We start from the raw sequence: 144,179 nt of genomic DNA, 5'->3' as shown, positions 1-144,179 counted from the left end.
CAAATAAATAACTGTAATTTGGCATCATAATCAAAAAATACTAATGTGCTTTGCAATTTTCTGATTTTTCTAAAACAGTATATTTAAAAATTCATGGATAACAGAAATAATTGTATTTTAGTATATAATATAATATAATTTCAGTTAGAAAGCTTGGTGGAATTACTGAAACATAAACTTTACATTGATTTACAGTGCCTTACATTAATTAGTAAGGCACTGTAAATCAACACTATCAATAAAGTCACTTACATCCTTTCTTTTTTCTCTCACTCCCACCCTGTCCTAATCTTTTACTTATTTTGCCTTCCTCGTTTCCCCCCCCCCCCCCCCCCTTCCTTCTTTCTCTGCCATTTCCCCCTGTCTCTTCCCATTAATGACCTAAATATTTACAGTTCCAGTTGTAAAGCCCCTTTGTTGTGGAAGAAGCCTTTGTTAATGGCAAGCTAATACTAGGACTTTAATATGAACCAATAGGTGATTCCGCAGAAGGAGAGGATTCAAACACTGGACACAGAAGTCAGAAAAAATGTTCAAAAAGCAAATGTTTGGTCAGGAATCGATGTATACATGAAGACAGTAAGATAAAGATTCATGAGGAGAATAATCAAAAAGCACAAGGAAACAATAAAAGACAACAAAAAAATACAAACCTGGAAAAGATATTTGGAATGCAAACTAGGAAAGAAAACACAAGGAGTGCGAACTGGAAAGCTGTGTAAAGAGGTTGATCGTGTAAAACGGGTGTAAAACATCGCTGGACTGTTTTGTAAATGTGAAAGAGGGCATAGACTTCAGACTTTAACCTTATTTTCTAATGTTTTACAACTTTTCTACCGATGAAGGCCTCCCCCACGGCCATTCATGCTACACCAACGTAACAGATAAACAGTTAAATTAGAGAAAAGTTACTGTACTAAAGTAATTCTGTTTTTGTTTGTGTGTTTGTTTTTTACAGTAGTAGATTTCAGAATTCTGTCAATTAAATAAAATGCTTTTTAATTACAGGACAGTGTGAGCAATGAGTTGCAAAAATGTTCTGTAATTTTAGACATTTATTTCTTACACCTTAAGCCCAAAGAGTCATGCTGACAGATTTCTTCTTTTTGTTACAGCAATGTTTCTTTGTTATGTAGAAAAACTGAAAATGTAAGAAAAAAAATGTATGAGAAACTGTTCATTCGCTAAAATTCCAATAAAAATTTCACTTAAAATTTTTCATAGTGTCGTCCTTCCCTGTGTTATATGGTAGTAAAGCATAAGACACCAGCAAATGCCTGTTGAGCAGAATTAGGCAAAATCTTACTGACAATTAACATTCACTCAAAGTTAATCACCCTAAATCCAGCCCTAAAGACACCCTCCAAACCAAATGATAACACGATGCAAATAAGCCCATCAAAACACTGCAACGAAGAAATAGGCTTTATGTTGGAAGGAACACACAAAAAATCACGACAAAGGAAACAGAACTTGTCTTCACTATTAGACAGGTGAGGTTAAAACAAAGATTGAAATGTAAATTATCTAATGACACAAGGACTGCTTGCAGTCTCTAATTTAACTGTATTGCTAAATTTCAATAAGCTAATTGAGGTCTCATAATTACAAATTCTCTTATCAGAAGGAAACAGGAAATATCTGGTTACTTAACGTACACCCTCTAACATTCCTCACAGACTTTGGGTTATATTGATGTACTAGCATCATACAGCCCAGCACATCCCAAAAGTGAGCTATTGGATTGAGATGTGGTGACTGTGGAGGCCATTTGAGTCCAGTGAACTCTCTGTCATGTTCAAGGAACCAGTTTGAGATGATCTGAGCTTTATGACATGTCAGAAGATGAGTACACTGCAGTCACAAAAGGATGGACATGGTCAACAACAATACTCAGACAGGATGTTGAATTTAAAGCATGAAAGTTTCCCCCACACTATCTCATCACTGCTGCCAGTCTAAACTGTTAACACAATGCATGATGCATCCACGCTTTCATGTTGTTTATGCCAAGCTCTGAAACCACCATCTGAATGTTGCAGCAGAAATCGAGACTCGTGAGAGCAGACAACATTTGTCCAATCTTCTCCAATTTTGGTGAACCTGTGTGAGTTGTACTCTCGGTTTCCTGTTCTTAGTTGGGAGGAGTGACACCTGGTGTGGTCTTCTGCTGCTGTAGCTCATCTGCTTCAAAGTTTGATTCAGAGATGCTCTTCTGTGTATGCTGTGTTTGCATGTTGTTGCAGTTGTTATGTCTACATGTTTGAATGCATTTCAATGCTGCCATGTGATTGGCTGATTCGATATTTACATCAGTCATCAGATGAACAGTTTATATTAACATGCCATAACCTGACAGACAATAAATGACCTGGACACACACATGTGCTTGTATGTAACACCTAATTATTTATTAAGACTATTTAAATTGAAGTTAATCAGTGTATGGATTGGTCTGTGTATTTTTCACTAAATTGTGTTTTGATCCTTTGGCATTGTTTTTAGAAACTGCCAATAAAGCACCTTTATTTATTTTCTTAAACATCTTTATATATTTTTTTATTTCCTCAGATAAAGCAATCTTATTTTTTTCTTTGTATTTCTGATTTTCAGCCTCAGAAGAGTCACAAATGACGTCTAAGTCATTTGTGCCACTTTCTTCCGTCTGTCTTTCTGGCTCGCCTTAGCTGGAAACATTGCATGGGAAAGTTTCATATTGGCTGTCACCCCATGATGTCACAACAGTGAGGTATCAGCTGACTGACACACACCTCACATGACACCCATATCTGCTGAGGGACCTCTTTTATAGCTGCTCCCAGCCACTCCGGCTACTTGCTGAGGTTTAAGCACACTTATTTGACCAAAAGTCAGGATTAATAATAAAACATACGTAACTTTAATTAAATATGCCAAGAGTTTTTCTGCTAATTAAACAACAGTAACATTAAAGCTACTCTAAAAGCAGATTAGCAGTTTGCCAGGGGAGAATCTATTTAAAGTTCAGAAATGTTATACCTCTGTTAGAGATGGCGGCTGTGAGAACACTGCGTGTATTACGTGATCAGAAGCACCGCTCTATATTTATCAGATCATGGGGCTTGCCTTGTCGCATGCTCACATGCAAGAACACCTACCAGAGGACGTACAGCATGGTGCTGCAGAGACTTCCTTGACCTTCATCTCCTGCAGAGCAGGACAGCTTGAATCAGGACAGGTAGGAACCATGTTTGGATGTAAAAGTACAACAAAACAGCTAAAACACATAAACATTTGAATTCTATATGCTGTAATTTTAATATAAGTAAGTTGTAAGTTGTGGCATTTTAGTTTTATGATTTGCATTGCAATTTAAATTGTGGATTGAAAATGACGCGCACTTAAAATTCATATCCTTGGATTTTTCATAAGCAGCTTTATTAATGAGTTGATTTGAGATTAGAGTTTGCTAGTCATCCTGACAAGATCTGTAAATGTTAATATTACCTGATAACAAGGGTTTTACTTGACAGCTCTTTAAATTGATTTTGCAGGTTTTGTTGAAGTTGAAGCAAAATGGAAGAGTTTGAATACAGTGTGGAAATCTGTGACCGTGACTGGGAGCGCTTCTTTGCAGAGTGCGAGGAGTGTAATCTGCTTCCTCCATCGCTAGCAGGTCTCGAAGATTCGGGGATGAGTGACATTGATGACACGGGGTCTGTTCTTGCCATGAGGGCTCAGAGAGTCGATCTAACCGCAGGCTTTTCTGAGACTGACCGCCCTATCGATGGGCCGCCACACTGTGAGGGCTCTCCTGTGGAACACTACCTCAGCAAACACGGCATAGGAGGGATGGAGAGCGTCCTCTCGGGCAGCGAGGAGGATATCCACCTGCAGTCCGTCAATATGTTTTTTGAAAGGCTGAAAAGTCTGACAGAGCCTGAGCCAAGCCGAGTGAACTTTGGAAAAAACAGTGAGGCAATACAAGAGACGGAGCGGTGCAGCGAAGGGCAGCAGGCCAGTAGAGATGCACTGCCAAAAAACATCCAAAAGTTAAACTTTCTGCCTGCCAGGGGTGAAACAGCAGTTGGCAAAGAGAGCAAGAGGCCTGTCAACACCATCAGAAAGACAAACACACTGAGAAAAGTGCACTCTGACCCCAGCATTTCCTTGCAACATGCAGCCAGTAACTCAGTACTCAACACTAACAAATCAACTGAAACTGAGTTATTCATCAGAGAGGAAGCCTGCACAGAACCCAGAGTCAGCAACGTACAGCAGTGGAATCGTGACTCACTGTGCACGGCCGTCTGTTCAGTGGCCACACCAAACAAGGTGCAGACATGCGCACTTCTACATGACTTTAAAGAGGAAGAATTGTTGAAACACCTCTGTAAAAAGTGTGCCACTGATTTAGCCAGTGATTTGGACATGGCAAATATTAAATGGCAGGAAGACCAAACTCCTATTGTTTCACAGTCAGACACAGCATGTTCAAACAAAGCAGTGATCCAAGAATCTCCGTCTGCTTCCATGAAGAGGAAGAGGAGAAAGAAGAGACGGCTCAGTGTGGAGCAAGGCGAAGGTGGGCACGGATACGAGAGGCAGGTTTTAGTCAAGCCAAGCGACTCGGAGGAGGAGCAGTGCCCGTCAAAAGCAGGAACAGGTCTCTGCTTTTCTGAGGATATCAAGTCGTTTTATTTAAACGAACCACAGAAAAATCTCACATCTCTTCTAACACCATATTCAATGACCAGCAGCAGTTTCCCGGTGATTATATCTTCTAATCCTCCATGTGATAGTCAGCACCAATATTTGTCAGAGAGTGTGGGCAGGCAGAGGAGGAGTACAGATACATCCGACAATAATTCAGCAAACAATAGCTCAGCGACCACACTGAGTCAAACTGATGACAGTGCAACGTCTGCACCAAACAGCAGTGCTACTGTGGCAACAAACTCAGAGGTTTGCAGCGAGTCGCAGGAAGAAAAATCAGCTGGACTGAAAATGTATCCTAAACTGCCAGTTTTAATGACAGTAGGTGAATATGGTAAACCAGACATGGGCAGAGAAAGTCAGAGCGGGGACATAAAAGTCGAGGGGCGTCACTCCGTCACTTCACCTGAAAATGAACAGAATCTCACATCTGCTGTAGAGGTCAAAGCAGTAACTCATAGTCTTTTATCGAGCTCAGAGTCAAATGCTACTTCTGCGGAAGTCGGCCAAAATGACAGACAACCCGCCGCTAAGTCAGTCCTGGCTGTGGAGGCTGGAAATTCTGGCGGGGACGAGCCCACACTGTGTCCCAGTGAGGCTGAGCCCCAACAACAGCTGGAAAAGGAGTTTCACAACACAGACCAATATAGCGGCACAATGGCAAACACCGACTATTCTCCACCTACAGCCTCGACTTTAAAAGGCTTGCTCACAAAACCTCTGCAATTAAAAACTTCTGCCTGCAAAGTTATCAGCGCTCAATTTACATCTGATAGTTTTAATCCCTCGCCCGATGAAAGCTTTCTGTCTAAAAGTTCACCCTGTATAGGTGTGAATACAGAGTGTCCTCTTGAGGTTCACACCTCACCCAAATTAGATATTTCAGAGAAAAGCACAGAAACACTAGCGGCATCACAGATAACAAGCAAGAGTCGAGCAGAAACCAAATCACCCGTGTCTGAAGATGTACTAACAAGTCTTTCAGATATCACAAATGTATCATCCTGCGGTACTCTGAACACAGAGTCACGGTCAAATGGAAATATCAGAGACATGCCAGCAAGTTTCTGTTCATCTGTCAGCGAGCAAGAGTCTGGAGGTCATGGAGGAAAAAAGGGGGACGAGAAATCTGGACTCAAGAGCCCAGACTCAGTGTGCGAGTTGTTGGGAAAAGCGGAAGATGCCATCTTGGTACCCGAAGCTGAATGTAAACCTGAACGGGTGCTGAATCCAGTGTTTGCTATGTCTTCCTTTTGGAGTGAGATGGAGAAGCTGACAATAAACGACATTCTGGGTTTGAGAATGATCAGCAAAGCTGCTCCACCCAGCTCCCTCCCACCGTTACAGGAAAACGAGGAGATGGCAGATTCAGGCTTTTTCACTCAAATAGACGAGTCCACACCCGAGCAAACGACCGAGGACGCCTCTGGTTTCCCCGATGCTGTAGAATCATGTTTTAATCCTAATAGCGCGGCCAATTTTTCCTCTTCACGAAGTGTTTTATGGGAGAGTGAATCAGCCCACGTGAGCCGAAGTGCTGATATTTACCCTGAAAATGTGATGCTGACATCTGTGAGCGACACTTCTCGACCTTTCCTCTCAGAAAAGGCTGAAAAGTCCCTCCGAAAGATTTCCAAAAATATCAGCGTGCACAACTTACGTGCACTCGAGTCTGAGTCATTTAGCTACACGCAGAAATGTGAAACTTTACAAACAGTAGATGAAGGAGAATCTCAGAAAGCAGAGTATGTCTTGCCTAAGCAAGACAAAGGCACAGATCCTCTGCCTTCCTCTCTGACAGACAGTTACAGCATCTCTCTCATAGATATATTTCAGTACTTCTTTGGAGGGAAACAAACTGCTCCCAGCCAACCAGCTGCAGATAACTTAACCACCTTCTACGATGACGGGAATTCAGTCCCTGAAACGTATGATCATTTTTTTTCTGAGTTCGACACAGAAAACTTCTTCTATCCGCTCATCGCAACTGAAGATGAGACCAAAGACAAGCCAGTTCCTATCTTTTCCAGCTCTCGCTCAGCTAACAGAAAATTCCAGTTCCCGGAAGCTTATGATTATTTCTTTGCCTCATCATCCTCATCTGACGAGTCGGAATCCGATGAAGAGGATAACACCGGTCCTGTCAGGGTATTTACCAGGTTCAGCCGCAAGGCAAGCTCATCTCATATTTCTAAAGACATGTATGATGATTTCTTTGCAGAGAACAACCTCAGACAAAACTTCTTCTGGAAAACAACATTCTCCTTCAGGAACATAAATTTTTCAGCATCTACAGTCCAAAACCAGGCGTCGCACTCTCTGTCTCTCGTACCTGCGAGACAAAGGGGCGGTTCTCATGCAAGGACAGTTTCTTCTCTGAATGCACTGGGAAATGAAGACGTGATGTTTCCTGATCCACTGCTCTACCACTTTGAGGACAGGGTAGTCAGCCAACTAGCACAGCAGCCTTTCAGATACGAAGACCTGCAGACGGCCGTTTCAAATCCAAGTAAGTCCACTTTAACACAACGATGCACACAGTAACCGTGGAAATGCGTTAGGTTATGAGATTCATTGCAATGTGCAGTGGTCGAATCTTCAGTATGTATCCTGGATTTCAGACATAACAGTTTGGATTGGTTTGATTTAAAAAAGTAAAGAGATGAGATCTCAGTAGCATCTTCACTGAAATTCCAAGTAAATGATTCAATTTGCCTTTATTTTTTGTAAGAAGTTGAAAGGGAAAAAAGACAGAAAATGCATTTTTCCCTCATTCATTCTTTATATTCTCCCAGCTTAACCATCTGATTTTACAAACATGTCCACGTATCAGATAGGGGTCTAAATTTGTCATCGTTGCACAAAGCAGCACTCAGTTGCTTTCAAATCTTAAAATGACCTGTGATCAGAGATGGGCAGTAACGCGTTACTTGTAACGTGTTGCTGTAATCCGATTACTTTTTTCAAGTAGCGAGTAAAGTAAGGGATTACTATTGCAAAAACAGTAAATAGATTACCGTTACTTTCCCGTAGGAACGCTGCGTTACTGCGTTACTAAAACCGTGATGTTTTTGGGAGAACGTCTCATGACAGTGATGTAAGCAAGTGTGACGTTCATGACAACAGCTGTGTGCAGATCAACAATGGATAATATATCGAGTGCGGGAGAGAGTATGAGCGTGCAGCGTTTAAAGCGTGGAAGTACTGACCTTACTTTGAGTTTGATTCCATAAAAAGTGACAAAAACATTAGCGTCTGCTGCGCGTAGGAAGAAAACTTCTTTTTACAGCGAAAAAAAACCCATAAACTTCCAAGCAAGCACCGAGTGCGCTATGACGTAATGGGAAACTCACAGAGAAACTCGCGGATTCTTCCACTGACCGCTGTGGCACACCTGCACCAGGGTAAACCTCCGCCTACCCGCAGTCCTGCTTTACAGGTGAAAATAGAGCAACAGGACCGCTAGTCTTTGATTTTATTTATTTTCTGCTGTGTTTTACTTGCATCTACTTGAAAGAGTGAGTGTAAACACAAAATATATATATATATATTTTATGTGCTGGAATGTGTTTAAATATTAAACAAATTTCTTCCAGTCAGAGAATGTTGCATATAATTAAATTTTAAAGCTAAAAAATTAAAAGAGTAAAACTAATAAAACAAGTTTAAAAAAGAGACTTTTCCATTTGATTACATTTTGTATGATGGATTATGCAGAAAAAGTAGAATTGGGCTGAAAGATCTGTTGCTTTATCACCTATTCAGGTTGTAAATCGTGTTTTTTAAAAGTAACTAAGTAACTAAGTAATTAATTACCTTTGAAAATAAGTAATCATTAAAGTAACGGGATTACTTTTTTGGGGAAGTAATCAGTAATTAGTTACTGATTACTTTTTTCAAGTAACTTGACCAACACTGCCTGTGATCAGCCAAAATCTCCTGAACGAGGCAGCAAACACAGCCCAGAGGAGGTGAATAGAGTCCAGTTGTCTTCTGAACACTTCACCTACAGTATGCTGGACCTGATATTGTTTTCCACTCCAGCCTCAATGGAAAAGTGAAAAAAATTCTGTATTACAGTATCTTAGAGTGACACACTTAAACTTAAAAAAGATGTTTCGAAGAGCAAGATGAAGACTGCTCTAACTGTATGAACCTGTCCAACAGATTGCATCTCTGTGAGGCCTCCAGACAAAAAACCAAAACTAATAGACTATTTTTCATTAAATCAGGTTTAGTTAAGCTCTTTTTTGTTTTCCTCACATGTGGACGACTGTAACGTTGGGCATGTCCACTGCTCGGTCAGCTGTTACAGTCCTGACTGGGACAGATTCTCTTTCCTCAGCTGTCACACGATCCGTACTGGACTGCAGGCACGCAGGAGTGAAGCTAAGGGGAATGGTAGTGCGTGATAAGTTGACTTCACTCAATGAGCGTCATATCTGAGCTCTAAGCCGGCTGTAATTGTGTTTGGCTGTGAAGGAAATGAAATTACCTCATATTTATTCATGAGTCTTTATGTGTAAATCCCTCTCCTCCTCCAATGCATTTAATTAATATGCTATATGATATCTGAGCTCTTTTGCTTACCCATGAGGGTTATCTTTAATGTCACAAATACTCACTAGATATATATATACTTATATACTCCTAGAAGTGAACTGTCTGCAGGTGTTTCGAGGTTTACTGGGGCACTGTGTGAGAGCAGAGGAAGGCCAAACTTGGTGGGATTTTATTTACAGCTGCCAAACACAAATGGATTTCTTTGTACATGGTTGTTCCATTCTTGTGTGTTGCATTTGCACGAACAGCTTACCCACTCAAAACATTTCTGTCTTTGAAGGGTTGGATGCCCCATTCCTGCCGCTCAAACAGTCAGACATGTGTCTGGTTTGCATTGCGTTTGCCTCGTGGGTGCTGAAGACTGCAAATCCACAAGTCGGAGATGCTTGGAAGGCTGGTACGTGTGCAGCATCAGGGTGTTTAATACCACAGAAAATTTCCTTTTTAAAGACTGAAATTACAAAATGGTTCTTATTAAGTGACTGCGCTTCAAGTCCTGACACACTGAAACTTGGATTTTAGCAACAGGATTACTCACTTTTTCACTTGCATTTTCCACACAGTTCTGCTGGCCAATGTAAGTGCCCTGTCAGCCATTCGATACCTGCGTAAGTACGTCAAAGCGGAGGCGGCCGGCTGTGAAACGAAACTGCACCGCAGGGCGCTGCCTGCTCCTTCACCTCTTGGCCTCTAAATATGTCGAGGCTGAAGTGATCCATCTTTTCCAGAAAGTCCGCGGCGGATTGTTGAAACACGTTTGCACTGTGATTACTGATCTTACGTCTCACTGAGCTTTCCAGAGAAAGTGTTTATTTTAAGAGCAGTTATTTAACTTGAGTGAAACTTTAACATCCGAAAGTGTTCAGAAAAAAAAATGAAACGACCAAAGGCAAGATGAGGCAAGCTCATCTGACTGAAAGAAGGCTTTAGAAAAATCAGATGCATAAGTATGTGTGAAGCAAGCTTGGAGGTGATGAGTGATAAGTGGATTAGTGTGAGAGACTGTAGAGATTCAGGAGAAATTTACACAAACTTGTTTCCATTACATGACTTTTGGTAGCAGATGCTTCTATTTAAATCAACCAAACTTTTAAAATATTCTTACTCACAGTTATTGTATTTTACAGATTTGCCACTGTAGCCGCTCCCATTCAGAAGCATAATTTATTTAAGGGGGACAGCATTCTGTGCCAGTATCAGTTATATGTATATTATATATTATGTGAATGGTATTTTATGTTAATGACAGAGATCTGTATACTGTTGTCATATGTTGCACTGAGCTGTGGATGTTGATGATAATGGCAGTGATGCCTTTCAGTTGAACTAAAGTAAACAGTGTAGGTTGTGTGCTGTGTGTGTTATTGAAAAAGCAGACGTGCACGCAAACCTTTCTAAACACTAGATGGCGACATAAACTCATGTAACTGGACGCAGCTGTGTGATTTACAATGTCTTTCTTCCCTAGAATAAACAAAATACTGCCGATAAATCAGTACAGAAATATAAGACTAAGCTTATATCACAATGTATTTTAATATACTGTTTAAATTTAAAGAGTTTAAAAGTTTGGTCAGTATTGTTGGTATTCAAAGAGCACTCTGTCAAGACGTTTTGTCCAGCAGGGGGCAACACTGGACCATAAACTCCAAGTGTTTCAAAGTTCTCTTGATTTTTCAAAGGAATCTTTTTGTTGTTGTTGTTTGTTGAGCCAGTTAACACTGACTTATGAATCATTTGAGCATGAAAAAGCTGCCTAATAGTGATGAATCACTGTTGTGTCTGCGCGTGACAGACAACTTAGCAAATAGCTTTAAATTGTATCTTCAGGCACTTTGTTACTAGCAGAAATCTAGTTTCTCATAGCTTACAATCATTTTATTAATTAAATCCAGGAAAAATACTAAAGAAAAGACAGATATAAAATAGTATTTTTGCACCAACTAAGGTGGATTTTCATAGAAAATACTGACTTTTAAAACTGGTTATAATTGTACAACTCTAACCCTGAAACTCTTGTTTTTAAATCATTTACTGTATTTCCGTGTATGCCTGCATGTTTCAGTCAATTGCACCACATTTTGCTACAAGATGTAAAGAAATTAGAGAGGTCACATGATTTTTCCAAAGCACTGTACAATCTATTAATCACAGGTAAACTGTTGTTTATTATTTGCCTACATGGAAACTAAATGGTGTCTTACTAGACTTTGAAAGAGGCACCTGGTGAGCTAGTGTGTGCAGACTGCAGAAAACCTGTTTTACAACATAAGGTTTGCATAAAAAGACTTGTTTTATTCTTACACTGTTATTTTTCTCACGTTCTAATATAAACCAATCCTTCACCACTCACTATTAATTTTATTTAAAGCCAAGACACTTTGACAAATTATTACCTTTAAAGTGTTCCTATTACTATATGCAGAAGAGGACAAAACAGACACAATATACTGAAACTTTTAACACTTTTATTTCCAAATATAAATAAGCACCTCAAACAAAAATGAAAAAAAGCCACAGAGGTATCAGTACTGTGCACCTCTGATATTATTATTATTATTATTATTATTATTATTATTATTATTATTATTAAGTCAATATTAGTCAGTTACAGCCACATCTATTTGCCTTGACAGTATAGCACAATAAAATAAGTGTACAAGATTTACAAAAATATACATATATTCTTTACTATAACAAGCCCTGATGGAATGCTTTAATAACATTACACATTACAGTATAATATGAAATGAACAGCCTGTTTGAAAAACCTATAAATATTTTTAAAAAGAAACTGGGTTTACTACAGATAAAACCAATGACAGTGCACTTACAGCATATAGCAGATTTAGAAAATATTATTCAAGCTACACAGTATATACAGCATCCTCTACTGTCTCCTTCCACAAATGCTACATATTAAACAGACAACTGAAGCCTTTGTTTGCCACCTCCATAACGTTTTGCTTCATCCCATCATTCCTCTGCTCAACTGCCCGACGTCTAACAAAGCAGTTCCTGGGATTTGTTGGTTCCTACTGTACACAGTGGGACCAGCACGATGCTTGCTGTGCTTGCCGGCTTTTATTATCCCCCTGATAGAGATCTGTTGTTTGCACACGTCCAGACGAGCGCCGGGCCATCCTTTTTGTTTTATGACCATCTCTGTGGTGTTGCCATGGCACCAAGCCCTCTGGCCCCGAAGTCTAATCCTGTCCAGTCTGTTGAAATTCCAGCCGTTGGCTGGATCATTCCTGTATCACAGTCGAACTCCCAAATGTTGTCATAGTCTACTTCCTGGTCATCTGGTTCTGCGGGTTCGAGGTATGAATTGCGACCTATAAGAATTGAAGACGATTAACATACTTGTAGTTTCACACAGCAAAAAGCAAACCTCACCCTGTTTAAGTAAACTTGGAAACAGTCCCAAAGTAATTATGGTGTTATGTGCATTGTCCCAAAATATGGTCTTACTGTAAAAACCAGTAGAGCTGCATAATCCCTGCTGCACCACCTTCTCTTGTTATTTATGGTCAATAGTAAAAAACGTGCAGCCCGTCAAATAAAATCACCTGGTAAAATCATGTTTACTAGTTTATCTGGATAATCAGATAATCTGGACTGACCAGAGAAATCCTAGTCTTGTTTCATCAACGATAGCAGAGCCTGTGTGAGCAGTTGTGTGCTGTCAGTCACAGTGGGGTTATAAATCCAATCTGTTGAGCAGTGTTCTCTTACACTGAGCTTCACCCTGTTGGGACAACTGCACCAGCATATTTAGAGCGACACTAAGCTCTAATTCACTGGCACATTTGCACATTTCCTACACCTTCAAATCTGCAACCTTTAACCTTCCGTCTACCTGCTGACAGACCCGGGAGTTTAATCACACCAAAGTGCGCACAGTGTTGAATTTACAGTGTGGTTGGAGCGTGGCCAATGTTGTGTGTCCTTTTAGGCACACAGGCTCACAGTGCTGACTTTTATAGCTCAAACTTTGAGATTGGAGATTTCAAAGAGTCTCCATTGTTTCTCCACAAAGAAAAAAAAGGGGCTCTGTATCTTTGTTCACAGGATGAAATGAAAACATTTCCTATCTGGGCTAGGAGCACAAAAATGACACGCAGGCGTTCTAAACATAAAAGGAATGTTTTATTTGGCTATTGATTGCATGCCTTTAATTCTTACCTGGTGAGTAACCATAATGCATCTGAGCAGGCTTTCTGGCAGAGCTCGACGGGTGAAGTATCTGTCAGCAGATGTGAAAACAGAGACAGTTACTTCCTGTGATCAGTTACAACAAACATCCTCAAGGTTTCTTAAAAATGTGTGTTTCTTCTGAACCTGTTTAAATATCACCTGCAGCACACTTGCTGTGCTACCATACAGTTTATCATTTCACTCTGCACTACTGCATTCCAGAAACCGGCGTGTCCTGGGAGATGAGTATCTCTGTGCCTCTCACCTGCTCTTGCATTTGACCTGGCACAGGCAGCAGCTTTAGCCTCGACACAGCCTCTGCTCTCTGCTGCGCTTGGTTCTCAGGTGTGTCCATCTCCAGGTCCAGAGCGTGGCCCTGGGAGTTGGTCAGGACCAGGCTTCTCCTGCCGCGTCCACCCATAGGAGGGTCGTGGAGCTGGAAGGAGGAGGGCAGCATCTGGGGTTCCTGGTGGTGGTACTGCTGTTGATTCAGCTGTTGCCAGAGCCGCGGCTAAGAAACAAAGAAATAAGATGTGCATTTTTAGCACAAAAGTTGCAACATTCCTCAGTTACAGTGGACAGTAAATGTATCCAATAAAATAAATGATGACTTCATAAAGAGGAATAGTGCAGTAAAACTGAATATTTTACTGCACTAGTAAATTAGGCCAAACTAAAATAATTAAATGACTGGTTGGCTAAATCACAATTTAAAACGTTTAAACTTCTATAGAAGATTTGACATGCTCTAAAAAAAGAGTTATCATATGACCAAATACTCATGTGTTTATGGGTGTTTGCACTGCTTGATATCAGACAGGCTGTGCAGGTGTAAATTGAACCTGTGGATCCAGTATCATTGGCCCACTTACCACTGGCCTGGCCTCTTCCAAGGAGTAGATTTCGGGGGTGCAGGGCTCATCGTAGAGAGGCGATAAGGGTTGTCGTGGGGCACACATATCCGAGTGGCGCTGGGAGATGTCAAGGGAGTACTTCAGGGATGTCTGAGGAGTGCTCCAGCTGTTAGACTGGAGAGGATTTAAACAGAGGCAGGAGTTAGCTTTACAGTAAGGAGAAATTTCCTTGCATTTGTAACAATAGACACAGGAAGTAGAAAAATCAACTAATCCACAATTAGTTGTAAGTGTTACAGTGTGATTGTGTCTTTGTGACTTATTCCAGATCTGCACCAGTGGAGCAGTAGAGTGCACCAGACTGGCTTAAGCTCTGTTTATAAACTCTAAGAGAGATCTCATTCCTTGCATCTTTGATTAAATTGATCTTTCAACCAGCCTAAGTGGCAGTGTTACTCCATTTGTTAACACCATATGCATGTCTCAGTCTATTGCCTGGTGTCTATTTAGGTTACTGCACACATGACACGTAAAATACGTCAGCGGTCTCAAAGGGAATATTCGGTTATCGAGTTAGACGCCAGACTGAATTACCTTGACAAGTGGAGCTTTCTCCAACCGCTGCGGGCTGGCCCGGTGCTGGGCAGAGTAGGGTATGCTGTAGAGCTGAGACAGCTTGGAGCTCTCTGCAGGCTGGAGGTAGGAGCTGTGCTGAGGGGATGAGTAGCGCACCGACAAAGGTCGTAGGTCACGCTCGGGCCTCGTGTGGGAAGATATGCTATTGCTTCTGCTGCCTAGCTGGGCAGTCTCAGTCGAAGAAGGACGGCTGGAACTGTACTGTAAGGACAACACACCCAAAGGACAAAAGTCAGCCAAGAACTGGAGCTTTAGATCACATGTGCCAGCACAGACTGTCTCTTTAGCTTCTGTTTGCTCGTGTTTTTAGCAAACAGTGTCATGTAAGTGTGAGAGAAAAATGTCTCTGTTTAATTTGTGCCTTAGATCTGAAGCTGAACACTAGCATCTGGGCGTGCAGCACGCTCTACTTTAGCTAATTGGATAGGCAGGCAGCTTACAGGACCCGCCCCCCCTTTCCTGGAGGAGTTTGGTCAAATGTCCTGATAATGCAGAATGATTAGGAAACTGCTGAAGCAGAAGCTAAAGGTCTCTTATGACTCCAAATCTATAGTTTTCGCAGATAGGCATCATTTGAGTGAAAATGACTTTGTTCTGTCTTTCCTTTTCTTTGCTGAAGGCCTGAGGATCAGCACCGGAGCCTTTGTAACAGGAGCACTTTGGTCTCTACACCTTGCTTAATAATTAACTTTGTGAAAGAAAGCATCTGGTTGCTCAGCTCCAACAAAACAAACACAGGCTTTTTTTTTTTCACAACTCTGACCATATTTATATCTGTGCAAATATTGGTGCGTGCGATTAAGTTTATTAGATCACTTGAACACTCATGATTGAGAAGTAGCACACAGCCGACTTACACAACGAGGCTCGGAGTACCCAGGGGTGAGAGGGTTCTCGTCAAGAATTGGGAACTGAAGGTTTCGGGATCCTCGTCCACTTGGGGGCTGGCTAGACTTAACAGACTCCATTCTTCCTTGGCTGTGTCCACTCCACCTGTCAAACTGAGGGGCCTGGAGATTAAAGGGCACAAAGCACGCATTAAATATGTAAAGCAAGCGACTGTGAATAAATCTTTCAGACTTTGGTCATGTCTAGACCTACAGTAAATTGTTAAATTGGTAACACAGTAGCAAAAATAGAGGAAGTCAAGTATATAATCATGCTGAGTGTTAGTTTACAAAAGAGGCAAGGCCAGACTCATACTTTAATTCACTCCACCCATATTTTCACAAGAGATAGCTCTCTTAATAGCAGCTGTGGTCAGTTTAATTATGTTTGTCCCCTGAAAGCAAGGAAAGCAGGCCTCACCTCTGTCTTCGTCGGGGTGTAGATGATGTCATAGACGGGAGGCGGGGGGCTGAGAACAGGCACGTCAGCAGCTTTGAACTGCTGGATCCAGTCGCAGAACTCGGTCCTGTCCAGACAGGACACCACTATGGGGTTGATCATCTTGCCTGGGAAGAGAGGAGGGGAGGACAAAGCCTGTCATTCGGTCCACTTGCTCACTGGAATGTGCTATAGCAAGATTGTCATTCAGCAGGGATAAAACCAGCTCATTCATATGGGGGGGGGGTTACACTCTGTGACGCTAGCAGATTCATGGAAAAGGGCACTTAGCACAAAAACATGCATAAGAATGCAGGCTCATTAAAATCTCTTTAACATGGATATGACTAAAGAGCAGTGTTTACCTTCAATCATGAAGGTGTTGGGCTTGACGTCTTGACAGGGCGTGGTCACTGTAATCATGTTGAGCGGAAGTTTTCCCTGCAATTGTATAGCAACAGGTTAACACAACTTTCTCGTGCACACTCTTAATATGTCGGATGCATTTAGCCTGTGACTCATTTGAACATCAGAAAGGGGTCAACCTCACCTTATAGAAGAGCCCGTCGTTCTCCTCTGATAGGATGATCAGGGTCGATGGGTACATCACCAGCAGCCTGTCATTCTGCTCCTGAGGACAGAGAGATTTATGAAGCGTGTGGTTTTCTTTTGCTGAGAATTTATATTATTTTTCAACCAGAAGCAACATTTTTGCATAGTTTCCCAATTTTGTATATCTTGTTTACATATTTTACCATGTGTGCCTTTCACTTGATTTGTATGTATGCCTCCTGTTTGTATATATTTCCCCTGTGTACTGTTTATTCCTGGTGTTTTAATATTTACATTTTATTCCTGCACTTGATTGTTGGGTTTTCTCTGTATTGTTCTCCATTGGGTCTTTTACCTTACTTCTGAAGGTAAGAAGGCAAGCCCTGATAACTCAAGCAGTGATAAGATACGAATAACCTCCGGTGCAAACACAACCATAAGACCTGTGCGAACGTTAACAAAACCAGCGACATTATCTTTTAATACGGCGCTGTGAGAGGTACACTTTAAATCTCAGTAGGATCTCCACTCAGAACCAGTTAGTGGGGGGATTTAAAGGTGCGGCAGAAGGACGGTTTATGTTTCCACTCTCTCTCTCACTCTCTCTCTCTCTCGGAGGGCGTGTCTGGATAGACAGCTGACATTCCAGCTGTGAGGTGAGTCGAGTCACTGCGTGAGCCCAGCAAATGCCTCTCACACACCCAGGCCCTAAATCTCAAGCACTTCAATGGGACTGCCGATTTTTTCCCACAGAAAATAAACTGCAGAGATCCACGCAAGTTGTGTCATGACTACTGTTTTTTTTTTATTGGCTGCTAAACGAAGCCCTGTTTGCGGTACTTTTTTTTTGTCTTCTTGTATGTTTTTCAGGAGCAACCAGGTTGCAGGTGTCTTGCACTGCTGGTGCACCATGACAGGAAACAAAAAGGAGCTGAAGGACATTATATACACATATAGACTCCACCCTTTTCATTCACTCCTTACATTTTGTTGAGCTGATGTTTGTGTTTGTGTTGCGCAATGTGAAAACTATGTGAGTCACCTAGATTAAGGGCTGATGTTATCCTGACTATAATCATGGGAAAAATTCTCAGAGTTTGAAAACATGAATGTATCATTTGTTACCGTCTGTACAGTATTAGGCAAGTGACCCATAGCAGTGATTCAGTCTTGATAAGAAGCAGAGGTGACGTACCAGGCAGGGCAGGTGCTGCAGTCGCACCTTAGTGACATAGGTGATGGTGCCCAGGCTGTCTCGCTGTGAGCCTTCCCACTCGTGGATTGGCTCTCTGTTGATGGAATTTCTCAGCTCCTCTCTTCCCTCGAGAGAGTTGTCCTTGTTGAGCTACACGAGTGAGTAAACAAGAGATGAGTTAGGTGAGTCGGATCATCACCTGAGTAAATATAAGAAAAGCTCGGCTTTTCCTGAAACATAATCGTGTTCGTCTGCCTTCCTTCCCCGGCTTGTACGCCAACACCGTTTTAAAGAACTCATGACTCTGTTTCTTTTCTCTTTTTTTTCGTGATACATCCACATTCACGTGTTTTATCAACTAATTCCCCACCTGTGGGTGTAGAGTCAGCACTTTACCCCTGCACAGATGTGAGGGTTAGTTTGATGTAGGCCATGATGCGGTCAAGGCCACTCCCTAGTATTGAAGCCTCAGGGAGAGCCAGCAGTGAGTGACCCACTTGACTCACCTACATCTACACGCACGCACCCATCCTGTTTTATGAGCCAGGACTGAAGCCAAAGTATTTTCTGGCTAATTCAATGTGTGACTTAAGAACACACACACACATACAGAGGCCAAAAAACCACAGGCGAGGCTGATGAACTTACTCTCACTCTAGTGTAGTTTTCTGGTGACGTTGCATTTCCTCCATTAGCTTCAATGTTTTCTCTGAGCAGCCCAAACCACATGTCCATTTCTTCTTGGTTGGCGAAGTAGACGATGATGGGATTCAAGCTGACGCCTGCAGGATGTAAAAGGTCACAGGTCAAAAATGTAAACCGCTTCCTCTTTCTAAGCCCTTTTTTTTTATCTCACAGTGGCAGATTATTCATGTCCACAGTCTGCCTGCTTTGATGTTGTGAGGCGTTATGCAATAAGGGCCATAAATGTGAACACATGTTCAGGACAGTCAACCACATGTAAGACCTATGTTGGAAAAACCCCTCTGACCTGCTGTGTTTGGTATTTAAGGATTGTAGGAGATTTTCCTTCCCACACAGTGCTTATCCAGAAGGAATGAACAGGACCTGGGATGAATAGATCTGGAATCTCCCTCTACCTATCAGTCCCACACATACCACAGATAACCAGCACAGATAGGTAGTCTATTTCATTCCCGTCCACTGGCTTTTTACTGTAATCGTCTGGAACCGTGAACCTGTTGACTGCTCCCTTAATAAGCAGCTTGTCTGGAGTCTTGTGTTGACTTTCTTTTCACTGCAGGTCTTAATTTTAGACCGTGACCACAGCACTCCCTAAAACTTAAAGTTATCTTTTTCACTCCCTCAAATCTTTCCTCTTTTTTTTTTAAGTTCAAGCAACGCAAACATTACGAAAACGTCTCTCCCGGCTTTCAGTCAGTCAGGTCATTGACTGTTGTTGAAAATGTGCCACAATAAACATCTTGTGTTCACAGCTACATGTGTAAAAGCTTCCAGGAATTTTTACACATCCTCTTGTGTTGCTTTTGCACAGTCACCCCTCTAAGTCATCGACAGCGCATTTTCGACTCAGTGAGAGGAAGACGTCGGCCTCCCTCAGAGAACCGATGTACATCAGCTCTCCCTTTTTGACTCAGAACTTCCTCACGCTTCCTCCAAATGTTTCCGGGCAGCTGTGCCCTGGGGAAGGTTAACGAAGTTTAAAACCAACCAATAAAAAACAACAGTGTTGAATAACAGGCTTGATCTGGGAAATTGCAAAACCAAAAGCGTGAAAGAGCAACACCGGAGAATGTCAATATTCTGGCAGCAGATATAAAAGTCCAGTCCACTTCTCTCGTTTTTATTTCCTGTGCTATTACAAAAGCTACGTAGCCACAACAGCTTTTTGTGATTTTAATTTAAGAAACTTTCGGATACTTTTTTTTTTCTTGCCCATTCAAAGTTCAAAAGCTAAGTGGCATTTCAGCAAGCCTTAACCTGAGCAGTTTTTGGAAAGTGGCACCATAGATTATAGGCGGTGACAAGGTTAAGAGCGGTAGCTGGGCTTTTCTGCTCAACAGCTGGGCCGGCTGAAGTGCACCTGTTGTCTAACAAGCAGGGTATTTAAGGCCAGTTTGGCCCTCCCTGACCGAAGGCGGAGGGGGCTCAGCTCTGGTTCATCTCGGTTTTGAGAGGAGGTGAAGAGGTGAGAGGGATTGTGGGACCTTTGAATCCCCAGAATGTGATAACAGTGGAAATGCTGCAGTCTGGAAATAGTGGGGGGTTTTCTTTTCTAAAGAGAGGAGAATTTTTACTTTGATCTATAACTGATGAGGCGGTTCGACACAGCTGACCACACAACAGAAGATTAAAACAATAAATAAAAATTGTGTCAGTCTGTCTCATCATCAAAAAGAGCTATCCACAGCTCTACGTCATACATTTTCAGTCTAAGTGATCAATTACCTAAATTCCACAAAGCCAAAGAAACAAAACAGCATTATTGGATACCACGGCACAATGCCAGCAACCACTTGTGTCCTTTCTACTGAAGTCAAACATACCGTTTATTTGAAAGGCGAATTCCTGGGGTTGGCTGTGATTGCAGTTCTGCTGCAGGCTGCAGATAGTGAGCTCTTTCAACGGAAGAGTCCCCTGCACATAAACAGTAAAACAACTTCAGTCATGGCGCTTTTCACTCATTTCACTTTGCAACTTGTTCTCTAATGTGTGCCTTTCTCTTATTTTTATAGCATATATTTCTTTCGTTTTGTGTTTATTCCTGCTGTGTACTATTGATATTGACCCACAATTTCGTTGTGCATGCACAATGACAATAAAGAGCTATTCTATTCTCTTCACTTGCACACAAACATTCATAAACTACAAACCGTTCACTGCATCATCATCAGAGCTGCTATATGATCTGTTTGAGCCATCTGTTCAGCTCTAGTTCTTAACCAAAAATTATTCACCATGACAGTGAGGTCAGTCTTGGAAGCCAATGATGTATTCATGTCTGACTTCCATTTTCCGTCCTCTATAAGCCTGACTAATACTGCACACAGGTGCTTAGCTGTCTCTTTTAGAGAAGGGGTTTAATTGGCGGTAGCTACTGATGATTAATGGCTGCTCACGTTTTATGAGGCAGGTGAAGACACGTAATCATACCTTCTGTTTACCAACAAAGTGCTGGTTGACAGGGGGATCTATGTCAGAGCGTATGATGAAATGACAATCTTTTTTTTTTTTTTACATCTAACCTGAAATCGTGAGGATTTAAAGGAAGGGATTGTTGATAATGTTGCTTGAATTTTGAAAACTCACCTGGTATGTCAGTCCGGTTGTGTTGTTGGAAACAAAATGAAGGTGTGTCTGGAACAGATCCAGGTAGCAGTCGTGTATATCCTGAAGAGACAGTAAGAGAAGATGAGCCAAATGTGCCGTGTAGTAAAATCTATCCCACCTGTGAGGATTACTGTTCTGCATTAAAACTGCAATCTCCGGTTGCAGGTAAATGAAGCTGTGTATGCATAAAGGCCCGTGCAGAGGCGCACGTTATTACTGTTTATTTTGTATCACACCATCTTACTCAAGCGTTTTCCTCTGATTCACTGAGTGCCCACCGTCTTGTTACAGTATTATTTTGCTCTTTACTGCACAGTATGTTCTTTTCCCACCGTGACGTCATTCCTTCAATTAATTTTTTTTACGCTTATTGACAGAGCTGTTGTGTCACAACTTTGACAAATTGCAGTTCCCACCAGCAAGTCCTCTATCTGTGCCTGGGATCAGACACACTCTCTCTGTACCCTGAGGTTTTCTCATGAAGCTGTTGCACAACCACAGCCTATGCAAGCATGTCCAAACACAGGCTGCGGTTCTCTTTTTGGAAAACGTATTGGATCTTTCGCAGCCAACCAGTGCGTCAAAGCCGGCAGCGAGTTTCATTGTGTTTGGTGGCTGCAGCCACATCCTGTTAATCTCCACCTGTTTTGTTTTTTTGTTTTTTCGGCTTCTGACACTCACTGGGTTCGCACAGGGATGACTGGCATGATGTGTCACCATAGGCTTGGCCATTGTTGGACATGACTTTAACCGCAACGAGGTAGTTGCAGTATAATCTTTGTTTTCTTTTACAGCTGTGTTCCTGACATTGCGACACATGGTCATTAAAAAAAAAAAAAAAAGGTGCTTTGCTGCGCTCACCTGACAGTGGAGGAAGCGGAAACGAACTTTGGAGCTGTGAATCATCCGTCCATAATTCTTCACATTGATGCTGCTCTTCTTCCAGCCGCTGATCGGGTCGTAAGCAAACGGAGGATCCCATTTGATGTTTTCTATCGTCTGCAGATCTTTAGGGGACATTTCCTGCAACCAACAAGTCACAATATTAGTTCGGGCATGTCAGCAGTAAAGCAGTCAGACCTGAATTTAAAGTCAGAAAGATTGGCACAGGGCTTGAAAACCACAGCCGAGCAGTTCTGTTTGGCATGTAGATGAATGACGTTATGTTTTCAGAGCTGATGGAGGTACGTACCTTCCTCGGGGTGACAGTGCAGAGGATATTTATGATGCTGTTGGACTTCTCCTGTCCCTCCTGGGGATTATACTTGCGAAACAAGCGACTGCTGTCATGAGAAAGGAAAACTATGTGTTAATACTCACTCTCCAGTGTTTACCGCCTAATCCATGTTTAGCTGTTTGGTTTATTTCCCAATCAACTTCACGCCTATAAGGATTCCAATATAGTCTCCTATGTACAGTTAGTGAAATAACCTAAATCTAATGTTTGTTATAGCAAAGCTTTTCCTTCCAAAGTCACACTTTAGTTTAAATCACGTTGTCTGTCTCCTAAATCAATCAGCATCCACATGCCTGGCTCCCACTCTGTCAGTGCCAGCCCTTTAAATGATAAGAACAACTGAGTCTTGTGTTTGTGATAGCGAGGATATCCACAGGGAAAAATCAGCATTCAATGTCTCTCTTTGTTTTGCATGACCCTCATCTATTACCATTTGTGTCACATCTTCACGAGGAAGCTCCCACACTGCAAAGATAAGGCTTTAGAGACTGCTTTTACAGCTTCCGCTTGTAGTTTATCTGCTTATCTGTACATATGTGTGCCAGTGTCCTCAGTTTAACAACGCAGGCTTTTGTTTTTATGCTGGGAATCAAGGGTTGTCCGTCCAGGACGTCCATGTGCAGAATTAATTATTTATTAGTGCCTATTGAACAATAAAAAAATAAAACTTTCTAAAATGCATTTATGCGCAGTGAATAAATATAATGGTCCTACATTGTGATGTAATCTGCATCTGCAAGGTGGCAGAGGAATGTGTTGTAGATAATAGACAGGTAGTGGATTTGCACACCCAACATTCTCCAAGTCACTGCTGTGGCATTCAGCACCATTCACTCCCCTTTTCTTCAGGGAATACCTGAGCCTGGCCTGATTCTCCAACACAAAGAGGTTGTACGGTAACAGAAAAATGGAACACTGACTGTATTGTTCATCCTGATCCAGTGATCCTGCCTGGAAGGTGTATCACTGTCCAAGTTTGAGCCGCTGAGCTTTTAAAACCAACGGTCTTTTTAGGGTCGCAATGCTCATCTTTTTATTTAAAAAAAACTTTAAAGCTACATGAGATGTTTAACCAAACTACATCCTGAATCGTTAGTCAGAAGATGAAGAATAGAAGCAGTGGTGAATTAGAACCAGATGTGATGGTCTAGCAAGGCTGAATCAAGGGTAACATGCCCAGGCATATAATCCTGGGGGATTAAAAGAAAACCAGGTAGAAAACCAAGTGTAAGCCAGCCATCTCCATAGTCACGTAGTCATGTACTAACTTAGCAGACTAAACCTTATCATTTAAGAATAACAGCTCAAAATTAATCACGTTAATACTCAAGTCTGGATTGGTTTTTGTGTGTGTGTTCATCTTTTGGAGGGAAAACAGAGTAATCGACAGCTGGCAGATCATCTTCACAGAGATGCAAAGAGGAGGCAAATGGTAACTGGATCATTGACACCGTTGGCCAGACGGACAGGCTGCTCAGGCACGACTCCGGGACTATTCTGTATTATGATCCTGAACCTGGCCCCACAAAATGCACAACCTCTGTGTAACCCCACTTCTCAAACCCTCAAGAAATACCAAGAATACCTTCCGGGTGAAAGCCAGTGTCTAAAATAACAATCTGCTGTCAAGGGCATGACTCTGTTTACACACCGACACAAGTACAGTATGAACACCCGGAGAGATTGAATAGTTCTTACCTGTTTCTGCGTATGAAACTCTTGCTGGAGAATCTGAAGTTGTGCTGGGGGACACATGACATACTGCTCCCCATGCTGCTTTCCTGTGTCGGGCTCTGCGCCTCTGTGTAGATACGCTGTAAACTCCCTGTGTGATGGATGAGTCTAATCCAGACGTGTGGTGCGCTCACTGCTGAAGTCAGACTTGTACTGAGGCAGAAGTAGGGAGGGTGAAGAGTCACTACTGTGTGTGAGTAAAAGGGGGTGGAGTTTGGGGCTGTGTCACAACAGGTTGTGTGTGTGTGTGTGCGTGCGTGCGTGCCTGCGCGCTCGGTGAATAAGGACACACACTCCCCTGACCTGCCCTGTCTGCTAAATCAATCCCGACAACAAAGCCAACAGGAGGGGGTTCAAGGAGAAGTGTGCCATTTCACACCTTCCTGGAGCCAAATGGAGCTCATTGTTGGCTCACCGCTGCAATAACTGGCCACTAAACACGCTGGATGGTGTGTGTCAATCACACGGGAAGATGGGAACTTCTGCTGGCATGTCCAGACATGAAAATGCCTCCACACTTAAGTATTCTATTTATTACTGCAAGGTAAGTATCTGTGAGCTTTTGGTTAGTAGACTGGATAAAAAAAACACAGCACAGGGCTTAAAAAGGGTCAAAACATCTGTTAACCCCAAAGAGGGGAAATGTCTGGCGTCACATTGTTTTCAGAGCAAGGATATATGAAATGTGATATTTTCTTATGCATGTTTGCAACAGAGGGAACAGGATGCTTGTGAATTCAACCACTGAAATTTTCATAAGCCAAGAGGTGTATGCAAACACATCTTGTTTGCATTTTAGGAGGATGTTCCCAAATTAAATATCCACTACCTAAAAGTGAGAGTCACTCTAAGAAGTTAGGTCTTAACACCCATATCTGGTTAAAGGTGTCAATTCCCAGGTTTCCAACTTCCTTCATAGAACACGCGGTCTTATCGGTCAGACAACAAAGCCCAAAACTCATGATCACGCTCTGTTTGCTCATTGATTAGATCATTGTCTGTGCTGAGCTGCTGCACTAGTGTCATAAATTTTAAGCGCACGCTGCGGTCTGTCAGTTGTAGTGATGGGTCGTTCGCGAACGAAATGGCTCTTAGAGCCGGCTCTTTGACGTGAACGACGCGAGCCGGCTCCTTATCGCGAGCCGTCACGTGGGTTTTTTTTTTTTTCTTTCTCTCAGCCTCTCTCTCGCACTTTTTTTCCGTTTCACTCTGCACGCGAGCCTTGTGCTTTACGCTGGGCAGAGGGGGGAGGGGCGGTAGTTACACTCAGTAGCACAGGAACAGAGCCAGAGAGAGAGAGAAAGAGAGGCAGGGACAACAATATTAGAAAGGTATAGTAATCATCCACAACTATTTTCGGTTGCAGATGATAAAGGATTGAGAAAGTTTATTCATGCAGGTCCATATGACAGAGAATATGCATGTTCTTTTAGTTTTCATATTATAATTTATATTTAATTGTGTTGTGGTTTGCAGTGTTTTGTGTTCTTTTCACTTTAAATTTGTGAAAGGAAAAAGCTGAAAATTTAAATAGTTAAAAGTTGAAATGTGAATAGTTGATTTTTGTATTATATGATTTATTTATTACATTTTATGTGGAGTGAATAAATAAAAGTATATTTACGGTGGCCCCTAGAGACAAAGCACATACAAATTTCAAATCACGTACGAACTCTGAAGCATGTACAAACTCCAAAACACGTAAAAACACGTACAAACTCCAAAACACGTAAAAACTCCAAAACACGTAAAAACACGTACAAACTCCGAAGCACGTAAAAACTCAGAAGCATATAAAAACTCAGAAGCACATAAAAACTCAAAACACGTACAAAAGACAACAGAAGTGCTCCAGGATGCTGGGCGCAGTGTTGAGCCTTTGTTATCTTGTGGCTACACAAGCCAGCAAGTACCAACGACCGGATTTGGTGTGTGGTAATAACAGGTAAATGAACTTTTTTTTAAATTATTTGAATATATATATGAGTGCCTGTGTATAAATACACAAACAATACACACATGCTTTCAATTGTGTAATTTAAGTGATCTAGTAGCTCTGCTTTGGAAGTTCAGTTAATGCTAGAAATGTGTTTTGGAGTTTGTACGTGTTTTGTCTCTAGGGGCCACCGCATATATTTATATATAAACATATATAAATAAAACCACTTGTTTTTACGTTAGTAATTCCTTTTGTGCATAATTTTATATTATTGTTAATAATAAATTAATTAAAGCAACAAAACAACCTGAAGAGCCGGTTCGGAGCCGAAAGAGCCGGCTCTTTTTAGTGAGCCGAACCGAAAGAGCCGGATCTCTAAAAAGAGCCGGAAATCCCATCACTAGTCAGTTGATCCCAGCCTGTTCAACCAGTTGTTTAAACAGATACACCTGAGGCGCTAACAGTCATCAGCCTCCAAACTATGCCATCTTTCTGACTGCGTTATAATGTTCTCTGAAACCCCGTTTGGGGGGCTCGAGTAATTTAATCAGCAGTGGAAGTGAATATAAAGCGTCTCGGTAAGCGGCAGACGATAGAATTGAGACCAGATAAGAGGTGGGATCGAGATAAGCAAACACCCAAGCAAAAAGAGGGGGAGAAAGACTGAATGTGGCTGTTGCCAGGCAAATTTTGCTTAAGAGTATCATGAAATAATAATAATAACTTCAACTATAATGATATGTAAGGTTTATAATAAAGATTTGATTCCTTTTAGCATATATCCTAACCTTTAAAATTTAAAATAATGCTAGTGAGCAAATGATTATGTACCGGTAGCAGTATGTATATATTAGCAGTGGGGGGGTTTGTGACACACAGCCCATGGACCCATGTATTTGGTTTTGTTTTTACTCCGAATCCCCTTCCTGACAAATCTCAGGGATTTTTGTCTCCCCTGGTTTCAGCACCGGAGACCTTTCACGTGTTGCTACATTTTTACTTTCAGTTCAATCAAAACAAAAGATCGCCAAAGACAGGGTCTGAAGATGTCACAGATATTTTACTGAGTAATCAAACAGACTGGTTTTAAACATTTATTTTTACTTTTCAGGTCTGGCTGTGCATCATCATGGAAAAGCGGGAAGATGAACCAGATAATTCACACATGCAGCCAGAAGTGACTCACACTCATAGTCATAATATTACAGGAAAAATGAAACAGGGAATTTTTCCTGTGAGATAAATCCACTTTAAGTTGCTTTGGTCAGTCAGGTGCCTCATCAGGCACGCCCTTTATCAATAATACGTTTTCCAGATATTTCACCATCTAGCACAGAAACAGGTTGTATGAGACAGAACCCAAGTTTGACCTGATAATTCAGGTCAAACTTACATTTCATGGCATAAATACTATTTGTAGTATTTCTAAATCTCACCATGACTTTCCTGGAAAAATGGAGGTAAAAAGATATTCAAGCTTCCTAATCTTGGCCTCTCGAAGTACTGGCAAAATTGATGCTTAACTGTGGAAGCCTGAATATAGTTACTAAATATACAAGTTTTTGAAAAGGTTGGAAGCACAAAAGTCAAATATGTGAATATCCATATTTACAGTTTAACTCGAGTAGTTAGGCCACCTTTTAAAGATGCCTAATGCTCTGCCTTGGATCAAAGCTGTGGCCATACTTTTCCCCCCATTAGCAATAAAGCGAACAAGCCACACATTAGCTGGAGTGAAAATTCCTGTTTCTGGTGTGTTTTGCAATCCTATGTGGTCACTAAAAGTACCTACACCTTTTCAACAGGGGCGGGCCACATCTCATTTGCAACAGACACCAGCGATCCATGAACGGCTCATTATGCATCGTTTGGTCAGGCGTTATACAGCGCTACTTTCCTTTGTGTGACATCATGAATACCTTTAGGCAACTGCTGTCCCAAAATGTGAGCTGTTATATTAATTGTAATGCTTATTGTCTCAGTAAAGGTGGCGTTTTAAACTCGTGTGTTATCCTTGAACAACCTATGTGACCAGGAAGCTTTTAGTAACACAGGACTGTCCTGGGCCTACAGCACAGAGACTACAGCAGACGTAGTGTTTTGTGGGAGAAACGTTTCATCACGTCACGTCTCCTACAGGTAGTTTAACATTACTCAACAGGAAGAGGAAATACTTGGAACTATGTCAAAAACAAGTCCTTATCTGGAAGTCAGTTTCTTTGTTCTGACTCATGTAGGAAGGATCACATTTTCCAAACAAATCCGCTATACACAATAATTTCCAAACAGTTTCTATTGAAATTAACGACTTTGTTTCCATTTTCCAAATATAGTGCAGTCAAAAGCTATTTGACAGCACTCTTTCCTGATTTCTTTTTTTATGCTTATTTGTCACACTTACATGTATCATCACACAAAACAAAGCAAAAAAAACCCGAGTAAACACAAAATGCTCTCTTAATGAATGAAATTACAATTTCATTCATTAAGAGGGAAATGTTATCCAAACCTACCCAGCCATGTGTGAAAAGCTAAATCGTGATTTTAAAAAGTTAAATCACGAAGCTGAGTTTAATTTCACTAAACACACTCAGGCCTGATTACTGCCAGAGTTACCGAATCGAGAAATCACTTAAATAGAAGCTGTCTGACAAAGTAAAGTATCCTAAAAGACCTCAAAAAGCAACATATAACAGCATGAGCTAAAGAAACAGCTGAGAGACAAAGTCACTGATATCTATCAGTCCAGAAAGGGTTACAAAGCCATTTCTAAGGCTTTGAGACTCCAGCGAACCACAGTGGGACTCATTAGCCACAAATGGAGAAAACATGGCACAGTGGTGAGAAAGAGACCAGGCAAAAATGGCATCCATGGAGAAAATCACTGCTGCCTAAGAAGAACACAAAGGCTCGTCTTAGATTTACATAACAATATCGTGATGAAAATATCCAAGACTTCACACTTTTTGGAAGGTTTAAATTCTGTTACATGTGACATAAAACTAACACAGCTTCTCATAAAAAGACCATCACACCGATGGTCAAACATGGTGGTGGCAGTGTGGTCGTCTGGGGCTGCTTTGCTGCTTTAGGACGACCTGCTGTAATTGATGGAGCCATGAATTCTGCTCTCTACCAGAAAATCCTGAAGGAGGATGTCCAACCATCAGTTCATGTCCTGAACCTCATTTGAGTTATGCAGAAGTGCAATGATCCAAAACAACAGCAAGCCTACCTACACAAAAAATAAATAAAGAAAATAAATAAGGTGGTTTTGGAGTAGCCTATTCAATGGCCGGACTTATATTAGACTGAGATTTTTTTGGCAGGATCTTAAACAGGCCATTCATGCTCCAACACCCTCCATTGTGGCTGAATTAAAACAATTCTGCAAAGAAGAGTGAGCCAAAATTCCTCCACAGTGATGTGAAAGATTCACTGGCAGTCGTGACAAACGCTTGATTGTAGTTCTTGCTGCCAAGTTTGGCACAACCTGTTATTAGGTTTTAGGGGGAAATAACTTTTTTACATATGAATTTCAAATGAATGAAGTCATCATTTTAAATATTCATTTTGCATTTACTTGGGTTTTTGATTTTTAATATTAAATTTTGTTCAATAACCTGAAACATATACATGTGACAAATATGCCAAAATAAAACTCAGGAAGGGAGCAAATACTTTTTCACGACACTGTATATCACGCTACCTCCATCGGTGGTAGGTTGAACTGTGTTTCTCCCACAGAAGTCACTTGTTGGTGTTTACCCAGGCTCAGCGGGTGAGAGCAGCAGTGCTAAAGTCACACCTCAGGCCACTAAAACGGAGCCTGGATGTGAGGCCCCCAACATCAGGTGTCCAACAGAGAATGAGACGTGCCAAAGTTCTCACACAAGGCGACCGTCAAGGAATCTTAATTAGACCGTGGCCTCCTTTGAAGGGAAGATCTGTCATAGTCAGATTAATAGTGTCTTACTTCAGTAGGTTCCTGTCTTTAAGTCACACACTCCACATTCATTTGTGACTGGGTTATAAAAGTGTGGTGATAAAACAGAAGAGTGCTTTCACTCTGCACTTTAAAATGTGCACACAGACCTAATTACATCCAGTATGGGAACCAGACAACACCTTTTGATGTGATCTTTTATGATTTACATACTTTCACTTCTCTGGAAAACAATTGAGTCAAAGGGACGTATTGTGCCAGCGTGTTAGACAGGTTGTATCATTTCCTTGGAACTGTTGGCTCTGATAACTGCGAAAAATGAAGTGGGGAAAGAAATCTGAGTGAAACTGCTATAGTATCATTATCCCATCATCTGTGTCATATCTACCAAAGCACTTAACTCACAAATTTTAGTATTTTTATGTTATTTTATTTTTTTATTTGAATGCACAATAGGCTTTTCAGAAACTGCTGATCCTAGTGGTGGTTGTGTGGGATTTTCCCACACAACCACCACTAGGATTTACAGAGAATGATACTAAAAGAAATTAACGAAAATATCCTAGAAAAACAGACTCTTTCCTTGTGAGCATTGAGAGGGGAATCCCCAGATTTTTACCAGCTGATTAGAATGTAACAGTAAATAAATAACCACACCTTCCAACCAAGGTTTGCAGAAGAGCACCTCTGAATGCACAAGAAACATACAGCCGCAGGAAGACCACTCCGGCTGCTGATGTCAGATAACAACAGGAAACTGAGGCTATTGGCACAGTTCTCCACAAATGGGCAGTAAAATGATTATGGAGGATTATCTCTTATGATTTTGGGTTGTTTTTATTATTTTTTATATTGTTTACGTGGATGATTTCTTGAAAGCTTGTCTGTAAATCAGGTTTTCCTGTAGGCACATGGAAACACATGACAACACATGACAACAAAAAACATGACAACAAAAAATGACAATGAAAGTTAAATAAAAGAATCCATCCTGCCTCGTATCAACAGGACCATGTAACAAATCTCCAATCATCTCAAACTGGTTCGTTGAACAGGATGATTCGTTCACTGTGCTCAGATGACCTCCACAGTTACCAGATCTTAATCCAGTAGAGCACCTTTGGGTGGAACAAGAGATTGTCATCACGCATGTGCAAACGATAAATCTGCAGCACCCGTGTGAAGCTCAATATGGACCAAAATGTGAGTGAGGAATGTTTCCAGCACCTTGTTGAATCCACCCAATAATTGGGATAATTAAGGCGTTTCTGAGGAAAACAGGGGTCCTAGTACTGGTGCGTGTACCTTAAGAAGTGGCCAGTGAGTGTATAATCAAATGAGAATCTAAAAGCAAATCTAAAGCATTTGCATTTACGATATGAACTGCAGCTTTATCTTGCTCTCCTGTTTCTCTTTCAAATCGTTTAAATCTACGTCTTCATTACTTTTGCTTTTGGGGCTTCGCACACAATAATTTTCCTGTTTTGCTATCTGACATCTTTGTCCTTGACTTTGATTTATCGTAAAAATACTGTAAATATTATTAGTTGGTACTCTGATTTGTGCCATGTGTTCCTGTTGTTTGAATTGTGATATATGGCAGCTTCACATGACAGCACTTGACTTTAAAAGCTTAATAAAAAATCAGCTAGCAACTAGCTCCAAAGCAAAAGTAGCAGTTTGTTATGGTCAGTTTCTCAGATTTTACTCACTTGCTTAATTTAAGAACTTTTTGTGTTTTTTAAGTTAAAACACACACAAAAGAATTTTTCCCATGAACAATCAGCAAGTGTTTAAAAAAACTGATTACATTGAAGCATCATGTTTTGGATTTCATATGATTTTAAATATATATATATATATATAAAAGTGACTTCCAGATAACAGAAAGCCTTATAGAGATGTTCTATGGTTTAGTTCTCCAGCTTAAATGATTATTTAGGTAGCAGTTAAATGCTAGCTAACTCAAACGGCCTTACTCTCAGTGCTGAAAGAAAAGAAGAGTTTTTACAGTGAACTTTATGTCTCCAACTGAGCACACAATTTGTTCTTGGATTTAAGGATTTAAGACCTTCCACATCATTTCTTTGGATTGCCATGGGCTATAAGTCAGTCTTTGATGCGGCTGAAAGAGTCAAAAAGTGTATCAGCCCCCTCACAGTAGGTGCAGTAATCCAAGTTGACACTGCAGCCCTTTCAGAGAAGGTGACAGCATCTCTGTGGCTTGTTAAAGGCTGTGCGGAGGCTGACACCAGGGGAAAAGGAGATGCTGCAGTGGTAGGAATGCTGGGAGGACAGACGGCCCCCCAGATCAGCTGTAGCAGCTCTTCCAGAGTGAGCACATTCGACCAGACAGACTGTAAAGTCGTTAGCGTCCTGATAGCAGCAGAGCTGACAGAACTTTCCATCTACCGTTGACTTCTGAACTACAAGTTAAGCTCAACATTACTGAATAATGTTAACAGTATAGCTGAGGTTTGCAACCCCCTCCCCCCCAACAATACCCACCAGTATTTGTAGTGTTGCGTATACATGATGGTGCCACGCAGTGAGCATGTGTGTTACAATCTGGGCCCACATTTTTTAGCTTGTGCTTGTTTATTTCTTGGTAAATTGTCTCTATTAGAAAGAAGGTGGCAACCATCAGCAGATCATGTTGAAATTAAAGACAAACATGAAGCAGGTTGTAGACTTAAAACGAGCAACGCCCATCTCTGATGGTTTTTAGGTTTCTTTGTGGAAATTTATATATTAGAGATCAGTCATTGCACTGAATAAAAAACGCATTGTGTGTTCAGATATGACTGAGTTTAGACTGACAACAAACTTTCCAGGTCATGCTTCTCATGTCTCCTTCCATACTCATCTTCATATGTACTTCCTCAGAAGTGCACCCTGGTTTGGAAAGCAGTACCCCACAATTCAGATTTTCTTGGCTACCTGGCTAATGCGTACTGTCCAAAGAATAAGAATGGTTTTATTTTAAAAAACAAAAGACCAACCCATAATATATAATCAGTATGATTTGATACTGTTCTTTGCAAAGACAGGAACAAAAAAAAAACCCAACATATTTTTAAATCCACCTTTCTAAAGTTCAGGTGTTTGATTGAGGTGAAATGTCCCTTTAATATCAGTACCAGTATGTACAATTTCAAATGTATCTATTTAACAGTCATCAGTAACAAAAAGCAGCCTGCAGCATCACCCACAATAAACCTGCAGTCATTTTCAAATTTATTAACGTGCTTAAATTAGTCTAAGACCTTTTTGTCATTTCTGATAGGTAGACTTTGTTATTTTCAGAAAAAGGTTATTATAGTGAACATACATGAGGTTATGTTATATATCATCAAGCAAGCACAGAGATCTCCATCTCATCCTACTGTGGTTATAAGACAGCCGTAGGCGTTTTACATCTTATTCTGAATGTGTTTTGGAAGAGTACGAGTTTATGGGGCCGTGTGTGTGCAGACGCAGTCACAGGTGTTAATGCCATGTGACTGAGGTCAAGACGGGTAAAGTGAGAGTGCTCAGCTGTCCACGTAGATCACTGTGAAAGAGCAGTATGTTGGGAATGGACCAGAGAACTGTGTAGAGTGATCCTAGCAACAAACTGTTAGAAACACAACTGTTACTCTGTGTGTGTGTCAGTCAGTTTTTATTAGGAAACAACATACACCTACTATTCCGAGTGTCACAGTGCTCCCAGCGCCATAAACGTCGTGCCTTTTTTTGTTGTTGTTTGTCTTTGATAAATGGAGAGCTGCATTGTTTACATGTGATGGTATCGAGTACACAGTTGCTAAAGAATAAATATTTGCATGCAATTAGGTTTCATAATTTCCTGGACAAAGACAATTTTTGCATTTCTTCTTCTGCACACCACCACAGTGGACTTTTAAAATGAAGTGCAGTACACGAGCTGTATAAACAAGTTTTAATATGAATCATATTTGCTGCCTTATTTTATTTTTGATGATGTAGAACTCTCAAAAACTCCTGTATCAAATATGATTACCTGTTTAGGAATTACAGACATTTTTTGACAAACTAACATAATTTTAACATAATTAAATATTTATTATTTAATTATAAGGATAGTTTTTAAATACTCCTGTTTAATAATGCTTTGCGGTCACTGAAAGCCTGAAGTCTAGGACCCATGGACATCACCACATGCAGATGGTCTGCCAGGCCTTTAAGCTTTAAACCCCTTGAATTAAAGCTGAGAGTCTGCACGTCAGTCACATGTTTAATTAAAAATGCACGGTGGTGAACTATCCAATAATTTATGGACACAACTGTAGGGACCATTTATACATGGACGGGTAAACCTTTGCTCTTCAGTTACAACTTTTCATTTTGTATGTCACTTGCAACCAGTTGTTTCTGTGTGTGTTTGAAATCACCAGAACAATTTTCACCTTTGAAAACATGTTTATTCATTTTTTAAAGTGTATAGTATTGCTCCATTTGGCAACAGTGCAAAATCCAACGTTTTAAAGTCCATCATAAATAAGAAACATACCATAAATAAATATCACCACATTTAACACAAACTTTAAAAAAAGAAGAAGCTACAGTCACATAAAATTGCACAAATAGATGTAAGATATCTTAAGCAATCTTTCTATGTACATTTGGATCCACAGAATGGAGGCTAAAGTCTTGTGTGGTTTTGTGCACCTTTTGTCTTTAAAGTCTGTCCCTGCCTTGTATCGACTTCATCACAGCGTCTCTATAAGGCCATCACGACTCCAACTCTACGAGCGTCCGCACTTACACAGAAATTAAAACGCAAGGTTGTTTTAGATAAACAGAAAAGGTTCAACAAAAATCCTTCAAAATAAGGAAAAAAGGCAACTTCTCAGAAGTTTGGAAAGGTTAACACTGCACGACACGTGAAATGAACCCAGGTCCCATTTACTTTAGACATGCAGGTGAGATTCCCAAATCACCCACAACAGGTTCAGTGACATTATATTTGTGGTTAATCATACGGCATATATGATGAGGTAATAAAAAAGGGAATATGACAGCACCAAGTGTCAACAACATTACTGATTAGTGTCAAGTGTTGGCATACTGAAGCTAAACTAGACCTTTCTGCTTTGACTGAATTCCAGGATGATATCCACTTCCACATTTTTGGAAAAAACTGATCAAGAAGCAGGATTAAAAACAATATAGATTTCTTTCATTGAGTGGTCAGCAGGTTTGCGAGCGATTAAAGCCTTTGTCACAAATGCAGTGTCAAATGCGGTCATGCTTATGGCAGTGAAGAAATATTTAGAAATGCAAAACGAAGGCCGCATTTCGAGATGCAACAGGAGAAACTCTACCCCTCTCATGCTTTAGACATTCTTTGTCATATCCACTGATGATATGCACATCACACATCTAAATAAATATATTAAAAACACTCTGAAGTAGGCATAGGTCGGATCTCCTTTCCTCCCTAAGCATATTTAAAACAGAATATATATTAGCATTTATACATTTTTATAAATACATATACTTTATCATCTCTGTTTTATATCTTTAAAAAAAGAAAAAAAGAAAATGGATCCAAACTCATTTACAGTTTTGAGGGCCTAGCTTTTCTATGCTGTTGGTGTCCATGCGCTCTTGCAGTGAGGGTTTACAACATTGCCTGTTACTGCCACCTAGTGTGGCAAAGCAGCACTACAATATATATATTTTTTCCTATCTTGTTGGTGCCAGTACATAAACATGCATGGTACAACCAGTAAAAATCTACATTCCAAAATAAATCATTCAGCTTTTCTCTCTCTCTCTTTTGTTTTTTTTAAATACATTATTGCAAAACCTCTGGGTGTCAAAGAAAAACCTTGCAGCGAGACCGCAACATCAAACCAAATACATTTACATCACACACGACAGAATTAAGGGGCCACCGTGTTTTTAGGTGTGTCAAACACCAGAGCGGTGGGAAATTTTTTTATTTTTCATTTATTTATTTATTTTTAAAAGTGGAGCTTTGAAGAACGATTGGTCAATGTTCACATATGGGAGGGAGCCGGTATCTTTATGGCTATACAGTGGAGGTACTAAGGCCAGATATAGTGTAGTCCAGAATTAAGGGGAATATTGAAAACAGCCAGATTGTTAGAGGAAATTTAGAACATGCAATGCAGTAAGCCCAGTTTTTGTTCATTCAACCTCAAATTAATATAATCAATGAGGCTAAGAATGTATCTGAAGCTGCAAATGCACAAAACTGAAAGTTTTGTTGATTTTTTAAAAGGACTTTTTGTTGATATAATAAAAAATTTACTTGTGAAATACTGTACATTACAGTTTCCTATAATCAGTGAAAACAACATAGATCTTTAAATCCATTACCAGCATGTTTGTTTGTATTTTAATTCTGGTGCACTAATCTTCACCAAAACTGCCACTAATTCTGAAGCACACTACACCGAGGCTTCAGCCCATCTGTTCCCCTCGCCTCCACACATTTACCTGTCCAACCACCAGCGCTCTTCCTCCTCATCTTCTTTGTTTCAAACAGAGCAGTTGCGTCTCTTCCCAGAGCCAGTCTGGGCTGTAGCAGCAGAGGCTGAGGTCAGCCAAACAATGACCCCGTGTCAAAGGCTGGTGGAAGAAACCGAGAGGGTGGGCGAGGAAGGTGGCGGGAAGTTCAGGAGCTCCAGCACAGCCACACCCACGCTGCTGCGCCGTGTGAACATGCAGGAGGCTGCGACCCATTTATTGCTGCGTGGGTTGTACTTTTCAATGGAGTTGAGACTGGAGCTGCCATCATTGCCTCCCACTGCGTATAACCAGCCATCCATTGCCACCAGGTCATGAGTGCTCCTGGAAGGGAAAAAGACTATTTAAATGTGTAAGTTCTCACATATATTTAATATGATGTGTGCAAGTCGCTACTGCTGAAACGGACAAAGAAACAAATAGCAAATTCATGTGGTCTGAAACCACAGCTAAAAGCTGCAGTGTTCAAAGAGAAGAGAAGCAATTGGGACACCCAATGACCAGTGTACTGGCTTAGCCTTTGGATGAAACTGTCAATTTTGGGGACTTGTGGTGTTGCCAATTTTCTCTCCATCGTTTCTTTTTAAAAGTAAAATAGAAGGATAATGAAAATGAATCAGCGTCAGACAATGTCCAATAGTTATCAGATGAAATTTGGCATCTAGCATTTCTCATTTGCTCTCCACACAGACATGCAACCAAAGCCTCCTCAAAGGCCATTAGTCAATGCCACTCAAATTTTAAGATAAAAGTGGAAACCAGAAAGTTTCTGCTGTCTCTTACCTATAGATGTTATATAATCATATACACAAGCTGTTTACAGAGCTTTTCACACGACTCTGTGCAGTCCTATGGTTAAGCACTCCCTTACTGCTTCCACAGGAAATAAGCTAAGCAGCAGCCAGGTGCTGATGATGAATTGCACTTTGATCATCAGCAAGTTTGCGCACCTCTATAAAAGCAGCAACGTTTGGCAGTTTGCTGCCTGAAGCATTCAGGTGTTTGTTAACACATTGCCACAATTGCCCAAGTGAAGATGTCCCAGCAAATTCACATAAAAGTCAGGCCGTGAAAAAAAATAAATAAAAAATACAAGAACTTTGTCTCAGATGTTGCAGGCCTCAGCATGTTAAATGTTAAAGTTTATGACAGTAAAATTTAAAAATGTGAACACGTGCGGCTTGTTTGGAACGATTTTCTCTAAAAAGAACCAGGTGACATGGCTTTGGTTTGCAAAGACGAACCTAAACAAACTACAAGACTTCAGGAACAATGAACTTTGGACAGACAAAATTACTGCCGTAAACACGGTATATCCATTCAAACATCTCACGCCACAGTCAAGCATGGTAGTGGAGGGGTGGTGATTGGGGCTCGTTTTGCAACCACAGGACCTGGACACCTTGCAGTTATTGAGTCAAACATGAACTTTTACAAAAAAAACTACAAGAGGGTTTCAAAAACCACACAGGACTGTCGCTACCAAAAACCTTAATGTAACATAATGTGTATATGAGCCTGTTGCAGTGCTCGGGTAACACAACTCTGTTTAATATTTAGCTTTGGGGATTAAAGCAACCTGACATGGCACAGACCTTTAAAAAGCAGTACTTTTTGAACATCTATACTTAATTCTTAATCAAAGCAAATGATCGGTGTAAAAAATAAATAATTTAAAAAAGAAACATTTTCTGCGCTTAAAGAGGACTTGGAACAAATTTGGTTTTAATGTTCATTTCAAATATCCCCGTCGTGACCGTAACACAATGAGATGATTTTGGACAAGACTATTATTCTACAATGTCTCCCACACCAGCACACGTTAGAAGTGGCTATAGTGTGTGACACATTAGTAGCCAGTACAGTGTGATTGTTTTGGACTGTGGAAATGGAGCCTCTCAGCAACTGGATAAGAAAAGAACTCCAAGGCACACAGCTGATTAATGCCATGGGTTATTCATGGAGCTGCACAGTCAACTGTTGTCAGGTTTTTCTGCTCCTACAACACAATGACTCATACATAACCAAGTGTGCGTGTGCGGATGCATAAGTGTGTCTGCCCTGGGAAAGAGCAAATCTGCCGATGCTATCACAAATCCTCAACAGCTACATCTCCAAATCTTCCTCCCTGCTGCAGATCCTGTGACAATACAATGCTGCGAGCGTGCGTGCGTGCACGTATGCCTTTGTTGATAATCACTTGCAAGATGAGTTTCAGCTTTCATCTTCTAAGAAAATTAAAACATAAAAACTCTGTTGTGGAAAATAGGCCACTTGATGTTTATGCCTTAAGAAGGTTTTGGCAGCACAAGGGGAAAAAAAATCCTCCAAATGCCCCGACACCCGAGCCTTTTGCACACAGCGAACTAATTGCAGCCGAGATACTATTCTGACAAGCTACATACAGACAGAGCTACAGATATTTTTTCAGCTTTTCAAAGAAGATGGTTTTATCTCTTTATTTAGGTTAGAGTAAAACTGAGGCTTGGCTTGTGGTGCTTCTCAAATCCTTTCAGCAAGGTGTCGTGCTTGTTAGAAGCACAAAAATAAGGATAAAAGCTGGACAGCGCTAAAAAAAACCAAAACAAAAAAAACCCACAGAGGCTGTTTCCATAATCTTCACTCCCAGCTGAAGTTATGCAGGCGTAAAGGGAGAACTGGGTCATCCTGCTGGCTCAGTTGGCTAAAGGTGTGTTTAATTTATTACCTTGAATTCATCCCAGATTTTTTTCTCATCTCTTCTCTTTCTGCCTCTTACGGTGCAGCATAATGTAAAAAAAAACAAACCATAACCTCTGTTCTCTTTGTAAATGTGGCTAACCTGCGTATATTCATGGCGGCAACTCCTTCCCAGGTGTTGGTCTTGGGGTTGAAGCGCTCCACTGAGTTCAGGCAGCTGGTGCCATCATTGCCTCCTGCGACGTAAAGCATGCCGTCGAGCACGGCCACCCCGGCACTGCTGCGTCGGCTCAACATGTTGGCGATGGCGGTCCACGTGTTGCTCTATTCAGCCAATCAAGAGACCGAGCACATATTCACACAGCAGATTCATTTGTACCGTTTCACTCTGTCTACAGCATCCAGTCTAGGTAAACCTGGCAACAGACGAGTTTTTCTAATGATAAATTTAACAGCTGTATACCTGGGGGTCATATTTCTCCACTGTTGCGAGATGTGAGGAGCTGTCATAACCTCCCACCGCATACAAGCTGCCATCTGGAGGGGAAAAGGGAGTAAATACTGAGAATGTAAATATTAGCGGTCGCATACCGAGATGGCAACTCCCTCTTGATGTGAGTTATTAAAATACAAACAGTGAAAAGTAAATACAGGAGCACAGCTTGGTTTTTTTTGCCAGTACCTACCCAGAGTTGCTACTCGAACATATCTCCTACGAGTGCTCATAGCAGCGATTGAGGTCCATGTGCTGGTCAGAGGGTCGTACCTCTCCGCACTAAAAGAAGAGGTGAAAAAAGACAGATGCTCACGTGTATTTAATTCAGCTTAAAATGATCAGTAATCATCAGCATAATAACAGGCTGTGCATACCTATTGAGACAGGAAGCTCCATCATAACCCCCCGCAGCGTACAGCAGGCCATGCAGGACAGCTACGCCTAGACAGCTCCGTCGTGTTCCCATGGAAACCTCAGGTTGCCAGGAGTTAGTGATAGGGTCATAGGACTCCACGGTTGCAAGGTCAGAGGTGCCGTCATAGCTAAAGAGAGCGACACGGATATAAATGAATGCACAACTTTGCAACAAACGGTGAACATACAAGATAAAAAGTTGCTTTGCATGGAAGAAAGCTCTCACCAGCTTATCGAGCAAATGCAAATTATCCACAAATTCTGCTTCCCCTCAAATCACACAATGTAATGTTTGAGTAACAAATAACTTTTTAGGGTCAAACGCTGCGATTATTATCACCTACCCTCCAACAGCGTATAGTCTGTTCCCAATTGCTGCCACGCCCACCCGTGCCCGCCGAGTGGACATGGACGCCACCATGTGCCAACGGTCTGTTCTGGTGTCGTACGCCTCGCAGTCTCCGTGGATAGCAAACAAGCTGCCACCACCTGGGAAAGAACAAACATACACTAAAAAAAATGAGGAAAAATGCTTTGAGCAAAAACGCAAATGTCATCAGGAGGATGGTGACATGAGAAAACGAGGACTTCAACTTCGGGTTTTTAAAAGGAGTGAAAATGAAATGTGTTTACAGTCATTCCAAACAGCAACGCTAGAAGTTAAAAATGAGGGAGGAGAAGTATTAGAGCCTCACAGCCTCCAATCATAGTGGGTGTAAAGGTCAGATTGTTCATTTTGGAAACAGTCGATGGAGACACATCTGACGTGTGTGTGTGAGTGTGTGTGTACACAGGCGCACTATTCAAGTTCCAACATGCAGTTCACACAGAATAAAAAAATGCTGGCATTTGTAAAAATCATGAGTGACTGGTGAGCTAGAGATGTGTGTGGTCCAAGTGTACCCTAATGGGTACCTTCAGATGCACACTGACCAACGGCGAAGAGCACAGGGCTGGCGCCTTCACAGCGTCGTGGGCGCGTCCGGCTGTTGCTTAAGACACCCCTCTGCTCCGGCATCAGGTGATACTTTAGGGCCTCGATTAGCAGGTCTTTGCACTCCGAGTGGTGACGCACCAGCAGCTCCGTGTCTACGTTGCTCATCAGAAAGTCTCGCCTCAACAATGGCAGCCGCACGCACTTCATCAGCTAGCGAAGACAGTGGGAGAGTGGGTGATGAGCGGGTGGCGCTACATAGAGTTAAACAACAAAAAGGGGAATGGTTTCCATGTTACCCACCCCAAACGACTTACCCAAGGTACATGTTGCCTGCGTCCATCTATATCATGTTTTACCCAACTCAACACGGCTCGGTACACTTCTTCCTCAGATGGCACATTGAGATTGTCACTGGAGATCAAATCTAGGACCTGGATCGCAAAGACAAAGCATATAGGAAGAGTGAAATTATACTATCGCTTACAACTTTATATTATTCTTTTATTTTTTTTAAATCATAGTGTATCAACTTGGACCGTTGAAAAGCATTTGCAGAATACTTTCTTGTGGTTGTAGAAATCGGCACACAGGAAGTAATTTGCATGGGTCACAGACCGGGTTAGTTCCTGTATATGGTGACTTCAGCTGAAGTCTTGCATCTCCTTTTGTTTTGTTGTCTCAATTCAAAATGAAAGAAAGGATGACTCAATAAAGCACGACTCTGACATCGTGCACACTTCGCTTGTGCATTATATTACAGCCTGTGTGTGTGCACGTGAGCCGTGATACAGTTTACGTAATAGTTTAAGCTACCACTTCTTCAATTGTGCATCTGTGGCACAACGAATGCTGGACTCTGAGTGGCTGGCTGGCAGTGTTCCCAGCCCAAGCCTAAGCTGGCAGGGCTGGGTGGGACCAAGGAAGCCAGCTGCTGCTGCTGCTGTCTTGCCTGGCCAGATCAGAGCAAAACCCTCCCAGGAACAGCCTCCTCTAATCCAGAGTCACACACAGAAATACTGCTGATGCCACTGCCCCACCCTGCAGTCCCTCCTACCACTGCATGCACATAGTGCATCAAATTAACTCCAGAATGTGTGGGTGCATATGGAGAAAAACGCCTTTACTGCCTTTTCATAGCATGGCAGCACGATTGAGGGACATATGAGCGCCACTGTGTCAAAGTACTCATGTTTTCATAAGCTAAACGCAGTAATTAGGAGGAATCTGTCGACTGTTGTCTTCAAAATGTCACGCATACGACTCTACATCACCAAATTTGGCAAGTCACAATCCTGTCGTGCCTTGCCACTTCCTCCAGAGAACATCAGAAGAAATATGGGGCATATTTCACAGCTCTGTGAGCTTGGAGTCCTGTAGAGCAGCCAGTACATAAATCCTGATCTGGTGCAGATTTATGACAGTCACAGAACAGCTGCAGACACGACAGTGGAGTAAGCCAAGAGAAAGAGAGAGACAGAAGAACAGGAATGAAGAAAATGGCCTATTTTTAATCTGCTTTTATGCAGCTTAAGTTTCAGTGTTTTAATGGACTGTGCCCACACACTGCAGATTCAGTCTCTGGGCTTTGAAGGCCAGATACAGAGGGATGCTTAGTGTGTTACTCTGGTGGAACAACATCGCTTTAGGACTGTGGGAATTGTTATTTAAAGAGTGAGAAAATAACAGGAAAGGGATGGTAGTAGCAGTTTGTTAATTTTCTTCAACTTCCTTTTAATTTGCTGTTACCTTCTTAAACATTTCATCTAAGAGAATATATATTTTCTCAATTCTTTAGATGTTACAGTGAGCCCCTGCCTGAAACAAAAACATGATGTGCCTCTGTGGGCTTTTAGAAGCTGTCTGATATCATGAACACCAATTTTTAAAAAAAACCACGAATTGCTCTAAAAGTTTAAAAATAAAAACATGTAAACTTTGTACTCAGGTAGGTGTGTTTAAACTGCAGGAAACAGGAAGTTTAAATAACCCAACAGCAGCACTACTTTATTCTTTAGCATGCCAGGAATAGACTAATACCAACACATAAATGTCAAATACAATATGCCAGGATGTCCCGCTGGATTTTGTATCACTTTGCAGTAAGAAGCTAGCGTATGTTTCTGCCTTTTCTGCTACAATTTTGGGCAACAACTTTTTAAAAAATATTTTCACTCCTTCGGGATCTACTCCAAAAAGGACTTTGCAGTTCTTGTTAGCCAAACATTGCCCTCTTCACAGGTAACTGATAGCAGTGTTTGGCTGCTGAGCAGCTCATTTGACCAGGGTTATATTCTTTCCCAAGGCCCAGCATTCCTTACATCGCTCTAAAATAATAAATGGGTACACCTACAAGATGCATTTCTCTTAAAACGTTGGTTAAAACAAGCAAAAGAAAATTGAACCAAAATAGAAACCATTATTGTTACGTCAGAGGAGCAAACACTGCTGTTAGCTCTCTAAACAGCACAGCAGCTGTGGAAATGTCACTGGCTTTGCCTAATTACCACTTCCCAGACAGGAACCAGAGTGCTGCCACCGCTGAGCCCTGCTAATGAATAAGTGATAGTTTGGCTTAGCCGACTTGCCAAATGACAAAACTGCAGAAGACAGTGAAAACAGGCAGGAGAAAAAGTTTCTCTAGTGAATGTCAAAAGCACACAACTTCCCCGTGGCATGTTGATGCGGTTTAAAAAAGAAAAAGCTGTGCTTGTGTACACATTATGCTGGGGAAAAATTATAGATGTAAGCATTGCTGCGTGTCCTTTGTGCTTTGGCATTATTCATGATAGATTAATCATCACCCCTACCTGTTTCAGTGGCAGCAGCATGAACTCCTCAGTCTTGGACACCTCCACAAAGTGCTGCAGGACATACTTGTGTGCTGACTTGAGCAGGTCGCTGCAGGAGTGTGTGTCAGCGAAGCCTCGGATGCCCAGGCAGTTTGAGGGGTCCAGCTGGCTGAGGAGGAACTTACAGCAGGCGTCCCGCACCCCATTGAGCTGCAACAGGCTCGCTGCTGGGAGCAGTGTCTACAACAGGTGGAAACGCAAAGTCTGTTAATTTTTTTGTGCCATATGAAAAAGAAAGAAAAAAGTGGTTTAGCAGTTGTGTATGTGAATCTTAAAACGTCAAGCCTACCTGCACATTTCCTTCCCCGACCACAATCTCTGCTGTGTAGGCATACTGGACCAGCTGCTCCAAAGCCTGAGGGTCAATGTCGTGAAGGGTCACGTGGGTCTGACGGCTCTCAGACATCTCATCTGCGTGGCCGCACAGAATGAGATCAGATTAATTTTAACAAATTACACCGAGTAAAGCTCCAGCTGATAGCAAAACTCCTCCCTCTTCAATCATACTGACACATGGCATCTCATAGCATTTACAGCACTGCTGCAAAATGTCAGCACAGCTCATTTGTTACCGTTTATTAAATCAGTCGTTTCAAGTGTGTGAGATTTTTGAAATTCCTGGATATAAACACTCTCTCTCCCACAGAACTAAGCCTGGAGCTTCTACAGTAACAGTCACGAGCTTCATCGACTCATAGTTAGACAACCTCACAAACACCTCTGCTGAGGTTTTCTGTTAAAATAGCTTAATTAGGGACTCTGTCAGATGACATGAAGTCTAGCAGCTGAGTCTCCAGGCAAATGACTGTCTGGAGACACACAGCATCCTCACAAAGGGCTAGTGTTTGGGAGGAAATCTGACTTACACACACCTCACATGACCACCTGTGCCCCAGACAGGAATAGGTGGAAGGAAGCGATGATGCTGAAAGGATGGAACAGCCATAACGGCATGCACCCACGCAAAAACAAGTTCTAATGTAAACAAACTCAAACAACAGAGAAAAATAGTTTGCAGTTTGAGTTTGTCATGCCACTTGCTCATCTTTGTTAACTTCAGGGAGAGTATACAGTATATGCATCATCAAGGTCCATAACACAGACTGAACTTACTGGTAAACATAGCGTGGAAGTATGGACTGCAGGACGCCAGCACCACTTTGTGCGCCTTGATTTCTTTGTTGGAGACATGAAGGACGATGTCACATAGCAAGCCACGCTGTCGCATCCGGTTCATGGACACGAAGGAGTCGTGGTAGTGGCGCTTTGAGTTGTGCGAGATGCTGTGGCCATCACGGTTGAGCAGCTGCATGCCCCCCTCCATCATGGTGCCTGACGTTGCGGTCGTGGGCTCGTGCCTGGGCCGCACTCTTGGCAACTGAAACGTCAAGAAAAGCTTTTTAATGTCGGCCAATACTAATATCATCATCATAATAAAATCCTTTTTTTGGGGGGTAGACAAAAGTCTTGGCTTTGCTTATCTATAGGGAGTGAGCCGTTATGACAGGTGTCCTGGGCAATCATTATACAGTTATAGCACCCATCCTGTCGGCTATGACAGGAAGTCCTGCCAGCATGACAGAAATCTGAGTACAATCACAAAGTGTAGTAGGATGGATGGCCTGATTATTTCACATTCAGTCTCAGGAATGATTAGATCTCACTATGACACACCAGAGAGTTTCAAAAGATGGACATTATGGATGAGCCTGCCATCAAATCAGTGTGATCCATCCTGACTTGCAATTTAATTGGACCACATTTAGCTGTGAACTCCCCCACTCTGCTCTTGAATGGAAGAACACACTTCTGCATGTTGCATAACTGTCATCACGCAGCATCTTAGAAGTTGTTGTCTGATGAATATGTAGTGACCAGATGAGGAAACCAGATTGAAGCAAGAGTAGAAAACCACAGGCCAAGAACAGACTGATTCTTAAACAAAACAAAATATAATGCACTAACTCCGATGCAGTGATACCTTAAAAGTGTGAAAGGCTTATAAGCAGAAGCTGACTATGGGGTTGGGGAGGCCACGCTATCAAAAATATAACCTTCATACTCATTTGCAGCTCCACGTTTGTAACCTTTGAAGAATAGCTTTCAAATAATTCTTATTTATCTAATGCAGCTAAAAAAGGGATTATTTATCTGGGATGAACAGGACCCTGGAGCCCACAATTCATCCCATAAACTGTATATAACGCATACACAGACTAACGCATACACACACATAATGCCTTTAATTTAAAAAAAAAAAAAAAAAAGGGGGGGGGGGGGCAGGGATAGCTCAGTAGGTAGAGTGGTTGCCCCATGACCGGAAGGTCGGGGGTTCGACTCCACTGATCCACTGAACAACTACCCTGAGGTACCCCTGAGCAAGGTACCGTCCCCATAGCATTGGTGGCTGCCCACTGCTTCACTGGGTGAATGGGTTAAATGCAGAGGAGTAATTTCCCTACGGGGACTAACACATGCATATATACACACACACACACACACACACACACACACACACACACACACACACATATGAAAGATGGACACAGCCAGCACAACATCACTACCATCTTTTCCATTTGAAACCTGACCTGACAAGCGAGGAGTGGATGTGAGTGTGAAACAGAGGAACACTGAATTCTTGCTGGCAAGTGATTTGCCAGTATTTAGCCACTGAGCAGACGCTGGTTCGCCCTGCGTTCAGACGAATAATTAAAATGTGGCTACAAGGGGCTCTCCCTCAAGCTCCTTCCCTTGCCTGGGAACCCTTCAATGTTCCCCTGGATAAGATCGTAGGATGTGGCTTAAGAGACCAACTTCTCGGCTTAGACTGCTGCCCCTACGACCCAGCCCCAGATAAACACCGAAACACTATTTTACATGCTCTTCTTTTAAATCAATTGATCTGACTGGCCTTCTGATTGGACTGCTCTTCGCAAAACATACGGTCTGAACAGCCGGTTTGGTGGGGCTGCTCTTCTCACAGCCAGAGGTGCTGTATCAGAGATGACAATATTTAGAATATCAGCCAAAAGTGAAAAAGAAATCACAGTAACCACACATTTAGACTTTTTTTTTTTTTTTGCTTAAATATATTAGCTGTACTTAGACTGATGTCATTATTTTAAACTTTGCTGTTATTTAATGTGAGCATTCACAGGTGTAGAAGAACTTGTATGATTGAAAATAAAGGAATATATGTGATATATGTTTAAACTTTAATGATAAAGAAGGATTCTTAAACTACAGGACCCCTGATAAGTGTGGTCATTGCCTGCAGGACCTTACAGCCACACACATTAAACAAATAAATAAAAACCACACATACCTTAGGATATCTATTTAATACACCAAGCTGGAACATTCCCTTTGAACCACCACATACAAACAGCCTCTGTATGCTTTATTTAGACATATGACAGGAGGTTTACAATCTTGAGTTAATCAGAGCAATTATGCAACAAGCAGAATCTCATCAGGAGAGAATATTGACCAGTTTGAAGTCCAAGAAGTGCAATGCTCAATGCTGAAACCCATTGTACCATTTTTCCTGATTATGTTAAGTTTCACATGACTGTCAAATAAGCAGTTCCCTGTTATGATCAGTACATCCTAATAACGGCTCTGTCGCTTTCAATTCAACACTCTTCCCCCATCCCACCGAGCACCATCTCAAATGTCATCACAGCTGCCTGGCTACTACCCCTGGGTCCCATTTTCCAAAACACAATAGCCCATTAAAAAAAACAAAAACACGCACACCAGCCATGTTCCTCTATGAGGGAACAATCTGCTCTCATGCCCAAGGGAATAGTAAGAGACAATGCTGGAAAATGAGACATGGAAACACGGGATGTTGTGGTAGATGTGAAAACAACTGTCACAGTTAAACTAACAAACTGAAACACTTGTCCTGTTCATCTGAGGCTTGTTTCTCCCTTTATCGTCTCTACCCCCAAACCCTGGCTGGTATCCACACAGAGGCTGAGTTGCTCCTTGATAAATAGTGCCTGCACAATCCTGCTGAATGCACAATTTCATTGGGGGACACAGGGATGTTCCTATCCAAATATTACTATGTGATATACGGAAACCCCAACCCCCACTCCATCAGCACTGAATAAGAGCATATGTCAGCTGCAGCAGCGGCAATAGGAAAGAAAATGAATGTATAATGGCTTTACCGGTGGTTGTTTTGCAGTTATCCTTGAAGACAGTGTGTTCCAGGAGGTAAGGGGAGATGAATGAAGAGCTGTCGCAGTCAGAAGGCTCTAAAATCCTATCACCGTCTACTTATCGGTCCATATTGTGACTCGAGCATAGGAAATATGAAGAAAGCCTCTGTTTTGTGCTGTATGTGCTTGACGTCAATGCAAAAAAAGAGCTGCCTGAAAGCTGACATCGGTCTGTTAAGGTGACGCTGTAATTGTCGAAGCCGAAGGTAGCAAGGCTTGCTCATGCTGTTAAATTTTAATACGTTAAAAAGGAAGACATGGTTGAAAAACACCGGTATGTCATTTCAAATGACCAACCGGCAAACTAATGCAGTGAATGTTCAGTTTACGAGCCCACAGACACACGCGACCTTAAGCCACCACTTTTGTCTTGTCGGAACACGGAAGTGTGTTCGACGTATCCGTCTGTGCTACTGTGAAAGGCGGAGTTTTCAGTGACGCGCTGTGATTGGCCACAATATGAAACATACCCCGTTTTGGTTAGCCCGGAAAATAAAATGAAACATAACTACAAACGTGTTCAATAATGCACAGCTTCTGTAATTTTTTCCTCGTTATTTACGTGCAAATTATACACTTATCACCCTACTACTGACGTAAAATAAGCACCCTGTCTTTATTATCTCTACGTGAGATAGCCAGTGATTCTAAATAAGCTGTCTATGAAGCTAGCCGCTAAGGTAACGTTAGCTAACCTGAAAAAAATTAAAGCACAGGGTACTCACGACCAGCCGTCGTCGGTGTCGATGCGATGACAGCAGTGACTTCCTTCGGTTTGTAAGCTTGCCCAGCTTTGAGGCCGTGCAAAGTAACGTTTAAAAAATACTGTACTCCTCTCTGGATATTTGGCTTCCTGTGTCTGGTAAATGCAGCTGAACATTTTATTTAAACCTCACGTGTTGCATCAAAACAGTGTCCGATCTTGCACGCGCAAGAAAATTTCGAGGTTTCCGTGAACGCACTACCGTATATTTGTTTTAAATAATCAGTTGATTATTTGTTCACTGTATTTGTGCCGACTTTACTTTCATCAAAAACTAAACAAATAAAGTTCGTTAGCATTTTATCAAAAATAATAATGTTTCGGTTAGTCGGTGTAATTATAAACGCAAGTACCGTCATACGATCAGTATCCGCGAAACATAAAACCAATTCCATCGCTTTGCACCAGAGGATTGTGGGTATTGCGGTTTGGCGTCACGTTTTTTAGATCCAGCATGGCAGCGAAACAGAAAAGGTTTGTTAATATTTTCTTTATTATGCTATGAATACAATGAGATTTACCCAGTATTTTATGTTGATGTTGAAAGTTAAAGTCTGGCCAGTTAGTCGTGAAAGTCATTCTAACTCTTTACGACTGTATGTTAGTAACTAAAGTGCTAGCATAAAGTCGTCATGCTAACTCGAATACGACTGCTGTATTCTAAGTGTGGTTTCGCTTCATGAAAATATTAATAATAATAATGATGATAATAATAATAATAATACAAGGTTCCTGAGTGTTTTAGGGAGATATTTGCATCTGACTGACAAGTGAACAGCTAACCAACAAAAATGCTTACACGTGAACTTAAAAACTGTAGGACAGTTAGACCACACACACATTTTGATCGACTTGCTTCTTATGGATTGTTTTCTTTCTTGTAGGAAATTAGAAGACTTGAGTGTGGATGAGTTCCTGCTGACAGGCTTTGAATCGGACGAAGAGCCTCCCAAACAGAATGGGCTCAAGAAGAAGACAGATCAGAACTCTCCAAGCCCTAAGAAGTGAGTCCTTATATTTAGAGACCTTTAGGGGGTGAAACATAATCTTAAATGTGGGCACGCTCTGATACGGGTATACACACGTGCAGCATTTTCCAGTGTAAAATATTTGGATATTGTATTCTGTTCAATTGGGGTCATATCCATTTACTTTTCAGACTCACCAACTGACTTCACACCCCTTTAGCTATGGTACTATTCTGCTATATGTGCTGCCTGGCCTAATCAAAGTCAAAGTCCTAACCCGACTGAGATGCTTTGGCAGGGGCGTAATTTCCAGGGGGCCTGATTATTCTTTTCTGTATGATGTACTGTTAGAAAAGTGCAAATGCAGAAAATGTCTCAAAGTTCTGTAACTCGTTTTGTACATACTCTGTATTTGTAGAGATCAAAAGTCTAAAGGTAAGGCCTCTCAGCACAAGGAGCAGCTGTCCAGGTTAAAGAGCAAAGATCCCGAGTTCTACAAGTTTCTGCAGGAAAACGACCAGGCACTTTTAAATTTTGACGACACCGACAGCTCAGACGATGAAGACGAGAGAGGGTACCACAAACTACCATCTAAACTGGAGGTAAGAGGGCTACTTACTTTCTGGTGTGAGTTCTTTTGGAAATTAGGAGATCCTCATGCTGCCTTTTTACATGTTTGTAGGAGGCCAGCTCTGGGGATGAAGAAGATGATGACGATGAATATGCAGCAAAAAGTTCAAAGAAAGCCAAGAAGGGAGCAGATACTATCAAAGTCACAGACAAAATGATAGACGACTGGAAAGTGGCCATGAAGAAAGAACCCACAGCTCATCTCTTCAGAGAAGTCACGCAGGCCTTCAAGGCTGCTGTCGCCACAACGAAGGGTGAAGAGGGCGGTCAGTGCCGCTACAAAGTAGCTGACAGCTCAGGTGGGTCCTCATATCTGTATTCATGTATATATGGGTATATAACAGTTTAATTTGAAATTAAAACACCAGTCACACAGGCCTAGAGGCCTGTCAGCAACCATTTACCATCCAACAGTCACAAAGGAAAAATGTGTGTTCTCCAACCGGTAAGCAAGTGATTGTTGAAAGCACTATTTATGCAGTCCTAGAGAGGGGGGTCTGTGACCCCTGGCAACCATTGATTGCTATGTGAAAGTTTTAATTCTGTGACTGGTTGGTGAGTAGTTGGTCTTAAATAGCCCTTTTCCATTAGCACCTCTTCGGATCAGATCGACTTGGTTTTTGGGGTTTTTCATTATGTGGTAGTACCTGGTACCACGTACTTTTGTAGTATCTACTCGGCCGGGGTTTCAAGCGATCTGAAAATGTGACGACAACAGACTGCATCCCACTGGTTGGCTAGTCATTGGTCATGAGAGCATCTCCTTCATGAAAATCCAGCCAGTTTTGAAACCAGGCAACAAGGAAACACAGTGGTCCTCAAGTCTGATTAAAAAGCCATACACCGAGCAGCAGGTATACCATCGGTGTAACGTCCACGGGACATTTGGACCCACTGCTATCACGACCCTATAGACAATAGATGGGGCGACTGGAAAACGAGTCGCCCCATCTGGATGATGAAAATGGCTAAAGGACCTCTTTTAAAAGAGGTATACGGTGATGCAGTGGAGACAGTTCAGCATCTTCCATACAAACTGCTGTCGACTGCTGTGATCTGCTAGCAACCGGCAACCAATCACCAACCAGTAAGGGAATACCTAGCGAATTTAATAATTTAACCATAATTTGTTGTCAGTCCTTAATGACTTGTCACATGCTGTTGGAAGCGTTCATGCTTTTGTGTGATATTTTACTCATTAATTAGCTTGTAGTCGTGTCCCTACGGTTGTTTATGCAGTGCCAGCCACGATAGAAATATATAAAATGCTTGGACTTGTTGTTATTGTTGTCAGGTGGGGTTTTATTTTTTGTTTTGTTTTGGGGGTTTTTTTGTTTTTTTGTGGGGGGGCTTTTGTTTTTCACTTTTTTGAACATTCGTTCATCTCCGTTCTGATACTTCTGGGAAGCTGCAGTTAGAAATTTGCTGACATCTCTGAGTCCTCATGTTGAGGTGGTCATTTTTATTCTCTGACTGATAAATTAAAAAAAGTGTAGTCAACAAATAAAAAAAAATAAAAAAAAAGGTAAATGCACAGGAGGAATTGAGAGTATCGAACAGGCCAATCACAGTAGCGGTTATATTTGTAGTTACAAATGTAACTGCAAAATGTAGTTACATTTGCACATCAGGTTACATTGTAGTGTTTCAGAGGGTTTCTGTTACGATGTATCTACAGTGCAGATTTAATGTTTATTTTAACGTTTTAAGCACTCCGTAAGAAGCTCATAAGATTCACAAACATCAAAAATGAGCTAGGATAAACAAGCTACATTATATAAATAAAAAGAAGCGAAGAATAAAAGAAGCGCAGCTTATTTAGAGACAAACATGCCGATCTCTGTCACAGAGAAGAAATTGAAAACACAGTTTATCAGTTACAAAAAGTCCTCTGGCAGTTCTTCAAGCTTTCCTTTAAAGATCGATTGTTTCTAGAATTGTATTATTGTGATGACATAAGCACATTAATATTCAGTCCTTGTGCTATTTATGAAAGATACAACACTTAAGCATGCATGATGTTCTTTTTCTGTCTGCAGTGTTCAATGCTTTGGTCCTGTTCTGCATCAAAGATATCCACGGAGCTCTGCAGAGGATGCTTAACCTGAAGCCAGATAAAGACCAAAAAAAGTACAAAATCCACAATATTCACACTCGTCTCATTTCTCATCGATTGTCTCGGTGTAGCTGAGAAGAGGGAAAAGAGAACCTGTTCACTCATTTCTTTGTTTGTCTTGCGGTTTGTTCGCAGGTCAGTGCTTCCTTCGTCTAGTCCAAGATGGCAGAAGAATCAGATGGACATAAAGATGTATCTCAGTGGAGTGGTTCAGGTTTGCTCTTTACTTCATGTGTCTCTTTGTTTTTCACCACTTAGATTTCAGGCCTGTGTGTTCCTGTGAGGCAGATACATGAAATACAGAATACAGGGATTCATTTTTGTGAATATTTGCTTTAAAATTATTTCTTGTTTCCCAACTGCAGCTGTTATCCAGCCTAACGGAGGCTACGGTCATCTGCGCGGTCCTGAAGCACACCAACCAGCTCGTACCGTATTACTTGTGTCTACCCAAACAGTGTCGCCACCTGATTAAGGTGAGACCTCCACCTTAGCTTGATGACACGGAGTAAAATATGTCAGTATTTATTGACAAATGATGTCTTAATGTGTCTCTGTTTTTGTTTCCTTTTCCTGTTTCTGACTCCAGCAACTAATGAAGCAGTGGAGCACGGGGGAAGAGACGAGTCGGGTTCTTGCCTTCCTGGCCCTCAATAAAATCTGCCGCCAGAAACAGGAAACGTACCTCAACCCGATTCTTAAGGTGAGCTGCAGGAATTGAGGTGTTCACAACAAACCTGGATCTTTACTGAGGCAAAAGGGGGGGAAAAGCAAATCCAGCCTGGGCTTCTTAAGAATAACCGTCTTCCTCTTTGCAGCAAATGTACATTTCTTATGTACAAAACTGCAAGTTCACATCTCCCAACGTGCTGCCCATGATCAACTTCATGCAGAGAACTCTGACAGAGATGTATGCCCTGGACACGCAGGTCACTTACCAGCACGCCTTCATCTATATCCGACAGCTGGCCATTCACCTCAGAAACGCCATGACCATGAAGAAGAAGGTTGTTTGGCTTCTTTTTGCTGTTTGTGCTCACATAAAACAGTATTTATAGAGACTGACAAGTATACATCTGCCTTGAGTCATTTAGGGCTTCAATTTAAGGATTGGTTTTTGTAATTATATAAAATTCAAATATATATTTGCTTTTGAAATGCTCATGCGCAAAAACGGGGATGTATGATTGGAGCTTAGTCCAGTTTACAAAAGTAATTTAAAGCTATATACTGACTGAGCAACCACGCGCAGTGACACAGAGCTATTCTCTGCTATATAGATGCTCACCCTCATTCACATTTGACCCCTTTTTTTTCTTTAATAGGAAACGTATCAATCAGTTTATAACTGGCAGTATATTCACTGTCTGTTCCTGTGGTGTCGGGTCCTGAGCACACTCCACCCCAGTGAGGTACTGCAGCCTCTGATCTATCCACTCTGCCAAGTCATAATTGGCACCATGAAGTAAGTATACATAAATATGTTAGGGAAAAAAAGCTTTTAAAAGATTAAAAACTCAACCCCAGAGTCTGATGTATAAATAAAGCCACGACTTGGCTTCAAATACACACTAAACAGCCACTTATATTATATCATACACTTATGTTACACCTCGCTAGCACCTCCATTTGCTTTTAGAACTAGCTTAATTCGTTGTGGCATAAATTCAACAAGCTGCTGGAAACATTCCTGCTTTGGTCCATATTGACATGATGACATCACACAGTTGTTGCCAATTTGTTGGGTGTAAATCCATGATGTCACTTTCTCGTTCCACCACATCCCAAAGATGCTGTGATGGATTGAGATCTGATGAATGTTTGAGTACATCGTCATGTTCAAGGAACCAGTTTGAGATTTGAGCTTTGTGACATGGTGCGTTATCCTGCTGGAAGCAGCCATCAGAAGATGGGTGCAGTCTGAGATGGACGTGATTCAGTATTCAAGTAGAAGTAGCGTTTAAATGATGCTCAGTTGGTACTGAGGGTCCCAAAGTGAGCCGAGGAAATTTGATTGAAGGCAGGATGGATCCAAGCTTTCATGTAGTTCTGACCTTAACATCTGAATGTTGCAGCAGAAACTGAGACTCCTTGGACCAGGGAACATTTTTAAAAAATTTGTCAGTCTGTGTGAATTGTAGCCTCAGCTTCCTGTTGGGATGGGAGTGGTCTTCAGAGATGCTCTTCTGCATACCTTGGCTATAATGACTTACTGTGATTTGACTTACTGTTGTCTTCCTTAAAGCATCCAAGCTCCTCTGATCCTTAAAAGTAGCAAGTGATTTCTGCCCAAAGATCTGCCTCGCGTAGGATATTTTCTCTTTTTGGGAATGTTCCCTGTAAACCTTAGAATGATTGCACAGGAAAATCGCAGTAGATTAACAGTTTCTGAAATACTCTGTCAGAAGGCACGTGTATGCCTTTGGGTTGGCTGATTAGATCTTTGCATTAAGAAACATGAACAGGTTTACCTAATGAGATGAACCGTTGTTTGTACTCCTGCAATCTGCATTTTTTTTTTTAAATATATTTTGTGGTTCCTTCACCCAAAATTTTTTAAAACTGTGTTGCTTTCAAAATCTTGGAAGAGAATTATTTTTTTTTTTTTTGTACACGTTGCCAACAGCAGGTGGAGACATTGATCACTATTTTCTCTTTCAGACTGGTTCCCACAGCGAGATATTACCCTCTGAGGATGCACTGTTGCAGAGCGCTCACTCTGCTGTCTGGCAGCACCAACACGTTTGTGCCCGTTCTGCCTTTCCTCTTGGAGGTAAGGCTCCACGTCATCTCAAGTAACCAGTGTGCAGAGCTAACAGCGTATCAGTGAGGGGTCAGGTTTCCAGTGGCCCGAGTCTCTCGCACCGACACACAACTTGAGGCCCTCAGATAGTTTGAGATAATCTACAATAAACAGCCCGTTGGCTGACTTTGGTGAAATGGAAACAATGAAAAGGTAGATGTGATGAAATGTTCCGTCGGTGGTTTGCTGCGGAAAAACATCAGTGGCATACGAAATGCACTTTGGTCTCAACGGCCACAACTGTAGAAGCTTAGGAGGAAACATTCAAAGGGTAGAGCTGTGAGAGACACCTTTGTTATCAGACCAATCACGGGTCACCAACTGACAACATCTTCTCTGGATCAGGTGCTAGTCACGTGACCGCGTAGTGTGCCTTTGTGCGCAAGTTTTTATGCACGCTGTGCGGCTTTGTTGTGGTTTGCTGGAGGAGAGACATGTGCTGGCGACTGGCTCGGCCCGCTGGGAGTGGTCAGCGCACGTCTGTCTGTATGTGTTTGTGTGCATGCAGCAGTTTGACCGAAGCGATAAAGACACGGTTGTGGTTTACACTCTGGTCCTAACATGCTGTGCAGACCACATCCTCTCTGCCTATGGCCCACTCCCCACTTCTCTCCCCGTCATACACACAGATACACTCCGACCCCCGCCTCCCTCGCTCCATCTAACCCCCAACAGCAAGCTGTGTTTATTTGTGACGCACAATGCTTCCTGTGTTTTTTCTCCTTTACTGTTCCCCTTGTTAAAGTCAGGCTGAGGTACGCTGCTACTGTTTTAATTAGAACAGCAAAAGCAGCCCCTTCCTCCTGTGTGTCTGTGCCTGTGTGTGTGTTCTCGTATCTCCGAGGGGGGTGTATGATTTGGAGCTTCCTGCTTGTGTAGCTGTGTGCATGCGTGTGCGTGTGTGTGTGTGTGTGAGAGAGAGAGAGAGTGCACCAGGGTTGGCCCATGCCTTCCCACTTCCCCTGGCTCCCCCGCAGACCGCCACCACATCCTATGTTTGTACAGACAGCACCGGCCAGGAGCGTTGCTCTGCTTCGCGCACAGCGAGCATTAACGACCACACACACACACACCCACACACACACACACACACACACACACAAGCACAGAGATACAGGGAGTCAGAAATAGCTTGATACACAAATACAAGACAGAAATTCACTTGCGCACTGTGGGCAGATGTGAAAGCTAAAGCTTGTAGACAAATAGCCCACACGTTGGCTAGAATGTACTTTCACAGACTAAGATAGAAATGTGTCATCTCAGTAACACTGCAGTATTTAAAATGAGCTGCGCTGACTGATAATTGTCAAAACACTTTCAGCATCCCGCAGAATAAATGTTTTCTTTAGCTGCGTTGTCTTTGAAGAATAGCAAGTTGAATGCGGATTTACTCAAGACAGAGACGGTCGCGGCTTTTATTAACGCGTAGAAGCAGTTCCAAATATCAACCTACAGCCAGGAGATAAAGTTTCCGCTGGACTTGAAAAACTAAGCACACCATACGATTCAGTTGCTTGTAGAACCACTTTTAACTTGAAGCAATTGTTTTCTATATGACTTTCTCTTAAGGTCCTGCCACTGCATTTCAGTCTGGTTGAGGTCTGGACTTTTACTTGACCTTTGCAACACCGTCGTTTTCCTTTTTTAGCCATTCTGCTGTAGATCTCCTGCGGTGCTTGGGATGATTGTCCCGTTAAATTACCCAGTTTCAGCCAGCTGTCAGACAGACGGTCTCACATTTGACTCAAGCATTTGGTGCACAGTAGGGGTTCATGTTTGACTCAATGACTGCAAAGTCTTGTGGCTGCAAAACAACCCAGATCATCACTCCTCCACTACCGTGCATGACAGTTAACCTGAAGTGTTTGAGCTGATATGCTGGATTTGATTTTCCTTTTTCATACATGGCACTGGGCATCGTTGCAGCCAAACATCTTCACTTTGGTCTCATCTGTCCAAAGGACATCGTTCCAGAAATCTTGTGGTTTGTTCAAATGCAGCTTAACTTAAGCCGTGCTGCCGTGTTCTTTTAAGAGAGAAGACACCCCCTCTTGTCAACAAGCACCACACTTGTTCAGTCTTTTTCTATCTGTACTGTCATTAACTTTGACATTTAACATGCTAACTACAGCCTGCAGAGCATTGCATGGTCTGATCCTGGGGTGAATTTACTGGAACATCCAGTCCTGGGAAGATTGGCAACGGTCTTGTTTTTCACTTAACAGTAGATCCCATCCCAGTTTGATGGGCAGCAACAATTGGTTCTCTAAGATCACTGTTGATGTCTTTTATTCTTGGGATTATGTTAACACACGTCTAAATACTGCGGACCAGCAAAGCTTCTGCTTTTAGAGAGGTGCTCACACTCGCTGATGATCAATAATTCAAGTGCATTTGATTAGCAGCACCTGGCTGCTACTTACCCTCTTAAGTCCTATGCAAGCGGTAGCTGTGGACTTGGTTTCTCACAGATAAAACAGATTTATTAGCTAATTGGTTTAATTAATAGTGATGTTAATTATGACATTTGTAGGCCCAACCTGCATTATTGATTCCTTCATTAAGGGATGTGTCTGGATTGGATAGTTGAGAAAACAGGTGGATGTTACTCATACCAAAATCTGCATCCTTTTTAAAAAATGCAAACAAAGAGACTGACAGACTGATTAAAAAGAGCATGTTTTATATTTGAGATGGTATGCACTACACTGTTGTATGAGTAGATCAGAGTTTACTGTTTGTCTCCTCTTACAGATCTTCCAGCAAGTTGATTTCAACAAGAAACCCGGACGAATAAGTAAGAAACCCATCAACTTTGCAGTCATCCTGAAGCTTAACAAGGTCAACCTAATCGAGAAAGCCTACAAGGTAAGTGTTACTGTGACCGCTAGTGTTAAGAGTGTTAGACCAGGTACTTCTTTATAGCTGGTATACAGCGGTTCCTGCTGATTCTGTCTTTAGTGTGCTGAGATGGAGCAGCTCCTGGAGTCTTAGTTATTTTAGTGCTACTCTGTGACAGAGTGGGTGTGGATTGAGGACAACGCTGAAAGTCAGAGCTCTCAGACTGACCCTGAGTCACCTCGCTCAGTGCTGCAGCCAAGAGGATTGCAGCTCTGTGGGATTATCCCCCGCACTCCGCTCGCTAGGTCTGTTCTCACCGCTGTCACCCAGGCAACTGCCGTGAACCCCCGTCTCGTAAACACACAGCAGACCTGACCGAACAAACAGATCGGTCTGAATCAGAGCACCTCTCAGTCCACACAGGCTTCAGATGTTTTATTTCACAGAAAGGCAGCTTAACTTCTAGCCCTGTAGATGGCATCTTTACGTATTCAGCTTTTACTAAAGGCTAAATAATAATAATAGTAACAACAACAATAATAATAGTTGTTGTTGTTGTTGTTGTATAAAGTAGGTCCTCATTTAACCTGAAACTTTAAAAGGTTTAGGGGCTACAGGGAGCTCTGAGTAACACAATTGGTAATCTCAGGTTGCTTTTCTGTGGTTTCCTATTTGTTTTTAGTCTGTGTTGATAGAGAATATAGCTGTTATGAAGTGCTAAAGTTTGTACACTGTTACCGTCACATAGTGGCTCTGTGGTGTAGCGGTTAACAAAGTTAGCATTACGTGCAAAAAGATTGTCGGTTCAAGACCAGGAGGAGAACCAAATCCTGCCTCTGGGGTCAAGCTAGTGTACTGGTACCCAGTGCCTTTCCCAGTCTTTGCCGTATCGACATGTAGATGCAGCTGCTGTGGAAACCTGGCTGCTCTTCAGCCTTCAAGCTGTTGATGCTACACTGTAATTATTTTCAATGCATTCGGTTTTCCTGGGGCGGCATCTCGGCTAGTCATGTTACTTTTTGGTATATTACCTAAATGGTAACCATTTGATCTCCTGTTTATAAGCCGGAGGTGACTTCATGTCCCAGGGACACACACATCCACAGCTGTGATGGATCTGTGTGCTAGCACTATACATTGCAAACAGAGTATATTGATTAGCACAACATTGTGATAATGTGCTGGCCAGTAATCGCATTTTGCTTGCTTATTGTTGCCAGTGTAGACTTGCGCAGTTTGTCGTTCATATAGACTCCTTTCTGCTTTTCAGTGAAAATACAGTCGTTCAGTATTGGCTCCAGTGTTAGCCACTCATCACTGCATCACTCCTAATGGCAGGGTGATGCAGACACATCAGCTCGCACTGTTTGAGTGATTTAGTGAGTTCATATAAAATAAAACTTTAGCTTATGTGAATGTTGCACTTTGTTTCTGTTCACTGGTATAGACGTCATGCTAAGCGAGATGTGATTGGTTTGGAGACTTATTTTAAGTTAGCCCCGACCAATAAGCAGGAAGTATATTGTCTGTCCCAAAAATGCCAATATCCATGAACACAAACACTGCATACTAGAAGTTCAACATTAAATCTTCCCAAAATAGATCTGGATAGAGACACAGATCAATTAAAACAGCTTGTAATGCATTATTGATTCTTGGTTAGTAAACATTTAAATGTTAATACCAGGCTGGGAAAAGCTATTGGCGTGATTAATTTGCAGCGAGGAAGATGCTTCCATAGATCCACTCGAGTTAGTTTCACATGAAATAGGAAAATGATGTCATTTTGTAAATTGTGAACATTGTTTATGATCGTTGCTGTCCTGTTGTGTTTTAGGACGGGATGATTGACCAGCTGTACGACCTGATACTAGATTACTTCCACACTCAGGCCAGCTCCATCGGGTTCCCTGAGCTCGCCTTGCCCACCATCATTCAGGTGAGGCATACTTCAAAGTGATCTTAAAGCAGACTAGAATTGATTTATTTTTTTGACTTAGCAATTGTCTAAAAAAGTGACAATGACACTGAATGCTATTCCCAAAGTTTTTCACCTGAATATATGATTCAGGATCTGCTGAACCGAATCAGCTTCCTTTAGGGGAAACAATAATCATCCTTTGTGCTTGTTCTTACCTTCTCATGCACCTCCTCCATGTCCCTGCAGCTGAAAGCGTTCCTGAAGGAATGCAAAGTGGCCAATTACTCTAAGCCGGTGCGTCAGCTGTTGGAGAAGATACAGGAAAACAGCAGCCACATCACAGGACGGAGACAGAAGGCCACATTTGGAGTGGCCGATGCCACCGCTGTGGTGAGTGGGTCTGGTTTGTGCGATGATTGTTTGGCCCTTCTGCTTTTGAAAACCTTTAACATAGAAATGAGTTGCAAATACAGAGCAATGCTCTTCCATTGATCCACATAATAAGGGCAAATAAATAATATGTTGAAAATGGCACTAAATAGGTTTAAATTTTAAAACTACTCAAGGCCAGTTAAACGTAAAGGTCATCAACAAAATGCAAGATGGGCAACAGGAAAAAACATTTTACTGTTATTTTTGCTTCCAAGCTAGACTTTATTTCATTTTAAAAGCAGTCTTGAGCAACAGTTCTCCAGACTTTATGAATATCTTTTCAAACGTTTCTTTGGACATGAAAAGGTATGTAACTCAATGCATGAGCCAGTGTTCTGTCTACACATGACTCATCTACATGTAACGTACCATTTGCCACTTTGTTACTAGTAGCCTGTCACAAAAACAGTTCCCATTTCTTTAGTTGAATCTATAAATAACTGCCAAAGATAACACACTTTGAAAAATACTATCTTTGCACCAACAAGGTGATTCCCAAAGAGCTATTAGATTAAAAAAATTGGCATTCCTTGAAATGGTGTACTGTGTGTTGAGGACAAACAGTATCTGAAAGTCATGTCCTGGAAAAATATGGGAAAGCATCCTGCAAACACCTGACACAGAACTTGAGAGATGCATCTGACTCCTTAACTGATCCATACGGTTCCCTGAAGCCTCATCACACACTCTTAGTGGAGGGCTGGATGTCAAAAAGCCGTTCTTATGGAAGGGAAACATAAAGAAAGGGCCAAATTACACAAGAACTAGACTGAAAATCAGTAGCAGCACGTATGATGGAGCGATAGATCCACATTTTCAAATCATTAACATCAAGGACGTTTGGAGAGGGGTACAACAGTGAGTATTTACAGTCATCTGTAAATAAATTACAGCCCTTATGGGTAATAATTATTGGTTCGTGTAACTATATGTTCAACAATCATATTCCAGTATTTCTAATAAGAGCACCAGAGAAATCCAGTTGCAGGGAAAAATAGCTTTTTATATTCCTTTGGGATAGTTTCCAGTTGAGCTACGTGCTGCAGGCCATCTAACAACAGATCATCTAATGCCACAGGCAGAAGCTGGTAATGGAGAACACCTCTCTATATAAACCTTAAACTCAGGTAAGAATGACCCTGTGCTTACTCTGGCTGTAGACCCCGGGAGGTCTCAAAGGGCCAGTTATACACAAGATGCAGTTACCAGTAGTGCTTCACTGAGTTACTGTCCAGTTTTCAACCTAATGAACTGTATCTCCCATATTCATACTGGATAGTTTTCCTATAAATAGACTCATCAATAGCTATAAGGTTTGAACTAAGGGTGGTGCCTGATGCAAGTCCTTGGCTGTGCAGACAGTGGGACGGTGGCTTTACTCCATCCAGTAAAGGTTAAAAAGTGAAAACATAAGCTCTGAAAAGTAAGTAAGAAACTACAAATTAGATCTTTGAAGGACATTTCTACCAGCAGTTTTTGTGCAACACTATCTGAACCTCATGCTGTATTAACATAATAATAAAATTATATTATCTATATTATATTAGCAGTAGGGAGTATAAACTTGATTTTAGAACTTACCTTCACAGCTAAAAAGAAAATTCAAGAGTTTTAATAGGATTTTAATGGAGGGAACTTTGAGATCAGTTATCGTAATCATTTCTACTGAGACAGTGGATTTGTCTTTGTTTACATGTTATAATCAGCTGACCTGATGCTGCTGCTCTGAGCTTTACTGCTCTTTGTACATTTACAACTGAATTCAACTAGATGTAAGCAGATGCTTCATAGACTGTCTTGATTTCCATCCTCTACACTGACAGCACCCTGTTTATACTGTCTTTATGCTAGAAAGTATACAGTTGGTGTAAAGGCCGAATTTCCCTCGGGATGAATAAAGTATTCTGATTCTGATTCTGATTCAATGAACGAGTCTCAGCATCATTAGCTTAAATTCAAATTCATCTCTGCTGTATGTAACCTAACACTGGCCATGAGCACCACAGCCACTGTGCACCAGTCCAACACAGCGCTTTACTGTACATTTACCACAGTACTGCAAGCTAACCTGTTTATCCTGAACTTAACTGCCAGGTATTTTCATACAAACCCTGGACCATGCAAAGTTATTATACTGAAGTATAACTTACCCCCAAAGTGTAGCGCTTCAATCAATTACATGTTTTTGCCTCTTTCATCTCTTTGTATGTGATAAGCCCTCTTGATGGATAAACCAGTAGGTGTTACTGTTCCCTCCATTTAGGCTCAAATCAGTTTCATGTTTGAATCTCCCAGACTCGTTAAACCTAAAGTCACGAGCCTGTTTTGCAAACATAATGAGTAGAAATTAGAGGCATCTGTGTGAAAATGTAGGAAGTAAAAGTAAAAAGTTGCCAGAGAAATAAATACCCAAATAAAGTACAGATACCTGAAAATCCTACTTAAGTACACCAGTACTTCATAGGGTTAGGTTTATAGGGTTTTCTATAAACCGAAGCACTTTATCACCCATCTTCCTCGAATCCACGACCAGTTTCACTCAACATGCGTGTCTTTGGACTGGATTTTGAAGTTCACCACAGACACTTCACTACAAAGAGCGACCTGCAATACTGGTTGTTCCACAAATCTCTCTAGAACATGCAGACACAGTCTCTTTAGAGCTTGCAGCGTCTGTAGATCACCAGTGCACTACTATGCGATGACGATGGTGGATCTGCTGTAAGATTAAAGAATTTGCATCACAAAGAGCAGTGCTGGCAACATAGTGGGCTGTCCAGGGCTAACAGATGTAGTTTGTCCAGGGCAAAGAACGTTGACTTTGTTAGCTTGTAGTACTGGTGCTACAAAGCTTGCTAGTTTTGTTAAAATCCCTAATAACCAAAAGCAGTGCAGTTCTTTACTTAAACACACTGACAGTAATGTGTAATATGAACACACAATAACTAGAAATCTTTTCAGACAAACGTGTTTGTCGGTAAAAATGCAAACACAATAACTAGTATTAGTGTGTATAACACATAGGTGTACAAGTATACGTACTGCATGTGTGTATGTGTGTATATGTATATGTGTGTGTGTGTGTGTTTTAGTGACATACATGTGTGATATTTGAATGTGTCTGTATGCAACACCTCTATAATTACAGGTGTCAGGTGTGTCAAAGTGGTGGATGTCTAGGTGACATCCACAGTAACAACTTGCCCTTTCAGCTCCATGCCCTTAAAATCATATTAACAACAAAATAAACACCAGTACGGTAACTGAAGAACGTATTCAGGAAATATTTCTCTGATATGATACGACACCTGAAAGGTACCTTTCTCTCCCTCAGACTGCATGCTCGGGAACTTCTCTAACATTCCTCCTGCCTTCAGCCATTTAATGGCAGCGAACTCGGCACGCTCCATTCGATGCTTGATCTGAAGAGCAATTTAGAGTTGCGGCAAATGGCATAATTTTATGGAACAGTATTGTTAGAACAGGACAGAGCAACTTGAAACAAGCATTTCCTTTTTTTTTTTATTGTATTTCTTTTTTTTTTTTAACGTCGTCTCTTTTAAATATCTTGTTTTCCACGACGTAACGATTGTCTGGTTTACTCTTTTTCACTGCTTCTGAGCAGTGCTGACAAAAAGTTGCGCCTTAGCTTCATAGTTCGGCCACGGAAAGTCCTTTTCCCACTCGCTGTTGTACTTCTAAACTTTCCCTTTATTGTCAGACGTTCCTTAAGTTGCTGCAGGTTGTGTGTTTGTTTCATCCTGATGGCTCGTTTTCTTCCATTTTCTTTTAAACGTTTAAAACATCGCTCCATTTATTCAGCGAAAAAAACGCTTCCAATTTCCATTAAACTCTCTGAGCCGCCTGCGCATACCATCTACCAATGGACTGGCGGCAAACACAAAGGAATTGTGGGAATTGTTGTAGAATTTAAGGCTAATCGTATTGATACGCTAACAGTCTATTATCACAGCAGATTACAACTACTCTGTAGCATCGTGATGTAGCATGGTTTCACAAAAAAAAAAAGTGGCTTGCAAAGCTCTCGCATTAGTGCTCCGTATGCAAAATAATTTGCTGTCTCTTTCTTTCACCGTCTCGTTAAACACTAAATCTGGAGTTCGCCCGTCTGAAGGTGTGTCTGGGCGCATAAGTGCATCTGCACACTCTGGTGTTTGGAAGTTTGGAAAGAAAAGCGTCTGGAATTCTTTAAGTTTCTTGAAGATGTTTCATTCTGATTCAGAGCTGAAGAAGCTTCCTAGATGAGAGCTGAAACGTCTTCAAGCTCCTTAGATTACCATGACCTGGATGACTGAGAATCTACGCAGACACGTATGGCAAGGTTTGCTGTCGGTGAAGTGAGCGCTCGCATGATTGGAAAGCTTCACAGTGACGTCTGATCACTTCATGGGACAAACGTCCTCCAGCCTAGAAAGCTATGGCTGAAATGTCCAGTGTGTCAGCAGAGGCAGGGTTCAGGCGGGGGAAAGATTGCCTCTGTGTGGATGCGTTTAATTATACCCAAGGAGATTCAGAGCTGAAGTCATGGTTCAAGTTCGTGGTGTGTTAGCGCTTCTGCTATAACCGAAGGAGGAAAAACAAAATCACTTGTGCTTTTTATGTTCTCGTGGGAAGTGGCTGCATGTCCACACCCTCAGAAATGCATCATTTTGTCTGTTTGTTACTGTGATGTTTTTATAAATGTCGTCAAAGTAACAGAAAACGCATTTAAAATTTTGAAACCACCTCTGCTGCGCGTGTGCGTTCGTTTAGTTGTGTCACCTGTACTTTTGAACAGGTGTGAACTGATGAATATTTAAGAGCGTTTAAAGATGAAATGGAAGCGGATGGTCTTCGTCTGTAATCTAGCTGATGAAAGTGTGTGTGTGTGTGTGTGTGTCTGTGTGTGTGTTTACATAGTATGGCAGACGACGCGGCACGGTGCCAGCGCCTGTCGCCACGGCTCTGTGCTCAGCGGAGGCTGTCGCCATGGCATTGACTCCCTGGCACGGAGGCAGCCGTAGAGGTGTCACCGCGGGCGAAGGAGAGGGGACAGCCCTGCTGCTGTCACTGTGGAAAGGCCACGGCCCCCCTCCGGCCACCAGCCCCCCTGCTGACATGTCACCCAAACTGAGAGCTAGCCTAATTAACGACGCCCTGCGTCCATCCTGGTCACACTCTGCCATCGCTCGTCTTTCTCTCATCTGAAATTATTTAGTTGTTTGTCTGACCGAATTCAGAAGTAACGTTTTCTTTCTCTCGTCCCGTCTTCCGGTGCACACGTGTCACTCTGTCTTAATAGCGGCACTGAAAATTGTGATAAACATGTTAGGCCAACGGGTACAAGAGGCCACGGTCTGTTCGCACTATTGGATTTGTCGGTCAGATAATGTGATTGGGCCTAATCAATATTGTCCAGAAAGACCTTTAGGGGCTGAAGAAGATCTCCTCTTTCAGGCATCTTCAACCCGTCTGTTTTCTCTGACTTTCATCACACTCGTCTGTCTCTTTCTCCCGGTCAGCTGGAGGTGGAGGTGTAATATGAACCTGCTGAAAGGCTTGTCTAAACAGATCCTGGAAAAGAAAGGGAGAGAACCCACCTGTGTATTTATGCTTATTAGGATGGAGATTTGCATTTCCTTTCACATACACATACCTGTCCTGTCCACACCTGTGTGCATTCTCCATCTAAATATCTGTTCTCTGTCAGGCGGCTTGGGAGAAGCAAATCCAGGAGGAGGGGACCCCCCTGAGCAAATATTACAGCCAGTGGAAGAAGCTGCGAGAGAAGGAGATCCAGCTGGAGATTTCTGGCAAGGAAAGGGTAATTATCAAACCAAAGAAACCTGCCAGTAGTCGCCTTACTCAGTCATTATGAGTCACTTCTACTGTTTTTCATTCATGAATGTTCATGTGTACAAGCACTGCAGTTTGTTTTTGTGTGTGTGTCACATAAAGATGGAGGATCTGAACCTTCCTGAGATCAAACGGAAGAAGATTGAAGAGAAGAAGGCCGAGGACAAAAAGGAGTTCAAGGGTCTGTTCCAGTCTGACAGCGACTCCGATGAAGATGACGATGCAGGACTCAAAATCAAATGTGAGCTAACCCCCTCATATCTGGTTTCCCCCACTTATCTGAATCCGGCCCTGCAAAGGATGCAATTTGTGGACTGGTGCAGGTTATGGTATATTTCCCAACTTGGCCTCTAGGGGGCTGCATTTTGTTACAGCAGTGTAAAAGCTTGAGAGGTGATGACAGTTCACTGTGATTTTGTTTTTTTTTTCCCTGCCGTTATCCGTTTGTGTGACGTCTCCTAGATTTGACTACACGAAGCAGATCACCTGCAGAGCAGTTTGCCGTAAGGCTCCGAGATATGAAAGCATCCACAGAGGCCGTTTCCGTGGAAATTAAAATTAAATCCCAAATCAAACTGAAGAGAAAATCTCTCGCTTATCAGAGAGTTTGGTTCTCTCTTACTCTCTCCGCCAAAAGGCGCCGTCAGCTCATTCATCCTTTAACACCCCCCCCGCCCGCCCCGTTTGTCTCTCGTCCTCTGCGGGTCGTCCACAGGTCAACCTCGATTTTATAGCTTTACACTCGGACACGCTCCAAACAGAAAAAAAAACCCTCGGCAAGGTCACTGAGGAACAGAGCAGGCGGCAGGGTTTTTTTTTTTTTTTTTTAAATGCATCTGGACTTCATTGTGGGGAGAGTCCCCACAAACGGATGGGCAGCTGCCGGCAAGCATCCCCTCCACTCCTCCCTCACCCCTCTTTCGTTCAACCTTCCTCAGCTCCTCCACACTCACGAACCTGCCCTCCCCACCTCCACCCCAACAGGAAGTACAGGCTTGGATCCCAGCGGGGGTTCCTAATTCAAACCAGCCCACTGGAACAGCCAGCGGTGGCCTCTCTCCCTTTTTTTTTTCTCCCTCTCTCTCTCTTTTTCTGGCTCTGTAGACTCCAACCAGCTGCCCCCGCATGTCCTCGCAACACGTGCGCAGACACACACACACACACACACACACACAGACACATCTCGATGATAGCACACCTCGATGATAGCACACAAATGCACACCCACCGCCTCGCCGTCCAGTCTCGAAGAGCCAAAAGCTTTCAGGCAGCTCACCAAAGCTCTCTGCGGTCTCACACACTCCCGGAAAGAGGGGGAGTGCGAGAAGGGGCAGATGATTAAGATTGGTGTGTGTGTGCATGTGTGTATTTTTGTGTGCGTGGTGGTAATAAGTCATCCAGGTCATTTGGGGGCAACCTCAAAGGTACAACTGAAATCTGCAAGCACCATGTGAGCAACAAAGAGTTAGAGAGGGCGAGAGCACGTTTGCGATCTTAAATTCAGATGGGAAGTACCTGATGTTTTAATAGACGTTGTTTATGTGTGTGCGCGTGTGCTCGTGTCATAAAGGAAACAGCTCTGTTTTCCTTCTCTCTCCCCTATGCCGTCAGCTTCTCATCACACCTCAACTTCAAAGCATGTGGACCCCAGTTGTCCCTTTGGCTAGACAACACACACACACACACACACACACACACACACACACACACACACACACACACACACACACACACACACACACAGACAGAGCACTCTGAGAGTAGCACACCTTAAATTTCAAAAAGAAAAAAACCCAACATCTCTCCAACACACACACACACACACCAACTCTGCCATTATCGTGGAAGCTGTGGAACCTGCCTGCTATCTCCATTTGCTATATTTAGGCCGTGAGCATAAGATGTCTGAAATTGCCAGTAGTAAACTGTCATGGGTGTTTGTGCACCAGCAGCAGCAGCGGCGGCGGCGCCTGTAATCGACTCTCAGTTCCATCTCAGGAGGAAATAGACACTTCCAGCTGCCTGTGATACCTGGCCCACATATCCACGTCTCCAAAGTCGTTAGACGTCAGCGATGCACCGGTGCAAACTTAGGAACGTCTGAAGAAAGTAGGACTAGACAAATTTCAGCGCGCTGTAATGTTTTTCCACCATCTCCCCTCAGGTAAGAAGAGCAGCCGTGCGTCAGATGACGAGGATGACGATGATTTTGAAGACCTGTCTGACCTGAGCGATGATGAGGGAGAAGACTTAGGTCGGTATTCACAATTAACAGTTTTGACACATTTTAAGGTCCTAATTTGTCTGTTTTGGTTAATTTGCTGTGTAGAGGCGTCTGCGTTACCCTTTTCTATCAGTGCAGGGCCAGAAATATGGAGGCTGGCTGGTAACAAGGGTAAAACTTAAAATTACTGTTTGCCTCTAGAGCGGGGATGTCAAACTCGTTTTACACTGTGGGCCACATACAGTCCACTTTAATCTTAAGTGGGCCAGCCCAGTGAAACAGTGCTTCCTGAAGTTTATCTGCACATTTAATCCTGGTTGTATATTAACTAGAGATGGACCGATCCGATATTACGTATGGGTATCAGTCCGATACTGACCTAAATTACTGGATTGGATATCGGAGAGAAATAAAAAATGAAATCCGATCCATTAAATATCAAACAAGCACCTCACAAAACTTGCGACATGGCGTAACTCTGCTCATAACCGTAGCACGTGGGAACAGTATGCATCACGTGATAGAGCAGCTGTGGCGTGCGGGACCTGTCAGCGGTCTGGTTGAGTATTTGTAGCCTCGCTACCAAACCGGCATTTCATCTCCGAGGAAGTTATCCCAGAGAGAAGTAAAGCAAGTGTGTAAGTTCATCTCTGAGTGTTTGTAAAGCATTCCCACGTTAAGCTTAACAACCGATATATGGAGCGACTGCCTCTTCTCTCTCCCTCCCTCTCCTGCTGCTACTTCAATCGTGAAACTGATCAATGATCAGCTGATCGGCTTTTCTGTCGCGAGTCCGTCTCTCTTGCTTGTTTTTGGCCCACTTTGCACCAGAAAGAGGAAACCAGCGGCTGAACAACAGCAGCACGTTTAAGCTTGATCAGCTGTTGTTAGAATTTATTTAATATTACTTTCTACACCAGGATCTTTTTCTACGCAGCTGACGCTGGTAACTGTGCAGGGGCGGATCTAGCAAAGTTTAGCCAGGGGGGCCCGATAGGGCATGAACAGGGAAAAGGGGGCACAAAGACATACATTTCTTTCTTATTCTCATTTAAAATATCTAGTGTTTAATAAATAAATATCTGAATCTTACACCCAAAGTTTTAATCTGATGTAAAATGTATAGAAGTCCATTAATGTATATAGAAACTATACCCTACTAAGCTATAGTACTTTTTCCTTTGGGAAGGTACGATCTGTGCAGTCTGCAGTTCTGTTGAAGAAAGACGTTGAATCTATTTAATTATTCTTGAAAAATAATTGATTTCTGTGCATTTTTTTTCACACTGCATCAAATTAAAGTTGATTACGTCGATTAAGCATCATGAGGTGGGGGGTGGTTCTCTTTTCTTTCTTTTTTTTTTGCTGGGAGATTGCAACCCTATTGGTTAGGTTGCTTACTCTTTAAAATACCAGAATAGGGAGGATGGAGCAGGTTTAAGTTTATTAGATTGATCAGTATCGCTGAACTATGAAATATTTTGGGTGCAGTGTATTTTTTGCATACAGGTATAACAGAATAGCTTTAGTGTTTGTTTTGTTTTTTAAACTTGAGTATAAACTTACACAAAATGCAGCAAGATATTTAACCCTGGAGAACCAATGGGGTCAGAGCCGACCCCATTGGTTTTCTATTGGTTTTCTCCAGGGTTAAAAAACAGTTTTATTGATTAAAAACACACTATATCGGATTCATATCGGCATTGGCTGATATCCAAATTTATGATATCGGTAATAAAAAAGTGGTATCGTGCCATCTCTAATATTAACAAAAGAAGAAGTAGAATTATAACAATATGTTTTTCTGCACGATATAGAAATGCAGCTGTAGCAAATGAAAGACAGACCGGAAAGTTTTTGTTCATTAAAAGCAAATGTTAGTTTTTTTCACTGTGGACATAGTTTATTAATAGATATCATCTATGAATTCATTACTTTAGTGTAGTGTGGCCGTGGAAAAGCTCTTTATCAGTAAGAGAAGCTGTGAAATTTATGTTCTTCATATTTTCCAAAACAGTCCAGCGGCCGGATTGGAGTCTGTCGGGCTGCGTCTGGCCCCCGGGCCTTAAGTTTGATATCCCTGCTCTAGATAATGCAAATATAGTCAAGTACAAAAAATTGAATTTTAATAAATATTTAATTGTTTTTGTAGCAGGTTTTCAGGCATAAACTGCCACATGATGCCAGATTTGGGTCTCGACAGTCTGAACTTTTAAGCTAAAACATCTCTGGGTTCGGCTGCTGGTTTGGAGCGAAGAGCGATTTTAGAATTTAGACTAAGCATTTGCACTGAAATAGTTAAATTGTCCCCAGAAATTAATTCAGTCTCTTAAATGAATTTATTATGTATAAATGAACAGAAATGGAATTTAAGGAGCGCAACTCTAAATTTATGCTTTTCAGTTATGCTTTTATCATCCGTGTGTAACTTTTGAGAGATGGTTTACATCACATTTTAACATGGTGGTCTCACAGCTGGTAGCAACTCCTGTGGCCACTCATTAGCCGAGCCTGGAGAGTAAACAACATTGTAGAAATGTGTCAGATTAGAAGAGGTTTGTTAAAAATGCCGTTCTACTCTAACGTGTGTGCACGTAAACTACTCGATACCTGAGAGGTTTCTGATGTGGCTGAGCGTGAAGTTTAAGTACTTCTTGTCTATATTCCAGATGATGATGATGATGAAGAGGAAGGAGATAAAAAGGCTTCCAAGACTCCTCAGCCGCTGTCCTCCTCTGCTCTGATAAAGCTGGCTGAGGGAGAGGAGGATGTAATCGAAGACCTGGAACTGTCTGATGACGACTGAGGGTCTATAGGAGCGGTCAATATTTCCAGTATTTCCTCTCTTTGCTATTGTTGTTTTAATTTTCTGTCTATGTACAGTACAGAGAAGTTTAATTTTATTAAACACTGAGCCTGATACAAAAAAAAAAAAATCCTCTCCTTGAATTTTTTTAAGATGCTAATTGAAGCGTGTATGTGCATGTTAATGCACAAGTGCACCTGAAACGAGTAATTTGTGTACATGTGCACACCTGTAGGCACCCCCAGGCTTTGTAAGAACGGGCTATTTGGAAGGAGCTATGAGGCTGGCTGAGCCGGGCCCAGCCAGGCAGGGCTGGCCAAGAGGAGCGGGTACAGAGAGGCGGGTGTTCAGCCCCGAGGCAGCAGTGCGGTGCCAGGCTGGCAGGGTGGTGTCTGATGCTGCGCCAAGACTCTCTGCCCAGGTGGTAGAGCAGCAACACAGGCTGGTCTGTTTCCGTGCCAACTCCTCACCCACCCCCTGCCCGGACCGCTGTCTTTTCTGTCTGTCTATCGCACATGCTCAAACACGGCTGTCCTACTCCCCCCCCCCCCCCCCAGCTTGCCAGAATCCACAGCCAAACCGATGGCGATTCTGACCTTTATCACGAGGCACATTTACGGCACGTATTCACTGGTGTAGGAAGGACACAAGTGAACTACGTGTGGTGTGAATCCTTCAACTGCAGATCTGATTTGAGCAACTCTTGTGTGTCGTCACGTTTCCTCTGCTGTGGTTTTCAGTGAATTCTGAACCTCCTGGTGCAGAGGCCCGCCTAAAGCGAGGGGGAAGTCCCAGCAGAGTGAAGAGCGCACCGCTTTGAAGGAGGAAGGCGAGTGTGAGCGAGGGTTGCTCCTGGTTCTGTTGCTGTGTGCGTGTGTGGGTATATGAGGAGGGTCAGGTTTACCCCCACAGGCAGGGAGGCCTTGGCCTGCGGCTGAACCTCACACTCCGACAGCTGGTGTTGACCCGAACTGTGCCCCCCATGGGTCACCTCCCCTTTATAAAACACACACACACACACACCCCGCCTCCTGCATGTTCTTTTTTAACGAAAGTACCACAAACACCTGAGGAGGAAAGAGCATTTCTGATATTTGAAGCAAACACGAGAGAAAGAAGAGGCTTTCTTTAGCATTTATTTCACCTGTGTGGTGAATAGAAAAATAGGATGAAGACAAACTTTTGAAGGGAAATCTAGAGACCATTTTTAATTTGTTTGCGTAGTAAAAAAAACAAAAAAAAACAAATTCAAAACATTTGCATTAAGAGCTTGTGCCTTTCTTTTCCCTGCAACCAAGAGAGAAAGTAAAAGTATCTTTGGAATTCCATCTTGAGGGCTAATTTTAATACATATCACCATCTGTTTTATCTACTACATTAAAAGTCCTATAAATATTTTTGTCCTCATATTTATATGCTGAAGTAGCATTCAAGATTGGAGCATACGTTTTTGTTGTTTGTTTTTTTTAATATTACACTTTTTTTTAAAAAAGGGCAAAACAAAAACTCATGAACAAAAAGTACCACCAAAGTTCAGCAAGTCACTTTTTTTTTTTCCCAGTAAAGAAAACCTTAATCGTGCAACTACATTTAACAAAAAGTAAAAGTACCACGTATGTAATCTTCAGGATATTTTCATCTTAAGCATGATTCTGTACAATTTTGCATGTTTTTCCTACCTCCCACAGTAGTCAACACAAGCGTACAATGACATAAGGGGTACAAACCACAGCTGCTATTGAGGCTTCTCCATTTCTTAGCATTTTTAATCCTTTGTTTGTCAGTAAACGACGGCTCTACCTGTGTCATCTCAAATAAGAGTCCCACTGAGTGAGGCACTAAGCCTAGCATTCCCCTGTTTGACCGTTAATGCAAAAAGAAGCGCAGACACGTTGTGAAACATGGTTTCAATTCCACATATCCGGTCATCTTTGGTATCGGGACAGCGGAATGCATAGTTGCAGTGATAAGAGAGGAAGCTGGTCAGATCTGGTGCTGCTCAGCATATACGTTTCAACTCCAGCCTCTAGAAGAAGAGAAAAACAAACCAACATACAGCACCACGCTGCTGTTTGGCCTCAGGGAAAGGGGCGAGGAAGAGGGGAGGGAGGGAGAAATGTCTCTTTTTTTAAATTCCTGGGCTTTGCAGGGTTCTGGGTGAGAGCAGTCAGAGATGCAGAGACTAGAGAAAGAGAGTGAGCGAGTGAGCAGAGCTTCCTCCAGCCCAGGAAGGAAGGAAGAGTTTCCGCTAGCGTCTGACTGTCTGACTTGCAAGAATGTCGCATTTGTGGCAGGGCTTTGCTCCATTTTTTTGGCAGGCTTGCTGTGACCAGCTGTCTCCTTTTTCTCTGTCGCTTCACGTCTCTTCCTTCCAACCCAGTTTCTTTGGATTCTGCTCGGCTACAGCCCCTGCAGAGGAACTCAGCTGATTGGTTTGTCGGATACGGTCCATACTGTCCAGTTGTCTTTTTTTTTTATTCAAGTCTGTTATTGTCCCGTAAATTTCAGCTCAAAAGGTGAAGGTATTGAGAGGTCAGTCTGCTTCAAGTTACACTCCCCCATCCCCATTCATGAGACTAGTCTTCCATTCTCACCCCTTCCCTTACACTCCTATGAGGGGGTTTTGGCCTCGTATCGTCCTACCACATTGCCGTTTTCCTGTTTGGGGGAGGAGCAACCTGGGGTGGGGCCGCTGTAAGGGGAGGAACTGCTGCTGGTGGAAGTGGGTCGGTGTGGCACAGAGAGAGAGAGGGGCAAGGGTGTGTCAGATGGCGCAGTCAGGGGGTCCCGATCGTGCTCTGGGGGTCGCAGGGCAGCAGAAGGTGGAAACGGGAATGCCAGCGGGAATCCTGTCATGTAGAAAAGCCTGCCAACGCGGCGAGCCACCTGAGGAGACGAGAGGAGATCACATGACTGTCAGTACAGCCTGTTGAGCATCGGGTTATGGACTAATGTGTACTGAATTTAGAGAGAGAAGAAGAGAGGCTGAGAATGTGGGGCAGGCTAGTTTAAGGGAATCAGCTATACTATTCTAGCAGTTTGTCTCGGTCCTACAGACGGGAACGCACACTCAGACAAACACGGGTCCACTTGATCATACACAAACACACACACTCTCACACGCGCAGGTCTGTGAGGTGTACCTGTGAGCGGATCTTGAGTGCGGGCCCCAGCTTTAATCCCATGGTGTTGAGCAGGTGCTCCTCAGTGAGCAGTGGCAATGTCTCTCCATCAATGGCCTGCTCCCGAAACACCTGGCGGAGACACAGCCTCTTCAGCCACAGCCCCGACACACACAGAAACACACACGACCCTACACATTCGCTCACACGAACACTACAGAACAGTGGGCTCTATTCCAAAATGTTTCATACTCATTTTGAGAACGCAATTGGAGATTATCAGGAAACATTTTTGCAATATGGATGATTCAAATTGTAGAGACTGTAGTCTTTTATCATTTTAAACATCGTAATGTTGGGATTGGGATGTTTTCTATGCCATATGTATATACGGTTATCATTTATTGTGCAAAAATGACTCCAAAGGTTCATCTAAATCTCCGAGTCTAAGACAGCTGAAGCCTAATTATGGTGTCTACTTTGTTCCTTATCAGTTCCCTTGGAGTCAGGACAGCAGCAAATCCCTCCCCATACACGTCTCTGACTCCAGAAATGTTCCTCTGGCCCTCTTCCACAAGATGTCTTTTGTCTCGTCTCCTTTCCATCACCCCCAACTGGTCACAGCACATGCTGCTCTTCCCTGAGCCTGGATCTGCTGGAGGAATCTTCCTGTTAAAAGGAGGTTTTTCCTTTCCACTGTTGCCAAAGTGCTCACTCATAGGTTGTCATTTGATTGTTGGGGTTTCTCTGGGTTATTGTAGGGGTCTTTACCTTACAATATTAAGCGCCTTGAGGTGACTGTTGTTGTAATTTGGCGCTATATAAAATAAGTTGAATTGAATACCTAGTCCTAATATTTTACTCGTTTCCATTTTCCAATGATGAGAACTTTCTCTGGATAGTTCATTTTGGAACGTCGCACAGCCTGGATTAACACACAAATGCACGTTTCATTCACACAAGCTACACCTACATGCACTTTAAACTCACCGTCATTCACACAAACGTGGCTCAAACCATTAAACATGACCATGCTCTCTCATGCATCCACACACATTCACAAAAACCTTGAAAAAGCTGCAGGTTTACTGCTTCTACCTAAATATAATGAGACGCCTTTGACAGTACTGCAGTGGTTTTGGGGTTTGAATTATATCTTAGTACACTGTTTTTCCTCTATGGTTAATAATCAGCCTGCCCCTGGCCTCAGTCCCCTTCTCTCTCTCTCTTTCCTGCTCTCTACGTTCTCACCTGTGTGTATTCAGCACATCCTGCCAGGCTGCTTATGAAGCCGCACACATCCTCCACACTCCACTTGCTGATGTCCTCCGCAGGGTTTGCTGTGGCCGAGTCCTCCCCATCCATGAAAAGACCTCCCAAAGAGCCTGAAAAAGCAGCAGTGGGTGAAAATGATGTGTCAATATATACACACACCAGGTACAAAGGTGCTATTTGTTTTCAAATGTGTATTTTTTTGGTTTGGTTTTAAGTGTCTGTGTTAAGTAAACTAATAGATATCTTAAACTCATTTAATAAATGACTGTTACAGTTTCCTTCAGGTGCTCATTACCAGTCTTTTCTTATGCTTTCATAAAGTAAACGTGCCGCTTGCTGCTATGTCATCCCACTTTATGCCTGCAAACCAACAACCCCCTCAATCCCTCCCTTCTGCCCACGTGGCTGTGCTGTTGGTGGCGTGCATGTGGGTCACCCTGGGGTCAGAGGAAGAGGCCCTAACAGGGAGAGGCCTCCACACTAGAGACACGCACAGAGAGTGATTCTAATGGATTTCACGTGTCAGCTCTGAGCTCTGTGTGTCGTGTGTGCGCGTCTGAGTCTCTCACCCGTGTGAAAATAAGGGTTGGCGTAGGGGAATCCGAAGGGAAATGACTGGGCATGAAGAGCAGGTAGCGGTGGCAGGAACCCTGGTGGCAGGTGGTACTTCAGATCGGTTTTGCCCAGTCCAGTGGTAAAAAGGTGGCGACTGGGGGACTCTGTACCTGCAGAACTACAAGGGGCACTCAGCCTGCCTGAGCGCTCTACAGTCTCCTTGGCACTGTCACACACTCCCTTGCTGCCAGTGTCTTTACCCCTGTCCTTGGGTTTACTGCTGGACTTGGCACCGACTCTCTCCAGCCTCTCATCGCACATCTCTGTCTCGCTGTCTGAGTCCTTCATTTCCTCTTCGTGCACTTCCATGTCTTCCTCCCTTCCTCTGTCCTCCCTTCCTTCTCTGTGATCCCCACTATGGATTTGCGTCTGGGGGACCCTGCGGGCCATCTTTCTGGATTCGGCATCTGTGCCAGCAGTGGAGCTCTGCGGCTGGGTGTCTTTGGGTGTGGACGACGCCCCCGGTTGTTGCTGTTGTTGGTGGTTGAGTGTTAGGAGGGGCGTGGTAGCCCCGTGTCGAAGCACCAGCATTGCGTTCGTGCGGCGGGCCAGTTCCTCGCGGAGAGGATGGCCCTCTGGGATGTCATGGAGGCTCCGCAATGCTGGATGGTCGAGAGGAATTCCAGGAGGTAGAGCCCCCAGAGGGTCAGAGCCCAACAGACGTTGCTGTTGCTGTCGCTGGTGGAGATTTTCCAACTCTTTCTGTCTCAGCAGCTCGGCTGACATCTCAAGTCTGCGGCAGCGAAACACAGAGAGGTTTACCACACAGTCCAAAAGCTTCCTAAACCCATATCTTAATACTTTTGATGTAGGCTTTCATCATCACTTTATTAAACACACCTGGCCAGGTTCTGCTTTCTCAAGAGCTCCTGTTGGCGGGCAAAGAGCTCTGCTTGAGCTGGCTGAAGGAAACCGTAACCTGTAACAAAAACAGCACAAATGTAACAATGCAATGTCCCAAGTTTTGGAGGAATCTTTGAGTTAACATGTTACAAACTAAATCAAAGTGCCAAAAAGAAATACTAGGGTGAAAATTTGATTTTCTTTGTGTGTTGTGCAAAAGTATCCATCTGGCCTTAGAATTACTTATGACTCACCGGGGGCTTGGCAAAGAGCAGAGGGCATGCCAAGGAAAGGAGGCCGCAAGTGAGGTCCTAAGGCGATGTGAGGAGCAGTTGGAGGGGACAGTAGGGGTGGAGGATGGGACATTTCTCTGTGGACACAAATTAAACAAAAACATCAATCTCAATTTTAATTTTACTAAATAGGTTGAAATAACACGAATGTTCGGCACACGCGACTTCCTACGTCAGTGGAACAGTTTTCACTTCACATTTTGATTTTTTTCCCCTCTCTCTTCTCAGAAAATTTCAGCTGCTGCTCTGTGTGTCTGTGTGTGTGCGTGCGCGAATGGTGCCACACTGCCAATGTATGCAGTGTATTTTTATCAGTGGTGCTCCAGAGGCCCTCATGTCGCCCCAGCGCCTCATCAGTCTTGTCACGCCGCAGCAAGCGCCGCTGGCCATTGCTGTACCCTGGACTGCAGCCTTTCCTTCCCCTGCCGCCTCACACATACACGCCACAACTCCAGACCCACACACATAATGAGGGCTGAATGCACAATGCCAGTGTGTCATGCTCCGACAGCTGGGGCGGCCCCTGCGTCTTGACCGGGGCCACGGGCTGAAGGACCTTCTAATTAACACTCATCCCTCCTCTCTTCTCCTCCTCTCCCCTTTTTTCTGTGTGCTCTTCTCCCTGCTTCCCTCCCTCTCTCCAGGCTGCATTGAAGCCAGTGAAAAGATGGAGCATCCTACAACCCCTGTTTCTGAAAAGGTCTCTCCATTATTGGCTTAGTCTTTTGTCCTCTTTGAGGGGGAAAGGTGCCTCTCACCTTTCCCCCTCTTTCTCCATCTCTCCCTCTGTATTACCCACCTTTTTTCTGTTCTTTACTCCCTTCTCTCTCCTTCTCTATGACCTCTGAAAAATCTGTCTGCTCTCTACTGTTATTCCTTTTGCCTGTGTATTTTTATCTCTCCTCATCCCTTCATCTTATCCTGTTTTCGCCTTGTGCATCACTTCCCTTTTTCCCCTCCCTTCTGTCATTCTGTCCCTCTTTCAGTTTGGCGTGCATCCTTGGGGGCGCGGGAATATGGCTTCTGAAGCAGCACGTAATGTGTGAAAAGTGAGGCATGTGCACTTTGACCCACTGAAGGCGTCAGAGTGTGCGAGGCTTTGATCCCAGAGTGGATGATGATGCCGCCCGCCTGCTCTGTCTCTCTACCCTCTCTCGAGCCTTTTCCAGGGCCTTTTCCTGAGCTCAAGCTCGAGCTTCTTTTACCCACACGTCTCCACTTCACTCCCCTCTCTGCTCCCCGAGCTGCTGCAATCACACCAATCAGAGCTCAGCTGTGCGCGACTGCCGCCGCACAAAAGCATACACGGGAAACAAGCTGAGGAAAACAACAGAGTCAAAACCAACACTGGGACACATGCGACCGCAAATATTGTTTTGCAACCGTGTTCAAATTAGCCAGCGCCTGCATGTCTCCCGCCTCACTAAATGGTGAGGGAAAAGAGAGAGAGAGAGAGAGAGAGGGGAACTGTGAAGAGGGAGGGCACATCTACGAGAGCTGGTGGATGAGATGGGGTGGTGTGGGAGGTGTGAGGTGGCAGAGGCAGCACTGAGAGGGTGGGTGGGTGTGTGTGCTGGAGAGGGGAGGGAATGGGGGGGCGGCAGCATTCATCGATCGCCTCCGCCGCTGAAATGTTAATGCTAATCGTATAACCGCTCTCTCCGGCGGTGCCTCGCACTCCAGTGGCAGCTCCAATTAATCTTGGGTGAGGGCTGTGGCGCGTGACCCTGGAGCCGCGAGCCGGGGCCCCGCTAGCCGCTGCTTATGTAATTACACCGCCCAGTGTGTAATCACCTGGCCTAATCCCTCAGGGCTAGCAATTAGCCTTCCGACGCGCAGTTCCACTAGGCTACGTTAAGGCGCCCCCCAAGCCTCCCCCCCCCGCGCCGCCCGACCATGGCTCCCGCATGCCAAATTCCCATCACCCCCCCCCCCCCCACACCCCTCTGATATTCCCCCTTTCTTCTTCCCTCTTCTTGTACCGCCTACCCTTGCCTAGCGTTAGCCCTCAAATGAATAACGGTCAATTAAAGCTGCATGACTGGGGCTGCCAGGCGTCTGCGCCACCATAATTAGGCCTAATCACGGGGAGTGAGAGAGAGAGAGAAAGAGGAGAGAGAGAGAAGAGAAGGAGTGTTTGTCTGACACTCCCCTCCACTCCCTTCCTTCATCTCTCCCTCTCTTCCTCTTTTTATAGGAGGCAATTTTGAGGGAGGAGTGGCAGACATTAGTCGTTTTGCTCTGGGGCTGTGTGTGTGTGTGTTGGGTGCTCCTACATGTGTTTGTGTGTACTTGTCTGTTTTTCTCTGTGTGGTTTTATTTTCTCTTTTTTTTTTTGCACCATCTTTGCATTTTGTTGGCAAACCACTGACATGCTATAAAAAGATGAGGCAAAAAAACTCAGAGACTGAAAATAGGCAGACTCACAAATGCAAGGTGGACTCATAATCAAGCAAAACTGTATCGCTGGATTCTCTCTTTCAGCCTGTGTGTCTCCTGCCTGCAGTGAGGCCAGGGGCTCCTGGGGAATTCACTGGTGTGTGGCGACCTGTCAGAGTGGCGACAGCGGCCCCATCCCACAGCAGCCCAGGCAGTGTGTGTGTGTGTATAAGTGCGTCTGTGTAAGTGTGTGTGACAGGGCTGCCCTTAATGACTGGAGCGTGGGGGGATTAGGAGCGCCGCGCGGCCGCCTTCGGCTCCTTCTCCGCAGGAACACATTTACACAGGAAGCTCATTAAAATGGATGAGGCTCCCTCCACGCTTGCGCTCTCTCTCCCTCTCCCACCCTCCCCTTATCTCACACTCTCCCAATCTCCTCACTCCCTATTTTTGTTCATCTCTCTCTCGCTCTCTCTGTTACTCCGTCATCTCGCCATCTCCCATCTCCTCTCTTCCTTTTTTGCTTCCCTTTCTTCATTCCCGCTTTATGCTCCAATGTCCCCCCCCCCCACACACACACACACTCTCTTTACTTGTCTCTACCCCTCCCCTATTTGCCTTGCAGATGCTTGGTGAGCTTAGTGCCATTTAAGGCCAGACAAATGGAACGCCAGGCTCTAAGCCCATCGAGCGGCCCTAATGATTTGTTTTTAACAATGGGCCCTAATGGGCCCCAGGTAATCAATGATGAGGGGTCGATGGAAAGGTGAGCCACGGAGAGAGTTAGGGAGGAAGAGAGGGGAGCGCTTCCATCTCTAACTCACTCCCTCAGCCTTCATTCTTCATTTTATTGCTGTTATTATTATTTTTTCAATATACCAATTATCTCCATATTAATTTTCTCCTCACTTTTGCACTCATTCTCTCTGTCCCCCCCCCCCCCCCCCTCTCTCTCTCTTCTTTTTACTAGTTCTGTTTATCGTTATTTATCTATTTCTATCGTCCGATAACGATATAAATCACAAAAATGTAACATTTTCTGTCAATTCTGTGAATCTCGGGCAGCTCGACTTGCGTGAAGTGTTTCCAGCTGCGCGTCGTGTAGCTGGAGTCGAGTGTTTTAACCGATGCATGAAACGATACATTTTTAGACATAAGTTGTAAAGGCCGCCGTTTTCTTTGTGCGTATTTATTACACGGCGTGCTGCGGGGAAAAGCCTGTTCTAACGTTTGAGTCTAAGGTTTATTTTTTAGCACCTGGCCGCTCTTTTCTACTTCTCATCCGTAAATAATCTGCTCTTTCACGTGATTCAGTTTATTTTGAAAAGTCTCAACAGGATCTTGAGCTTTATTGCGAAAGGTTTATGTGGAACATAAACAAGCGGACACGTGATGGTTTTACCGTCATTGTTGCTAACGACAACGCATAAAAACAGGCGCTTGTCCGTCCGTAGTGTGGTTATATTAAATATAAGAGAAAGAGAGAACTTTAAGAAATTAATATAGCCACTACAGTGACCGTCAAAACGATGAAAAAATATTGCTGTAAACAGTTTATTTTGCGACACCACAAAACAAACAATAGCGTAAAATGAAACGATAGACGTTTTTATATGGTCATCCGATATATATCGTTATATCGAGCAGCCTTAGGTCCATTTGTCTTTTCTTCCTGTACTACTGCTTGGACAATAGCACAAGTGATAGACAGATTAAACTGTTTCACTGAGGGTTAAACAGAACGCACAAGCAGGGAAGAGTGAGGTAGAGACAGACGGACGGACGGACGGATGGAGGTAGGGTGAGGCCTAGTTAACTCTCCCCGGTCCTGTGTGGCTAATTACTTTGTGTGCTGTCGGAGAACAGCCGCGGCTCACTGAGTACATTCACACTGCACCACTGGCCTCTCTCACACACGCGCACGCACACACAAATTAGCAGACATATTCGCACAAACAAACCCAGATTCAATCCGCATAGATGAGTATGCATGCAGACCGCCAGCTTGAAAAATGGAACAAACACATGAACACTCAGCCCCCCCCCCCCCCCAATCTTGCCACAACACACACACACTATATACACCCCCACAGTCTCCCAGAGCTGCACCACACAGCGCCTGGCCGCTCTGCTTCCTGCTTATTTCCCCCTCCTGCCCCTCACCAACCCCTCTCTGCCTCTCTCTCTCTCATGCACACACAAGCGCACACACCCTGCTGCCGCACCGCCGGCCCATTATCGATCCCCCGCCTCTCCCCGCGCCACATAAATAATCGACAAGCAATTACCCGCCCACTCCCGCTGCCCCTGGCTTTGTTTGGGAGGCGCAGGGGCCAGCGCTTTGGGGGGGAGGGAGGAAGAGCTGGCGTGCAAGCGTGCAACTCCACAGTGGTAGCCAAGAGGTTATTGGATCCTCAGTTTAGCCATGTATGTGGAAATGCACACGCTCACACCAACTCTGCAGCACACAGGAAAAGCCAAATATGAGATCAGATCTCGCTGAGGAAGGTGGGGGTGCTATACAGTGCTGTGCTGATGCAAACTGGCAGGTGATTAACTCCAACTCTTATGGTATGAAGTTATATACATGTGCCAGGTGGATGCAGGTGTTAGGGTTTCTTTTTTCCTAATAATGAATAATGCCGGTATTTGCTTCAACAGCTACAGCTGGTTACGGCAGCGCTGATGTTTTTACCTGTCGGTATAATGTGCGTCCCGATGCTGCGGCAGGCCCTGCTTGCGTCTCTGGCTGGATGAAGAAGAGCTTCCCGCCGAGGGCAGGTGAGCTTCTAAGGCCACTGGATTCCTCACCGCCGCAGCCAGCGCTTCCTGGCGAGCTCGCAGCATGTCTGCATTACGGAGCAAAGGGGCAAAACAGGGGAAAGCACGGCAGGAGGAAAAGAAATGAGATGATAGTGTTGATGTGACAAAGATGGGATAAATATGAAAGAAAAGATGGATCAGAAAAGAAAGAGGATGTAAAGGGAGAAAGGGTGATGAAGTTTAGCATCCAGTTGTATTTTACTGAACATTTGTAAAAACACAATTCAACTAATTATACATTTAGCTGCTGATATTTGGCTTTTAATATGTGATACAAGTTATTAGAACAAAAAACAGAAGTGGCACATGCTCTCAAAAGTTATTTATTATCCTGTAGTGATGGATTTAAGGGTCAAGTATGCAGGCAGCTTATAAAAACACCCAATAAGTCATTAAGAACTCCACTCGGCCTCATTCCATCTTTACACTGAAATGATGGATTTTCTTATCCATTCATCTACATATACAGATATCCACACAGAGTTTAAAGCCATGTGTCTTGCTTTGGAACTGAGCTGACCCCATTTAAGTGAATGAAAAGTAAAATTTCTGCTATTATTTTTTCTGATATTTATTTAAAAAAAAGCCTGCTGTGCAAAAAGCAGCACAGTATGTGCAGAGTGTTTTTACCCCTCACAACCACCACCACCGTGCCTTCTCCCTCCATCTCTACCTGCCCTCTCCCCTGCACCTTATGCCCTCCACCTCTTGCCTCATTCCATCTCTTTCTTCTCTTATCCCCCTCTCCCTCTCTTTCTTTTCCTCCCTCTCCCCGATTCTCTCTCGCCCTCGAAGGAGAAGAGGACTCATCATTATCAAGCCAGGCCAGGCCACACCAGGAGACATGGCTTCTAATGAGAGAAAAATCCATCCTGCTCTCTCTCCTCCCTCTCACTCTCTGCCTCAATCTATCCATCCCCCCAACCCTCCCCCAACTTTTTTTTTTTTTTTTTTTAATTAGACAGATCCCTCGGGAGCTAGGGGCCATTTCCGCCGCCGGTACGGGTGTGATGTGTGTTTCTGTGTGTCTGCGTGATTTAGGTGCTTACGTGTATGTGCCCGGCTGTGTGTGTGTGTGTGTACACGCGTGTGTGCGTGTGTTGAAGCAGTTGAGCGGGCGCCGAGGTGGGGGGGTGAAGCGACAGATATTAATGCGGCCTAGCTCCGGTGTATCGATCTGTTTGCTGCGCCAGGCCGCGAGGGACTCTGCTGGCGGCAGACAAGGGTGTGTGTGTGTGTGTGTAAATGGGGGGGAGGAGGATAGGGAGGGTTGTGAGAGATAAGGGAAGGATCAGAGGGAACTGAAGCCCCAAAGCGCACACACATACACACACACACACTCTGTTGAGCACTTGCATACAAGGTGCAGTGAAGACAGGGTAGGATAGTTGACCTCTATAAGTTTCCTTTGGTCGCAGTCCCACCTCCACCAATTATTTTGTATGTCTGGCTCAGTTAAAGGGTTTACTTTAGCAGTTTTGTTAGTCTTTAGGAGCACCAAGCACCCAACTGAGAAAGAATGGTCACAATAAAAGCTGCAGAGACAAACAATCTCACCATGCTGGAGACCAAGGAGCAAACACACCAACTTTTAGTTGATGTTTAAAATAACAGTTTGGCTGAGGCAGATGACACTGAGCCATAAATGTTTCCAGGGGATTCTGAAAAGTTAAGAGGTCATGAAACACTTGCCGTTCATTAAAGTTCATTAAATTACTAATGTTCTAAGTATTTGTTATTTATTTATTTACTGATGAGCAGCAGACCAGCGTTTTGGTTTCACTGTCATGTTTTCATTTCTAAATGCGACATACGTCCTAACATTAATAAATTTCCAGACACATTGTTTGTGTTTTGAGATCCTACACTTCCCATCATGCTTCTCATTAGACTTTTAAAGGAGTCCAGCCAGCCGGACATTTATTTTTAAAATATGAAAATCAATCTTAAAACCCCCAAATATGATTTCCCAAAAGTAACTAAGACCTTGAATTTGACAGGTGTAACAGGTGATATACTCCCTTAAATCGACACAGTACAAGCCTTATGACCTTTGCTTCTCCGTCTATTATTTCTTCCTGTTATTCTCTACATGTTCACTCCATGGAAACGATGCATCACTTCAATATTGGGTCCATATTTTCTCTCTCCCTCCCTCTCTCTTGAATTCTCTTTCATGTGAACTGAGAGCAGCATGGTCACCTGGGGCTCTAACCCTCTCTTTTTCTCTTTGTGTGTGTGTGTGTGTGGGGGGGGGGACAGATTAGGTGCTCGGACTCAGAATGTTCCCCTCTAAAACTCTTGTCTCATGTTGCAGCTGCTGGCACACAAGAGGAGAGCCCCTCTGACTACAAATTAGAGTCCTAATTGCAGATGGACACACACACGCATACACCTCTTTCTTTGCATGAGTTATTTTGGGAAGTCCCAGTTTGTCATTCGGACCCATTCCACTTATCCCTCTTTTGTGCCATCCCATTTTTCTCCCCACCACCATTCCGGGAGTTGGGCCTAAATCCCCTCAGTTAAGCCGGGCTTTCCTCAGCACGAGAATACAGGGGAGCGCTGCGCTGATGCAGCTTGGCCGGCCCCGTGATGGATTTGGTGGACTGGCAGGTACACAAAAGCCAGCATCTATCCGCTAAAGCGCACCATACACCAGAAAATTAAGCATCTTTTCAGGAAGAAGCATTTATCAGCATTTAGCCAGTATCATAGGCTTATGCAGCTGTAAATATGCGGCATGTGTGCTCATGCTGAACGTCCTCGTCCTTTGACCAAACGCACTGCTTGATTTTTTCACTTTTTTGGGATGGTGCTAGAGGTGTTACGCACAGCTCCACATTTCGACGCTGACTGAACTCCAAGAGACAAAACAGGAGAAGACGCCCCCCCATCCCACCCCTCCTTTCACTTTCATCTGGATCTCTACCCCCACCTCTCATTTTCTTTTCTCTCTTCTTTACTCTCCTTTCATCATATGAAGAGGGAGGGAAAGTCCTCCTGGCCATTTCTACATCCCTTCCTCCCCTCCACCTCCACCCCCAATTTCAACCCTCCACCCCCCCCCACCCCCACCCCCACCCCTCACACCCACACCCCCAATCACTTCTTTTGGTACTCTTCTTTTGCCCATCAGGTCCAGAGAGAGAGCCTCTCACACAACACGTTGCAACTACACATTTGCGTGCACACACATCTAGACGCATGCAAGGAGACTTGCTCTTCACCCCCACCTCTCCACGCACGCACACTTTCATTTTCTGTGCCCCACACTTCAAACACATGAAAGGATGCTCTGCGGGGACCAAGGCTAAAGGGAGAGTTGGCGGTAAGGAAAAAGGAGGAGGAAGAGGGGAGGTGGTATAAAAGCAAGCATGAGAGGCAAATGTATAGGAGAGATGAGGGGCCCCGGGGGGGTGGGGGTGGCGTAGGTGGTTAAAGAAGAGGGTCATGGGGGCCTCATTGGAGACCAGGTCAATGTCAAGGGGCTCGCTCTCGCTGAAGTGATTCACATCGGCCTCTCAAGAGACAAAACAGCCATCCCTCTGTCCTACATCCTAAACTGTTCACAGTGTGGTTCCTAACAAGCGCCACCTGTTAATTGGAGAAAGGGAGGATGTGGAAGCAGTGTTGTGTTTGGCAAATAAACCTGTAAACAGCCAGTGGATTTATAGAGAAATATGGAAGGGTGGCTGTCAGCACTAGCAAAGCCTGCACTGCCCGTGGCTCCTCAGCCACTGACAGCATCTAACACATATAAACAGGAGTGTGCTATGTCACAAGGAAATTATCTTTAAGTGATGGGTTCATTTAGTGTGTGGCAACTGTAACTTGTTTTATATTTCTTCCTCGAGGAGAAGTTATTTATTTGTTCTTCCCTCATTTGTGTTCCTTCTTCATTTCCTCTCCATAGATATAAATTTTTTCCCCTCTTTACCCGTGCCTCTTCTTCTCTGCACAAGTGCTGGTCGCACAAAGAAAGCATATTTGCAGAATAAAGGATAATGTGGAAACTATCAAATGATTTGGAATGTGGAAGTGAAGAAAAGGAAGCGAGTATGTCAGCATCGCGCCAGAGCGCCTGCCTCAAAACCGACAGAGCTTCTGGGAAAGGAAGCCGGTGATCAGACTTAGCCCAGGGCCATAAAACCCCCAGAATTTTGCCTCTAAACTCCTCTAAAACGAGGGGGGGGGGGGGCAATTAAAGCTTTTATAGGCTTCGCCCCTAGATTTGCAACCAGCAATTAAAAATCATTACTAATCAAATAAAATTAAAAGCTGCTCAAACTACAATTTGGCCCAAGCACTGATTGGATTTATACTACTGCAAGAAAGACTCGTGTTAAAAAAAAAAAAAAAAGACACTGGTAGCAGTCAATGTTACATCCTATAGAAAAAATGTGAGAAAATATTAACATTTCACGCTCAGCGACAAGAACAAAAAGCCAGCTTATCAATCTGTAACAACTTTTCTCATTTTCTCTCCTCCCCGCCCATCAAACTCCAGTTTCCTCAAGATAAAACTGGGGAATTTTATGTCTATAGAAACTCAGTGAATATGTGACACACTAGAGGTTTCCTGGGTGAGACTTAGAGGGTTGGCAGGCAGCCAATGAGAGCTCCTGGATCAATCATGGCGTTGATGCATGTGAAGGCTTGTGGGTGTTGTTAACAACGGAGAGTCGGGGTGGTCAGAAATCACCCTGAGTGACACTTTGACACTGGGTGGGCAAGCACCGCAAATAGAAATGTCAGCCGTCTCAGTGGCCGGGGTTTCACAATGGCAGCGGCGTGGCACGGTGCTACATGGTAGTGTGAACACAGAGCTGTACTCCAGGGTTACCAGGTAGCACTGCACCTCAGTGACTTAGCGACAGGTGATGGAGGGTTATTTTGTTTCGTTTCTTAAAAGATGCTTGAATTAAAGTGAACAAAAAGAAACCTCTAGATCTTTTATGTAAGAATTTCTAAATATATATTACTATTAAGAATTTAAAAATCTGTGGAGTGGGGAAAGATTAGAAATAGCAAGACAGAGCTTTGTGTACTGACCGTGACCGGGCAGACCCATGCTGCTTGCTAGCTGGTAGAGGCGTTGCTGCTGCTCCTCGTAGGACCCTTGCTCGCTGAGCGCTGACATCATGCGCCTGTAATGTTCCTCAGGGCTCATGTGGCCGTGGCTGCCGCCTGCCTCCACCCCTGGGCTCTGGGAGTTTTCTGCAGAAAGGAGGGGAGGGATTAGCGATTGTCAGTAGCAAACTGATCGGGAAATTTCTTTTAACTTGATCTCCAGGCTCTGAAGCTCTCCCCATAAATTTCTATCACCTCAGTGGCACACGAGATATTTATAGGAAGAACAGTCCACATTCATTTGCATGTCACGATTGTGCAGAGCACGCCACAAGCAAGAGGTTGCATGAAATGTAATACTGTTAGCAGCCTCAAAGCATTAGTGGCTCTAAATGGTAACCAGAGGTCACAGATTTGTGAAATTTTGCAGTTCAACAGCTAAAAAGCCGATTCAACATCAGACACATGAAGCACTGTGCTTTAACATTACTGCGAACTTTATTGTCAGATAAGAAAGAGTGATTCAAACCTTTTCTAGTTAAAATTAGATTTCAGTTCTTAAAAGTACTAGACCCTTTGAGAAATACCTAAATATTAAACATGTTTTGGTCATATTTTCTCATTTTACCTAATAAAACAAGTATAAGTTTTATGCATATGTTAAATATGAGTCAGAACATGTGCTTTCAAAGATCATGAAGGTCCAGTGGACTGGAAGCCTCTTCACATGAAGCTACATGCGTAGAGCCATGCATTGTTAATGTTCAGAGCCTGACCCCATCATGAACTCACAATTTCTCTTACACAAAGCGCATCAGTAGCTCCGGTAACACTGCAGTGATGAAACTTACTGTATATAATGCAGAAAACTCAACAGTACAAAACAACTCTCAGCTTCGACCACTGTTAGTGTGGGTACGTGTGTGTGTAACACCTCTCTGTTGTGTTTAGGGTGTTGCGAAGACAATGCGGTGTATGATGTCTATCTAGCCGTCAGTCCCCCATACTTAATCTCCCTGCCTTTGACCTCCCTCTTCCCCCTCCCTGTCAATAGTAACATGATCTAAGGTAAGAACGGAGGGGGATATAGGAAGGTGGTTAGGGAGTTAGAAAAGGGAGACAGAGGATGAGGTGGAGGAGGGAGAAGCAGAGGAAAGAAGCAGGGGTTATTTTTACCACCCTCCTCCTTATTGAAACCTGAGTCTGGCCCCGGGCAGGCGAGCAGGAGTGGCGCTGAGGAGCGGAGGTGGGGTGGAGGTGGTGAGGGAGGAAGCGAACACGCAAGCATCTCTGTCTCCACCGACAAGCTCCAGCTAATCCACCCAAGGTCCTCGAGTGTTTGTGTGTGCGTCCGTGTGTGCGTGCGCAACTAGTCTGTGCCTGTCTAAAGTTTTCCTGCTCTCTAAACACAGCAGGGGGTGCCGACTTTGCAACTGAAAGAAAAACAGACATCATTTACACAGTGGTATCCAATCTCTCTGGCTCCATCCACACACTACCCTCACAGTCTGTCTCTTTTAGTCTGTTCTCCACCTGCATTAGTCATTAAAGGATCTCTTGTGTCACCACACTTGGAGGCAAAAAGATGTAACTTAGCATAGATAACACACAAATACTAACCCACGTACAGGTGCCGCGTCAGGCTTTGGGTGTGGACGGAGCTCAAGGTTAAGACACAGGATCAGCAATGTTTTGACAAGGCTTAAATGCACTTTTCTGGACAGCTGGCTGCACGCACGCGCACACACACACACACACACACACACACACACACACACACACACACACACACACACACACACACACACACACACACACACACACACACACACACACACACAGAGTCTGCTTTATCAGTTTCTCTTGTTTCAGTTTCAGTTTGTGCATGTACAGCAGAGGAAGAATGTATGTATGTATATATGCAAAGCATATACAGAGATTGTGTTTTTAAAACCAGAAACCTAACCATACACACTGTGAGAGGCACAAAAACACAAACTCAAAACACACAAACCTCCATTTGCCTTAAAAGGAAACCGAGCCAGAATACACAAACACACACACACTATTCTCAACCAATAACAAACCCATGCATCTTTCAGAGGCAGGGTTGTGTCTAAGTAAGACGATAATGGCCACGAATGAGTGCTTCTGTACACAGAGAAAGAGGAAAGAGGCTCCAGGCAGGACTGCAGTCGGTCAAAGGTCACCTGGTGGCCAAAGGTCAAAACAGGGATCACGCCGAGCTCGACACAGCTCAGTCTTACATCCGAATCACACACAACTGCTTTCACTCATCTAAATTTTAATCCATACTTTAACCCTCAGAAAGAAGATTTTATTAGTTTGTCAAATAAGAAGTGCAGTGTATGCACAGCGCTTGTGAGTCTGCAAAGATAAGATGTGTGGTGAGCTGCCCTTGGGTTTTGCCTGCTGTATAATGCATCAGTCAGGAAGTCTTCGTCAGGAGCCCAGAGGGACAGACTCGGTGGCCGTGCCAGCTCCACGCCGGGCGCCTGGTTTCACACCACACGAGGGAGATATGAATAATAGAGGACAGCGCCCGGATTGCAGCACTACAGAGGAGCACCGTCTTACCAAGGTGTGCCTTGTCAAGGTCCGTCATTTACGCTGTGCTAATTTCACCTAGAGAGCAAATGCTTATGCTCATATGAGTGTGTCTGCCTGAGGATATTACTGTACACATGTGTTTGTTTGGAAGATGACAGACGGGACAGGCGCCCATGCCCTCAAATCACAGTTTTCATTCATTTTTTGTGGAACACACACATATATAGAGGTGATCAATGTTTGATCTTTTTCAGGGCTAAAAATGAAACTCCTAAATGGTTTTCATTTATTGATATTAAATCACTTTGTAAGTAAGAACTTTGTTTTTTATTTAACTATTTATTCGTTTTTGGTGGCACCCTCTAATGTGTGCATATGTAGGAAGAAAGGGGAACGAGATAGCTGCTTCTACATGCTCCTATCTCAACCAGGAGCATGTGACACACTGAGATCTGGCACATCGTTTGCTCTGTGGGCCTCTGTGACCTGTAGTCACCCATAACACCTTTCTCTGCAGGGATGTTTGCATGTATATTTGGAGAAACATGATTTGGGGTCAACATTCTGACATTCACCAGCGGCCGAGTCAACTTCCATCTTTTCTCTTTAGTCATTCCGTCTTTTTTCCCCTCAAACAGTTTCACACATCTGTAACATCACAACACACAAATACACTGCCTACCTTTGGGGGATACACTGCGTAACTTCTTGCTTTCAGAGGGACACTCGCTGCTGCTGTTGGGAGAGAAGCTTCTCCTCTTGCCTAGAAGGTCATCTGTAAACACACACGGAAACCAATCAGAAACAAAAACCAGAGTAAAGACTCGATATTGCCGCTCTCCTGTGTCTCTACCTGTGTGCATGGTGGCTGCTTTGGAAATGGTAGAAGAGAGAGAGAAGTGCGAGTGAAAAATAACCAAGGAGGAGGAGAGAAAGATGAAAAACAGAATGAGTGAAACAAGGCACGGGCGTCTGGAGAGGTGCATATTCTGTCAGAGAAAAGAGAGGCCCTGCACTGCCGTGGATGACGGATCTGCCCCCCTTAGTCACGTGTTTGTTTGTCTATCTAAAGCAGGGAGGGGGGCTCTGTCTCTCTGTGCCATAATCTCTTTCCAACAGTCTGTCCTCAAGTGTTATCACCATCCTTCCTCTCTCTTTCTTCCTTTTTTCCAGATGTTGAAGCAAAACCCTCTGACTGAACTAAAGTGCACGAGATCCTCTCAGAAATACCGCTCAGCTGACATCATGTCTGCCTCACGTGTTTTTATTTTAATTTTCGTTTTTGTACCTCTACAACAACTTTTGGTGACCTCCCATAAACCCTCATGTCTCTTCATTTCTCCATCCCCTTCCTTCTCTCGTTAGTGTCATTTGGGTGTGTTTGAACCTCAGGAGCATCTCACTCTCACATTAACACCTCTCTGGCTCCTCTTCTTCCTCCCTGTTGTCCCCACCCCTGCCACTAGAGCTGCTCCCCCCCCCCCCCCCCCACCCCTTACCTCTCCTCCCCTCTCATCTCTCTCTTCCTTCCTTTCCCATCCCATCACCTCCCACCCCCCCGCCACCTCCCCTACAAACACACCTCAAATCAATACAGGCCTTATCAGAGAAGGAGGAGATGCAGAGCACATCGCACACAGCGCCGGCAGGAAGGAAAGAGGCGTTTGTCATTGCGCTCTCTCTCTCTCTCTTTATTTCTACTTCATGCATCTCTGATTTTTCTCCAACTCTGTTTCTTCCTCCACACAGACAGCCAAACCCATCGCAGTGACTTCTTCTTCCCTTCGTTCCACTTTCTCTCTTTCCCATCTCAATGCATAGTTTTCAGGGTGAGGCGAGTTCCCCCCCCCCCCCCTCCCTCAAGGAGAATGGTTCATCTCTCTCTCTCTGCTTTTTCAGCAAAGCAATTTTTCATCATTTGCACAGCAGGTGTAAACAGTGCGGAGAAAGAACGAACACAGAGTAGAAATAAAACACGTCGTCATCATCATCGCAACACCCACGCAAATATAGTTAGCTCCGCCTCTTTCCTGTGTCCAGCATTAATATTGCTGGTGGTACGTGAGAGTAAAGCTGATATGGTGTCTGAGCTCTGACCTTTAACCTATTAGCCAAACTTGTGCCTGTTCCTGTCTGCAAGGGGAAACAGAGGAGGGGAAAAAAAACGGATTTAGACAGGACTCTGAGGACTTTGCTGTGCTGCTAAAGGAGTGCCGGTGTTGATGAGTGGGCGAGCGAGCAAGCGGGAAAGGATGAGAGGGAGGAGGTTCACTAATGATCCGGTGTTTGATGTTACCTCTCAGGTCCTGAGGAGATCCACTCCCTATACCATCCAAAAGAAACAGCAGGAGGAGGCGGGGGGCACGGGGAGTAACGCTAATGGACAAGTGCATGCATACACACAAACTGGATGCTTTTTACCATTTCTACTTTTTCTCCAATCTCTTTTATGATCTCTCTTTCCGTTTTTCTTTCTCGTTTTCAAATCTCGCTTGGTACTTTTCTTTCACTGGTCCTTTCAGGTGAAAAAAAACGAAGGTCTCCATCTATCCTATTAGTGAAATATTAACAAAGAGAGAGAGAACCCCCATTAGTTAAAGCCCCTCTTCTACCAAACACACACGCGCTTAGACCCACACCCACAGCCTCTCATGATCAAACACACTTGAGTCGTCTCTTGAGCCGACCTCACTCAAGACACTGCGTCTCCTGAGCGAGTGCCCGAGGGCCCGAGATTTGAGGGCGGAAAGCTTTTAAAGCCAATTAAATGGGGCTTCTTAGAGCACCGGCGCTCCCTTTTAATGCCAAACCCTGAGCTCTGCTAGCATCTATACTAACCCTTTTACTCCCACTAACACAGCTTACAGTCAAGTTTGCTACCTTAGGCCTTTCCCTATCACCTGCTTGTTAATATTGCTAAGGAATTAGTGGTCGTGGAGTCAAGAGTTTTAGTCCGCCTTCAAGGCTGCTATTTTAACTGTCAAAATACAGCAATTATTAAGTGCAGACAGCGTTTGCTTCTAATGATATAACCCCATGTTTTAGCTTTTCTTGGTCAACAGACAATCTGCAGTCTTGCCTTTTTTTCAGACGTGTATGTGAACACACCATGTTCCAGCCTCTTCCTCAGTTCCTCCTTGCTAGTTAACCTCCTCCTTATCTGCTGTTCCTCCCACTGAGAGAAAAGATAGATGAGAGCTGAGGGATAGAAAGAGAAAGAGGAAACAGCAGGACCTAAACGACTTCTCTTTCATGTGACACCAGCAGGGCGAATCATCAGCCAGGAGAACGTTCCCCTTCCTCTCCTACTCTTTTTTTTTTTTTTTACCCCTCTTCTTCCTCAAACTTTAGCCCTCCTCCTCTCTTCTCTCCATCCTGTGGAGCGCGTTGACAGCTCAGACAGCCAGACTCCTTAATTCCTCTCTTACTCCGTTAATCTGTCATCTTTATCAGGCCGAGGAAGGGGAGGGGGAGGCGGCTGAGTGGAGGGAGCAGCTTGGGGGGGTGGGATGACAGGCGGGGACGTGGGGTGGGCCGCCAGCCGCAGCCCTCCGATCAATCTCCACATTACAGCTGACAGAATGGTGCTAATAACTTATTGATCCCTCCTCCGTGCGCCGGGGCCTCCGCCGGCCCTGAAAGCCCTGGCATTGATTGGCTTACGGGCCGATGCAGCTGGGAAAGGGCGGTGTGGTGGTGGTGGGGGTGTATGAGAGAGGGTTGGGGGTGGTTGATGGAGTTGGCACGAGTGGAGGATGCACCACAACAACATGTGCAAATGTTCACCAATAGGAAAACTGCCACAAAAAGTGCTCGTCTTTCTTATATGATGGAAGAAACTGAAAGACGGACAAACAGAGCCAGAAAAAAATCCCAAAAGGAATGGAACAAAAAAAACCCCCAAAAATCTGACCTTAAAATGAAAATCTGTGAGTGTGATATTTTCAAGAGATCATAATTATGTAACCAAATAAAACCAAAAGTAGGTTTTGTCTTTGTCGTCCTCACTGCCTTCAGCCGGATACAGTCAGTCCCTTCTCGTAGGAATCCTCTGAACAGATGGCGTTACACGAGAAGTTTCCATCAGCAGTACCAGTGGTTTGTTTATAATGTCGGTTATGACAACCACTGTGACTACTATGACAGTCACCCAGAAAAAAGTTTTTTAAAATTACTAATATGTAGGCATCGGTACACCTCACTAGGTTGAGTAGGCTACCCATCTAGCAAAAGACCACTGCAGAGTGCTTTGTTGTCTACTCTATTTCCCAAAATAACAGCTACAAAACTAATCTGACAACTGTCTGTCCTAATTCTATGGAAATACCATTTATTTTTGAATTTCCTTTTAAAAAGTCAAAAGAAAAAAAACATGAAAGAAGTAACTAATTAGAATTAAAAATAAGTTTGATTAATAAATAAAATACTTCATCATCCTGAATCAAGAAACACAACATATAAAAGAAAGGGAAAAAAAACATCAAGAAACATTTATATATAATATTGCATAAGTAGATTAAATATCTGAAAAAAAAATCTGTAAATGGAAAATTTCTCAATTAAACTTTTCCAATAAGGTTGTTCTGAATCCAAAAATGATGTCTAATATCTTCTGTCAGTCTTAAATGTATTGCTTTCTTTGTCAGATCTTTCCGTCTTCCCAGCATTCATCCGTCTTCTTCTGCTTACAGAGACTGTTCCTAGGCAACAGTTCATGCCCAAATATGCAAGCTAATATTCCCATTCAAACAACGCGCAATTCGCAGGTTATTAAAGGCAATTAAAGATTTAAAAGTGCCAAGAAATATTTCTGTGACGCACAACTCGACCGACTGCTGATTCTGCTCAAGTGTAACTTTGCACAAGTACAAGCAGAAAAGAAAGAAACAATACAACTACAGAAACTACAGGGTTTCTTTTAAGCGCCCAGGCATGAAGGACAAAACTATTTTCACTATTAATTCAACTATTTATTTTGTCATCTTGAATTTCACATCTTGACAGAACCATCAGCATGTCTGTTTGAGAAACCATGAGAAAGCGTTTTGTTATGGCAGTGCAATTACATCCCTGTTAAGCTGTGGGATGTTTTAAAATATTTACTATCCACATTTCCCCTTTTTAGCTGCTGTATGACAGAGCTAATATAAGCACACATCCTGGAATGTTTACTTTGGGGGCAGAATTGCCTTTCTATGCTAATCATGTAATAACTAGCTGGTAATACTTTAGAAGCAATCAGTTTGAAAGAAAAAGGCCTTGCACAAACACGCTGGGCTGCAGATTCACACGCAAGCAAACATTTAAAACCAGGCCTTTCGAAACCGCACACGGAAAGGTGCGCATGCACAAACACACACAAAAATGTGCTCAAGCCCCAAACCGCTGCTGCAACCCCCAACCACACACACGCCGACAGGCTGTAACTGCTTTTGAGAGCCTGAGTGTTGGGAGCAAAGAGAGAGAGGAAGAGAGAGAGAGCGGCGGCCCAAAAACACCTTATCTGCCTGTTTGAGTCTCCGGTCTGACCGCAGAGCCACGGTTTACAGTCTCCACAGGCAGCCAGACTCTCAGCATCGGCGCCCCTGCCCCTCCTGCCTCCTACCCCTCCTTCCCCTCCACCCTCCTCTCCGCCTCTAACAGAGCCTCTGAATAGCCAGTGGCTGGGGATTGAGAGAGCGAAGCAGGGGAGGGACGGATGGAGATGGGAAGAGAAGGGAGGGAGGCAACCTTCCTGTCTGTCTCTCAGATTTAATTAACGGCCCACTCCGGCACAGAGACGACCCGGCAAGCCTGCTTCCCTTTCCTCCTGACCCACACACACACACGCACGCACGCACACACACAAACACACACACGGAGCAGTCCGCCGCCATAGTTGCTGCTTACCCTCCCTTGATACCACTACCGCACTCATTCATCTCATTTTCTTCTGGCTCCCTATTTCCAAATGTTTCCTCCATCACAGCATCTCCGTCTCTCGCTGCTGCAGACTTTTTCTTCACCTCCTCCTGGCTGCCTTTCTCCCTTCTTTCCCTCCACTGTTCACTGGTACACATTAAACACCTCTGGAGGAGTCGAACAGCAGAGGTGACTGATGCAACAGCATAAACACATAAACACAAGCATTTATGCTGCGCCAATCCCAAAGCCAAATAATCCACTGCTTTAAAACTTCATGTACATTTCACCCACCTAAGTATGTGGACGCAAATTCGAACTTGAGTTGATATTGCGTAGGCACGCAGATGTATAACTACATGTTATTTGTGTGTAATTGTGTGTTTGAGAACGAGTGTGTGTCTAATTTCACTGGCAGACAGAATTAGAGCCAGTGGCTGATCGGATTGGACTTGTTTACAGACACGAAGCGAGCCGCTTAGGCAGCCTGTTAAATCTCCCTTTAATGCTCAAGCGGACAGATTTTAGGGTCTTGGACCCCCTACGTGTAGGCCACACTGTGCGCGCACCATCCCCCATTGCTGCCCCACACCCACCTCCATCCCCTCTTGTCTTCCCCCATTAGGAAAATCATTCATGGCTCTGATTTCTCCATTAAGTTTAACAGCTGATTAGACTGGTGTATTGGTGGAAATCTGTCCCAAACAGGGACCCAAAGACACCGGCTGAGCTGGCTGTTTAGCAATCTAATACTCTCCCCACCTTGCACCCACTCTACCTCATATCGCAGGCACCGTATGGACAATTAATCTGGCAGACAGAGTATATGAGCACACGGAGAGACAGTATGGAAGTGTTGGGTCTGGGGTGATTATGCCACTTGCTGTGCCTCCTACTAATGGGATAAGAAGGGACAGGGGTTGAACTCCGGGTAACAGCAAAGCAAAGGTATGGTCTTTACTGATAAAAAAGGCACCCAATTATTTAATTAAGGGTAACTGCATTTATTTAAAAGTGTTTGGATTATCTGATAGAAGTTTATAATCCAGGGTTATTCATGTGTCATGATCAATATTTTCACCTGCAGGCAAAAAATCAAAAAAAAGAAAAAAAAATTAGCAGGGATAAGAAAAAATAAAACTCTTGAGATTAATTAGTTCAACATGAAAGGCCTTCCAACTGTTTTAAGTCTTCAACAACCCTAAAATTATAGTTAGTGAACTTCTTATATTACTGTGATAATGTGAAGATTTTGCAAGTGTACCATCAAAAACTACATAAACATACTTGTACGCCACTAAAGTTAAGTGCAACTTACAAAATGTGAGCGAAACATACAGTACAATGGACTTGTTTCTAAACAGTGACTTACACAGAGGCTTTCTGAACACCCATATGTCTTTGATGGCTGCACAATATCCTCATACTTGACAAATAGCTGTGATTAAATGTGGTCTGTGTTCTGTGTTTAAGCTGGAAGCAAAGCTCTTAGCTTAGCACATGCACACCATGGTTCCTCTGCTCACATGAAACTGGATTAATGGCAAACAAAGCTATTTATTCAGAGGTAATTTAAAACAGGGGGTTTAGCCAAAAAAAAATAAAATCCTGGAGTGCGGCAGAGAATGTGGGAAGAACATTAAGTAATCAACATGAGCGACCTTTAGGAATTACTAATACGCTTATGTTAAATTCCCTCAATCACATAAATTACAGTAAATTAAATGGTTAATGGAACGTTTACATGTGTTTTAGGAGGTGTAAAGGGGCATGTATCATCTGCCTACATGCAAAGGAAGAAAGAGAAAGACAAATGTAAGAAAGAGAAAGAAAGAAGCCACCTTACATTTTGCATACATTACAAATGCGTACTGTTAAAACACACACACACACACACACACACACACACACACACACACACACACACACACATCATCATGATCCTACCTGTGTGTCCAGTACTGGTGCTGTGGTCAGAGGCGGACTGGCCTTCGGGCATGCCGTGCTGTCTGGTGTGGTGCAGGTTGGAGATAATTGTAGAGAGGTCAGTGTCACGACTGCAACACACAAAATACACACACACAAACACACATAGAGGAAAGAGAGCACAATTAAAAGTAATGAACAAAAGAAATGAACTAGTAGTAAACCCAAATCAGTGTGTAAGCAGCAGCATTCAGCATTCATACTGTTTCACATAAGACTTACCACCGAAATCCTCCATACAGACAGACCTGCGCTCTATAAAATGCACATCTTCACACAGACTCAGCAGCAACAAGTGGCTGTCCTGTCAACTGGCTCTTAGCTCTGAGGTGTGTAATACACTCTGACAGACTACCGCATCCAGCACTTTCAGGTCTCATCCCTACTCATCTTCCACACTAAGATGTATTAATGAACATATTCACAACCCATAAGCAGTTTAACAGCTTAAAACCCGCTCTAATAATATGCAAAGACAGGTAAAGAATAGTTAAGATAAATAAACGATTCGATCGCGCTTGGGAGTGGTTTTATTTAATAAGAATGTATAAAATCCTCAAGTATAAGCCACCATTGATTGCGCTAACAATTAAAAAAAGGAGCTGCAAGTCTTCTCTAGTCTTGTGCCTACACTAATGTTAAGTTCCTCACATGATTAAAAAAAAAAAATAGAAAGAAAATTATTATTCACAAGAATTTCTCAAACACCCTGTCCTGCCCTTCAGCACCCAGAGGAGGAGCAGGAGGAGGGTTAACAGATTAGACCCAGATTTGGTTGGAGCCGCTCTGTCCTTTCAAATTCTCCACCAGCTGCCTTTCTAAACTCCCCACACCAGCGGACCCACACAACTGTGTCATGGAGGCATTTCATTTGCAATCTGATTACCATCCTGATCGCATTAAATGGCATAATGATGGGAAATAGGCGCTTAGCGTTTGAGGGTAGCGTGGCCGCGCGGTGTGTGGAGTGTAGTCAGTGTAATGGCAAACAGCTTGTGCGGCAGGAGAGGTACAGGGCTGAGTGTGTTTTTTAGTTACAGTCTACATATCTTCTGTCATAGTTATGCGATATACCTGCTGCACACAGCTGTCCCAAAGCCCATGAGGATTTAGAGATTTTTGCACATACATGCTGTGTTGTTTTCACAGTAACCCTAACACGTCATTTCACAGCATCAGCAACCTCTCGTGTGAGCAGCAATCTCATTTACAGCCTTAACTGGCAACTTTATTGAAAGCAGAAACATCTATGAAGGGGGTCTGGTATGACACGGCAAGCACAGTTTATGGGACAGAGGCGGTGAATGGTTCTTAGCTGCCACCACTATGACGAGGCCACACTGTTTGCGGCTGCTGGATTTGGGTTTTTACAGTCCCATGATTACAGGCTCCTTCTGTAATGTCAGGCTGTCGGTCGCCAAGCTGTTTTCCACACGCTAACAGAAAAGATGAAGGGTAGTGCTGAGGACCTCATGCTGGCCCTGCTGGCCTCACCAGTCACCTCTCAGGCACAGAGAACCAATGACTCAGAAAATAGTCGCAGACAAAACAGTCACCATCGGTTGCTAAGCAAGGAGACGCTTGATTGGTCTGTGACTGCAAACTTTTTACACTAATGACAGACTTCTTTTTTAGAGTGCAACTTACTAAAATTGGTAGCTCTAAGCGTCTGTGAGGGCAATGATTTTCTTCAAAAACGAAAATGAGGTCCAAAGAAGGTTTTTTAAAGGTCATTATTGTGCGTTTGTGTCACCCACTGACTCCAAACCATGCCATCCGTGCACAATGCAGTTAGATGCTCTACTGTGGGAAGCTGCAGCCAAATCCATCAATCAGTTAGCTGCATTATAACACCACCCTCTGTCCATCATTTAAAGTGATCGTGATAATGCCATCGTGAACTTCTCAGAGAGGTGACGGGGTTATTATCCCATGGTGAAGTGGCCGCTCAAAGCCGTGCACGGCAAGGACATTGTTAGTTGGGTAATTAGCGCACTTCTCCTGAGCCGTCCCGCCTCAGCTCGGGCTAATGAGGGCCTAGCCTTATCCCCACCCACCTATGCCCTCCCTCAGCCCCCTCCTTCGCTCAGTCTGCGAGCGGAGGCAAGGTCACTCTCAAGCCATGGAAGACGGAGAGGGGGGCTGGGGATGCTGTTTAAAACCCAGTCACCTGAGTCAGCGCTCCCTAAGGAGCTCCTAAGGCCAGGGTTAGCTGGGAAGGACGGAGGCCTTGGAAACGATGGAGGGAGGGGGTTATATAGCGGTTGTTGAGCCCGATTGCTAAGAAGGACATGAGCCGACTTCTCATCACCCACGTGCACCAGAGACAGTCACCTCCTGCTTATCTCTAAACTGGTCAGTAGTGTTCCTTTGTTACTGGACACAGTGAACCAGACACTGGGTTAGCCAGAGTGTGTCATTAATTAAATACCACTATCTACTAACATTGATTATGACAGTTTTATGTCATCAGTAAACTTCCACAAAGGCTGAATTTAAATTTCAATACAATCCATCTCCAGCTATGATACTTATTTTTTTTAGCCTGTATAAAGCGGAACATTGCAGTTCTCAGAGTAACCACTTGAGGCTGGCTTCAAAAGTGAGTCACTCTCATGTGAAACTGTTAAATAAAAAGCATTTAAAGCCATGTTCAGTAGTTTTGGGCTCCATAGTTTTCCTTTTCATATGCATTTTCATAAAAAAAAAAAAAAGGATGCTGGTAAAGCTCAAAGTTAGGGGAACGGGTTCCACCTTTGTGCTTTTTGGAACATTTTTAATGTCTAAAGTATCTGACAAATAAGATCTGCTGTGTGGTGCAACACATAACATATTGGAAAATGCATTATTTAGCATTATTATTATTTAGCAGATAACTTTGTATGTGCATTATAGTATATACCATGGGTCGGCAACCCTAGGCACGCGTGCCACAGTTGGCACGCGAAGGGTTAACTGATGGCACGACCATAGCTGGACTGGCCATCGGGCATACCGGGCATTTGCTCGGTGGCCCGGTGACTTTTTTTTCCTTTGTAACGGTATAAACAATGAAAGGTGTTGGATTGGCCAGATGCTGGTCGGTGTGTAAAAATAACTCTGTTTGGTGGTGGCTATGGCGGAGCTTCCACAGATTCAGTAACATTAGCAAGTGGTGGAGGCCAGCAGGTGGATGAGGGAAAGGGGAGGCAGGAGGGGAGGCAGGAGGAGAGACCCGAGGCGGCCGCCGGTCCGAGTGTCAGGTGAACTGAACTTCAGTTAAGAATTTATGACCTGCAGTCTATCTGGGTCAGATATAAACCAAGTTTAGGTGGAGTTTATTCTCATTGTGCTGACTTTTTACAATCAGTTACAGTAACTCGTACTGCGTACTAGCTAGCATGACGGAGTTTCTATACAGCTGGGTGGGTGCTATGATGTTACTGATAGTGAACTTTATTTTATTCATAAGGTCAGCTAGTAGAGTTCCTATCGTCCCGTAAAAAGACGGAATCGTCCCGTATTGAGAGAAAATATTACTCGTTTCGTGTTGAGGTGAAAAGGAGCACAGTTTGTCTCGTACTTCAGCTAGAATGGAAAAAGACACAAAGCTGGAGTTATTCTGTGTCTTTACGCTGCACAGCTGCCTCTTCTTCTCTCATTCTCTCCCCTCCATCTCCTGTTGCTACTTCAATCATGAAACTGATCAATGATCAGCTGATCGGCTCTCTTGTTTATTTATCGCCCACTTTGCGCCAGAAAGAGGAAACCGCCGGATGTCGCGCTAAACAACAGCAGCGCGTTTAAGCTTGATCAGCTGTTGTTAGAATGTATTTAATATTACTTTCTAGTATCAGCTGATGTTTGCTGGAGCCACAGCTGTAAAGCTGCTGGTCATGATGTCAGTTTGGTTATCTGGTGAGAGGGAAACATGAAGAGGAAACCAGGAGATGTCCTTACTGAATCATCAGAGCTGAACAGGTGATGGAGAAACAGGTTTACCTTTTAGGTGACATGAATGAGTTGAAGGGAAGTTATGAACTGATTCTGAGAGACAAATAACCCCAGGATCCTTTTCTAAGTAGCTGACAGCTGGTAACTGTGCAGGGGCGGGTCTAGCAAAGTTTTGCCAGGGGGGCAGGTAGGGCACTAACAGGGAGAGGGGGGCACAAGGAAATACTTTCTTATTCTCATTTAAAATGTCTGTTATTAAATAATTATCTGAAGCTTACAACCAAAGTTTTTATCTGACGTAAAATGTTAGAAATCATACATATAACATCGAAGCAGCTGGAATCCACAGCTGTGCGTGTTCATGGAGCTGCATTTTCACCTGCTGGACATCACTACCTGACAGGTTTAACTGTCTTCAGAACATTGCAGAGGCCTTATTGACAGTATTTGACTCTACATATCTGTGTGAGCGGATTTTCTCTCACATGAGTCCTCAGGCAGCTGTCTGAATGCTGGACACTCTGAGACCTGTGTCTCTGAGTGGGAGACCAGAGATCACATTAACATGTGTGTCTCTGTATTAACAGACATGCCTTATTGGCCCAGTTTATTGTTCTTATCATTGTTGTGAGGAGACCATAAATAGCATTTGCATTTTCTGTTGTACAGTTCATTTGCTGTCATGGATAAAAAGTCTTTTTTTTGTTTCAAAATAGCTGATAACTATTCACTGATAGCTGCCAACATCTGCGAACAAATATAATTCTATAAAGTGGTTCTATATAGTGTGTAACTGTTCATGTAGAGCGTTATTAAATTTATTGCTAATGCAATCATATGGCACACTGACTTCTGAGGAAATTTTAAATGGCACTCGTCATCAGAAAGGTTGCCTACCCCTGGTATATACTATGTATGTATACTATGTGTAGTAGTGTGCTCTGTATTACAATTTTCTGTGAATATTGTTTAGATAGTATTTAAAATATGTATTTATAGCTTAACAAGAGAAATGATTTGTATTAGAATAAAAGTTTATCTTTTGTTAAGAAACGCTTGTGCTCTCTTCTACCAATTCAGTACTATTCAAAATAACCCAAACAACATGAAAAGACTTCTGCTGGCACCGGGAGTCAACTCAGTATAAATGCCCAGTAGTGCCCTGCTGTGGCATTGGCACGTGGAGCTGAGGTGGCAGGGCTGGAGGTCACAGTGTGAGCTGGCAGAAGCTGGCAGCCCAGGAACCCTGACGCCATGTCTCACACCACCGCTGGGAAAGTGCTGACAGACAGACAGCAGGGATGTGAAGGAGGAGGAGTAGGAGGAGGAGAAAGAGCAAGAGAGACAGAGACGGGAGAGAAAGGCAGGGTGCAACTGCTATGAAACATCTGGTACGCGCAGGTTTACTACCCTCATCTACTCAAGACAATAGCCCAAACATACAGCCTGCTCCAACCTGCACAGGTGGCCCCATAGCAAAATTCAAATACTACCAGACAGTATGTAATATTCAACAACCAGAGAGAAGAAAGGCATGCACATGAGTATTATGATGAAAAAATTAAGGAATTAAAAAGAGTTTATAAAAACAGACTTCCTTTCAGACCCATCAAGTCTAAATCAGGATTCTTGCTGGTTTATTGTGAGCAGCAGAAGCACAATTGTCAGGCTTCCACAGTTGAATCCAAAGGTAACATGCAAGTGGGAACCCTGCAAGTGGAGGGGGTAATGAATAAATACAGAAACAGATACATGAATAAGTCAGAGTAGCCCAGCTTCATTTCTCCTGGTTGTGCGCCCGCTGTACACGCTGACATGAGGTCGATAAAGCAGCCAAGTGAGGGAAGACAATGGAAACAGGATATACAGCAAGTCTGCCATGCTACATTTCCTTGAGAAAACTGCTGGTTTTATTTACTCTTGATTTCTCATCTGTAATGCAAATCTCTCCTTACTTGGAGAGAGATTTTTGTTTTTAGTTTTAAGGAAAAATTGGACTAAATAAAATTTATATATGCAGTTTGAGTGGTAATTCTCAAGAGAGGACACTTTCATTCTGTGTATTAATTTCACCTGATTGGCACTGATATAACAGCACAATCACTTTGATCTTTACACGTGGAAAAGCTGAACATATCTCAAGCCACATCTGAGCCTAACAGCTGAAACACTGCTGACCATCTTTCTGTCCATCCTGTGTTATGACAGCAAGTTAACAGTGAGAAAACACTCTTCTGTGTGGAAACAATGAATGCCTTGCTGCTAGCCAACGCCCAATCAACTACTAAATTGCTGCGACTATGTCGCCATGGCAAAGGCATGTAAACAAGACCTTTTTTTTTTTTTCCTTTTTTAAGGCAGAAAACTCCTCTAAAAAGCTATAAAACCTCCAAGCTCATTAATTAGTGCTTTAGGGGAGAGCCATTTCCAGTAATTTCACACTGTCTCTGACCCCTTACTGGCATAAGGCAATGACACGGTTGTTCAATGAAGCCAGAGGACAAAATGTCAATTGCAACAGACATACAGTAGCTAACTCAGCATCAGTATCTTTCTCCATTGGCCAGATTAAGTAAAGCTCTCCTGTTAACAAATGAGCCAACGATGCTTCCCAAAAAGGGGCCACAAAGTTATGTGAGAATTTTTTTAATCTTCATAAATGTAAGCACCTGCCTGCTGCTTTTTTCATACCAGCCTGTTATCACCCACAGCCTGTAACAAACAGTAAGAAAGGTACTTCAAACTCATGCCAGCTCTTCTACATTTTGACTTAAAATAAAATGTTGCCTCCATGACGAGGAGGATATTAGCATGCTCTAATATGACCAGACAGGAAAAGATGACCCTTTTATGAAGTATGTTTGCTGATTTTGTTACAAACACCTCCCTGTCATTACTTTAACGTCTCTTTTCTAGAAGGGAGAATTTGCATATACAATTAATTGCCGTGGATGACTGAGAAACTGTTAAAGCGTCTTTTGTGTTTGTTTTGGCAAAGGCTAATAATGGGTATGAAGAAGTTTGTCTTCCAGAGGTTGCAGGTTGGAAGGCAGACGTCAGCAGGTGTAACTTACAAAATCCACGGTGGCTGCCAAGTAATTATCCAGACTCTCAGTCAGCACTTTTCAATCAACCCTTGTTATCTATAGCCAAGATAAACAAATGCTAAGATAGGCTTTGTTTTGCCCTCGAGTAAGACGCTAAAAATCTTAAAATTTCCCTGCCATTAAAAAAACAGAAAAATTATGAAAAATGACTCCATAGGTTGATGGTGTAAAAAGCTTTTTTAACCGGAGCTACATTACAACACGACGGCGGCAGTAGTAATTATGACGGGAGCAGACGAGGAAGTGAGGTGGCGTAATTACAGAGCCATAAAGCCTGCATAGGTAGGATGCTGCAGAGGATGAATAGTTTGAAAAATCACTGAGCTGACCTCCATTTGCACTCCTTTTACCAACCAAAAAGTCAATCTTTTCCCCCCCAAGATGAAATTCATCAATCAGTGTGTAAATAATCCTAACAATCTGTAGCGCAGACACCACAATAAGAGCTTTGGCTACATTCTGATATCCAGGAAACGTCCATATGCGTTCTATTGCGATAACGATTATTGGGTTAGTTCTGTGGTTTGGCTGCACTTCAGTCTGTAGTTGGTCTATGCTTATTCAGCAGGACGAATGCAGATCTATAGAGTGCCAAGAAAAACAATTATCTGTTAAGACAGAGACTGCTACCATTAATCAGATTAAGGTAGAGTGTCTGATAATGAATTCTTGAAATGAGAAGGTCAGAAACTTTCTGACATTGGTATGCAAAATCATTTTAGTGAAAAATGTGACACTTTATACAAGTTCCATGCAACTCTGCAGTGAAAAACTTGAACTGAGTCAAAAAAAAAAAAAAAAGGGGAGAATCTCCCAACGTAATCCTTCTGGAAGTTAATTTCTGGATGAAGCATTATGCAAGGATCAAACGGTTAAATACCACATGGCACATCTGATGTGCTCTTTTAGATTAAAGTACAGTTACAGTAGGCAAGTTGCTGCAACCGAGTGGGTGTGACGGTGCTGCCGCCAGCTCTGATGATGTGAGGATGAGACAGCACAGATACACTCACATGTATACAGAGGCCCTGTATTTTTCACATCCATCGGACAAATCCAATTTGTTAAGACCCTTCTACGACTCACTTACGAAGCTGCGGTCAATGGAAATCACATTTCCATGATTGGACATCCCATTATCCTGTTCGTCCAGACCCACATTGGGGGATAAAGCAAGGCTGAGACGGATACCCACGACAGACCGGAGCTGCGGCTCCAGCGAGTCCGTCGCCTTTCAAAGGGTAAAAGCCTGACATATTAGTCATAAGTGTTCTTTAAATTCATTATCATCTTAACACGCCAGCGGCACAAGTGTCAGGGGGAGGGGAAGCCCTCTTAAATGAGGTTAGTGGATCCATTTAAAGCTTCACAGTTGCTGCGCTGTCCGCCGTGTCACGCGTAAATCTCACGACATGAAAAACATCCCTTTCTTTAATGAGGTTGCACAAGCTCCTTTAATGCAGCTGGGAACTTTCTGGGTTTAATCAATGAACAGGCTCTGCCTTAAATCAATAATCTGTCTGATTTCTAAATATCACAATCAGTTTACGTACATACTGAGCAATCACAAAATTCCACGGTGGCAATTAAAACAAAAAACAAACACACACACGAGAAAAATTATAATTCCATCTCAGTTTAGTTTTTGTTCCTAACCCCATCGACTATACGCCACCAGTGGCGGTGTATGACATCATTGTAGCCTTGCACGTCTTTGTTTGCATGTATGAAAATGGAGACGTGATTATTCACTTGATTATTCACTTGTATTATGACAAACCAAAAATCCTGCACAGAAATCATCTTAATTTTGAAAATAACTCTTTAATATTTTTGTTTATTTAACACATAAACTTGTTCAATGTAAAGAATAAACACCCCCAATCATTATGAAAGCATTTGAGATGTATGCCTAAAACATACTCCAGGGGGATTATTATTATGATGTGATACCAGCTACTTCTTAAAAATAAAAATGGCACAACTCAAAAAACTCCTGCTTTCCTTCCAGATCTGACAAAAATAAAATACTAGTCATGTGAATGATGAGGACCCAGGGAGGCTTTATAGAAGCACTGCACTGCATGTTTTTACCACTGCCAAAGTGTCTTTGAGGCAACATATGCTACTTCTTTCTTTAATCTAACTCGAGTTGTTCATAAACACTTCATAAGCGTTTTGAAACAATCTTTAGATCAGCTGAACACCATAAAGACGGCAAATTTATCTTTTCTATTATGAGCGAGCTGCTACAGTATAGGATGAAACAGGCAGCAGTGACTCAGGTGATTCAGTCATTCGATATCAACTCAAGACAGACACACCGAGACTTGGCAGCAGCAGGATAACGCAAACTAACAAACCAATTAACGCCGTGAAAGCTCAACAGCTTCCATTAGACATCCCAAAGCAAAAACCATGCATATATATTTTTGAAATGCGGCTCTTTGTTTGTCTAAAAGTGAGCCTTTAACAGCAAAATTATCCTGAAGCCACTTCTGATAAAAATACTAAACACGCCTGAGGTGCTATTAGTTTATTAAAGCTACATCCATCTGCCATTAAACACAATCTGAGAGGCAAAAACAAAAACAAGAAAACAAAGACTAGTTTAATGTTTTTCTTCATGAGGTGACTAAAGTACTTTTTTTTGAAGACATAATAAAAGCCTGAGTAAAAATATATGACTTACAACAATAAAAAAAAAAAATTCTGGGTAATTACCTGTTAATTTGTAAAAGAGCATAACAACCGACTGCATGCAAGTCATAGCTACAAGTCAGAGGTGACTGACCTTTTTCTCATGATACTGTAATGGAGCTCATCCTCCTGTTTGATGTGAGCATGATCCCCACTGGCCCGGTCACTGCCTTCACTGTCGTCACTGCTGAAAATGGAGGCCAGCTCCTTCTTGGGCACCCGGTTAGGTGGCAGGGGGATGGTGCGCTTCTCTGCCAAGCGCCCGCGGTTCTGCAAAACACAGAAAAGGCGAGACTTTAAAAACAGGATTCAGTAATTCCAGACAGACAAAGTACTAAAATGTGAGTTATTTAAAGTTGCCACTCTTTGAGATGAAAACACAAGTAGATACTCAAAGTAGAAAATCAAAGTCAAAAAATAAATAAATAAAAAAACCAGACCTGAACACCAGATTTCTTTCAGTTTGCGATCCATGGGTTTCTATCTGCAAGTCTGGCTGTATATAAAAAAAAGAATTGGCAGAAATTTTGGAAAGTCTGATTGTCAGACTGCACAGGAAATGATAGACTAAAGATCAGCCGAAACTGAGTTACTGCAGTAATCAGAACGCACAGAATGAGCTAGTGCCGCTAATCAGAGCCTTTCTGGCTGTTGCCCTAAAATCACCGCAGAGAGTGTGCGATTAGCACACAGAGGTAAAGGCTTCCCACTTGGAATAGGCGTTATCAATGAAAATCCAACTCTCTGTTATATCTCAGATACTGCAAAGGACATTACATAACGTTAGCCTCTGTGGGCAACGTGCAAGAAAAACCCCTTCCCTGCTCTTTGGCACAAATCTGCAAGATTAGGCTTTGAAAAAACGACATGAAAAGAAACCCAATAAAAGCTGGGAACACCTGCTTTGGTCAGATGAGACCAAGATAAATGTGTTCGGCTCAGACGGGGTTCAGCCTGCGAGGAGTGCCACAGTAAAGCACGGAGGTGGGAGCGTGATGATACGGGGTTGCGTGAGTGAAAAGCATGTTGGGGAGATGACATTTACAGATATCAGTGAGCCAGATGTAACGTGCGCGCGCGCCTATCCCAGCTGTCATATGTTGAAAGGGGGGGTATATAATATAATAAAAGATAAAGGTTACATGTTGCCTATTACATGAGTTTTTATTTCAAAAGCAAATCTATGGGAAGAAAATAACTCTGTCGGTGAACCGTGTATTTATTTTGTTCCAAAACTTCCTGGAGTTAGCAGAGCAAAGTAGGGATTAAGACAAGAGTATGGCCGTAGGGATATCGGGAAGTGAAGCTGGGCGACCTTTAATGTGACCTGAAGAGGTCACTGCAGATTAACACGACCCTATCACAGAGCAATGGGAGAAGGGTGAGAAAGAGGAGGGGAGGAATAACCTAGATAGGAGGATTGAGAGATGCATAGAGTAAAAGAGACTGAGTCAGGGAAGAAAACTGGAGAACGAGCAAGGGAACGATAGGGCAGAGAAGAAAAGTTAACAAGGAAGAGAGGAAGAGCAGATGTGGGTTTTGCACAGGAGAGAAAAAGGTGAGAGAAAACACAGAAATAAAAGAGAATGTGGTGAGTCAAAACATGAAAGGGAGAAAGCTCCACAGAGGGAAGGTCTGTCCAGTGTGGGAGAATGGACTTGGATGTGAAACTATATTCCCCTCTCTCTCTCTTACTCTCTGTGCGTGCCTACATCTCTGCTCTTACTCCTTCAAGCCCTCCAGCTATCCCTTCCACGGCATGCAACCCCACACTCCACCACTCCTCCCTATATTTCCCTTCTTCCCTCACTCCATCCATCCCAGGAGGTGCTGTAGCATGAGTGGCAGGCGGGGGCAGAAGGAGGGATTTGGGGGCTCCTAGCCAAAAGGCAAACAGGTGCAGCCCCTCTGGAGTCTCTCAAATGGCACACATTAAAAAGAGTTGGGAGGGGACAGAGAAAGATGAAAACATCCCCCAGGATGAGCAGGCCACAGATTTCTGAAAATTTCTCGCCTTTCTGCTTTTCTGTGTCTTGCTTTAAAAAAAAAAAAAAAAAAAAAAGATTTTTCATCTGTTTCCTGTCCTGTCAGACCTTTCTACAAGTTGTGCACCATTATTTCAGGACAGTTGATCACTTTCTGGTACTTCTGCTTCTTCTAGTCCAGAATGCTGGAGCTCTAATATATAATCAAGAGGAGTGGAGGGGCCAAGAGTGAACCCCTCCCCCAAAAAGGAATAAAAATAAATAAATCACTCCTTTATGGATCCAACCACATCCATCTGTCTCTCTTACACACAAACATCTGGCAAATACAAATTCTCCACCTCCAGGTCTATTTATTGCTGTCTTCACATTGTCAGGGAAAACACATGTGCACTACACCCGCGCCGTGACACACATAAACGCATGCATGCTCTCACAGTCAGGCACACCTGTTAATATTCCTTAGAATTCCCCTCCAAAGTGGGGGATTTTACTCGGAGCAAGCCAGCAATAGAGTGTACACAAGAATAGTTTGTCTAAGAGCAGTCGTGACTGTGACTGTGTGTGTGTGCGTGTGTGCATGACAACCACCCACATGGCCGTGACATACCCAGCCTGACAGCCCCCCTCCCTTCCTCCCTCTTCTCTCCTCCCGGAAAGCCCCAATCCTTTCTTTAGTGGCACTGACGCAGAACTGGGGGTGAGCTCCCACTGCTTCCGGCAACACTTCCGCAGGACGGGGGAGGGCTCTCTGAAACAAAACATGAAGCCAAACACACCCCTGGCAGCCCACGTAGGAGCGCTCAAAGGAAGGGCGCCTGAGCGCTCATGCTCGTACATGCACGCACAAACATGCGTGTGTGCAGAGCTGAGGCAACCTTACTGTGTGTGGTCAACCTCCTTTCAGCCATGGAAAAAAGTCTCTCATAAAAGTCCCACTAAAAGCACCTCTATGAATATCACCTCCCACGCTTTCTGTCTAACAGTCAGCCAGCCAAGAAATATATCTGGGCTTCACATTTACACACACACACACACACACACACACACACACACACACACACACACACACACACACACACACACACACACACACACACACACACACACGCGCGCGCATAAGGACATAACGATGAACTAATTGCACAATATAGACAATTACAATTATAATGACTACAAACATCCAGAAACACGCAGACACTCTGCCAATCACTCACAATATGCAGTGAAGCCGACACTAACTGAACCTGAACTGAAATTTCTCAGTGATTCAGACAGATCGCTGCATGTTTGATACTTTGGGGGCAAACAGCAGTGCAGGTGTTCATTATGCTATTACAGGTCAGAGATAATAAGAGATGAAGTTTGATGCAAGAGCATCCTTCAGAATCTACTATATATGGCATTCACTTATTGAAGCCTACATAACACAAAAGCACTCACTTCCATTCATTGAAGGAATTATAAATATTTGGCATTAATCAATATCTTCTGGTTTAACTTAATGTACACAAATCATTTCAAGGTTAAAATATAAAGTTTTTATTCTCAGAGATTTTTCAAAATAGAAAACACGAGTTTTTCTAGCCCTTCATACATGTTAAATTAAGTTAGCGCTGTCTATTAAACTAAGGATTAAATCAAGCTTTTGTGATTGTAACACATTTTTAAATGCAGTAACTAGTTAGCTTCTTTCAAACTAAGCAAATTATATGAGAAGCGGATCTAAGACTAATAGTTTACATTTATTGAATCTCTTCGGTTAACCCTGCTAGGATTACATCATAAAAGCTGTAAGATGACTGGGGGAGTCCCGCATATTTAAGGCATTGGGGTAACTTAAATATCTAGGTTAAGTACGATTACAATCATTTACAGTCCATTTTTTTTCAATGAATGATATATATATATATATAAAAAATAATTTATTATTCCATTACATATTAATTTAAAAGGTGGCCACAACTGCTTTAGCCAGTGAAACAACATGTTACCTTTGCATTACGTATTGTAATAATGATGTATGAGCTTTAAAAACAAATTTTCGAGAGACGTTAAAAGTTTTAGTGTCTTTAGGTTTTATTTTTAACTATTTCGGTCTTCTTTGTTCACTCGGTTTGTGACGTCATCCAATGGTTTCTGAAGTCCCATTTTAAAGCCTAAAATGTAGCATTACCGTCATCGAGATATTAGTGTTTTGAAACCGGATGAGACCGCAGGTGATGGTTCTGTCTGTGAAACTGCACACTGATGCAGTATCAACTAGCCAATGACCATATCCTGGATAATTCCTCTTTTTGACCCCTAGAATGACCAAAATGCTTTTTTTTTTTTGTTTTGTTTGTTTGTTTTAATTGAGTGCAACCCGAAATGAGTGACTGAGGTCATACACTCAGCAGGAAAGTATTTACTGGCGTGGCGTAGACTTCTATGCGTGGAAGTCTTGCAACCACAGCTTCGCCCCCCTAGTGGTGTTTACTAAGAATGCAGGTTCAAGGCATTTCTGCATTATCTTTACTTTTCACACCAACACGCCCATCTGTAACACTCTCAACGGATTCATTGTAAGTGATTATCTTAATTCTATGAATGCTAACGCAATTTCCATGGCAAAATTTGAAAGACATGAATAGCACCAACTGCCACTTAAGCCCACTTGCAATCCTTTCGGCCAATACTGTGTAGGCTTCAAGTTTGGATCCACAGCCTGAATGCTTTTCTGCAAACACTGGGACTACAATTTTACTACCTGGCAACATTTACATATGGCTTGCAACATGGAACAAGTCTGAACTGCATGCATTATGTAGTTTCGCTGATGGGTAGGCACACGCACAAAGCCACCGATACAACAACCAGAGACAAAAGTCTAGAAGACCCGCACTGTTTAGTTTCTTTTTTCCTTTACTACATATAGAGATTTTAATGAAAGAGGCTTTCCACATTCAGGACCAAAAGGAATATAAGGACAGGGTTCACAGAGAGACAAATATGAGAGGAATGGGCAATGTGAATTGCACTGGAGAAGAAGAAGATGGGCACTCTCAGAAAAACTTCTGATCCTCCTCAAAATATGCCAAATATAGAGCACATAGTTTCTCTGTTACTGTTGGGGGCTTGTCCGAAGTCGTGAGGAGCATTAACCTAAGAGTGACCTACGTCTAATGACATAACGCCGTCACTTTAAAAGACTGATGAAGCCAGCACTGACTTCCTGTGTCTCATATGGTCTTTAGTGTGGTGGGAAGAGATTTACTGAAGTACTGAAATATATGCTACTGGGCTCACTAAAATGATTTAAAATTTAATGAAGAGGCAGGAAATCAACTCATATTTTAACATATAGGAATAATACATTTTTAATATTTCAGTGAGTAATGCTGTTGCATTTGCAGCCATAAACGCTCATAAATTCATGGCCAGTGCATGGCTTAAAAGCAACAAAAAGCCGTTTTGGTGAAAAACAACGCAGACTAACATCCACAGCTAAAGCACAGCTTGGACAGCAAAAGCATTCAAATTAAAGCAGAAATTATAAGGCAATCTAATGTTTTCTCTCTAAATTCATTTTAGACTTTTAAATAAGCAGTTGGTGGAAAAAGAGGACTAATAAGTATGTTTTTTTCCCCCCTTTTTTCCTCCCCTTTCTCCTTGCGTTATTTCCTGAAAGGTGCAGTGCCCCGCCGCTGGCTCCAACCAGCATTAGCAAGCACACACACACACACACACACACACACACACACACACACACACACACACACACACACACACAGAGCAGAAGCCGCCCGTGACATTCCTGCAGCTGCGGCGCTCTCTCTCCCTCGCACGCGCCCCCCCAGCGATCTCCCTGGGGGACGAATGCCTAATGAGTCACGCGCCTGTCTGCCGTTACCTCGCAGCGTGTGTGTGTGTGTGTGTGTGTGTGTGTGTGTGTGTGTGTGTGTGTGTGTGTGTGTGTGTGTGTGTGTGTGTGTGTGTGTGTGTGTGTGTGTGTGTGGAGGCGGGATGGCGGGCCGACTTGGCGCGAGCACTAGGGGAAAGGGGGAGGGGGGAATGAGGAGACGACAGCGAGGGGAGTGGGCGGGGATGAGCATGAGGGGGGCGCGAAGCGGTCATTACCGCGCTAGCATAAGAGCTCTGAAACAAGGCCAAAACAAACAATTTGTCTGTTGTGTGTTTACGCGAGACTGAAAAACAATTCGTCACAAAATGCAAAATCTACTTTGTTTAGTCTCATCTCCTCGCCTCCGATTCCAGTGGACGGTACGGCCGTTATGACATTTTCACAGGTGCACCTTCGAAAAAGGTGATTAACTACAAATCTGTCAGCTTTGGTCAACCTGAGGTCGCTCAGTGTGCAAACACGACCAGCATAACCTAACTACTGTGAATAATCAGATTAAGGTAATGGTTTGATTAAAGTGTTTACATGGTTCACAGTTAATCTGATTTCCCCCACTAACCTAATAATAAAGTTTATGTGATTTCTTTGCTAGTCAGGATAAAGTCTGTAAGAATTTCTACTGATCTGTAAAATCTCTTAATGGAGTCACAAGTCATCAAAAAACGGAGTTGGTGGAGATGCTTTTGCTTTGGTGAATTCACGGAAAACATTCATTGCCAGGCTCTGTTACTTTTCGTTACGTTCGTTCCATGAAAGATATTTAACTGTCGTCCCCACGTTATTTCGGTGTTTTTTCGTTCTTCGACACACCCCATACGTTTGTAGAAGAAAAAAACATTTCGTACTTCGTGACCTTTCAGCAAGTTTAGAAACAAAACTGAAAGAAATCAGACAAAGGCACAGTATACTGTGCAGGGACAATGACAAAATCTCTATTTGCCTCGTGGGGTTTATAATTCTATGACTAGTGTGAGCTTCACATTAAGAAACTTAACAGACAAATTTTTTTTTAAATGACAGCTGAAACTCACAGCTTTACACAAGTGGAGTAAAACATAGTTATGCTTAAACACAAGTGCACAAAAGCAACACAGTTTCATCACTTTTATTTTATATACATATATTTTACTAGTAACAGTTACAGTAACTTGTTACTGCTCTTCTGTTAAAAGATAAGACTTAGCTACATGTTCCTGAGAACTATACTAACATTTAGCATGTTTGTCGGCCTAACCATTACCCTATTCTTTAAAGCAAATCCTATCAATACTTCAAAATTTTATTTGTAGATGAAGCTCCTATCCAGTCTGTTCAGGTTAGAGTCTAAAGTGCTCGTTTTATTTTTTCCGTCCATACACGGCTACAATTGTGGATGCTAACAAAGTTTCAAATAATGATGTCAGTATACGCATCAGTGATCACTGGTAGCAACAAGCTCTGTTTCAGATATTTTTTTTCCCCCTTTCTAATTTTGTCTCTGTATGATGTCAGAGAGTGGGGACATTAACGATGCTTTTCACCTCGTGCGCACAGCTTTTTGTCGTGAGTAGTGAAGACCTACGCGGCTCCTGTTCAGACGTTTACGAAGAGTAGCCAACCAAAAGAAGGCTAGCTTCAAGGGAAGGCGCAAGGAAGCTAAAACTGTTTGGTTTCAGAGCGCGGATTAACTGAGGCACAGAATCAAGGAAAAGTTGCAACTGATGCAAATGAGTATCACAGGTTCCATTTGAAATTTGTAGATGGTTTTAGACCCGATTTCCATCGCACCAAAATAACATCAAATAATACCAAATAACAAACATACTTATATACATAACACAGCAGCATCGGGCTTGCAGACAGAACAAGAGCAATGATCTAAAAGCAAGTATGGAGAGCACGAGTAAATATGGGATTTGAGTTTTCCAACATATTCTAGTATAGTGTTAGAGATGGTTCACTAAAGATTTTGTTGTTACATCATCTTCCAAGCTTTTGGAATAATTTTGGTAAGAACATGCTTGTGCTGACAGAGGTATTAGCATGGGGTTTCTTTAAAGGTCAATATTTTGGTTAATAATAAATAAATAAATATTGTTTGAGTGGCTCCTCGTGGTGTTCACTCCTTCACACATATCGTACTGAAAACGTGTGATAATAGCAAAAAGAACTATCAATCTCCAATGAGATCATGCACAAAAGCACCAACTCCTTATGAGTTCAAATGCACTTTGAAAAATAGATCTGATTGTGGATGGCAGTGTGTGCGAGTGTGCGTCTGTGGTTTATGTGCAGTCTTTAGGCAACACTTGGTTGTTCAAGGCCATGTGAGAGAAAGAGGAAGAAAAAAAAAAAGTGAGAAAGCACTGTAGGACAGACCGGCATGCGACCAAGACCCACGCCTTCCCGACACACACACACAGAGATATATTTACACACATGCACACATGCTCTCCTGCACACTCGGCCCCCACGCGCTGAGCCAAGCGGGCAGTTGCAGCCCAGTGGAGCGGCACAAGGCAAAAGGGGAGGGGGTGGATGGGTTGGGGGAATAGTGGAGGAGGGGCTGAGGTGCACAGAGGGCGAGAGGCGGCGAGGTGGAGGGGAGGCTGCAGGCTCGGCGCTGGGAGGTCAGTGCCGGTGCAGCCAGGCGTGCAAGCATGCCTCTCACGCCCCCCCACCCGCCTTTCTTTCCTCCTTCCTCACTTATTCTCTCTCTCTCTCTCTGCCTTTCCATCGCCCTCTCTCTCTCCAACTCTTTCTATGTGTTTGTACGCCGACTGAGGTCGCCACAGGGGAGCTTTACAGACAGGTAACGACCGTGGCTTTCCTTCCCCCGACAAATATGGGGGGGAAGAAGAGGGGAAAATATAAATAAAATTGAATTGAATTGTTACATCTGTAAAATTAAAAAATACATACACATTCTATGCGTTTACATTAAGTATACAGCTAACAACCAAATTCATTATTAAAGTCAATATTAATAACCAGAAACTCATTAGACCATCACAAACTGGTGAATGTTCTTTCTTTGGTTGAATACAGGTATGAGTTCTTTTCAGTGTACTGAAAGACGTATGATAGCAACACAATAGTGTCTACAAAGGTCTGCTGTGGCAGATCAGGCCTACAATTATCAGAGGAAATCGCACGTCAGAACGCAAGCACAAACACTTTACTCCACACACACACAGATATCGAGGAGGAGGGTTTTTCAAGAAATATCACCATTGTCTTCACTGTCACAAACCACATTTGGTTGACAGACAGCTGTTCCAACTTATTTTAGGGGCATCTTAACAGTGTCCGCACCCACCACAGAGCAGCACAGAGCTCGTTCACACAAACTGCCAGACACATTCAGCTCTCAGTCTTTGGCATCTCTGCTGAACAGGACACTAACGGAAGCTAATGGGTAATTTGCTAAATTAAACAGTTTATTTTAACTGAATTATTCATAGATGGAAAGACAACAAGAGCCACAAAAATGGTTTTAAGTGTGTGTGTATATGACTAGGATTGCATTTCTGTATGTCATACCCACATTACGGTTTTAATGTCTCTATCAGTAAGACTGATGCACATATTGGAGGCTCCATATCTAATTGGTCGCAGAGACACAGAGAGAGACGCGCACCAAAGTTATGCACTTGGCACAACTGCAGTTTCTGCACACTTCTGAGCTGATGACCTATTCCATTGTTACCATAGCAACGTAGCATCAGCAACATGCGTGCGTGCGTGCGTGTGCACAAACACAGAACACGTCACGCAGTAGATACGGTCTAGCCATCACACAAACACATCGTCCTCCTATATTTCACTCAACATGGAGCACTTTATTTAATTATCTTCTCCATTCTTACCCAACTGAAAATGGGTGTTATGAACATAATGAGAAAGAAGTTATACGGAAAAAAGTGTGTGTGTACGTGCTTGTACAGATATGCGTGGCTGCGTGTTTAATTCCACTTTGCAAAAGAAGCCCTTGATTGGAGGAGGTCTTTACGAGCCGGAGGAGGGGAGTGTAATTTCCTCCCGGCCTCCGCCAGTTCCGCTGAAATAACAGAGCAGAGGAAGCCCAGCTCTCCCGGGAAGAGACACACACACACACACACGAACCCAAACACACTCGTACGTGCACACACAGCAAGCTGACAAGTCAGCCGGTATCAGGCAAAGAGAAACACAAATACAAATCAACACAAACATACGCAAAGACAAAAAGACAAATACACAGAGCTAAGATAAAGTATTATATAGACACTCAATAAGCAGCATCTGAAAACCTCAATGAATAACCGTAACAAAAGCAAACGCTAATAAAGAGGAATCCTTTAAGCAACTTGCCGTTATTACATAATGGAAAAGTAAGACACCTCGACAGCGAGTCGTAAAGGAATTAATTTCATACACCAACATTAAGAACATATTTAATCCATAAACTTTCCAGTGTAGCGGACCAATTTGTGTCGTGGTGTTATTAAAACAGCTCGTGCCCAGGCAGACGCAGCAAATTACCTTCCCTGATTTCTGTGCAGGCAGGTGAGACGTCTTCCCACCAGCTGCTGCACTTTTTTATGATGGCTTGCCTCATGCCTATAGCGAAACAAGATCACTCAAAGTTCAGCCGTCAAACTTTCAAAACAAATGTCGGCATGAGGTAATTTGTGTCAGTAGGCAGGCATATAGTGCGCGCGCGCGTGTGTGTGTGTGTGTAAAAGTGCGAGAGAGCGAGAGCTCATCAGTGAGGGAGTGCTGGCTGCCATGCCCTGAGGGGAGTCAGTGGGGAGAAAGGGAGACGCCAGTACAGGCCATACAAGTCCCGCTGCCTTCCCTCCTCCGCCTAACCCTCACTGCTCCACATAGAACTGCCAACATACTCAGCCTGTGTGTCTATGTGTGTGTGTGTGTGTCTGTGCGTGTGTCATAGAGGTATTCACTTGGTGGGTTTGACTTTAGGCTTCACCACCAACCCAAGGAAAGGGGAAAGAGGCAGAAAAGGCTACAACAACAACCTTAAGGCTCTCATATCTCTGCTTACGTCAATAACAAAGTTTTCTCCGTCACAGCTGTAATTGAAGTGGAACTGTACAAGCCATAGCAAGCCAAGAGCCAATGATATCAGTAATGAGCCTCAGCGCAAGCAAACGCTCACATTTTCAAATCCTTCGTTAAAAAATAAGACGTGTATTTTTCCTGCCCCCAACCTCCCTCAGGTAATTTGTTTTGGCTGAACTCAATGTGTCAGGGTGCAGGTCTTCATTCTTGGCTGTAAAAAATGTCACCAGTTTACCTGTATCACTCAAACACCTCCGGCTTATCAAACCCGCCTTTGCCTTGCGTGCCTCGCACACAATAATCAGCAGTAGCTACGCTCAGTAGCTCGCTAAGCCTCTTACACCCTTCCCTCAAGATTAGAGCTTGGGAGCGACAACAGATGCGCTCCGCGGTGATAAAAAAAAAAAAAAAAAGAAAGAAAGAAAGAAAACACAGACACACACGCAAAGACACACACTCACGCTCAAAACCCTCTGCACCTGTGTGAACAGATTTGGCGGCAGCGAGCCCGCAGTGTGCTTGCTCAAAGCTGACACACACACACACACACACACACACACACACACACACACACACACACACACACACACACACACACACACACACACACAGAGCGGTGATGCTATAATCGTGACACACCTGCAAGGCCTCAAGGTTTGGCACCGTGCCCTTGGCCGAGCCCTGAGGGAGGCACTAGGCAAACAAAAGTTCAACAGCCAGGTGAGGAAACTGACTCGGCGAGACAGAAGAACCTGACCACTGATACCCAACGTCAGGCATTAGACCTGGACAGCTCAATGCCTCCGAATAAAAGGCTGTTTGATACGCCACATCTGTGAAAGGCTGAAAGTGGATTTGATATTCATGCTGAGGAAAATTACCATCAAAGCTGACATGTGTGCCTGTAGGGTCTCTTCCATCAAGGTTACAAAGACTGCTTCACAATATACTCTTACAGACTACCCCCACTGGTAGAATAAAAGCTGACAACAAAAATACCAATAAATGCTGGTATGTCTTTTCCAGCTCTGACCCACGCCAAACTCAACTATAGGCTAAGAGGAAAAAATATATAATAAACAAAAAGGAGTACAGACTCCAAAGCCCTTAAATAAGATTTTGCGATTTAAGAAATACAGAAATAAACTGATGTGCCAGCCGAGAAAGAGCAAACTGTCCTCTTTGATTTAACTGAGCAGAAAAACAAACAATTATATTGCCTATCTGCAAAAGAAAATGACAAAACCTTTGACACAAATGTTTTTTATACCACGACTGTGCTCTTTGACCAGTTATAACCTTCACCACCAATGAGATAATTCTTCACCACTACAGTAACCCTACACACTAAAAAAAAAGAAGTTACCTTTAAGACAAATAAGCTATACCTCAGCAAGTAGTGTTCCCATACCCAACATAAAACATACAGAAAGCCACAGCAGCCACCAGTATACATATATATACATATATATATATATATAAAAAAGAAATATTCTTACCACTGGGGATGAAATTCGACAACCAGGGCAATCGCAGATGGGTGGATGCACCTGTAAGATTCCTTTGGACATAAGAGTCTTGAGACTTTTTCCTGGAAACAAACAAGAGAGACACTTTCAGAGAACACCTATCATATCCTCCATCAACTAAACTCATCTCCTGTAGCATGGGAGAAGCTCCCCACTAACATGGCATCTGTCTTCAGCTCTTCACCTCAGAATTTTAAAAACAAATAATGTTAAATAACAAAAATAAATAATAATAACCAGATAATTAACACAACACAGACCTGAAAGAGTCGGTACCTGTAAAGATTTGCCTATTCTCTGTTTAATTTTATCACTGTGTCCAGCTGTAGCCACTGTTCAGGGCTGCGAGCCAGCCAGGAGCTTACTGACATCTGTCTATAGGAATCGCTATATTAAACTATAAGACTATCAGTTTTGACCTGTGGGCGACCCCCCCACACCCCCACCCACACACTTCTTAATGCGTGTCAGTTTTGCCTGAGTAGCCCTGCATGCGCGTGAGTGTGAGGCGAAAGGGCGCGCACCAAGCCTAGTTACTGCATAAGAATACTTTGCTGTAAATGCCAAGCTAAAAAAAATCACTGGCAACGGTTTCTTGCTTTTTTTTGTTTTGTTGCTATTTTGTTCTTCTTGGGGTTTTTTTAATGAAAACAAAAACATTCAAAATGAGTCAACAGCTTTAATGAGAAACACTGGATACAAATAAGTCGCATTAAACGAACTGTGATGCTAAATTGACGCAAAATATCGGCTCATAAAGTCTCCTCAAATCTAACATGCAATGCGTAAACGTGAACACCCATGCACAAGTGCAGCTGCACCTAGCGGAATGATTTATCTCATAATGTGGAAGAAAACAATATATCTGAACTGTCACGTATTTCAGTAAACTACGTCTAACTTTTCACCTCGGTCCAGTGCAGCCAACTCCTAGTGCAGCCCCGGCTCGGTGTGTGTGAGAGCAGCCCAAACTCTGTGTCAAAGGCTCGGAGGGTATGTGGAGGATATGCGCCCTTTCTCATCTGTCTCCTTACGCACCGACTGCTGTAACCCTTTCACTCCAAAACTCAGTACCGAACCACAGGATTCAAGTTAGTAGCCACACTATGCGGCGTCTATAAAGCTCCTAATTCACAGTGTCGTGTCCTCCTTTGCCCGTGAACCTTCAGAAAAGTGAAGATACAGCTCTTACCTTTGTGTCTGATACTCCGTTTCCAATCTTTGGCAGTCTCACGTCCACTGACAAACTGGAACTCGTTGGGGGTGAGCCACTCGCCCCTGTATTTAATTGAGGGTCCCTTACTGCCTTGACACAGTTTATTGATATAAAGCAAAGCCTTGTTTTCCCCGCACTCCACCTCAATGCAAGGCTCCCCGTTGTCGAAGAAGGGCTGAAAGTCGGGGATGGAGGAGAACCTCTCTACCATTAAGTCGTCCGTGTGATGGTGGAGGTGCTGGTGATGCAGCGCCGAGTCGTGGAGCCCCAAGTACGCGCGATGATGGGCGAAAATGTGGTCGTAGGGCGGCGGATGCGGGGTCACCACGGGGATAGCGGTGGCATTTAAAGGGGCCAAGTATTCAGAGGGGTTGAACGCAGTCAATGCCATGTCGTCTCCATCCAGCCTCTCCTTCTTGATGGCAGGCATGTTAGTGGGAGCCGAGCGCCGGTAACAAGTGAAAAGCTGCTGCTCGCCCGATCCAACTTGAGCGTCCTCTTCGTCTGCGAGTTGGGCTGACCCAGACTTGGAGACGCGCCGCTTGGTTTTACGCAGTCCCGTGTCGCCGAGAGACAGCGGTCTGATGAAGTTGCCGGATAGATTCCCATTCAGTAGTTTCCAGCTCGCAGCGGCAGCAGCGCTCTCCGCCAGCCTCACAGCTCCTACCTCCCACATTTAATCACACTCGCTCTGTTAATACCTGACATGCTGGGCAGCCCTGAGCCCCTCACACTCTCCTACCTGCTCTAATCAGTAGCGGCCACGTTTTACCTCGCACTTCTTAGCGTTTGAGAATTTTTAAAGTGGGAGTTTTCTTTTCTTTTTTAATATCCACCGAGTAGAGGTAAACCAATCGCCAGTGCAATCTTAAAAAAAAAAAAAAAAAAAAAAAAAGCGATTCTGTTGTGGAAACTTGGGGGAGATGTAACGAGCCCAAATGTTACAGCCAATAATAAGAAGCCGATAAGAGTGCGTGTTTTATTTCAATTAAACCACAGTTATATGTGCCACTGATCAGAAACGCGCCCCAATATTATTATTAGTAATAATAATAAAATATGAGACTTAATAATCCTTAGTGTCTGCGCAAACGTTGGTGCGGTTTAAAGTTTGGTAAGAGTTGTTAGTTTTTAACCCCTGTGTATGTCGCTGAAGTCACGCTGAAGTTCACAGACCCAGACCAAACAAGATTTGCACTCTCCGCCGCTTCTCAACTTGGCCCATTTAAACAGCGGAGGCTAGGCGAGACCCACACAGAGGGAGGGGGGTACCGCGAGGGACGGCACTTCAGTGCGTAAAATGGAGGAACCACCACGAGGAAGTAAACTGTCTCCACCTATTTAACTAACTCTTAAACTTCTTTCAGCTCTTTCCTTCTGTTTACCCAAAAGCTCACAATCATATAATTATTAAGTGGAACACTGACACAAAATCGCACTCATACAATTTAATAACTGAAGCAAAATTCAACCCAAAAATATGCCTTTCGTGTCATTTTAAACTTCACTATTAGAGGAACTGCTCCAAATTTTGCTTTGGCCATTGTTTTTAGCCAACAACAACAAAAAAGGCCAGTTTTACTCACATTTTCAACTTGTAATCACTTCATCATCATATAATTTCACAGCTCTAAAGTAGTCCTTTACTATTAACCTAGCCTATACAAAAGAAATGGACTGCTGGATGAACGTCAGAGACCACCAGATCCACACATGGCCACTGCTGTGTTCAGTTTTGGTGTCTAAATTCAACCATCTTATTTGTTATACTTCACCTACTATGACCCCGTTCTGCCCTCTCCCGCCACACCTGCTGCAGTGTCTTTATGCGAGCCGCCACTTTCAGCGCTGAACACATTTTCACCTGTTAAGCTCTCTACATGTTCTATTTTTGGTGTTAACCAAGTACAGAAGGTGTTAACCTTGTGCTTCTATTTATTATAATAAAAAAACAAAGCAAAACAAGATTGATATCATTTTCAGGTATTACAAAAACAGCAAAATAGTGAGCTGTTAGACGTGTGCTTAATAACTAAGTTAATGGAAAACTTATTTTTTTTGTGTTTTGTCCTTTATATAGCTTCTTTTTTGATGTAGACAGGAAATACAAAGACAGACACTGGTGTGACATGCAATAAAGGTCAAATTATGGACTAAAAATATATTTTTGTGGTCTAAGACTATTTTGTCCTCAATACAGTCATAAGTAACGGCGGTTTGTTTGAGTAAAAGTGTTAAAATTGAACTAAACTCAATCATCATATAGCAAATTTAAAAAGGTTGGTCTTATATGTAACCACTGCTGCAGACTTTTGTTTCTTTAACTGGAGTATAACCCAAAACCTGGAACCATACGTTCTGAAAGCACTTTCTCTCCACGCTGTCTGCAGGGTAGGCTCCCCTGAGCTCCTGGAGCTTATGAGCAAGACCACATCTGACCCCCATCAGTGAAGAACCACCCAGGTGGATCCACCACCACCAACACATGGAATAGCCATTCCAGCAGCAGAGGTGGGGTCTAAAGCGCTGTGTGTCAAGAGCTTATAAATCAGGCCAAACTGCCTCTGACACACACAGGAAAGAGGCACGCCACACCGCAGGCGGAAGCGCTGCACGGGAAGGCCGGAGTCCACAGCCCGGGCCAAAACTGGTATAAAAGCCTCCAGCCACGACCAAGCAGGCAAACACACAGCAGACATGTATAAAAACAGATGCCAGCTACCTCACTGAAGATGATGACAGGCTGTAGATTGACATTTTTCCCTTTGGATATGAGAAGCTGTGATGTCTGAAGGGAAAAGTAATGGAATTAGTGGGTTTGTGGATTAGGAAGAGACAAAAACAGATGTTACATTCACAGCTAAGGAAGAAAAAAGTGACCTGAGATCACTTCTCTGAAAAGCCTCGCCTGAAACAGAAAGAAAAAAAAAATCCAATCAAACATTTTTCGACATATCTTTCCACGTGATGGTGAGCTCGCCGAAAAGCAGCACTGACATTAATTATGAACTGCTGACATTTATGGCATATGTTTAAAAAGTCGTTTCTAGGAAGTGGAACACTGCATTTCAGATTAGAAGCTCTGATACTTTATCAAAGCGGGCCTCACCGCAGCAAAATGTCTCGATGGAAACCTTGTTGATAAGTGCGTTGGTGCTAGAGGCTGCACCGTCGGGAGAGCCCTGATGAAACTAGTCATAAAGGGGACACCCATTACTTACACCCACTGCCCATCCTTGAATGTGACTCATTCAAGGGGTTCCCCAAACTTTAGTGACGACACCTCAACTTTCACATCTTCAAAAAATTGGTTTGGTGTTAAATGAGTAAAACTTTCCATCAGCAACCTGTGCGTCTTACATGAAAAAAAATGCAAAAAAAAAAAAAAAAAAAAAAACAACCTCTTGATTTGATGGGGAAACCTTGCTCAACCTTTCTACCTCCTTTAACCTTTTTACTTCCTCTTTGCAGTTTGCAGTGTGGAAGAGTCTCGTGTACAATAGAAAAGAAAATACCAAAGAAAAACCCACACCTGCTCATACACCTCATAAATTTACAGTGAAACAGAAAATCCCAGCATCAATGTATAATGGCTATATTACAGTAAAATGGTATCTTATTTTAGTTAACAGAGCGTTACCTCTGCTTGTGTTGCTTTTGAGCTAAAAAAAAAAAAAAAGAAGTTAATTCTGTTACATTTGAAACCAATTTAGAGTAGAAATAACCCACAGGGCATAAAGTCAGGCAGCTTTGCTTGTGTAGGAGCTTTAATAAAATGTGTTGTAGATTCTACAAAAAAGTACCTCCCACAAAGATGATATAAACATTAGTTCTTTTGATATAATTAACTTTTTGTTGCCAACTACTTCTTCACTCTGTGACTTTCTGTGTTTCCTGAGATGTCTCTGAGCAGCCTACACAGACGCACACTTGTGCATCTTTCATCTATGACGTACTCTAGTCAAGCGACCATGAGTCAAGCCTTGCACTCGCACAGCAAAACACTGGTGGAGATATTAGCATCACCTCAGCTTAGAGTTTCTCAGTCTCATGCTAAACACCTGTTCACATGTGAATAAACTGGTGAGCCTGCAGTACAAACCCTTAGATTAGAAATGAGATACCGACTGATTTAACAACCCCAAAATATACATAGAAAGCAAACCAATAGCCCACTAAGGAACAAGAGAGACTTTAACACTACTGAATTTTTCTCTTCAGGTTGGTCACTAAACTTAATACAGACACCGCTTCACTGCACTGTTTGTGTATTTTCTTTTGACATTTCATCACTGTAATATTTTTAAATGATAAATTAAACATTCATATTGCTAAATTACACTGTTGCTTTCTGGAAATTCTGTCTATGAGCGCTACATTACGCAGAGGATAAGCGTCTACAGCTGTCTACAAAACTTCAAAAACGCAGAGATCAGTCCTCCCCTGTAAACCATAAAGGATGTTTACACAAACTGTTGGGGTCGGCTTATTTGGCCGTGTGGGCTAATGAAGCACAACTTTTGTCAGTCTTCAAAGTGTGTTTTACAGCCATTCTCTCTCCCTGTCGTCCGGCGGGAACCCCCCTAGAGCGGCCTCCGCCTCTGCGCCGTTGTTGGCAGCGGCCCGGAGCCGCAGCGCTGCCGGCGGGGGAGAGTGGTAATAAATAACCCGGGGAGAGGAGCGGAGACCGCCGGGCGGTGCACAGTCTGACCTGACAAATACTCACTGGAAAACCATCAGAGAGCGAGAGCCCACCCCTAGCGCTTGGAGCCAGCCTTTCAGACATGAGCTGCAAAATATATAGGCCTGCCCCTACTGGAAAAAACAAGGAGAGGAAGAAGACAGAAGCGTCTCCGTCTCTCCCCCCGCATTCACATCCAGACACCGCCGGAGACACGGCGAGAGTAATTAACTATTTAAAGTTCCTTCTGAAAGCATCAAAGTACGCCCTGTCCAAATCCACTATGGCAAAATAGGAGACGATAAACAAGTCAGAGGAAGTTACAGGAAGATTAAACTATTTTAAGTTTTGCTTGACATGGAAATGACCCAGTTAGCCTGAATTTAACCCACAAGTTCACTAATGTTCTGCCTTGTTTGCTAACTGTAACTGGTGAACTTAGGTTCACAATTTCAAAAATGTCCTTGATTAAAAATGAGCATATTTTAGTGCCTATACCCCAAACTTCCAATGTTATCCCATTAGTTTTATGATAACGCCTTTGCGTGCGATTGCATTGCAACTGTACTGTTAAGGATTATGGACATGCAACCTACAGACACGCATTTGTGCAGTCCTCTAAAAAAGAAAACCAGCCACAGACTGTATAAAACACTCAGGTAGCTTCCCAGCTGGAAAAATTAAGCCCATGTTGAAGTGTGCTCAACTTGCATTTCATCTGAAAACCACCAGAGAGCAACAGCTGTGGTTTCAAACACACTTCCTGTCCATTAGAAGTTTACTGGAAAACAGCTTCCTGCGTTGACCTCTCAACACTTTCATGTTGAGTTTGAGCTCAGTCAGTCATTTTGAGTCATAGCGAATAAAAAAACAACTCTAAATTAAGGATAATCTGTGATCATGAAACCATATAATCATTAGCTAACGCCTTGCGATTGACAAACTGTTGCTAATAAGCGTGTAACTTTACACAGAGACCCACCCATCTCTACCACATCCATTTTTTTTTTGGGCAACCAGAAAAGCTCATCTCAAGGTTTCAAAACGGGACTTCAAAAACAGCAGCTACGCCCATCTTTTATAGCGTCTATGCCAACAGCAAAGCCCAATCAGACTGATATGGTTTTCTAGGTTAAATGCTGATTTGTTAAAAATTGTGCCTGAGCAGGAAAGAGAAATAGTGCAATTTACCAAGTACAGACCAAAGATTTTAAAAATAACACAAGCAGCTCAAAAAGTGCCCCAGTGGACACCTTTCATTTGGTTTCACTTCGGCTCTTATGTTATACAACTTTGGTTTTATACACAGCTGACTGCAGGACCAACAGAAAAATCAAGAGGACCTCACGGCCAGTTGTTGACCCCACGACTTTTTACAGAGTGACAGTGGAAAGCTACATCGTGTAGACTCCTGCAAAGCTATGCACCACCCACGCACAACCATTTGTTTACTTTAATAGGTTCCTAAAATCCTAAAAAAAAAAATAATAATAACAGTAATAATTATCCCATCTAGATGAGCAGTGTTTTGAACAATATCAATACACAAACACTAAAAAAAATAACATCCAGCACTGCCAAGAGCATACTCAAGTACCAGGTGGCAATATGACCCTAACTCTACAGAAATGTTGTCCCAGTCACAAGCCTCGTGCAAACAATAACAAGAATCACAGTCTTGCATCATAAAAGATGATAAAGATGCCTACTTTTGATGTTGCAATAAAAAAATCTTTGTTTTCCTTGCTCACATGTAAACAGAGAAAAGGAATTTCTTAAAGTCAAGTTTCCAAAAGCTCAGTTTTCAGTGACCCAAAATGGCATGCAAGTATGTACGAAAGGCCAAAACACATAGATAAACCTACGTTTTCTAAAACACCCGTGTACGTGTGGAAAGGACTGAAGAAATTTCAGAACATCATTTTAAAAATGTTTCTACTTTACTTTTGCTAGTTTTTGTCGAAACCACAGCATCAACAATACACAAGCTGTTAGTCAGCAGCTAAAAACACTAAGGTGAAATTAATACCTTTGCAGACAGATAACTGACCAAAGTTGTGGTGTTAAGCCTTAGCTATTTCATTCTGTAGTTTACGGGGGTTCTCTTGATACATATATCAATCCATCGTCTCCTGTTTATCCAATTCAGGTTTGGGGTGGAACCCATCCCTGTTGACCCAGTGCAAGAGGTTGGCTACACCCTAGACAGGTTGCCAGTCTATGGCACGGCTAACACAGTGACAAAAAACATTCACGCTGGCATGAGTCAGTGTACCCTAATACATGGTTTAAAATCACCAATCAACCTAAAGTGCAGATATCTGACAAACTCCACACAAAAAGGGCCCAACTGGAATCAAACTCAGGACCTTCTTGCTGTGTTAACCACCACACTATTATGCTGCCCAACTAAATTAGTATTAATAGTCATTTAACTGTAGCCTGTAACATCATGCAAGAGCACAAAGACCACATGGATTGGAGTCACTTAGTTCAGATTTCCAGTTGGTGCCATCAACCAATTGGATAGGCCTAACCTAAACATGTGATGTAGCGCTACACCCCATTTTTGTATACATTTTTGTTTTAGATGGATCAAAGTAGTGAAAAATTGGGGACCACGGATTTTTCAATTATTAGAAGCAACTGTTGGACCAGTTGTCACAGCCACAAGGAGGTTTATTCAACGTAAACAAGACTAAACGTCTGACTCATAGGCCATCACCCAACCACGATGCTCTGCCCCTTCCTGCAAGAGGAACCAGCTGTGAGTAGTGCACTGATAATAACACCAGCATTTTAAGTATAGAGAATATGGTATTATAATCAGGATCCTTTAGCGTACACTGACTCATTAGTCTTAGAGATGCATCACTTCAATCAGGAGGAGATCATTTACATATGAGTCAAACAAGGGAATTCCCGTCATCACCCCTAAACAGTTGCGAGCTAAATAAAGATGTTATAAAGCAAGGCCCGTGATATGATGCAAACAGCAGGTTCAGTGAGCTTACGCTACCTGAATAGAAGCTGTTGCCACATCTTATGAGTTGTTCTGAAGAAAAACAAGGGAATTAGTATTTTGGCTCATTTGCTGGGTTCAAGTTTTGTTCCCCCCCCCCCAAATTGTGCCTTTAGCTTTAACATGACAGCTAACATTAAAATGTTCTGCGACCTGCGAAGTTTCACCTTAGTAGAAAGAAAAAGTCTTCATCCGTATTTGAAAAATACTTTTTGTATTTATTCTTTTTTTGTCCTCAGCTTCTTTGATAGTCAAAATGTGAATAATTAAATGATAATAACATAACTGATATAATCAAGGCAGTGGATGGAAACACAAGTTAATAACTAAACTAAAATGAGTACATTTCTCAGTTGCTTTCTGTACAGTTATTTTTTTTTATGCGTTTGTCATCTCGGTAAATTCCCACTAACATTCAAGCAGAAGCTCTTGTTACAGTGAATACTTTGCATCTTACAATTCATCCTTCCTCTCATCACATACTTGATGGTCATCATTACTAGTATCCGACTAGCTGGTGACGCTAGTCGGAGTACAAATTTCCAGATTAGTGAATTTAGTTTGGTTCTTCTGCGGCTTTGAAGAACCAAACAATCTGTATTAGCATAACTGTGATCACACAGCTGGTCTTGGCTCTTTTAAGCAAAACATGGAGAAATATTAAGACTTTCAGTATCCAGGGATGTCAGACCTGTATTAGATAACAGGCTGTGACTGTTTTGGCATGGGCTAGGATAGAGAATATGAAGACTAAGATTTCTTTGGTACTTCACTCTACTGTCACACAGCTCATCACCTCTGCTCCGTAGACCTACACATTCTTCTCAACAAGCTCCATTTTAAAAGGAGAAAAAAACTGTATTTTAATCAGAGTCTTCATAGAAGCAGTTTCATTTGAGTCGTGTGACACAACGGCTACTGTTTTAATTAATCTACCCGTCTGTAGATGTTACAATATTGTTATAAGGTTTTGTTTTTCTGCCTTTTTTCCTCCTTCCTATATTCATTGTTCTACTGTGGCTGTTGGTGGTTTCTGTCCTGGGGTTGAACCTCTTGCTGTGAGCCATTCCTCCCGCACCTGTTTGTAATGAAGTCATCAGTCGGCAGTTCCTCAGCACTGTCCCCATCAACATGGTGACACTTAGACCGCCTTTGTGTTAAACCTGTTTTCAAATAAAGACTAGTGTACTTACCTTATATCTCAGTGCTCTCCATAGTAACCTACCTGGAAACCTCGTCCGAACCCTGTCTATTTGGGAGCCCACTGACCTGCAGTCTGGTGATAGCTCCAACAATTCTGCTTCCTTTTGGCACCACCTCAGCAACCAGAGGAGCTGCTTACCTGCACTCAGCCTGCATTTCCCCTCTACACCCATTCGCTTCTCTGGAAACTCACCTGCCGACCCAGAAACCCACCCACGCTCTGTCTCCCTGTCAATTTAGAGCTCCGGCAATCCATTCCGCGTTGATCCTGCTTACAATTCCTTGTCTCCGGTTCACCAACAATCCATCACGCTTCTTGGGTCCTGATCATGGCAGATATACACCTACTGAAACAACACAGTGCGTACAAACCTAACCTACCCAACTCTATTAAATGTGTGTTGGAATCACACACCGGATATAGGACACTTTCACAGATGACCTACAGCCCAACACTGTGCCGGGACACTTCCAGGGCAGATGCAAATGGAGGGTTTGAGCTGCTGCTGCTCAGCTAAAGAGCAAGCTAAAGGCTAAAGGAGAGGGAAAAGGTGCACTTATAATAAACCTGTCTCATTGTGGATGAATCAGATTTCTGGAACAGAACTAATGAAACAGAGTTGATGATTCTTCCATCATAATCCTCAGAGTACACCGCGCACAGGTTAGCAGGAGCTCACTTTGGTATTTCATTAATAATGCACACAAGGCTTTTGGGTTATCCAAATTAACACAAAACAGCAACAACACATTGGTGTTAAAATTTCTACTCTATATTTCAACACATTTTTAACACTGTACAGCTGTGATATAATAAAATGAGTAACAATGGTAAACAGCCCTTGCATAAGGACACACAATCCCTAGTATCAGCAAGATGGAGATTACGATCGAGCGAGTATATCAGTTTGTTTGTTTGTTTTTTTTAAACAAAAGAGGGTGACTAAAACAAATTATAAAAAAATCTGGGCCATTATAAAAATTAAAAATCCTAACCTGCCCTTGATACCGATTTCATCTTTCTCCACGTTTCAGACTCGCTTTGGTTCTTTTGGCATTCACAGAGTATGGCACCTCTTGGTTCATGTCAAACTTCTGTTGTAGTAGTTGTTCCTGTTCGGTGTTATTTGCTCCAGTAAAAGGATGCTACCTTTGCTGATTCATTTTCATTTGATCTAGACCTGAAACTTCTCAAGGGACCGCAGGGAGTTTGGCTCTTCTAAATTGGAATTTGTGGAATTTAATATCACAAACGTTCAGAGAGGATACAGTCTCCGAGGCCTTGACTCTACCTCTGTTAGCAGACACAGAAAATGATCAAAAATCACAAGATGGGGGAAGAAAAAAAATGATAGATCAAAAGTGCCAGATTCTAACAAGTCTTTGGAAAGGAAAGCACAAAATTTGTCAATTCAAAGCATTCTTGTGATTACAGTCTACTAAACAACACATCCAATTGAAAATTCATCTACAGCATTTTCAATATGTGCAGAGTGCTACAACGGCAGCTTTTCTGGCTCCTGTTTGCAGTCTCTAAACACCTGCAACAAAAATCAGCAGCTTCTTCAAAGCGGTTTAAGTCATGTTTTCCTTTCATTTTGCTTTTTAAAACATTTTTAACACTGCATTGGCCTGTGAACACAAAGAGACCACTCTGCTATTTTTGTGGTGTAACCTGGGCCTAAAGCTAAATCTTTAACCAAACAGTCGTCCAAAAAACTAGCCTAAAATAAGTTTGAAAACTGCACAAGTGTGAGATCAACACAGTCTTGTAACTCCAGAATTTCAGAGTTGGCAAGCAGGCGGAGAAACATTAAACCCAGGGGGAGGGGGAGGGCTGGGGAGTGGAGGGGAGGGGGGGTTATGCTGTCGTGCCGGCGCCCTTGGCCTCCCCCAGTGGATCTGGGGGGTCAGGCGGCTGACTGTGATCCCACACAGCGGCTCTTCCACATGGGATTTATTTTCTTGCTGGATGGGCAGGCAGGCGGCCCAAGAGGATTCTCATTTTAGACCAGCGTCTGTAGCTGTCAACGCCAGCCGACAGAGGCGAGCGGACACCCGACCCCGAGTATCCTCCCTCGACACTCCCCTTTGGACTGTCTCCCCTCCTCCTCCTTGTATTCCCTGTTCACACACAGAAAAAGCACACAGACACCGAGCATGCACACCTACACACACACACAAAATAATGATTTCACAGCCTCTCGTTTTCTTTAAATAAAACCTCCACTTACGTTATGATGTGGCTGGAAATTATAACATTTAAAAAAATTCAGCATGACTGTTTATTCAGTTTTGCATTCAAAGCCATTTTTTTGCAGTTTAGCAGGAGTCCTTATCTTTGATTGTAATGCTGTGTGGTGAACTCAACTGAAAGCCTCGACGAGCAATGAGCCAGGTCTATCTAGCAAAAAAAAAAAAAAAATGCACAGCGTCTCCCCTTCCTCCCAAGCGCCGTTAATAATTCGTGCAGTAAAAGATAGCATGCCTCTCTGAGTTTGTGGGAGTTATTGGCACAGTATTCCCCACCATATTTGTGCGAGGCAGTGATAGGAACATAAATTATTTCTTATCTCTTCCGCAATCCATTTTTCAAAGGGCTCACTCTGTGTTTGAAGGGTAGCAGCGCCGGCAGCCAAAGCCCAGATAGTCGGCTACATTAGTCTTCAAGAGATCCGACTTCGTGATTTCAAACAATGCAATAAAAACAGAACTAATTGATATGGGCAGTACCATATATGACCACAATTTAATACCAAATTAGGCCTCTGGAATCCAACAAAAGATCAAAACAATGGTCACCATTTCCACCACAGCAAAGGCAGGCACTGTGAGATCATTAAGTTAAATGAATGGCAATGCAGCTGTGGATCTAAGAGGTAAGCCCTTGAATGTTAAATATTTCTAGATTTTCTACAAGATTTAACAGTGGACCAAAAATGGACTCTTTGTCCAAACTAGTGATTTAAAGAATTTCTAAATTATAGGTTTTTTTGCGTGTGGAAATTGGACAATGTTGGGTAAATAAATTCTCTCAATTAGATATGTTGAAATAGTCGTCTTCTATCCGGTGAGCTGCCAAATAAAACTGAAAAGACAGTATATAATCACGCTGATGCCTTTGGAAGACACCAAAAGATTCAACCTTCTGAAAAGAGAAATACTTTTAAGGCGCCTGTTTTCCATAACAAGGCCCCTTCTGGGGTCAAGAGTTTCTCTCTCGGATGAAATCATGCAAAAAGAAACACAAGAAAAGTTTTAAGGGAAAGTGGAAAAAGTCGAGCAGTGACTTGACCTGGTCAGCTGTGTGAACGCAGCTCTGAATCGGAACATTTTCTGGAAACTCTTCACAAGCAGTGCTGGTTATCAGTCTCAGCAGTTTAGACGTGTTTTACAGTTCAGCCTGATCTGCTGAGAGAAAATGACAAATGATAAATATCAAACCCTCCTCTGCAAAGCATTAATGTCTGCTTGCAAAGAATAAACCCTAGCTCTCCCAGCTACTATTGATTTTTTTCCTGTGTGTGATGTGAAACCAGCAATCAGCACTGCGGTTCAAAATAGCCCTGAAACTGGAGCCGAGACGTCAATGAGTCGCCAACACATTTCAATTAGTGAGCCGCCCTGGCCGATCTCTCCCCTGGGGCACAAAGCACAGAGGGCCCAAGTCAACATATGGTCCTGCATTGGCTTAAACGAATCTGATAAGCCACTGAGCGGGAATTTATGTATGCCACAGCTATTTGTCTAATACTAGGTACAAATTGTAAGCTAAAAAACGAAAACAAAAAACAACTGCATGCATCTGGAATTAAAAGCAACTACAGTCTCTGAAGGCCTTTAAAGAGTCTGGGTTGTTTGACACGGGTGGCTTCCGGTCAAAAGACGCATGGAGGGATAAGAATTCAGCCAATGTCATGTGAGCTGCTACATAATTTTAAGAAGTGAAATTATAGCCCATCAGTGTTTAACTTTTAATTTACCTATTTAGAAAACCTGCTTTCATTCATAATGAGCCCGTGGCAGCGCTATCTAACACCCAGAGGATGATTTACAACTTAATCTTCCGTACGGATTTTGGTGTAAGCTACTTATCTCAGGCTGTAGTTTTGTTTCTCGTTGAATAGTGTTAGGAAAAACAAGAGTATAAGTAGATTTCACATTTGCAGTACTGAATTTAACTTCGCTAACAAGTTAAAAACAATAGTATTTTGCTCCATGTGAACACAGTTCAGTTGTTTCCTTTAAATTAAAAGTGTTGGGCAAGTTTAAAGGGGCTACTGTATATGTGGGTGTTTTATTTTGAAAGTCTCAGCCTGTCCTGTCTCAAGATTCCCTATCAGCAGTGGTAGTCCTCAACGTCATCCAGAGCTGCCTCTCCTGCAAGTCTCCTGTCTTGTCCTGACTCGAACTCTTGGACTGTGTCGATATTTTGTATCGTTTTCTATTTGTCAAGACCAAGAACCCAACATGGCATTTAAGATTTGGAGCTGAGGACACTGCTCCTTTGTATCATTTAGTGAGACAGGGATCACCATTAGCAATGGCGGTCCAAAGCAAAGTAGGAGTTTGTCCACTGAATAACAGGGGACCACCACATAAGTCAGAAGGCCAACCTGGACTTGGGAAATGAGGATTTAGGCTGGGTTTAGATTAAATTTCACAATAAAAGTAGCACCTTTAATTGTTTTTGCTAAATAGGCAAAGAGAAAGACAAGAATTCTGTCAAAAAGCTATTTATCTTTACTAGAATAGCCAACAAGCTTCACTCTTTATAGATAGTGACAGAAAAAGAGACAATTTCATTGTTTGTTTTTTTAGCACTGAGAAAATCCTCAACAACAAATCAAGAATAGAAAAGTAATGCATGAATGCCAATTCAATTTAGGTTTATTTATTTGGTTCCACACAACAACAACAATGACTTTAAGGCACTTTATACTTTAAGGTAAATACCCTAAAATAATATAGAGAAAACACCAACAATTAGACCACCCCTTATGAGTAAGCACTTGAAGACAGTGGTAATGAAAAGCTGCCTTTTAACAGGAAGAAACCTCCAGCAGAACCAGGCTCAGGGAGGGGCGGCCATCTGTTGCCCCAAGTTTGAAGTAAGGGGAGGGATGCCAGATCATTGTATTAAAGTAAATACCTCAGCTGTTCTAAAGTTATTATCATCAGACTGACTCAGTGCTTTATATTCCTGACTATAAAGAATGCTGAAAACTGACATGGGGTCCACTTTCACAGTTGTTAAGCGAGTTAATTTTTTGCCATATCTCTGCTATCAGATAGCTCCAGATTTAACTAAAAACAAATTACATTTATGATATTTAACACTTGTTAATTTTTGTTTTTACAAGAAAGAAAAAAAAATGCATTTTTCCTCTCAAAGTCAGTATCTGTTATGATACTAAAAAATGTTTTTCATAATACTCCTAAAAGTAAGACTAGATAACTGGAAGAAAAAAAATGTTTTGTGCATGTTTGCCAGCCTGTTCTCTCTCGCTCATAGCCATGTTGTTCATTCTCTGACAGCTCTCATCAACAGCAGCAGACTGGCGCTGGCATTGTGTGTGTGTGTGTATTTGTGTGCATACGTGTTTGCGCGTGTGTACGTGCTGTACATTCTCCACCGAGGGGCCAGGGGGTTACGCTGGAGCCACAGGGCCACCGCGACATCTCACTGCCCCCCTCCCTCACAGTCCCCCGTACCCCTCTGGCCTTTTGCTCCTCGCCTGGCTGGCAGCCCTGCATCAGGCAGACACACACAGACACAGGCTCTGCCCCCCCACCAACCCCTGCCAGAACACACACACACACCACTCGCTTCACCACCCCCCGCTCGGGGCCGATCGATACAGCTCTTCGCCTTTCATCTGACCAGAGCTTTGGAGGAGCTGTGCTTCCTGAAGAAAACCCAATACAGCATTCCCTTCTCAGGGTAGCTTATTCTCTCTGTGTGTAAAAGTGTGTGTGTGTGTGTGTGTGTGTGTGTGTGTGTGTGTGTGTGTGTGTGTGTGTGTGTGTGTGTGTGTGTGTGTGTGTGCGCGCGCGCTCGTGTTTGGTTGTCTAAATGTTCATGTGTTTGTGAATGAGAATGTGTGGGTGTAGGAGCAGAGAAGGAAAGGTTTTGTGCGCAGTGGGCCAGCGATGTGATAAATCAGCTAAAAGATGACCATAATAACAGGGTGTTTGAGTGTATGAAAGACCAGTGACTAAAACATAAACAGGTTTGTAGTAGATGTTGCACACCAGTGGAACAAATAGTCGGATCAAATAAAACATCTGATCAGTGCAACATGAAACTTGCTCTTCCCTTTTTGAATGGCGTGTCCTGACTCAGAGAAAACCCTCAATGCTCTTTTTATAGGTCAGTTTCTTGCTAACCTTAATGTTATTAAAGTATGAATACCTTAAAACTTCCCTGGGTGAAATTATTTCTACCTGAGCTGACACTCAGATTTCTGAGAGAAAAGTTCAATCTTAGTGGAAGATACTCATAAATACTTCAAAAGCACGAGAAGCGCGCTCACTCCTCCCCCAACTTCTCCTCCGCTTATCCAGCAGCTACCTGTGTTGTTTAAAGCTCAGCCATCCCCGCTCACTTCACTGCTTATCCTACAAATTCTGGTCCTGTTTATAGACAGTGAAGCCTAACTTCCCGCGTGAATCAGCGAAAGACTGAACCTCTTCACTCAACTTCAATGTGTTAAACAAGGGAAGCTGCTGAGGTCACACAGAGGTCAGGGGAAAACACCACCTCCGGGGACAAAAACACACCACATTTGATTGGCTAGCAAACTGTAAAGGGTTTATTTTTTTCAAGGCTCCAAACCTGTATCCAACCTGAACGGAGATTAAAAAGTCAAGACACATATTTGAGTAATAAGCTGCAACTTGAAGAACCTGATTTTTCTTTCACATTTTTAACTGAATGTGAGAAAATGATGTTTAGCTGAACGTTGAGTTCAACTCCATCTTTATTCCACTCTGTTATTGTCACAATACTCATACAAATTAAACAAAAGGAAAAATCTACTTGTCTTGTAACCAGTCATAATCATAAAATGCATTTCTATTTATTTGATAAAATAAGCTCCCCACCCTAAACACTAACATTATATTACTGTGCGGACACAAACTGCACAATATGTCACAAAATAACGTTAAAAACTAACTTTCATGGGAATAGCTCACATCAATAAAAATAACTGTCTGTAGGCATTTTCATTATGTGTGGCATGAATGCATATAATACTGCAAGAACTCAGTCCAAGGATTCACATTCAGATCTGTACCGTTTTGCATTTGAATGCATTTGTTCCTAACAAACCCACGCACTTGTGTTACTAACAAACGTAAAGATATTCACACAGAACGAAGCGTTTCTGGTTGAAAACGTGAAACAAGAGTTCTTGATCAACCACATTCAACTGCTTAATAATGCAAATAAGCCAATCACAATGCAGAAAATCCATGCATTTAGGCATAAAGACATGAAGAAGAATGAACGCAGCATGGTTGTTGGCGCCAGAGAGGTTGGTCTGAGTATTTCAGAAGCTGCAGATCTACTGAGAGTTCCTTCACACAGCTATCTCTAGGGTTTACAGAGGATGATCCAGTGTAAAAGAGAATGGCCAGACTGCTTTGGGTTGATAGCAAGATGCACTGCAGACAGATCTCCAGCAACTGTGTGATGCCACTGTGTCAATATGGACCAAAATCTGTGAGAATGTTGAATAAATGCCACGAAGAATTGTGTGTTCTGAAGGCAAAAGGGAGTTGAACTCAGTACTAGCAAGGTGTAACTAATGAAGTGTCTCATGAGCTTATGCGAGTCTGTGCCAGTGACACTTAGCTTTTAAATTCCTCACCTCACAGTATATTGCTACCCACTTTAAATGGCCTTGTTATTAAAATTTAGAAACAACAAAAAGGCACAAAAAAGTTTTAGCGTGACATTTTAAAAACAGGAAAAACCCTCCCACTACCATCTGCTGAACTCCACAGAGGATTTGGTTCAACAATAAATTTTTAATGCTGATTAACGTTCACAGTAGATTGTTGTAAAGTGAGCAAATCACACAAATATTAACTATTCAATGGTTTCCTGTAGAGTAAAAAAAATCTCAAATACAATCATCAAGCAAAACAATGCACGCAAGTCTCTCATTTAGGTTCTTAGTCTGGTTCCTCTGCAGCCATCTTTTAGAGGGGTTAGAGCTTAGGGACTCAAAGCTGTCACCCCTCCCCCCAAAATCAAGATTGAGGTTTATACAGTGTAACTGTTTTAGAGCGTGTGATCAGTTGCTATAAAGCCATCAAGTATTCATAATTATTTTAAAATGACATTGTTATGGGCAATAATTAGGATTACGACATCAAGAACATTGATGGAAGTGTTAGTTTGAACTTCACAACAGATTTCCAGATGTCATCCTGTCACATGAATTATCAAAAATAAATAAATAAAACAAAAAAGTCTTCTATCTTCATGGTGTGCTTCTGCATTGCTTGGGCCATTGAGTACATGCATTTAAGTTTCTCACTCAGGCCACTCGGTTTTATTTTGCTCATATATTTTAAACAGGGATAGTCATCGGCTTCCAAGTATTCAATAAAGCTTTGGAAAGTTTTTAAACTATAAAAACCAAAAATGTAATTCTTATTAATTCTTAATACAGGATTAAATATACCAATAGCCAAATGCTAGTTTGGCTCAATTTCCATTTATCTGAGGTGATGGAAACTTTTTTTTAAAACAGGCTAAAATTTTAGACTGATATGGTCAAACTTGCAAGTTTAAACAAAGGCAGTCCTTTTTTTTAAATTAATCCTATTAAGGTGCAAAAACATAACAAATAAAAATGTAAATAAAAGTTCCATATTGTCCTCAACAATGCCCAGCGTTTGCTGTCCAGTCTAGACCAAAGAACAGAATCGAACATAACAAATATCCAGAGGGGTTTTTGTGGGGTTTTTTCCATTTACTTCCACTTTGTTGGAGAAGGTGGAAGCCATTTTTATCTAGGTACACGTAAATTCAAACAACACCACCCACCTTTCACAGAAGCTCAACACAGGATGTTGTCCCAGCAGATGTTTAGTCTGCCCAGAACAGCATACCATCTTCTGTTTTTATTGGCACTTTGAGTCCACTGGCTTTCCACAGAGGAACCACAGCTTTGGTCACTAGCACTACCCCCAATCTGACCCACACAAACATATGAGGTACAATGTCATAGAGTTAGGAGGCGAGAAGGCGACGCAGGTTAGGAGCAAGCGAGCTGAGCCCAGATCCGCAGGGCCACGGACAGTGCAGTATAAACAAGACTGAGCATGGCCACCAAGAATTGGTACATTATCCCAGTGGAAACGTCTGTGCAAGGATGACTCAGCCTCCACACAGCACAAAAAGGCTGGAGAAATGCTGCTCTGTCCCAAACAGTTTCCAGACTACTCAAAACAGGCCTTTTAATCCCAGCCTGATGGTAACCAAATGGCCAAGTGAAGGATGAGAGAGCTTTGTGGTTATCACGTCATTTCACAGTCAAGACAGATAACTTCCAAACCTGGATTCTGGCCTGCAGGAAGTACTGGAATGCCATAAATATGTAATAGGCATGTTCATCCTAAGCACAGGTTGGGTAAATACCTAGGATTTGATCTAGCTGGGTGTGTATCCTGCTTGCATGTTTGGAGATTTTTAAATATTGTGCGTTCTTAGGAGTTCAAATGCAAGTTTTTCTAATTATATAAAGTCTTGAGACACCCCTTTATTTTTCTATAATACGGTACCAAGAAGCCAGACTTTCAAATTGTTATTAATAATATTTTATAATTATGTAAAATTATCTTAAGTGACTGTTCTCTAGGCTTTCTGAACATCCTCCAAAGTACTTATTTGGGCATTAGCGGCATTTTTACTCATTTTCAGTCCAGTTCTTCTACCTAGCCATTCTCAGGGGAATGTTTTTGTGGTTGCTGTTTGTTAAGCCACCTAAAACTGACCCTTGTATTATTCAAGCATAAAAAGGCCCCTAACTCAAGGGATGAACCAGTGTTGGCATGGTTCATGCCAAGAAGCAATTCTTAAGAAAGGGAAACTGGGAGAAAAGATTGAAGTATGAAAAATTACACAAGAACTGGGCTTGAAGTTGGTGACAAAAGCTCTTATGGAGTGATGACTCCAAATTTAAAATTTTGGTTTCAAATTAGTCATTGTTATGCAACTTCAGCATTACAATGATCTTAAACACACCGCCAATGTAGTAAAAACTTACCTGGACAGTATGTTATTGTTTATTTTCCTATCAGTCACAGATTGGCCCCCTACATTACTTATTAAAGCACTTGGGGATCCTCTGCAGACAGCCAAAATTCAAGAAGAGCTTTGGATTTCCTTTAACAAGCCTAGAGAATTATGCTTTAACTATTAAAGAAATTACAAGAAAGCTCATCTAAGAGAGTTATGTTCAAGGTTAAACGTGGTCATGCCAAATATTAAAATATTTACTTTCAAGCTTGTTAGAATTGTAAAAAAAACCCCCAAAAAACCCTTTTTATATGTATGTTTGCATATTTCAATTTAATCGTTCCACGCATTTCCCATTTTGCTAGCAAAATATAAAGAAATGAGGTTCAAGTCTTTTGCATAGTACTGTACACCACACTCTTTTTGGTGTTCTGTTGTAATTTTATATTTTTTAAATATGGGGGAGACCACAACTTTAAATTGCTTTTGCCTTACAACCATAGCGCATGATAAATGATCGCCAATCAGAAATCCTGGGTCTAAGTTAAGCGTTGGTTCGCTCTTTGGTTTGTCAGGTGAAAGTTAAGGACAACTACTGCTCCCTGCAGTCAGAGCAAAGGAGGACAAGAGATCAAGATGGAAAGAGGAGGGAAAGAGATCCAGGAATGCACGGCAAGGCGGCTGCCTTGGCAGGTAGATGAAGTGAGGATCACATGGGCCAGCGTGGGGGGGGTGATTAATGCGCGAGGGAATGCACGGGAAGGAAAACAAGGCTATAAATCAGCCGCTGGGCCTCCATGCTAATTGTAATTGAAATGAATTTGTCTGGCCCATAGTGTAGGGAGTTGCATTTACTATTGACCAATAGGGCCCCAGTGGTCTAAGGGAAATGAACAAGGAGCGGGGCATGTCCGTGCCAAGATCGATGCATAACCCAGCGCGGATATTTGTGTCCCGTAAATAAAGGTGATTTGGGACTAAAACATGTAACAGGTGAGTCACTGTGTTGGTTCCCATGGTAACTTTGGTCAATGTGATGATGGAGGCCTTAACTCAGCGTACTGGGTTCTCCGCCTCTGGGCCACAGTTCAGAAGTGAGGATGTTTTTAAAATAATAATACATTCACATTCACAGTGGTATAGAACTTGTTTTAAAAAAATGTCCGTGTCACTGCCCTCTGAGTACAAGAAAACTTCATGTATTTGTTGTTATAAAGCTTGTATTTGGCTACAAAGCCGCAAAACTCATGCAGAAAATGTTTAAATCCCAAACTCCAGTCCACTACCCGAAAAGGGCATGTAGTCCTTTATTTATTAATCCAACTGCACATCATGTAAGTGGGACAAACATACACCTGCCAGCGTGTGAGTGTCTTTTAAATGAACCTGACGATAAATAACAACATAGAACGAAGACACCAGTGTTGTGCTGTTGCTTAAAGATCTCCACAGGGATCGTGTATTCATGAGCCTTTTCTGGACATTTCTGGAAGTTCACAACCAAGCGGCTTTCAGCATATTCACAAAGAGTTGTCACAGTAGCTGGATCCCCACATTTGATTTGGCAGACTTTTATGCTGGATGTTCTTTCTGACGCAACCCTCCCAGGCATTTGTGCTTCCTATCAATCTGAAACTAGGGATTTTTCACATGTTAGGCTAATGTGTTAACCACTACACTAATGAAATGTAAAAAACACTACTACTCACCTCATCTGCCACATTAAAATGCCTTTTTACTAGAAGAAATTTTGTTTTTCTATTGAGGTAGCAAAATATTTCACCAAAAAAAAAAAAAAAGATTAGATAACACATAGAAAATGAAACCCCAAATGAACAACCTTGCTCAAAGCCTAAAGCAAAACGAGCCTTGGATAAATGGGATGTTGTGCCGAGCACCCAGCAGAGTATTCCCTCCTTTCTCTCTCTCTGGGATTTGATCTCCATGTTGTGATCTAATAACATTCCCCCATGAGACTGCAGATGGCATCCCGATTACACTGCAGGAAAATAACATCCTTTCCCATTCGCACACATAGCGTTTCATAACATACCCTCATCAGGACATGGTTAAATGGCAACTGCAGTTGGGCAGGCTACTCATTCAAACCATTTCCAGCAGACATTCAGTGAAACACCAAGCACTGCGCTACGTATCGGCCAATTCTCTGCAACACGTTTGAAATTGCTTAGAAGATTTCACATGCTCCGCGACAAACTACACACACCAAAAAAAGAAAAAAAGAAAAAGTAATTCACCCCCGCAATTTATAGCTCTTTGAACCCTGCGGGTGCAACGAACAATAGGAACAAAGCATTGTCTTTCAATTGTCTGTGACAGTGTGGGCTGCTCAGCACAGAGGCCTTCGCCCTAACTATTGGGGCTGTGTTTGCTAAATGAGCCAGAGCAACACAGCGGAGCCCACAAGGCTCCACACTCTCTGATACGTCCAGGGGCTTTTCTCTGCCTGCACACTCTCTCCACCACCTTACCTCCTCCTCTACCCCCCAATCCTTCCCCTCCGTCAGGAATCTATATTTCATAAGCGAGCTGTGGAGCTCCAGTGCCCAATTATCAGCAGATAAGGCACAGGAAGCCCTGGAGCGCCGGCACGGCTATTTAGACGGGGAGGGGGGAAGGAGCTGGAGAACGAAAGGCAGCCAGGCAGGCAGGCAGGGACCCAACCCCCCAGGGGCACTTCGCCCTCGCTATTTTTTTTCTTCCTTCTTTTTTCTTTTCACGCTCTCTCTTTCTCTCTCTCTCACTGACAGCCTCCTCCCCCCCTTACCTTAGCGGCAGGGTTCAATTAGTGCCGACGGCGGCTAGCACCCACAGCCCCGCTTAGCCCGGGAGCTGGAGCCTCTATCAGCACACACCAACAGCACGCAAGGCTGAGTCCAACGAGCAAACTAACGTCAAGACAAGTTTTGTGTGGGTCTTGCACATATAGGCATGCACACGTACGCACACACACAATCGCACAATCCGAGAGGCTTTTAGTATCTCAGCCAGGAGCACCACAGAGTCATCCACATA

General features: G+C 42.9%; 4 protein-coding genes across 8 annotated transcripts; 1 reads left to right on the top strand and 3 right to left on the bottom strand.

Annotated features, from left to right (window-relative positions):
- Positions 1-11,736: 11,736 nt before the first annotated feature.
- Positions 11,737-24,450, bottom strand: plekhn1 (pleckstrin homology domain containing, family N member 1). 2 transcript variants are annotated; one of them, XM_080898564.1, is made up of 16 exons: positions 24,269-24,450; positions 22,526-22,613; positions 22,195-22,356; positions 21,313-21,393; positions 20,550-20,640; positions 18,670-18,803; positions 18,022-18,171; positions 16,825-16,905; positions 16,640-16,715; positions 16,257-16,402; positions 15,806-15,958; positions 14,907-15,149; positions 14,331-14,486; positions 13,724-13,969; positions 13,447-13,507; positions 11,737-12,596 (listed from the first exon to the last, which is right to left on the bottom strand). In XM_080898564.1, exons 1-16 carry the CDS (start codon positions 24,340-24,342, stop codon positions 12,412-12,414), a joined length of 2,127 nt encoding a protein of 708 aa, XP_080754690.1. In that variant the 5' UTR covers positions 24,343-24,450; the 3' UTR covers positions 11,737-12,411. The 2 variants fall into 2 exon arrangements, with proteins under 2 accessions (XP_080754690.1, XP_080754689.1); XM_080898563.1 differs by having other exon boundaries at positions 11,739-12,596; positions 22,526-22,616.
- Positions 24,451-34,619: 10,169 nt separating this feature from the next.
- Positions 34,620-49,273, bottom strand: klhl17 (kelch-like family member 17). Of its 3 annotated transcripts, none has more exons than XM_080899457.1 (12): positions 49,044-49,273; positions 45,197-45,461; positions 44,373-44,494; positions 44,042-44,263; positions 41,549-41,665; positions 41,213-41,444; positions 40,642-40,786; positions 40,258-40,425; positions 40,074-40,162; positions 39,851-39,924; positions 39,530-39,711; positions 34,620-37,032 (listed from the first exon to the last, which is right to left on the bottom strand). In XM_080899457.1, exons 2-12 carry the CDS (start codon positions 45,408-45,410, stop codon positions 36,804-36,806), a joined length of 1,794 nt encoding a protein of 597 aa, XP_080755583.1. In that variant the 5' UTR covers positions 45,411-45,461; positions 49,044-49,273; the 3' UTR covers positions 34,620-36,803. The 3 variants fall into 3 exon arrangements, with proteins under 3 accessions (XP_080755583.1, XP_080755585.1, XP_080755584.1); XM_080899459.1 differs by having other exon boundaries at positions 41,231-41,444; XM_080899458.1 differs by lacking the exon at positions 49,044-49,273 and adding an exon at positions 48,268-49,008.
- A 133-nt stretch (positions 49,274-49,406) lies between these two features.
- Positions 49,407-74,185, top strand: noc2l (NOC2-like nucleolar associated transcriptional repressor). Its single transcript, XM_080899456.1, has 18 exons — positions 49,407-49,555; positions 49,966-50,085; positions 50,468-50,651; positions 50,732-50,978; positions 52,719-52,809; positions 52,931-53,009; positions 53,161-53,271; positions 53,385-53,498; positions 53,614-53,802; positions 54,121-54,260; positions 55,457-55,568; positions 58,356-58,469; positions 60,280-60,381; positions 60,610-60,753; positions 66,506-66,619; positions 66,754-66,892; positions 68,816-68,905; positions 71,545-74,185. Exons 1-18 carry the CDS (start codon positions 49,536-49,538, stop codon positions 71,679-71,681), a joined length of 2,247 nt encoding a protein of 748 aa, XP_080755582.1. The 5' UTR covers positions 49,407-49,535; the 3' UTR covers positions 71,682-74,185.
- Positions 74,186-74,291: 106 nt separating this feature from the next.
- samd11 (sterile alpha motif domain containing 11) lies at positions 74,292-123,765 on the bottom strand (the record flags this gene model as incomplete). 2 transcript variants are annotated; one of them, XM_080899454.1, is made up of 13 exons in its annotated part: positions 121,956-123,765; positions 120,734-120,825; positions 108,397-108,572; positions 98,524-98,633; positions 91,358-91,450; positions 88,087-88,251; positions 82,904-83,057; positions 77,791-77,906; positions 77,534-77,612; positions 76,648-77,426; positions 76,055-76,188; positions 74,825-74,935; positions 74,292-74,567 (listed from the first exon to the last, which is right to left on the bottom strand). In XM_080899454.1, the coding sequence occupies exons 1-13, from the start codon at positions 122,653-122,655 to the stop codon at positions 74,292-74,294; spliced, it is 2,985 nt and encodes a 994-aa protein (XP_080755580.1). In that variant the 5' UTR covers positions 122,656-123,765. The 2 variants fall into 2 exon arrangements, with proteins under 2 accessions (XP_080755580.1, XP_080755581.1); XM_080899455.1 differs by lacking the exon at positions 74,825-74,935 and having other exon boundaries at positions 121,956-123,764.
- Between the last annotated feature and the right edge of the window lie 20,414 nt (positions 123,766-144,179).

The sequence above is a fragment of the Rhamphochromis sp. 'chilingali' genome, assembly GCF_963969265.1.
Source record: "Rhamphochromis sp. 'chilingali' genome assembly, chromosome: 12".
Taxonomy (NCBI): Eukaryota; Metazoa; Chordata; class Actinopteri; order Cichliformes; family Cichlidae; genus Rhamphochromis; species Rhamphochromis sp. 'chilingali'.
This window is presented reverse-complemented; position numbering and strand designations above follow the sequence as displayed.

Bases quoted from the DNA above. Each gene is read 5' to 3' on its own strand.
- klhl17 (XM_080899457.1), bottom strand. From the start codon at position 45,410: ATGATGGAGGGGGGCATGCAGCTGCTCAACCGTGATGGCCACAGCATC. The intron at 41,445-41,548 runs GTAAGTCGTTTG...TGTCTTCGCTAG, and splicing joins GCAGGCAACATGTACCTTGG to CTGATGAAGTGCGTGCGGCT. The intron at 40,163-40,257 runs GTATGCACAGCC...CTCTTCTTTTAG, and splicing joins GGAGCTTCCTGTCTCAATAG to TGCGGAGAGGTACGACCCTC.
- noc2l (XM_080899456.1), top strand. From the start codon at position 49,536: ATGGCAGCGAAACAGAAAAG. The intron at 60,382-60,609 runs GTGAGGCATACT...ATGTCCCTGCAG, and splicing joins CCTTGCCCACCATCATTCAG to CTGAAAGCGTTCCTGAAGGA. The intron at 68,906-71,544 runs GTCGGTATTCAC...TCTATATTCCAG, and splicing joins TGATGAGGGAGAAGACTTAG to ATGATGATGATGATGAAGAG.
- plekhn1 (XM_080898563.1), bottom strand. From the start codon at position 24,342: ATGGGGAGCAGTATGTCATGTGTCCCCCAGCACAACTTCAGATTCTCC. The intron at 20,641-21,312 runs GTGAGTTTTCAA...GTTTATGTGCAG, and splicing joins CAACCGGACTGACATACCAG to GGGACTCTTCCGTTGAAAGA. The intron at 18,804-20,549 runs GTATGTTTGACT...TACATCCTGCAG, and splicing joins ATTCGCCTTTCAAATAAACG to GCGTCAGCTTGAATCCCATC.